The 144179-nt window shown below is 41.4% G+C and overlaps 1 protein-coding gene across 5 annotated transcripts; it reads right to left on the bottom strand.

The window, feature by feature from the left end:
• Positions 1–808: 808 nt before the first annotated feature.
• Positions 809–67602, bottom strand: LOC126418572 (crossover junction endonuclease EME1). Of its 5 annotated transcripts, none has more exons than XM_050085415.1 (11): positions 67534–67602; positions 65919–66079; positions 62223–62527; positions 57282–57480; positions 56862–57029; positions 45230–45403; positions 38069–38244; positions 26908–27093; positions 13627–13825; positions 4227–4283; positions 809–1686 (listed from the first exon to the last, which is right to left on the bottom strand). In XM_050085415.1, the coding sequence occupies exons 3-11, from the start codon at positions 62501–62503 to the stop codon at positions 1579–1581; spliced, it is 1548 nt and encodes a 515-aa protein (XP_049941372.1). In that variant the 5' UTR covers positions 62504–62527; positions 65919–66079; positions 67534–67602; the 3' UTR covers positions 809–1578. The 5 variants fall into 5 exon arrangements, with proteins under 5 accessions (XP_049941372.1, XP_049941356.1, XP_049941382.1 ...); XM_050085399.1 differs by lacking the exon at positions 67534–67602 and adding an exon at positions 67215–67349; XM_050085425.1 differs by lacking the exon at positions 67534–67602 and adding an exon at positions 67065–67242 and having other exon boundaries at positions 65924–66079.
• Positions 67603–144179: the final 76577 nt, after the last annotated feature.

The raw sequence follows: 144179 nt of genomic DNA on the forward strand, positions 1-144179 counted from the left end.
GCATAGAGCTTTAGCTGACATGCAAATATGGAAGTGAAGAAGCCGTTTTGAAGTGACCTCTAGCATTCGCCAGGTGTCAAAAATTCTCTCTCGCATTAGAGCCAGGCTCACAAGGCCCATAATATTATTTATCATCACTTGTGTGTGAATATGATATTTGATTTTAGCCAACTTAGTACACCTTGTTAGAAAGGTCAACACACTGAGAAGGTGATAGTTTTTTGGTGGCACTTGTGTACATTGTGGTACATTTGCTCCCTGAAGAGCAAAATTATATTATTCTCGGGTTTTCTCAGTGTGACTGATTAATAGTTTGATGTCATGAAATCTAATAAACAAGGATGTCGGTTTCAATTTAAATAATGCTCAGGGCCTGGCATCCAATTAATTAAAATCTAGTCAGCCATCACAGTCACACTGAGAGAATTTGCATTTCACAGACCATCAGCACAAGCTCTGGGGAGAGGGGAAAAAATTGGAAGGGTGTAGTGGGCGTTGGGAATTAAACTTCGCTGTAAATAGTAGTGTATGACTAACAGTAGTTCTCAGTCTGGCTGGAAACCAGGCACCAAGTCCACACAGCATGTGAAGAATAAATAGCTGGATTGGTCATCAAAATTTGTGCATAAAATGGGAAAAAAAGCCTGGCAGAGCATCCAGGTGCACGCTATTAATCAGTCAGGCTGAGAGAACTGGAGAGATCGCATTTAATGGATTGACTGACAGTGCACTCCCACATTACTGCATCTATCTAGAATTTGTTTTGCAAGTATATGGCTGTAAGCCATATAAGTTAGCTGTAAAATATTATTTCTTTATTACACTCTGTCTCAATGATTTCCAAAACAAAGAGCATCTTACTAGCATGATAATTATAATTAGACCTTTGTGATACATACATATGAAAAACAACTTTTCCTCGTTTTATACATTTTGATTTGTTTCTATAGAAGCAACAATTATTCACCATTGTTATTACTACTAAATAAATGTTTAAAAACAGGAGAAATGTGTGTAACATTAATGTTTCTGTCTTAGTGCAAAATGTAAACAAACAGTATCAAAACAAAGTCGCGTGACATAACAATTTGATATTTGTGACATGCACAGAACACTATGCTCATTTGACATATGTTCTTACCCTACAAGTTTTAGTGACATGGTCTGATACATGCTAGAAAGCTCCACCAACAATTTTGAAGTTTGCAAACAAATTTACAATACATATTGAGTCTGCTTGAATTCAAAGTTGCAATATTTCATTGCTGCAACTGTTATTTATACAAATTCAATTCAGCAGGTTGTATTCTATAAATATTTTCTGGAATACTTTTGTATTCAGTAATGAAGTAATATTCCACCGGGGAGGTTACATATTTTTATTTACAATATGATAAATTTTTTGAAATATAACTTATCAAATACATTTTTAACAATTCTATAAAATACACATGCAATTGCATTATTTTAATCAATACACGATTTTCTGCTTTGAATAAAATATTTCTCAATACTGGCACACAGTTTTAAAACTTTTTATAAAAACAGTTTTTAAAAAAATTTGTCATGCATACAGAATTACAACAATTCATCTCCATCACTGGAATTAAAAAATTTAAAAATCTTCTTGCTGAGCTCAGGTCCTATTCTTTGTACAGTTGCCAGTGGCCCTGCTGCACGTCGCACCTAGTCGACAGAAAACAAGAATAAAGAAACAAAGGTCCAAATATAGATCAGGAAGATGGCTGCTAAGACTATAGATTTCAAGAAAATGTGTTCTTTTCCTCTATTTTCAGCAATGCTGAAATGTTTATCTGATTACCTTGCAGAACCTTTGAATTACTGATTAGTAAGCTTATTTATTTGCACAAATGATACTGGCAGAGTGCACCATCACTTCCTAAATATGGCTGAAAGCAGCATATTTTAGTGTAATTTTTAATGCCATGCGTTACTGTTTCTACACTTCTCAACCAATTTACAAATAGTGTCAGTGATGTGATATTACTGGTTGTGAAATAAAACACCAAAGCAGGTTTTTAATATCTTCATGCAAAAATGGTTATATCTGCAACTGCCTTAAGGTACTATTTCATTAACCAGTTTTAGCACAAATGCACTGTTCCTGAGTGACATTAAGATACCAATAAAAATTTGCACAGACACCATCTGAAACTGAATTTATTTATTTTCTCTCAACACTTGTAATTAATGGAATAGCAAATACACTATTTTGAAATTAAAGATCAGTAATCACAGCTGTGACGCATAAACTGTGTGTGTGGAAAAAGCAACGGATAATGCTGCAGAACATCAAGAAAATGGGACAAAATATCAGAGTAATGAATATAAACGGACTACAAAAAGGGAGCGAAGATGGTCTAATGGGAGAGAATATTAGTGGATAGAACAAGTCTTCACAATACACCTCAATTCATCAAATGTCTCTGGACCATCATCCCATCAATTTGGACAGCAATTTAATGATAGCAATAGACAGCTAGTATTAACTATGGGCCACATCTACAGCAGCTGTTCATGACGTGTAGGAAGTCACAGACGAGCTTAGAAAAAATGCATTACTCCAAAGGACAGGTAATGCAATTGTCAAAAATGAGGTGAGTTTCATTTCAGTGGTAGGTGGTTAACTGTCGTGTCAAGGAGAGCTTCACTGAGGCTTGATGCTAATTGATATCTACATCTACATACATACTGTACAAAGCATCATGAAATATATGGAAGATGGTAATTCCCATATCACCACCCACGGGGGTTTCTTCTCATTCCATTCACATACGGAGCATACGAAGAGTGACTGCCTGAACATATGTGTGTACACTGTAATTAATATCATCTTGTTTTCATGGTCCCTATTCCTAGGAAAATGATACATAGGGGGCTGTATTATGTTCCTAGGTTCCTCACTTGATTATGGTTCTAAGAAGTTTGTAAGTAAAATTTATGAAGGATAGCTGGTGTCTTCTTAAAGCTTCTGCCAGAACAGTTTTTCACTACATCTCTTATGCACTCCTATGAGTCAAACAAAAGTGTCACCACTCTTGCTGCCCTTCTTTGCATACGTTCAATACTGCTTGTTAGCCCGTACGTGATCATTGCAATTCTTATTCGCACTAACTGTTACTCCCAGTCATTTGTAAGAGTTGACTGATTTCTGTAGTTTGTGAAGTGCACAACTTCATATTTCTGAATATTTAAAGTAAATATCTAATCTTCGTTCAATTTTTATTACGAGCTACCTGAATATTTGCGAAGGCTTTTTTTTTCCCTGACTATACTTTACAGACAACTGAATCTTCAGCAAAAAGTCTGACGTTACTGTCAGTCATATCATTAATATATCACATAAACAGCAAAGGCCACAACCAACTTCCCTGGGGCACTGCTGAAATAACTTCCACATCTGTCGATGAGGCCCGTTCAGGTTGTTATTCTGTATCCTCCCTACCAAGTAACTGTCAATCCAGTCACAAAGTGTGTATGATACCTCATGTGATCAAACTTTTCTGAATAAGTGTTAGTATGGTAATGAGACAAATGCTTTTTGAAAGGCAGGAAATATTGAATCTACCTGGTTGCCTTGACTGATGGCTTTCAGCAAATCAGATGAGAAAAGTTCGAGTTGGGTTTTGCATCATGTGTTTGCAGAATCCCTGCAAACCAGGCTGACTGTTTGAGATTTTTCCTTACATCTGGGCTCAGAATGTGTTGTAAGATTCTAGAACATAAGGAAGTCAGAGATACTGGGTCACTTCTGTTACCCTTCTTACAGACCAATGTGACCTGTGTTTCTTCCAAGTACAAGCTTTTGTTCAAGGGAACTACAGTATGTAATAGATAAAAGCCGACCTAACTTCAACACAAATTCTTATAGAATCTGTTGGGGATTCCATGGACTCTAGGGCCTTGTTTAATTTCAGCAATTTTAGCTGTTTCTCAATGCTGCTGACACTATATTTATATCATTCACCTTCATGGAGGTGAGAGAATTAAGCTGGATTAGTATATCTGCCCTATCAACCAAATAAGCTCTCTTACCTTGTAATGAATATATACATTTTCCTTATCTGCAGCTTTCATGTCAATTGGCATGTAATTATAGATTCATGTTGTAAAATGAGACAAAGCTCAAAGCAAAAATCCCTTTGTTTTTATTTATTGTTAAGAATTAAAAAAATTGTAAGATCACATGAATAATGATTACAAACCTTTATATCTTGCAGTAGCAGCAGCCCCTCTTTTTCACTTTTGCAGCACTTGTAGGCCTGCATGCAAAAATGAAAATAAATTAAAGTTTCGAAAAACACAAGAGATATGTAGTCTAGTTGAGGTCAATTTATGCAAGTAACCATAGTGAACTGTGCTTGCACTGAGGTTCCGGAACTTTACTTAATAGTGCAGTGAATGCACCCTCTATACCTAGTGGATGTGACATCAGGCAAGGGGTATGGGAAGGGTGCTCTGTTGTTTGTGACCATGGGGTAATTTCTGTATAAAGTGGTATTAGACAATGTGTCACTACATCACTTTTTATTAGCATGAAGAAAGAATTGCTCCAGTGTGCGTGTATGTGTGCACTGCATGGCGAGTGACATTTCATAAAATATTACAACAAAACTAATGCATGGTTAAAAGTCTACACAGATGCACATATATACAGGTATGTCTGTAATAACTATTACTTTCTGGTTAAAAGTTAAAGTACTGTGTCAATATTATTATAAAATTTTTAGTTAACTACATTACACATGATTGCTGTACGTAACTGCATGAAGTGCCACCAAATGTTGGTTACAAGGGTAGCTGAAAACTTACTACACCTTGTAGATATTCTTGCAATGTTTGTTTTTTCCTTTTTCTTCTGTAATTTATTTTCCTGCAACTGTTCCACGTTAAATTTTTGATCGCAAGGACACACTAAAAATATTGTAACTTGGGACATTCCACACAAAATCATCCAGCCAAAAGCAGATATAAAACCCAAAGTTTTTGGTTGTTGTTGTTTTCAGTCCAGAGACTGGTTTGATGCAGCTCTCCATGTTACTCTGTCCCGTGCAAGCTTTTTCATCTCCAAGTACCTGCTGCAACCCACATCCTTCTGAATCTGCTTAGCGTATTCGTCTCTTGGTCTCCCTCTATGATTTTTACCCTCCATGCTGCCCTCCAATACTAAATTGGTGATCCCTTGATGCCTCAGAACATGTCCTACCAATCGATCCCTTTTTCTGGTCAAGTTGTGCCACAAATTCCTCTTCTCCCCAATTCTATTCAGTGCCTCCTCATTAGTTATGTGATCTACCCATCTAATCTTCAGCATTCTTCTGTAGCACCACATTTTGAAATCTTCTTCTATTCTCTTCTTGGCTAAACTATTTACCATCCATGTTTCACTTCCATCCAGGGCTACACACCATACAAATACTTTCAGAAGAGACTTCCTGACACTTAAATCTGCACTCGATGTTAACAAATTTCTCTTCTTCAGAAACTCTTTCCTTGCCATTTCCAGTCTACATTTTATATCCTCTCTACCTCGACCATCATCAGTTATTTTGCTCCCCAAATAGCAAAACTCATCTTCTACTATAAGTGTCTCATTTCCTAATTTAATTTTCACACTATCACCTGATTTAATTCGACTGCATTCAGTTATCCTCATTTTGCTTTTGTTGATGTTCATTTTATATCCTCCTTTCAAGACACTGTCCATTCTGTTCAACTGCTACTCCAGGTCCTTTGCTGTCTCTGACAGAATTACAATATCATCGGCAAACCTCAGAGTTTTCTTATTTCTCCATGGATTTTAATTCCTACTCCAAATTTTTCTTTTGTTTCCTTTACTGTTTGCTCAAAATGTAAATTGATTAACATCGGAGAGAGGCTACAACCCTGTCTCACTCCCTTCCCAACCACTGCTTCCCTTTCATGCCCCTGGACTGTTATGACTGCCATCTGGTTTCTGTACAAATTGTAAATAGCCATTCGCTCCCTGTATTTGACCCCTGCCACCTTCAGAATTTGAAAGAGAGTATTCCAGGCAACACTGTCAAAAGCTTTCTCTAAGTCTACAAATGCTAGAAATGTAGGTTTACCCTTCCTTAATCTACCTTCTAAGATAAGTCGTAGGGTCAGTATTGCTTCATGTGTTCCAACATTTCTATGGAATCCAAACTGATCTTCCCCTAGGTCAGCTTCTACCAGTTTTTCCATTCGTCTGTAAACAATTCGTGTTAGTATTTTGCAGCCGTGACTTTTTAAACTGATAGTTTGGTAATTTTCACACCTGTCAGCTCCTGATTTCTTTGAGATTGGAATTATTATATTCTTCTTGAAGTCTGAAGGTATTTCGCTTGTCTCATACATCTTGCTCACCAGATGGAAGAGTTATGTCATGGCTGGCTCTCCCAAGGCTATCATTAGCTCTAATGTCTTTCAGTGCTCTGTCAAACTCTTCACGTGATATTGTATCTCCCATTTCATTTTCATCTATGTCCTCTTCCATTTCCATAACATTGCCCTCAAGTACATAGCCCTTGTATAAACCCCCTATACGTTCTTTGCTTACAACTGGTTTTCCATCTGAGATCTTGATATTCATACAAGTGGTTCTCTTTTCTCCAAAGGTCGCTTTGATTTTCCTGTAGGCATCCTTACATTTGTCCTCAAGCCATCCCTGCTTAGCCATTTTGCACTTGCTATCAATCTCATTTTTGAGACGTTTGTACTGCTTTTTGCCTGTTTCATTTACTGCATTTTTATATTTTCCTCTTTTCATCAATTAAATTCAATATCTCTACCACTAGGATTTCTACTAGCCCTTGTCTTTTTACCAACTTCATCCTCTGCTGCCTTCACTATTTCATCTCTCAAAGATACCCATTCTTCTCGCACTGTATTCCTTTTCCCTGTTTTTGTCAATTGTTCCCCAATGCTCTCTCTGAAACTCTCTATAACCTCTGGTTCTTTCAGTTTATCCAGATCTCATCTCCTTAAATTTCCACCTTTTTGCCATTTCTTCAGTTCATAACCAACAGATCGTTGTTAGAGTCCACATGTGGCCCTGGAAATGTCTTACAATTTAAAACCTGGTTCCTCAATCTCTGTCTTACCATTATGAAATCTATCTGAAACCTTCCAGTGCCTCCAGGCCTCCTCCACGTAGATAACCTCCTTTCATGATTCTTAAACCAAGTGTTAGCTATGATTAAGTTATGCTCCATGTAAAATTCTACCAGGCGGCTTCCTCTTTCATTCCTTACTCCCATACCATATTCACCTACTACTTTTCTTTCTCTTCCTTTTCCTACTATCGAATTCCAGTCTCCCATGACTATTAAATTTTCGTCTCCCTTCAATATCTGAATAATTTCTTTTATCTCATCATACATTTCTTCAGTCTCTTCATCATCTGCAGAGCTAGTTGGCATATAAACTTATACTACTGTGGTAGGCATGGGCTTCATGTCTATCATGGCTAGAATAATGCATTCACTATGCTGTTCGTAGTAAAATCTGTAAAGGAGTGGAATCTGGCAAAACTGAAGAATGAAGATGTTGTGCCCTTTACAAACAGTGTGGAAGAAAACTTGGAATGGTGAGATCGAGTTTGAAGGCATCAGAAAAATGGGTTGCCATCAGAGATGCAGTTCTCAAAACTTTTGAGAAAGAAGTTTGAAAAGTGGAAAAAAGGAGAACTAAAAAGGCATATGTTATACAGAATGTATTAGATAAAATGTCTGAGCAGAGAAAATCGAAAAATGACTCTTCATTAGAAGGAAAACGACAATATAGGAAACCGGTCAATGAACTGAGGTGGTCTACTGAAAAAGCAAGACAAGAGTGGATGAAAAAGCACAATGAGGAAATACAAAATTAGAAAGGTAAGAAAAACAGATGCAATGTACAATGTTGCAGAGGGTACAACAATCAAAGAACTACAAAAAATTAGCAAGCAAGAAAGCTGAACAAGCAGGGAAAAATAGCAATGAATACTGACGAAAACAAGATGTATGGAAGGCATACATATAAGATCTATATGATTCAACAGCTGATCATGAAAGTTTAATCTCAGAGGATGAACAAGAACGTGGCAAAAATCACTGGGGCCCAATAATACAAAAATGGGAGGTGAAGAAAGCAATCAATAATCTTGAAGAAAGGAAAGTGATGGCTATGATCAAATACAATCTGAGGTACTGAAGGCCTTAGAGAATGATGCTATAACTAGAATTACGAATCTGATCAATATAATATATGACACAGGTATCTGGCCTGAATATCTTAAGACCAAAGTAGTTCCCTTATCAAAGAAATGCAATGCCAATCAATGGAAAGATTAAAGGACAATTACTTTAATATTCCTGTCACGAAGGCTGTGCCCAGGATAGTGCTGAGAAGAACAGAAAGGAAAATAGAGGAGAAGACAGGAGTAGGTCAGTTTGGATTTAGAAAAGGAAGAGGAACCTGAGATGCACTTACATGTCTGGGGATGATGGCAGAAAAATTTTTGGAAGTGAACAGAGAAACATTTGTCATTTTGTCAACTGGGAAAAAGCATCTGACACAACTGATTGGTATATGGCGCTGAAGATTCTGGAAGATACTGCGTAGATTGAAAGGACAGAAGGTTGCTAAAGGAACTCTGTATGTGACAGAAAGTGGTAGTTTGAGTAGTGGAAGATGAAACTGAAGAGGTGGGTATTGAAGGGGGTGTGAGGCAGGGTTGCTGTATGTCACCAGCAATTTTCAATACATTTGATGAAAAGCTAATCATTAAGGCTTTGGAAAAATAACAAGGACTTTAATGGGAGGAGAAGGAACAAAAACCAACAAGTAAGCTGATGATATAACTGTGCTAGCAGAAATGGAGAAAGAGCTCCAGGTAATGATGGAAAGTGTTTTAAGTGCAGTTAAAGAGTTTGGAATGAAACTGAATATTGGCAAGACCAAAGTGATATGGTACTAGATGGAATGGGTCAATCCATACAGTGGTCCAAGAAAAAAATAATAGGTTGTTTGACCATTTCAGAAAAAAATTATATTTGCTGGGTGAATTCCCCAATGTTCAGTAGTCAAAAATATTTTTTAAAAAATTTATTGTTTATTATTTTGAAATGGCGGCCATATTTGTTCCAGGCCGCATGCGTTTTTTCGTATTTGCAAGTATCTACATTTTTTACAATTATTCAGTAGTGGATTGTCCTAAGCCTTTCAGATAAAATGCATTTAGTTCAACACACACTAGGCTATAAATTAACATCATTATCACTTAGCTGAATGTATTCTTTAACATATTTTTAATAGTTCAAAGTTATCAGACACAAATTAAAAAACTCAATTTTTGAACAGTAATTTTCCAAACAAAGATTAATTTCTCTGATTTAATATTTTTTCCTTCTATTACACTATATAGTACAGTAACTTTTTATAGAGTATCAATAGTCAGTATCTTACACTAAAAAAACACACTATTTTAAAAAAAACTGATTTTTTAAAAATTTTCCTTTTTGTGGCCTGCAATATCTTTGTTGAGGGACCAGATAAAAATCTGAAAATTTCACAATTAATAGACCTTTATGATATCAAACTTCAGTACAAATTTCAACTTTGAGATTCAATAGAGTCATGGTATGAAATACTTATTTTTGTGATAATGGATAGACAGGAGGATATTTTATGTTTTTGATCCTTGATGTGTAATGAACAGGCATAAAGCATGTTCATTCTCTACCATGAAAAAGGTATACAGATAAACAGTATGTATTCATTGATAAGTTGTGTTACAAGCAAGGCAGGACTTACGAGGAGTCTGCTAAAATACTGCATATGATCAGGCATTGAGAAGTACATTGATGGTGTGGTGTGTTTTTAAGACATGGGTTTTACAAGGAAGCTGAAAAGCTTCTGTCCTCCTTGGAATCTGCTGTTAATAACAACATTGCACTTACTCTATTGCTGTGTAGGTCCACACAGTTTAAGGTGCAATAGCTCTCAGTAGTTGGTGTTTTAACAACCACGATGCAGTATGCAGTATCTTCAAATATTCTGGTTAGTAACTCATCACAAGGAAATGAGCAGACAATTATTTGAGATAGAAAAGCATCATAATGTCGCTGTTTCAGCAAGACAGTGCAATCTGTCACACTGCCATCAACAAATTTATTTGTGTTTTATGTGAGATGAGTTTCGCTGCCATCTCAGTTACAAAAGTTGTGCATTTCCATCCTGTGATTTAATGCCTTGTGGTACATTAAAATGTAGTTTTACAAGAATAAAACTCTCACTGATTTGATCCTAATTAGGTGATTGAATGCAGCTGTCAGAATAGATAGCCAAGTTTGTGAGAGAGTGCTGGATAGAAAGACTTACAAAGAGCTATAATAAATGGAGTTACATCGAAGATATTGTTTTCCATTCTTAAATCTTATGTGTCCGCTCCTCGTGGTCTCGCGGTAGCGTTCTCGCTTCCCGAGCACGGGGTCCCGGGTTCGATTCCCGGCGGGGTCAGGGATTTTTCCTGCCTCGAGATGACTGGGTGTTGTGTTGTCTTCATCATCATTATTCATCCCCATTACGGTCGGAGGAAGGCAACGGCAAACCACCTCCATCACGACCTTGCCTAGTAAGGCGGTGCGGGTCTCCCGCATCGTTCCCCTACGCTCTGTAAAGAAGCATGGGACTTCGTCTCGTCAAATCTTATGTACCGAAGAGAAATGTGTTATGTCTTGTGTTCCTGTTCAAATTACATTAATCTCAAACACTATTAGAAGTGGCGTACTTTCTGAAACACACATTTCAATTGAAGAAAAACCTAATAATTGAAATAAAGAGAAAAGATAAAAGTGAAAAGAAAGAGTGTGGGGGAAATCATACATAATAGAGGGGCAGTAACAAAGGAAAGAAATACCATGGGGCAGAACATTACATAAATAATGAACAAACAAGGTGAAATAAATTATGGCAGATATGTGGAGGAGAAAAGGAGGTAATAAGAGCATCAGGAATATTTAGCAAGCTTTAGGTGATGGGACCAATCATCTGCAGTAGTTTATGTTTCTGTGTGTTAGACTCTGAAGTGGTGTTGCCACACGGCAAAATCCAAGCTACACAATTGGTGATGTCTATTGTGCTATAAAGCACATTGGGTGACAGGGAATTGGGCGATGCCAGAGTGTTAACATAATGGTAATGCTGTCCACTTAACAGATTAAAGTGGCAGCAGGAGAAAATACAAATAAAAGCTGTGGAAGTGTTTAAGCTTTCAGAGCCAGTGGCTCCTTTTTCTGGAAACTTTAGAAGCCTCTGACACATTTTGCTGTTGACAGATGCTTGCATGAGCACTGTGTGTTGTTGTATATGGCACATTTCCTTTGCAATTTAAATTATTTTTGTTTTTTTCTCTCGTTTATGTTTTATTGTTGAAGTATTATTCTGCAGTAGCTGGATATAGTAATATTCTTTGTTAGAGTATCGGTTCTTACCAGTCAAAATTACAAAAATTTAACAGAGAACTAAAACAATGAAAAATTCCCAGAATTCTAAAAAAACTCCCAGGTTTTTCCCAGTTTTCTCCCAGATGAAAAATTCCTGGGTTTTTCCCAAATTTCCAGATTGTCCCGGGTCGTATACGCCCTGAGATAGAACATTATCTGAGACATCAAGGGATCACCAATTTAGTACTGGAGGGAAGTAGGCAGGTTGCAGTAGTTATTCAGAGATGAAGAGGCTTGCACAGGATAGAGTAGCATGGAGAGCTGCATCAAACCAGCCTTTGGGCTGAAGACCACAACAGTAACAACATGGATCCTTCGCTACACCTTCATTCACTTTATTCTTACTTTGATATCTTTTGAATACACTAATAAATGAACAAAAAACTTTAAATGACACACTTGAGTGTTGTTTTGCTGCTACTGGTATTGCTCTCACTTGCAAGCAGAAATTTACTAATGGCCTGTAGAAACACTGAGCGTTTTATGTGACAGCAGGTGAATTTAATTTCACGCTGTGCAGAAATGTGTGTTGAACATAGTCTTTTAACAGCATTTTCTGTAGGTACTGTAAGAGGTGTCAAAGAAGAGACTTCTTGCATCAATTTGTCTCAGCCTGTATGCCATGAAACACTAAAAAATTGCTGAAACCTGGAACTATTAACAGAGATACGTCAAAATTTTGAGTTCCATATATGCAACCAGTAGCTCTTTTAACCACAAACATAAAATACTTTATCATTTTATTATAATGAACTGTATCAAAATTACATGTTTTCAGCAATATTATGAAAAGGATAGATTGCTACTCACCATATAGTGGAGATGTTGAGTCACACGTGGCACAACAAAAATGCTGCTAAACAAGTAAGCTTTCAGCTATCAGTTGTCCTTTTTAAATTTTATTGGCTAGTCTAGATTTCAGCTAGAAACTAGCCATTCTCAATGCACTATCATTTTTGATCAATGCATGTAATGCCTGTTGGTTGGGCTTCATCCACAGTTCATTGAATACTTGAATTGAGTATTCAATGAAGTGTGGATGAAGTCCGCCCAACATGCATTACATGCATTGATAAAAAAAGATAGTGCATTGAGAATGGCTAGTTTGTAGCTGAAATCTAGATATGCCAATAAAATTTAAAAAGGATGACTGACAGCTGAAATCTATTATTTACAAGTCAATATAACAGTCGCTGCGTGTAACAGCCTTCTGAATGCAAGGTAACCCGAAGTAAGCTTTCGGCCAAAACGCCTTCTTCTGAATTAGAAGACACACACACACACACACACACACACACACACACACACGACCACTGTCTCTGGCTGCTGAGGCAGTCATGCCTGTCTGGGACTCAACATCTTCGCTATATAGTGGGTAACAATGTATCCTTTTCATAATACTGTAATTTTTCTATCCTGGATTATCCATTACATGTTTCTGAGGAACATTTAATGCACCAGTGCCTTGAAGCACCATATTTTTGTATCATGCAAGCTATAATACCAAAACCAGCAAAAATATGGTACAGCTAGTGTTATATGTGAGCAAACTATGAGGGAAATGTGTCAAGTGTTGTAGCAGTTTGAAGATCATAACTAATTTCAAACACTGATAAGTGTGCGTCAACAATGGGGCAAGTTTGCAAACTGAGATTGTTATTTGAACAAATCCACAGTTTAAAATAAGGATACATTAATTGCACTCTCTTGTTTTATAAGCACAGGATGTGTCTTTAGAGTAAACATGACTATATAGGTAGAGGGATAGCCATGACACAATTAGGCACAAGAGTCAATGAAATACGAACAACATTAACATGGTGAAATAGATTGTACAAACTATAATAGAACACCAAGAGCTCTCTCAATAAATATTCGCTGATTCCACCTGTGACAATTATTATAGACAACTTCAATCCAAACAAACTACAGGTTTACTACGCAAACTGTCACCTCAGACAGTGAAGAAAGAATTGCCCTAGGAATTCACAATAGCCTATCACAATTTAATCATTTGGTGTAGTTTTTCTGTTCTTGGTTAAGTTTTAAGAAAAATGATACAGCAGTAGAGCATGCTATTAACTGGAACACTGCAAGATACACATTTTCTGTTTACCTCTAGAAGGGCACGTGGTGAAGGGTAAACAGCGGAAATAGCTTCGGCTGTGGCTAAGCTCGCCAGTGGGAACTGGCATAGCTGCTGCCGCCACAGCTGCAGCATCCCATTGCCGTGTTTGTCCACCTTCACACAGTCGTTAGAGTCACCTGCTGCAAACCAGTCTGTCTCTTCCATCTGTTCCTCCTGCTTTTCCAATCTACATAAACACATTAAGAGTATATATGCAAACAGACAGGTGAAAATGTAAAAGAATTTAAGCATAGAAAAACACTTATTTACCACTTGTTTCACCAATTATTTATTTTTTCAACCTAGGTTTTAGGTTATTAGTCTGATGTCTAGCAGGGCTAATAAAGAACACCAATAAGGAAAGGACAGAGTGCTATCCACCACATACAGAAGGCACTGAGTCATACAATGAAAAAGAATGCTTGAAAGATTTCACCTTCCATATAAGTTGTTTTTATTATATTATTTTTATGAGAATGCGCGTGAGTTTTCTACTTCTGAAAAAGGCCCCTATCTGAAAGCTGAAATATTTTTAACATTCTTTTCATTGTGCCTACATGCGACTAAACGCCTCTTTTATGACGTGAAAAGCAGTCTACAATTGGTACAAACATAAACATGTTTTATCCATTATGAGCTGTCAGAACACCATGATTGTATAATTAAAATGAACAAAATAAACCATAACCATGATAATTCCAGTGCTTTTTATCATAGCTGAAATAATACTTGGCCACACCAACAGACAAATGTGAAACAGAAGTATAAATATTACATTATTTCTGCAGGTAAATATTGCCATTAAGAATGAATGTAGAGCACCAATATCATGTTACTGGTCTCCTAAATAATTTATCAAATAATGAATGCTTACAATTTATTTTCTTCATTGTAATCAACCACAATACTGTACAAAAACCTGTAGAATATGATAACTATTAACACAGAGGCAAGAAATATTCAACAGAGATGAAAACTGGATGACAAAAAGCTGTGGTCAGAGTAATATTATACAGCAGCAAGTACAGTCATTACTCCATACAGGTCAACAATTCGTAAGCAGCATGTCCACAGAAAATAGTAACAGTGAATCAGTTGGGACATTCTCCATAAGTTCTGTAATCAAGCTGCTCATTACTCTCTCAATGTAATTCAGAGTTCTTGAATAGTTGAAGATGAGAGTGACACCTGTGGACCACCTAGCATAAGTGTGTCCACACATATGACATTCAGTATCTCGGTCTACTATATACAAATGTCACACTCCTTAAGTGATTTCTTCATTCTCCAGTGTCTCCATAAAACAGGCATCTCTGTGAGCTCGAAAATAAATATTCCACAACATTTTGGCAAAATATCGTTATATTTAGATTAGATTAGATTCAGTTTTTGTTCCATAGACCCAAAAAATGAGTTGATTCTCGTGGGTGTGGAACATGTGAGTAAGTATGACATAAAAACATAAAACAGTTGAATATAATACTTACTACCCCTGATCATTTGTCAGGAGATAGTTGAAAATAAGTTAATACAATGCAGTAAACTGGGACAGCTAACACACTACTGGCCATTAAAATTGCTACACCACGAAGATAATATGATACAGACGCGAAATTTAACCAACAGGAAGGAGGTGCTGTGTTATGCAAATGATTAGCTTTTCAGAGCATTCACACAAGGTTGGTGCCGGTGGAGACACCTACAACGTGCTGACATGAGGAATGTTTCCAACCGATTTCTCATGCACCAACAGCAGTTGACCAGCATTGCCAGGTGAAACGTTGTTGTGATGCCTCGTGTAAGGAGGAGAAATGTGTACCATCATGTTTCCGACTTTGATAAAGGTCGGATTGTAGGCTATCGCGATTGAGCTATATAGTATCGCGACATTGCTGATCGCATTGGTCAAGATCCAATAGCTGTTAGAATATGGAATCAGTGGGTTCAGGAGGGTAATACGGAATGCCGTGCTGGATCCCAATGGCCTCGTATCACTTGCAGTCGAGATGACAGGCGTCTTATCCGCATGGCTGTAATGGATCGTGCACCCACGTCTCGATCCCTGAGTCAACAGATGGGGACGTTTGCAGGACAACAACCATCTGCACGAACAGTTCGATGACGTTTGCAGCAGCGTGGACTAACAGCTCTGAGACCATGGCTGTGCTTCCCCTTGACGCTGCATCACAGACAGGAGCGCCTGCGATGGTGTACTCAACGAGGAACCTGGGTGCACGAAAGACAAAACATCATTTTTTCGGATGAATCCAGGTTCTGTTTACAGCATCATGATGGTCGCATCCGTGTTTGGCAACATCACGGTGAACACACATTGGAAGTGTGTATTCGTCATCGCCATACTGGCATATCACCCAGCATGATGGTATAGGGTGCCATTGGTTACAAGTCTCGGTCACCTCTTGTTCGCATTGACGGCACTTTGAACAGTGGACGTTACATTTCAGATGTGTTACGATCTGTGGCTCTACCCTTCATTCGATCCCTGCGAAACCCTACATTTCAGCAGGATAGTGCACGACCGCATGTTGCAGGTCCTGTACGGGCCTTTCTGGATACAGAAAATGTTCGACTGCTGCCCTGGCCAGCACATTCTCCAGATCTCTCTCACCAATTGAAAACGTCTGGTCAATGGTGGCCGAGCAACTGGCTCGTCACAATACACCGGTCACTACTCTTGATGAACTGTGGTATCGTGTTGAAGCTGCATGGGCAGCTGTACCTGTACACACCATCCAAGCTCTGTTTGACTCAATGCCCAGGCATTTCAAGGCCATTATTACGGCCAGAGGTGGTTGTTCTGGGTACTGATTTCTCAAGATCTATGCACCCGAATTGCGTGAAAATGTAATCACATGTCAGTTTTAGTATAATATATTTGTCCAATGATTACCCATTTATCATCTGCATTTTTTCTTGGTGTAGCAATTTTAATGGCCAGTAGTGTATTTACAGAATTAACACACTGTCAGAATGAAACACTGTTATGCACTATTAATAAATTTACCATATGCAAAATACCTAATCTTGACTGTTGTGACTGATGACCATAGATGTTAAGTCCCATAGTGCTCAGAGGCATTTTTGACTGTTGTGACCAAGTGTTGTCAAAACTAAAATCTAACATATTTTTACTTAAGCTGACTTAACAGTCTCTGTTAAGATATTCATCTATGGAGTAGAAGGAGTTGCCTATCAAAAAGTCTTTCAAACTCTGTTTAAACTGTGCTTTATCTGAAACCAAGTTTTTAATGGTTACTGGCAATTTATTAAAAATGTGTGTTCCTGAATATTGGACCCCTTTTTGGACCAAGGTAAGTGACTTTAGGCCTTTATGTAAATTATTCTTATTCCTAGTATTGATACTGTGTACTGAGCTATTGGTTGGAAATAGAGATGTATTAACAAATTTCATTAAGGAATAAATATACTGAGAAGCAGTGGTTAGAATACAAAGTTCCTTGAACAGGTTTCTACAAGATGTTCTCAAATTTACACCACAGATGATTTTTATCACATGCTTTTGCACCCTAAAAACTTTTGGTTGGTTTGATGAGTTGCCCCAGAATATGATCCCATAATGCATAATAGAATGAAAGTAAACAAAGTATGCAAGTTTTTTTTAAATATAAATATATCTCCTACATCCGACATCATTCTCATGGCAAATAGACTTGTTTAGGCACTTAGGCAATTCTGTGGTATGCCCTTCCCAACTGAATTTATTATTAAGTTGTAATCCCAGAAATTTAACACTGTCAACCTCTTTGATCTGCATGTCTTCATACGTTATACTCATGCTGGAAGGTAATCTCTTACAGGTTCTGAACTGCATATACTGAGTCTTCTCAAAGTTTAATGACAAAGAATTAGCTTTAAATCACTTATTGATGTCAGTGAAAATTTGACTAGCAGCTATTTATAAATCTGCACTTGACTTGCTACTTATTGCAATGTTTGTGTCATCTGCAAACAAAACAAACTTAGCATCTGGCAATGTAACAGATGAGAGGTCATTAATATACACAAGAATGTTCCTCTTCCTTTTTGGCCCCACATGTCACCGTCTTCACAATATCCCATACAGTTTTTATTTTGTTACCTGATGTAATTATCTTTTTCTCATAATAAAGCTGCTTTGATTGCTGGATTAGTTGCTTCAATATTTCGCAGTATTCTTTGTAATGCATTACAATTCTAACCTCAGAGCTGTTTCTAGATAGTAGATAGTCTCCTTTTTGTCCCACATGATATCTTTATGCCTTGTGTAATCCACGGTTTATTTTTTGACTTATGTATGAGTTGAGTTACCTCGCTGTTAGTGTGGCGGGTGCCAACAACATAGCTCATAACGAATCCGGAAAGTGCATAACAGGTTTGGGGGATTTTTTAAACGTAAATATGATGAGAAACACTGTTGTTGTGACAATACCTCATAGACATGACTTCACGTATAATGCGTGTGTGAATAAAGAAACCCGCAAAACCAACACTAGAATAAAACAATTATGCTCTACTTACGCAAAATGCAATGTAGTAGATATCAACAGACTGGCGAAAAATCTGCACACTGAACACGGTGAGCATCTGAATTACCAGGGTAAAAAATTTCTCTGTCACGAGATAAGCAAAATTATAAATTAAATTCAAGAATGCAACTGTCTAGTTTCTGGGGACACTTATGGACCTCCTTTTTTATGCAATACAACGTTACAGGGGAAGGAAGGGTAGAAACCACGTTAAGGGAAAACTGCAGCAAAGTAATTAATTCACATAACTGTGTTGTTTTAGATCAATCGGTGAAAATACATGAACATGCAAGATCTTTTGACATCAAAATACCTTTCTGTGCAGATAACAATGTTCTCCTTCTACATATAAATGTATAATCACTTTGTGGTAAAATCAATGAACTGCAGTACTGGCTTGATAAAATTAACTGCAGTATGTTGTGTATCAATGAACACTGGATGAAAGAGTCTGAAACAGACTTGTTGTTCCTCCAGGATATTTGCTAGTTACTAGCTATTGCAGAAGAAGCATTTCACATGGTGAAGTCTCAATCTACATTAAAAACAAATTAGATTTAGATTATTCAGTAGTAGACCTTTGCAAAATGTGCCTTGAAGGCATATTTGAAGTAGCCGGAACGGTAATACACGCACAAAAAATTGTAATTGTCAGTGTATCAAACTCCAAGAGCTGATGAAATAATATTTGTAGAAAAAATTAAAACACTAATTTTGCAGTTGTCCAAATATAAACAACATAAAATTATAATTGTAGGTGATATTAACATAGATATAAGGGCAAAGAAGAGACATGTTATCTATATGGTTAATTCTTTGAAGTCATTGAACTATTATTGTCTTAATGAAAAGCCCACCAGACAGAATGCATGTCTTGATAACATAATTAGTAATGTATATAAAGATACTCTTGAATGTGACATAACAGAATTAGGAATATCAGATCATGCAGGACTATGGCTTCAAATAGAAAATTCTGAACTCAACACTAAAGAAAGACAAGTGACATATAGACTTCTAGGAGAATCCAATGTAAACAACATGATTAATGAGTTACAGGAAATTGATTGGTCTCATAAAATTAATAATAATAAGGCAACTGATGAATGCTTTACTATTTTCCTGACAGAAATTAAGCACATTGTAGAAAAGACGTGCCCCACTGTAAACAAAAGACAACATCCTGATAATACACATAAGCAATGTCCTACTAACAAGTTGTACACTCCAAAACTTAACAAACTTAGGATACTACTTCTAATTCTGAAGGATAAGTCTAATAAAAGTGATCAAGACAAGGCAAATTACATAAATATGAGAAAACTTTACAAATCAGAAATAAAAGGGGCTAAGTGCAATGCAAATGATGAATACATTTTGAATTCCAAAAATAAATGTAAAGCAGCGTGGAAGTCATAAAACAGGAAATTAATAACATCAATAAAGAAAACAACATCCCTATAGACTGTGATACATTCAATGATTATGTAAATACTGCCACCACCACTCCACTCAATAATTCTACCATAGATGCAGAAGCACTACTCATCCATACAAACCAGACTAGTGAGAAATTTACTTGGAACCCTATCACCCTAAATTAAATTTGCAAATCGATAAACAAACTAAGCAATTCCAAAACAGAAAACTATTATGGACTCAGTAATTTCATCATAAAGTGTGTAGCAAAGGAAATCAAAATGCCACTTCTCTCACTGTCAAACAGAGTACTAGATGAAGGAATTTTTCCACAATGTCTTAAGCTCACAGTTACACTACCTATGTATAAAAAAGGTGATAAAAACCTCCCAAACAACTACAGACCCATATCAATAGTACCAATCATATCCAAAATAATAGAAAATTGCATGCATATGCAGCTATACAGCTATTTTGAAAGCAACAAACTATTAAATGAACAGCAATTCAGATTCAGGTCTCACCTATCAACTATAAAAGCAATTGAAGCTTTGGTGAACAATGTATATGAAGCATATGAAAAGAGGCTGCATATATCTTTAACACTTTTTGATTTAAGCAAAGCATTTGATTCAGTGTCTCATGACATAATCTTTAAAAAGTTAGAATACTACGGCACTGAAGATATACCACTCACCTTATTCAAATCTTATTTAAGCAGTAGGTTACAGCTTGTATATGCAAATAAACAGAGATCAGCAGTACTCCTTATAAAAAGAGGAATACCCCAAGGCTTGGTTCTTGGGCCTTTCCTGTTTATTGTCTATATTAACGATTTCTCGAATTATATACCATGTAAGAATATACTGTATGCTGATGGTATAACACTAATAACCTCAGGTGACAATTTACAAACTGTGCTGGATAACAACAGAGAAATAATGCAACTGTGCATAAACAATACAAAAACAGAAGAAATAATTTTTAATCTAAAAGCTACAAAAAGTAAAACTAAAGCAGTGAAACTACTTGGATTGCACGTAGACCAAAAACTATCCAGGGAAGAACACACCAATCACCTGTGCAGCAAACTAGCCTGTGTACTTTTTTTTTTTTTACTGTACAAACTGAGAAACAGTGTGATCAAACAGCTGTTACTCCACTCATATTTTGCTTTCTTCCATTCCCATCTGGAGTATGGAATTTTGCTCTGGGGTAATTCCTCAGGGGCTAAATGTATTTTCAGATGGCAAAAGAAGGCCATCAGATGTATACTAGGATTAGCACCCAAGAGATTCCTGCAGAAACCACTTTAAATATCTCAGTGTATTGACAGTACCTAGCATGTACATTGTATAACTGTTTAATGTATGCTAAAGAAAATCTGGACAAATGCAGCACAAGATGTGATTCACACACACACACACACACACACACACACACACACACACACAGAATACCAGAAATAGTCGCTTGTTGGATTTTTCTTTCTTGAGGCTAGCTGTTGTCCATAATAACTATAAACATTTGGGCACAAAAGCTTTTTAATAAGTTACCATACTCAGCTCATACAGCCCCATTTAATAAATTCAAGAGTGTATTGCAAAACTGGTTAAAATGCAGTGAACTCTATACAATTGAAGAATTCCTAGGGAGTACTCACTATAATATAAGCTTTTAATAAGTGATAAAGAAATGTTTTCAATTCTTAAATAAGCTAAATAATTCTGTGTATGTAAGTGTTTATTGTGCTTAACTGTACTCCATTGTAAACTTTGACGAAGCAAATTGTATGAAAAATACTGAAAGGTCGATAAAAATATTCTATTCTATTCTTTAGGGGAAAACAATTCTCAAAAGTGGAGGCAACTTTATTAATGAATGCTTTGTATTTTCCATTTGAGTCAGATGTATTGTGAACAACTATCTAGTCCATGTCTTTCAGCAATTTCCTGAATTTCTCAATTTTTGACTTATTTATTACCCTCCTGTACTCAGATTTAATAGATTTTTTATCCTGTCAAGTTTCAACATTTAACACAACATGCTGCATGTCATGATCAGATAGCCCATTTATTATTGGGTTTGTAATATGACTTTCTTCCCTAGATTTGTCTACAAAGATATTATCAATATTTATTAGGGATTTTGGCCAGGATGAGTGATGGTGGGATGTGGGGTCGTGAAGGACAAGCAGATGATTGTGTGTGTGTTCTATCCTACTGCAATCAAACAATCAATGTCTGATCCAACAATACAATTGTCAACAAGTAGTAATTTTATATCACAAGCTCAACTGGAGTATGGCCTGGTAGGTGTGAATCAGCTCATGCTTCTAATTAACTTCAAGACTGTCCAACAAATTTGCTAGGTGGGAGGAGGAAGAGGCAAATGGTGTAAGTGGTATGTGGAGAACAAAAATGTCAGTGATATTAGTAGAAGAAAGTGACAATACAACAACACAACAAAGAACAGAATTGTAAATTTATGTTATAAAATGTGTTCATTTTGAGTTGGCGTGAGGTCCAACTCAAAATTAACGCACTTTATAACACAAATTTTTGAACACCTGTACACAACAGCAAAGTCTGTCGAAACTGGTTGTCTGGAAATAAAGAAATATTTGTTTGAGGCTTTCCCGGCGCTGCATCTGCTTGATAGGTTCTCGGGACTTACGCCGGATAATATTGTAGAAGCCGCACAATATTTCAGCGAGACAACTGCCCGCCATCTTCAGGTGCTACTGTCGCGTCGCTGAGAAACGCGCCAATTTATATGCTGGTTTTCTAGAACAGCGCAGGCGCCAGCGGGGCATAACGTCATCGAAGACCAATCGTAGACAGCGTCGAATACCAGAGTCCTCTGCTGGAGAAACGGGTCGCGGTCTGCGGAAGCGCTCCGCGGCGCGGGAAATGCGGCCGGGAGCGACGGACCCCGTTCGCGCGCGCGAGGTGTTGGTGCCCGATTTAAGCATCTGCGCTAAGGCTTCCCATCTGCGTTGACTCGGTGCGGTTGCTAATCTGTGGCTGACGGTTCCTTAGTGCCGACAAGGCTGGTTCCCAGGCTTTGCTCAGGTGAAACCCCGTGTCTCTGTTTATTAGCTCACTGCTTATACGTATTTCGACCGCCTCTTTGATGATGGAGTCCCAGTATGTGGAAGCATGCGAGAGGATCTTGGTTTCTTCGTAATTCATGCCGTGTCCCGTGTCAAGGCAATGTTCAGCAACCGCAGATTTCTCTGGCTGACCCAACCTCGTGTGACGTTTATGTTTGTCGCATCTGTCTTTGACCGTACGACACGTCTGGCCAATATAAGATTTCCCACACTGGCACGGGATTTTGTATATTCCTGGTCTCCTCAGGCCGAGGTTGTCTTTAACAGAGCCCAGCATCGATTTCACTTTTGCTGGAGGCCGGAAAACACATTTAATCCGGTTTTTCTTGAAAATTCTGCCCAACTTAAAAGACACGCCACCGACATACGGTAGAAAAACCAACCCTGTGGTGTTATCTGCTTCTTCAGGTTGTTCTTGAGGTTTGGAGCGTGCTGGTCGAAACGCGTTCCGGATCTGCTTCTCGGAGTACCCGTTCTGGGCAAATACAGAGCGGAGATGGTTGAGCTCTGCCGATAAGCTGTCCTGATCTGAGATGGCTCTAGCCCTATGCACTAGCGTCCGTAATACACCGCTGCGCTTTGAGGGGTGATGATAGCTCGTAGCTTGTAAATACAAGTCTGTGTGCGTAGGCTTCCGGAACACACTGTGACCCAAGGAGCCGTCACCTTTTCTACGCACCAAAACATCCAGAAACGGGAGCTCACCATCTTTTTCTACCTCCATGGTAAAACAGATACTTGGATGGATGGAGTTCAAATGTTCCAGGAAAGAAGGAAGCGTTGCTGTCCCATGCGGCCATACCACAAACGTATCATCTACATATCTCCAAAAACATTTGGGTTTCAGAACCGCCGTCTGAAGTGCTTTGTCCTCGAAATCTTCCATAAAAAGATTTGCTACTATGGGAGACAAAGGGCTACCCATAGCAACACCGTCAGTCTGCTCGAAATACTGGTTGTTAAATAAAAAATAAGTCGAGGTAAGCACATGTTTGAAAAGGTGTGAGACGTCCCCATCCAGCTTGGCTCCTATAAGTTGTAATGAGTCCATCAGAGGCACCCGTGTGAACAAGGAAACCACATCGAAACTCACTAATAAGTCTGTAGATTCAAGACGCAAGTTCTTCATTCGCCGTATAAAATCTTCTGAGTTTCGAATATGGTGTTCACATTTCCCCACCATGGGACTCAGAAGAGAAGCCAGATGTTTAGCTAGATGGTATGTTGGGGCACCTATATTACTAACGATAGGGCGAAGCGGAACATTCTCCTTATGTACCTTAGGCAGGCCGTAAAGTCGTGGCGGAACTGGCGCTCGTTCTCTTAAACTCTTCTTCAGATGGTCAGGAAGTTGGATGGATTTGAGGAGAGCAGATGTCCTCCGTTGTACGCTGTATCCTGTAGTAGGTCCATCATCTTGCCAGGTGTTTTAAAACTTCCGAATGACGCTGCTGAAGAAATAAGGCGAGAGGCTTGTAGATCAATAACCAGGACGCCTGCACCCAAGCAGAACGTCACCACTGAAGAAAGAGAGCGCTCCGTTCTTTAAAAGAAGACAAAGATATAGTAATTTTACCAGCTGACAAGGGTAACGCCACTGTTATTATGCCTGCTACATCTTATTCTGGCAAGATGATGGACCTACTACAGGATACAGCGTATCGTCGACTCCAGAAAGATCCGACGGATGCCATACAACGGAGGACATCCGCTCTCCTCAAATCCATCCAACTTCCTGACCATCTGAAGAAGAGTTTAAGAGAACGAGCGCCAGTTCCGCCACGACTTTATGGCCTGCCTAAGATACATAAGGAGAATGTTCCGCTTCGCCCTATCGTTAGTAATATAGGTGCCCCAACATACCATCTAGCTAAACATCTGGCTTCTCTTCTGAGTCCCATGGTGGGGAAATGTGAACACCATATTCGAAACTCAGAAGATTTTATACGGCGAATGAAGAACTTGCGTCTTGAATCTACAGACTTATTAGTGAGTTTCGATGTGGTTTCCTTGTTCACACGGGTGCCTCTGATGGACTCATTACAACTTATAGGAGCCAAGCTGGAAGGGGACGTCTCACACCTTTTCAAACATGTGCTTACCTCGACTTATTTTTTATTTAACAACCAGTATTTCGAGCAGACTGACGGTGTTGCTATGGGTAGCCCTTTGTCTCCCATAGTAGCAAATCTTTTTATGGAAGATTTCGAGGACAAAGCACTTCAGACGGCGGTTCTGAAACCCAAATGTTTTTGGAGATATGTAGACGATACGTTTGTGGTATGGCCGCATGGGACAGCAACGCTTCCTTCTTTCCTGGAACATTTGAACTCCATCCATCCAAGTATCTGTTTTACCATGGAGGTAGAAAAAGATGGTGAGCTCCCGTTTCTGGATGTTTTGGTGCGTAGAAAAGGTGACGGCTCCTTGGGTCACAGTGTGTTCCGGAAGCCTACGCACACAGACTTGTATTTACAAGCTATGAGCTGTCATCACCCCTCACAGCGCAGCGGTGTATTACGGACGCTAGTGCATAGGGCTAGAGCCATCTCAGATCAGGACAGCTTATCGGCAGAGCTCAACCATCTCCACTCTGTATTTGCCCAGAACGGGTACTCCGAGAAGCAGATCCGGAACGCGTTTCGACCAGCACGCTCCAAACCTCAAGAACAACCTGAAGAAGCAGATAACACCACAGGGTTGGTTTTTCTACCGTATGTCGGTGGCGAGTCTTTTAAGGTGGGCAGAATTTTCAAGAAAAAGCGTATTAAATGTGTTTTCCGCCCTCCAGCAAAAGTGAAATCGATGCTGGGCTCTGTTAAAGACAACTCGGCCTGAGGAGACCAGGAATATACAAAATCCCGTGCCAGTGTGGGAAATCTTATATTGGCCAGACGTGTCGTACGGTCAAAGACAGATGCGACGAACATAAACGTCACACGAGGTTGGGTCAGCCAGAGAAATCTGCGGTTGCTGAACATTGCCTTGACACGGGACACGGCATGAATTACGAAGAAACCAAGATCCTCTCGCATGCGTCCACATACTGGGACTCCATCATCAAAGAGGCGGTCGAAATACGTATAAGCAGTGAGCTAATAAACAGAGACACGGGGTTTCACCTGAGCAAAGCCTGGGAACCAGCCTTGTCGGCACTAAGGAACCATCAGCCACAGATTAGCAACCGCACCGAGTCAACGCAGATGGGAAGCCTTAGCGCAGATGCTTAAATCGGGCGCCAACTCCTCGCGCGCGCGAACGGGGTCCGTCGCTCCCGGCCACATTTCCCGCGCCGCGGCGCGCTTCCGCAGACCGCGACCCGTTTCTCCAGCAGAGGACTCTGGTATTCGACGCTGTCTACGATTGGTCTTCGATGACGTTATGCCCCGCTGGCGCCTGCGCTGTTCTAGAAAGCCAGCATATAAATTGGCGCGTTTCTCAGCAACGCGACAGTAGCACCGGAAGATGGCAGGCAGTTGTCTCGCTGAAATATTGTGCGGCTTCTACAATATTATCCGGCGTAAGTCCCGAGAACCTATCAAGCAAAGAAATATTTATTTGGTCTTGGCTTTAGAAAGTTTTTACCAAGTCAAAATGTATCTTAATTCAGTTCCATTTTCTCTCACATCCTCATCTCTCATTAAGTCTTATGTGCGAGATAATTCTAAAATGACACCCAATTTGAAAATTATACAGCAATCCGTACTTATTTATCTATGTAGGTGTACATTTGAGGCTATTTGTGAAAGTTTCTCTAGGTCTTGCATCCATCTACAGTTGAACAGCAAAAATAATGTAGTCTGTACAAAGTACTCACATCAAAGGCAATCTCTCTCTCTCTCTCTCTCTCTCTCTCTCTCTCTCTCAACCCCCCCCCCCCCCCGCCCCCCCCCCCCCCCACAGACACACACAAAGCATTGTAGGTACTACTCTTTATTATTGTAGTTTTAACTGTATGTTAGCTGTCAGGAACCCTCCCTCCTTTTCACATTCTGATAATTGCTTCTCATCTTATTAATGCAGGTGGACTTACAAAACAGTTGTACTGTAATTCCATCAGAAGATTATATGTCCAACAGTTAAAGGCAAATGTTGGAATGCTTTGTTGTCTTCTGAATAACATAATTTTCTAGTTACAGTTAGCAAACCATTGCGGATAACATCCAATTGCATCATATGTATACTAACTTGAATGGTTTCACAGCAATAGCCTTTGTAAGCTGCCCAATTGCTGCACCAAGCTCCTCTGGGGTGTGCACAAGATGATACTGACAGCCGTGTCGCAACTGCAATTCTACGAGGGCCTCCAGCAGCTCATCTTCGGATGGTGATGATTCTGTGTAATAAATTCCCTTCTTCTGTGGTTTCTTGTTCCTAAATAAATGAAGTTATGTTTATCTTAATAAAATGTAACTGTGGTCATGTGACAGCTGAAAACAGGCAGATCATTTTTTTGGGGGGGGGGGGGCGGGGGGGGGGTGTGAGGGATGAGGAGGAGGAGGGGGGGGCGGGGGGGGGGGGGGGGGGGGAGGTCAGACACTAACCATAACAATGCAATGTTTAGTAACCCTGTCAGACATGCGTATGCAAGATATGGATGTACTGATATGCAAATTATCACCCATGTTTGCTGTGCCCATCTGCCGTGGGAAAGCAGACGTAGCAGGGTGGTCACATGAATTTCTGTAGCTGGCAAATATTAAGGCTGTCCGACAATGGACTCATTCTCAATTGCTATTCTCCAATGTGCCTCTACAAGTTAATTAAGATCACCACTGTTTACGTGGATGAACATAACCTTGTGCTAGATAGTACTTTGGCAGACAGGCACGTGGTTTCCATCACCATACGAAAAGTGGGATTGTCCTTAAAATTATAATATCCATACACGTGGATAATGAAGTAGTAGTGCTTGGACTTTCAACGTTTCTGCCAGGAGCTACTACTTATATTATTTCTATCAAGAACTATTACTGTTTGGATTATTGATTAATAGACAATTTCAATCTGAAACTTCCTGGCAGATTAAAACTGTGTGCCGGACCAACGCTCGAACTCGGGACCTTTGCCTTTCTTGGGCAAGTGCTCTACCAACTGAGCTACCCAAGCACGACTCACGCCCCGTCCTCACAGCTTTACTTCCGCCAGTACCTCACCTCCTACCTTCCAAACTTTACAGAAGCTCTCCTGGGAACCTTGCAGAACTAGCACTCCTGAAAGAAAGGATATTGCGGAGACATGGCTTAGCCATAGCCTGGGGGATGTTTCCAGAATGAGATTTTCACTCTGCAGTGGAGTGTGCGCTGATATGAAACTTCCTGGCAGATTAAAACTGTGTGCCGGACAGAGACTCGAACTCGGGACCTTTGCCTTTCGCGGGCAAGTGCTGGCGGAAGTAAAGCTGTGAGGACAGGGTGTGAGTCGTGCTTGGGTAGCTCAGTTGGTAGAGCACTTGCCCGCAAAAGGCAAATGTCCCGAGTTCGAGTCTCGGTCCGGCACACAGTTTTAATCTGCCAGGAAGTTTCATATCAACACACACTCCGCTGCAGAGTGAAAATCTCATTCTGGAATTTCAATCTGTTGTGGCAGAGAGTTTATCTGTGTTCCATAAATGTTGTTGGGCTGAAAGTCAGGGTACAATATTGGCAGCGAGCAGGTTCCAGTTATGGTTAGCCTAGCATTCCAAATGATGCAAAATTTCTTGAGCTTTGATAGCAACAGCTAAATCAGCAACCAGAAGTGGGTCAAGCACTTCACTAATTCTACACTGCAGCAGTCACGGGCACTGCTAGCTGCCTTGGTATTTCAGTCATTGAACAAGGTTCAAAAAGACTGGGAAGTATGTGTCTTGCCCTGCGCATCTGGGTAAATGAAATTAAGTATCTGGAGTGACAGTGGGTTTTTTGTTATTGTACGTGAACACAGCTATATAACTTGGAACAAAAGTTGGCATCATTGTCTGATCCATCTGTGTTCCCTCTGTCTGACATTCTCATTATTATCCGACATTTTCCAACAAAATGCATAGAGTAGCAGCCAGGCAAGAATTCTTATTGCACCACAAGTCACAAGCTGTAAATTATGTGTCTTGGATTCAGATTTGAAGGGATAGATTAGAAAATGAAAATTCACGAATGATATGAGCTGTAGTGACTTGTTAAGAACCGGATAACAAGGTATGTACACAAGCCTTAAGACAGTCTGACACCTTCCTGACTGAGGTGCTACAAACATTGTGTGCATTTGAAATATCACCAATTGTGCAGTAAACTTTTTGGTACGATACTGATCTTTAACATGTGGCCCATAGCCATAGTGATAAAATGCAGCAGGTTTCCATAACAGACTCTAAAGTTGTAAACAAGTTTCATTTGACAGAAGACAACTGGCCTCTCCGCAAAACTTGTCTTGTATCAGGTGTTGTTTGTGGCAATACACCTTTCTCCTACTTGCCTGGGCTGCTTTTCTTTGCATCCCAGATGAGAATGCCTAATAATCAGGGCAAATATTATAAGTGTTTACTTAAACATTGCACTGCAGGTATATGTCATAGCATGGTGGGCACTAGGCTCTGGCCCCAGTGATCATGTGCAGGCAATGCATAAAATTTAGCTACTTGCAACAGTATAAGACTTTCCTTTTGATACCATTTCATTACTCTAGTTGTTAACCAGTCTATGTATTTAGTATGTGTACTCCCTCATTCAGTGAAGTGCTATCAAAGTTGGGGGTATAGCCACTGCTTAGGTTGTGTACAACTGATGGTTGTTTACAATCAATTCATTTTTTATGGAAATGACACTATGTAATGCCTTAAAAAAGTGTTGTTCAGCTTATATGTGAGTGCAGGCTTTCTAAGTGAATTTCATATATGAAGTCTTCACAGGTTGTCAGCTGAGTAGCGTTGTCGTCTCATAGCAATGTTTCGATGGAATGCATCTCCATCATCTTCAGGTGAAGATGATGGAGACGCATTTCATTGAAACATTGCTACAAGATGATGACGCTATATGGCTGACAACCCGTGAAGACTTCGTATATGTTGTTCAACTTATTCTTTACTGTGCAACTGTTCAATCAAAGACCATTTTCAAGCACAGATTTTTGTTAACAGCAAAAGTTACATCCATCCATTTAGAAATATTATATTTTTGACGTGTGTGTGTGTAGTTCCTACTGTTAACAAAAACATGTGCATCTTTGACCAAAACCAGTTGCATAATAAAGGATAAACTGAACAGCAGCTTAATGTGTTACATACCGTCATTCCTACAATTTATAAAAGCTGTGAACACAATCAACAAAAACTATGGCTGTCATTTTCGATTATGGTGGATACATCGGTTCATAAAATTCTCTCTCTGCAGGTGTATTCTATTTTCAGATTTTCATTACATCATGAAATGCACTCTGTCAAATCATTGATAATTTGTGCTGCCACTGATACACTTTGTACACAATTTGTGCCATTGTTTGAACCTCTTTTGGGGAAAGCAGTTGATTTTCAGCCTTGCACTGTCTTGAAACCAACAGCAAATCTGAAACTTTTCCAAGCTCACCTGATTGCATTAGGAATAAGGTTAAGATTGAACTAGACAGGTTAGAGCACAAAACAGTTTTTTCTCCTGATTTGTACAGTCAGTGGGCTTTACTGTTAGTGGCAGTTAGGAAGCATGGAGGGTCTGTTCTGTGCTGTGGAGACTTTAAGCAAACAATTAATACTCAAGCAGACATTGATTCTTATCCCTTACCTCATCCAGATGAACTTTTTTTCTAAACTTTCAGCACGAAATTTATTTTCTAAAAGTGATCTACTGGAGACATATTTTCAGCTGTCTCTTAATGACTTAAAGAAGATTCAACACACTGTTCAGACTGCATCAATAAAATAGGTTACCTTTTGGCGTGGCTAGTGCCTCACCCATATTCCACAGGTCATTTGAACAGACTGCTGCAGGTATTTGAATTGTGTGAATTGTCTCAACAATATTCTGGTCAATGGCCACACGACAAAAAAACATTTTTGCAATCTATGGCTGTTTTTTTGCAGCCCTTGCATAGAAAGTTATTAGGTGTAATATTTCCAAATGCATCTTCTTTCAAAAAGCAGTTATTTATTTTGGCTGTTTACTGAGTGAGGAGAGCCTTCAGCTCACCAAGCAGTATGTAGATATTATTCAAGACATGCTGGTGCCTAAATCCATCAAGGATCTTCAAGTGTTTCTAGGAAAAGTAAATTACTATGTACACTATTTCCCCAGCAGCCTTCACAGCCCACCTGCTAAATCACTTCTGTAAGAAGTAAGAGCTTTTCCAATGGTCTGACTAGTGCTATTGGGATTTTCAGCAGTTACGATCTTCCAACTCCCGCATCACTCTCACTGGGGGATTTCCAGTGTGAAGCAACTGGTGAATTGTTACATTTACTGTTTTGGTATGGCCGATGATGTTGCAGGGATGGTTAGGCAGTGTGCTGTTTGTCAGCACACCAGCCAGCCCCATTCCAGTCATTCTCTCTGTGGCCAGCACCAGTGCAACTGATAAGGAACCTCTTGAGTGCAAGGTTGCTCATCTGAAACTGTTTTGTTAACAATTGTGACAGCAAAGAATTTAGCTGCTAATGACTTACCATGTGCATCAGGAGGGGACATAAGACAAGTGTCCGGGAGCAGGACAGATCAGCCTTCTGTGGGATACATGTATTACACTTCACAAAATGGACATTGTCGACATCCAAGAAATGTTCAAAACGAACCATTAATTTGCATTGCAAACTCTGAATGAAAAATGGTGCACCACGGTAATCACAAAGGTTTGCACCACCAAGATCAAAGGTGAACTCCTTGGGATTTACAAACCGTGCAGGATATGTTAGTTGATCTGGATACAACTCTCTTGGTACTTCTAATTTCCAGGATTCCTTTAATATGAATTTCCTCTTCGAATACCAATTGGTTGGAGTTGAAAACAAATTCCTTACTGAATGATAGGATAAGTTTATTCACATCATCTACAAATTTTTGGACTGGTTATATTACATCTTCCAATTCTGTAGCACTGTCTGAAGGAATGCAGCCATCCAGTGCTTCCCTTGAAATCACTGTAATTGATGCCGTGCACAATCTGATGTGCATAATGTACTAGGTCACTATCACATAGATTCTGTAAATTGTATCAAGCAGCCTTGAAATACGCAAACACCAGTTTTTATAACAAGTGCACCTTGTCCTCCCTTGAATAGCCATAGTTTTTCTTATGCACTACACAGTCATATTGCTGCAGACTTATTCGAAAAGTGCTCATAATTGTTCTTTTTTTTACTATGCTGCAGATGATCTTCCATGTACATAATTATGTTTAGCACCCAAACCTTCAACAACGATTGTCCTTTACTATGCTTCACTGGAGATCGGAGTTGTGGCTCCATGTCTGACAAGGACAATGAGACTACATGCCTCGACGCCTGTTTCAGTATCTCTTTCACTTGTTGAGCACATATTGCCATCATTGTACTCCCCATGTGAAATAAAGCATGCGAATGTCACATGTCGACTAAGCAGTTTAACTTTGCTCCATGGCCTTAGCAGTACTCTCCATTGGATACTTCCAGTCCCACCCCCTGTTGCCATTGGCAGCCAATTTTGGATATAGCGGTTGCGTGGTAGGCAATATGTGGGGCATCGAATGCTGTAAAGATCATTGGCCTTTCGGGACCTCACACTCGAGGAGTTCTTGTGAATTCACGCTGGCTTCGCAGACCCTTTCTTAAAATCCATGTGATAAACTGTCGTGGACTACTTCTCCCACTTTCCATAAAGCATATGCCTGCAGCAGACAATGGCAGCACAGTGGGAGCCACAGAGTGTATGTTCACAGTAGAGGGTTACTCTGCATGCTGTTGGACAACAATTTTGAAAGGTGTTTCACCCACAATGGAATTAAACATCTTACCACACCACTTTAACATAAAGTGTCAAACTGACTGGCAGAACGCTTTGTTTGTACATTCAAAATTCAAATGTTAAAAGCCTTAGTTTGCTAAATTGGTTTCAGTGCTAAACATTTTCCTAGCTTCTTACAGGTCCACTTCCATCAATGGTTGAAGCCCAGCAGAGCTCCTTCAGGGGCAACCTCACAGAACACTTATGGCCCTCTTGTTTCCACTCCAGGAACACAAAGCAGACACAGCCACACCGTTGCACATGAGTGCCTGCCAGTTTGTGCATGCACATTCGGACAGGTCTTGAATAGATCCGGCAGACAATGGTGGAACTGCATAGATGCTAGTTGCTGTTGGTGGCTACAACACACTGGATGTGACACCAGCAACTCAACCAAGTCAGAGACCTCACTGATCAGCCAATCCACCGATGCAACCACATCGTAACTCTCTCTACGCCCCACCTGGTTCTCCCTTCCTGCAAGGAGGGGCATGACCATGAATGTTGATTCAGCTTGACTGATGATCAAATTGACCACACCTGCTGCATCCCAAAGGGATGCCTCTACTCCAAAATGGCTCTGGGCCTACAAAAAGTGCTCTGTATCTATACCAGCATCACCAGTAGCCTTGAATATTTCTCAGGAGCCTCTATAATGATGTCACACAGTTTCCAGCCACTTCCACTGTGTCACTCCCCCCACACCAGCTACGCAGTTACTGGCTTAATATTATAATTTTAGTATGCATGTATAATGAAGCAGTAATGCTTGGGCTTATATCAATTCCTGTCAGGAACTATTATTGTTTTGTTAGTGGAATAACAGACAATTTTAATGTTCGTACAGAAAGTTCATTAACATTTGTACAGAAAGTTCATATGTATTCAATAAATGCTTTTCAATCCGAAGTGAGGGTTACAATACAACATGTGATTCTTTCCCAGAACTGCATTTACAACTGCCACCATTTGAAAATATAAAAGGGGTTGCTTTCCTGTGCCTTATTTAAGTTTAACCATTACTTCCTTGTCTAAAACTTGATTCTACAAGAATGAATTATAAAAAGTTCCAAAGCATGGTAGCTTCCAAACCAACCCTCTGGTTAGTGTTAATGATAAAATTAAAAGGAAAATTTTGTAAAAACTTGGTTTTCATAGAACACATCAAAAAATATTAATTTCATATTAACACAGATGCAAGGAAGTATTACTCACTCTTTAGACATGTTGAAGAGCAAACACACATGCAAACAAAATTTTGGTGATTAAAGCTCAGCTACAAAATTTGGATCCTTGTTGCATGCTCAGTATTTCTATTTCTCCAAAGCTGTTGCCCCACTGATCCTAAATGGTGAGTGGTTGCATCCCCCCCCCCCCCTCCACCCCCACTCCACTCCTGCCATATCATAGTTTGTATTAATTGTTTACATCACTGTACAGTTTTATATTGCAAGAAGTAATAATAACTAACTAATAACATCATTATGTCAAAATCAACTTTAGAGTTGTGATGGTGTATATTCTGTCTGCTGACAAACTCACTCAAGGCAAAATAGTCTTTGATCTACTAGACCGATAAAGTCAAGAAACTAGAACAAAGTAACATATTTAAATTTTTTTAATTCCCTTTCAAACTCTGCTCAGTCCTTGCCATAATAACTATATAGTTTAAGATTCAAGTTTAGTTAGTGACACACCCATACTACAAGATAACAGTACTATTTGAAATAAACATTGGAGAACTGGGATAGAATAACAACAACATGAAAATAATCAATTATTAATAATACGATGTAAATGGTTAGATAAAAAATCTACTCACCAAGTGACGGCAGGGGAATACACACACAAAAGGATTTAACTTTTACATGTTTTTGGTAGCCAGTGGCTCCTTCTTCTGGTAGAGGAGTTGAAGGGGAAGGAAGAGGAGTGAAGGAAAAGGACTGGATCGGGTTAGGGAAGGGGGTACAGTTCAGGAAAGTCACCCAGAACAGTGGATCAGGGGAGTCATACCGGACAGGATTAAAAGGGAAGACTGATTGTTGGGGACTGCACTGGACAAGATCTGAAAACCTTAGAGCTTAAAGGTAGAAGACAGGGTAATATGCAAGACAGAGACTACTACTAAGACATTGTGCACAAGTTAATAAAAGTGAAGAGCTAAGTGCATTGTTTGTAACACAGGAGGGAAGGGGGTTGATGAAAAATGCACAAGTCAGAAAGTAAAAGATGTAGGAAATGAAAATGGAGTGAAAAAAAGGAGTAATTACAGTGAAGAAGCCCACCCGGTTAGCCGTGCAGTCTAACACACTGCTTTCCGGGCGGGAAGGTGTGCCGATCCCCCGAACGAATTCGGCCAGCGGATTAGTGTCGAGGTCCGGTGTGCCGGCCAGTCTGTGGTTAGTTTTTAAGGCGGTTTTCCATCTGCCTCGGCGAATGCAGGCTGGTTCCCCTTATTCCACCTCAGTTGCAGTATGTCGGCAATTGCTGCGCAAACACTTTCTACATGTACGCATACACCGTAACTACTCTACCACGCAAACATTGGGGTTACACTTGTTTGTCTTGTGCAAGACGTTCCCGGGGAGGGAGGGAGGGTCCACTGGGGGCTGAACCGCACAATAACTCTGGGTTTGGTGTGGGGTGGTGGTAGGGTGAGAGGACTGCTGTAACCTGTTGGGTTGTGTACCACTGTGGGCTACGGTGGGGATGAAGCCTCTCCATCATTTGTAGGTCACCAGCTCCATAAAATACAATACAATACTGTGAAGAAATGCTGAGACACAAGGAATTAATGTAAATTAAGGCCATGTGGGTGGCGAGAACCAAGGATATGTTGTAGTGCTAGTTCCCACCTGCGGAGTTCTGAGAAACTGGTGTCTGGGAAGAAATCAGATGACACATGTGATGAAAAAGGCACCAAGATCCCGACTGTCATGCTGTACAACATGCTCTGCAATGGTACGTTGTGTGTTGCCTGTATACACCTCTCTGCCTATGCCCATTCATCCTGACTTATAACTGGGTGGCAGTCACACAGATGTAAAAGGCCGAACAGTGTTTACATAACAGCTGGTGTAAGACATGTATCATCTCGCAGGTAGTATATGTTTTGCCAGTTACAGGGCTGGAATATGTGGTGGTAAGAGGGTGCATAGGGGAAGTCTGGCAGAGGGTATGTTCACAGGGGTAGGAGCCATAGGTTGAGGATATGAGTGCAGAAGAAGCTATTCTAGGTGTCGTGGGCAAAATCTCTAACAGAATGGATCTCATTTCAGGGCATGAATTTAGGAATTCATGGTCTTGTCGAAGTAGCTGACTGATACTTTCAGACCAGGATAATAGTGGGTGACCAGTGGCATGCTCTGAAGTTTTTTTTATTTTGTTCCCCCCCCCCCCCCCCCCCTTGAGGGACCAGCAGTACCAGGATTGGATATGATTGCCCAGGAAATCTGCTTCTGAACCAGGCTGTTGGGATAATTACATTCAGTTAAGGCTGAAGTGAGAGTGACGGTTTACTGCTGTAAAGAGTCTGCCTCCGAACAAATACGTTTGCCTCAAATGCCAATGGTGTATGGGAGGGAACATTTGACATGGAAAGAATGGCAACTGTTAAAATGTAAGTACTGTTGTTTGTAAGCAGGTTAGATGTGGATGGAAGTGTGTAGCTGGCCTTCAGTGAGAATGAGACCAACATCAAGGGAAGTGTCATGGGATTCGGAGTAGGACCATGTAAATTTAATTGGGAGAAGGTATTTAGAGATTCCAGACCCTATGCTCCTTCTGCACCCATCTCCCCACCCTATGATTCCTACCCCTGTGACAGACCCCACTGCAAGACTTGGCCTATGCACCCTCCTGCCGCCACCTATTCAAGCCCCGTAACTCGCAAAACATATACTATCAAAGGAAGAGCCATCTATGAAACGACACGTCATATACCGGCTATCATGTAAACAATATCTGGCCTTCTACATCAGCATGACTACCACCAAATTATCAATTAGGAAGAATGGGCACAGGCAGAGGGTGTATACTGGCCATACACAAAATCCTGTTGCACAGCATGATGTACAACATGAGAGTCATGATCTCTGTGCCTTTTTCACTGTACGTGCCATCTGGGTTCTTCCCCCAGAAACGAGTTTCTCAGAACTCCGCAGGTGGGAACTAGCACTACAACATGTCCTCTGTTCTCACCTCCCACGTGGGCTTAATTTACATTACCTCCTTCTGTCTCAGCATTTCTCCACAGTAACTACTCCTTTCTTCACTCCATTTTCGTTTTCCACATCCTTTATTTTCTGACTTGTCTAGTTTTCACCGTTCCCCCTCCCTTCTGAGTTACATACAATGCACTTAGCTCTTTACTCCTATCAACTCATGCACAATGTCTTAGTAGTAATCTCCGTCTAGCATATTATCCTGTCTTCCACCCTTAAGCTCTCAGGTTTTCAAATCTAGTCCAGTGCAGTCCCCAACAAACAGTCTTTCTTTCTAATCCTGTCCGGTAAGTCTTCCCACACCTGGGTTTCTGGGTGTCTTTTTTGGATGCCATTTTTGTGTGTGTGTGTGTGTGTGTGTGTGTGTGTGTGTGTGTGTGTGTGTGTGTGTGTGTGTGTATTCTAAGGCACCAAACTGCTGAGGTCATTGGTCTCTAGACTTACACACTACTTAAACTATCTTACGTTAAGGACAACACAGACACCCACGCCCGAGTGAGGACACGAACCTCCAGCGGGAGGGGCCGCACAATTCGTGACATGCTGCCTCCAACCGTGCGGCCACTCTGTGCGGCTGTCACCCGGTGAGCAGACTTTTCATCTATCCATTTACATTATATTAACAACATGAAAAGGATGGATTGCTATTCACGACACTGAGGAAATGTTGGATGGCAGACGGGCTCAGTGAAAAAAAGACCGCTAGATACTATTAGGTATTGGACTTAAGTCCTTCATCAGATGTTGAAAAACACACACACACATTCACACACACCTAACTTGCACACAAATGGCCACTGTCATCTCTGGCTACCAAGGCCCTGAGCTGGGCTGTGGCACCTGGAGACCACAGTGACCATTTGTGTTCCGTACATCTGATGAAGGACTTAGAGAGACAGTTAATGGTATCTAGCAGTCTTTTTTTCACTGTGCCTGCCTGTCATTCAACATCTCCTCAGTGTTGTGAATAGCAATGTATCTTTTTCATATTGTTGAAATATAACATTTTCAGTATTAATTTTTAAGAGTATTGATAAAGAAGTGAAATTAAATTGTATTACCACTTCTGCAAAAGTACTCCTGTTGTCTACTATATATTTTAGAACTAAATCAAGTGCTCAATCATTAATTAAGGGTGGAATGTAACAAGACTGATCTTATTTCCATTTACTATATGTGACATACCTTGAATATTTCTCAGAGTCATAAATTAAAAGTGTCATCTTCTTGCCAGGAAGTGATGATGCAACAGATAATACAGATGCAATAAATATGCCTGACTGCATCTGACTCTTTACCATATCCCACATCCATATCAACAAAGCATAGTCCTCTTCTTTGTACTTTGTAATCACTTCTAGCTATATTAATAACATATAAGAATTTATTATAACAGTTCCTGTGGTTTTTCTACAGTGCATAACAAAAATTATTGTAACAATATTATTCAATGACAAACACGCTACCATCTAAATATTAAACATTTTTAGGACTTATGGATGATGTATCTGAAACTGAGCAATCCATGCTTCAAACCCAGCAGGTTCTCTGTACCCACCACAATAGCTAAATGTGTTAAAGCACCCATTTCGGGGATTGGACAGGTGCACCAGCTCCGGATGAAACCTGCCTCACGGATAAATGCTGGGGCCAGTGTGCCATCTGATTTGGAAGCAATTTCTCAGCTGTATTCTACATCCACTTAAGCAAATAGAGGCCTGGTACCCAGATTCCATGTCAGTTACACAATGCACAAGCACAAAGAAAAGCGATATCACTTTAACAATGTGATACACACTGGACACTGACAGAGGGGTACATGTATTCCTCTCCATAAGGTGGGGGAGGGCAGGGGGGAGGGGGAGGCTGGTAGTAGCTTTAAAATGCCTTTGGGAATGGTGACTCCATAGCCTATATAAAGGTATGGTTCTCCATAAAGTTGGAGAAGTATTATACCAGTTGCAACATGGCATTAGTTACTTTACATGGTTACTCTTACATGGATGTACGTACAAGCTTGGGGAACTTTTTATAATAATGTATAGGGTCAAAGCTTTCCATTTTCTTTTCACAAATGTTCAATATGCCCTCCATTGAACACACAACAAACATACCAATGCTAGTCAAACCCATTACACACTTCTGTGAGCAGGTCTAGAGTTACTGGCTACAACTAGGGAGCATGAAAGTGTTATGGGAACACAGCATAACATAAAAATGTCACTGAAGTTGTGCACTTGCACATTTATTTTTCATTTTTGTGGTATGCGGGGCTGACTGAAGTGGCAAATTTCCTGACCCCCCCTGCCCCCCCCCCTCTCATGACAATGGTGGCAGGAAGAGAGGAAGCTGTTCGCGGTGGAGTTCTGTGGAGGGGGACCAGATCAGTGAATGATGCCTCAGCAGCAGCAGCAGTGACCAATCAATGTAACACTGCCTCCACCACTCCCCCTCCACCCCATAGCTGCAGCTGCTATTTGACACTGCCACCTCGTCATGTAGCTGCTGACACAACTCAACTGAGGGACTGTAAAGAGGAGGCATAATATCACTAACCCCCACTGTCACAATAATACAAACATATAGGCATTATATTGGTGGGACTGAAGGCTACCGTTAACTACATCCTATTATGAAAATGGATGCACATATGTATGTATACTGAGATGACAAAAGTCACGGGATACCTCCTAATATCATATCGGACCTCGAATTGCCCGGCATATTGCAGCAATTTGATGTGGCATGAACTCAACAAGTCGTTGGAAGTCTCCTGCAGAAATATTGAGCTATGGTGCCTGTATAGCCATCCATAATTGCGAAAGTGTGCCAGTGCAGGGTTTTGTGCACAAACTGACCTCTCAATTATGCCCCATAAATTTCTGATGGATTTCATGTTGGGCAATTTGGGTGGCTAAAACGCTTGCTCTGAGTATTCCATCATTGTTTGGGAATGTGAGGACCATGAGTCGCTCCAAATGGTCAGTGAATGGTGCAGCTGGACCAGAGGACCCAGTCCATTCCATGTAAACACAGCCCAAGCCATTATGGAGCCACTACCAGCTTGCACAGTGCCTTGTTGACAACTTGGGTCCATGGCTTCATGGGGTCTGCACCACACTCAGACCTCACCATCAGCTGTTACCAACTATTAGGATTCATCTGACCAGTCCTGGGTTTTCCAGTTGCCTAGGGTCCAACAGATAGGGTCACAAGCCCAGGAGAGGCACTGCAGGCGATGTGTTGTTAGCAAAGACACTCGTGTTGGTTGTCTTGCTACCATATCCCATTAATGCTGAATTTCACTGCACTTTCCTAATGGATACATTCATCATAAGCCCCACATTGACTTCTGTGGTTGTTCCACACAGTGTTGCTTGTCTGTTAGCACTAACAACTCCATGCAAATGCCGCTGCTCTTGGCCATTAAGTGAAGGCTGTCAGCCACTGCATTGTCTGTGATGAGAGGTAATGCCCGAAATTTGGTATTCTCAGCACATTCTTGACGCTGTGGATATCGGAACATTGAATTCCATAATGATTTCCGAATGGAATGTCCCAGGCTTCTAGTTCCAACTACCGTTCTATGTTGAAAGACTTAATTCCTGTTGTGTGGCGATAGTCATGCTGGATGCCTTTCCACATGAATCACCTGCATACATATGACAGCTCCACCAATGCCCTGTCCCTTTATACCTTGTGTAAATAATACTACTAACACCAGTATATGTGTGTATCACTATCCCATGACTTTTGTCTCCTCTATGTATGTATTTTCCACATCTCCTCCTAAGCCACTGGTCCCATTTCAACCAAACTTTGTACAAATATCACTTCCTGTCTGGAAATCATTGCTGTGGGGGTAGAACCATCTACCTATCAAAGGAGTGGGGGGGGGGGGGGGGGTGAACATCCAGTGTTTGAGAATGAGAGCACTTACAGACTTGCAACAAATTTTACACACAATTTCAAATCTTTAAAAAACTTTTTCTCATTGACAACCCACACAAAACAATGAAATGAAAAAAAGTTTATCACTTACTACATTTCCACTGTTCATCCAGTAAAACTACTGATTGAAGCATGGCATTTTAATTTATTACTTCTTTACTACAAACTATATTTGTAACACATTTTGCAGACGGTATTCATGGATATCAATGAACATATAATAAAAATTATATTACTGTACAACACACAGTTCAGGAGGTATGTCATGAAATACAGAAATGTGCGAAACACTGCCACATCACGTATGATGTTTTAATTTATTATTTATTTACAATTACTTCTATTCACAACACATTCCGCAGACAGTGTCCACATCTGTCACTGAATTTACCAACAAAAATGTATCATTACATAACTCATCGTGTAGGAGACATGACATCACAAACATTAAGCTGCACGAAAATGAAACTCCAGGGTGAAATTCGCTGAACATTCAGGTGAAATATGAGAACAAATAAGTGGGAAATTTACTTGACTAGTGCATTCACAGGGAATTGAACGGGTAAAAGGATAATTCTATATCTCTGAAACGTTTCAACCAAATTTGGTACACACATTAGTTACAACCTGTAAAGAAATACTGTGGCGGTAAGAACCACCACCCACTGACTAAAGTAAGTGTGATAGCATGGAGAGAGAAGGGGGAGAGGAGGAGATGTACAGACAGTGAGGGGGAAGGAGAGAAGAAGATGGGCACAGGGGGCAGATGGGGGCAGATGGGGGGAGATTGGGGAGAGGGGGGGAATTTGACTAATAGAAGAAGGGAATAAATACATACCCGGGCAATGTCTGGTATTAAGCTAGTAATAGCATGAGCTTACAATTTTTAAATTGTGAATCAAACATTAAAAATATTTGGAATATTAAAATGATAGTAAAAACTTAGCCTGTGGTAATGCTGGGTCGATACAGTAATCTGGTAGTGCTGTTGCCAATGCAAAATCCAGATAAAGGAGGGAGGTTGGTGTTAAGAAATTGTAAAATTGATGCCAAACTCAAGATCCTCCAAAGGCAACAACCCTATTTACATAAAGGCAACAACCCTATTTACATCAGAAGGGAGCAATCACTCCAAAGCAAACTCAAGTTATATAGGATTATGGCATGAACTCTCATAATGTTTGTAAGTTATGTGGTCCTTAGAGGAATGACTAATGAAATAAATAACTTTAAAAAATGATTTTATGACATACCTTTACAATGAATTTAAGACCGGATATTTTTAATCTTATGTTTGTGATTTAAGAGTTGAAAGCTTTATGTTATAACTGTAGCCTTCAGGTCTTCCAATGAGTTTCATCAAGTGCCTAGTGCGGCTTGTTCAGTTGTACTTTTACCAAGGTATTAATAAAGGAAATATATTCCCTCAATGAGTCTGCTTGGGTATAGTTTTTACTGAAACTGATTCTGAATTTTGTTTTGAGAGTTCTAATTTTGCATATGACGGCAATAGCCGAAATGTAGTGATAAATCAACATATTTTAAGTGATCCAGATAGTTCTATTTTCAAAATTTTAACTGAAGTGTTGTCCATATCCATCTGGTGAGTCACTATGTAACATATTCGAGTACCTGCAGCTTTATGTAGAAGTTGGTTCGAGTTCGTAACATAATTTTTTAGTTTCCAGAATGAAGTTTTTCAAGCTGCAGTGGGTTGTGTGCTGATGTGAAACTTCCTGACACATTACAACTGTGTGCCAGAGTGGGACTTGAACCCAAGACCTCTGTCTTTCATGAGCAAATGATCTATTGACTTAGCTACACAAGGCATGACTCACGACATGTCCTCAAAGTTTTTATGTATTTTATAATTGCCTATTTCCCTTCTTTTGAAATGGATCAACTGATGACAGCCTTATAAGAAGTTAGATGAAATGATCATATGATGTTAATGGCTGGCAGAGCCCATCTGGGGTTGTTCGGCCACATGGTGCAAGTCTTTCTATTTGATGCCACATTGGCGATCAATGCAGGTGAGATGAAGCAATTAGGGCACCACAAACACCCAGTCTGAGTGAAGAAAATCTCCGACTCAGCCAAGAATTGAAATGCGGTCATATGATCTATAGGCAACCTTGCTAACCAGTAGAAGAAGTCAAAACCAGGCATTATGCCAATTGTGTCACTTTACACTTGAAAACACACTCTGCATTCATTCACCAAAAATGAACTTTAATGTAGACTTAGTTGTTACTTCAGGTTTGACTGTGCCCCTTCCTCCTGTGCCTCCCAGTCAGTTGTGAACAGGGAGAATACCAACATGAAAGAACCATTCTAGAATTTTCAATTTCAAAGGTGAGTAAAATATCAAAATTTTGGCACAACCACATAAAACTGATGATATCACATGTCATTTGATCCATTTTGAGAACTGGCTTTCATCTTCAGGTAAAATATGCAAGAATCTTTAAAAATAAGTAATACTTTAACTACATAAAAAACAGCAAATATGTTGGACTGAACAGTCTCTGATTAATGTAAAGTAAACAGTGGACAACATGGATTGGAATAACAATAACAACACAAATTAGGAAAGATTGCTACCCATCACGAGTAGCAGGCAGGTGCATTTAAAGGTAGGCTGTAGGATACTCTTCAGCTATCTGCAAAAGTACATCAGATGAAGAGACATCCAAACACATTTTCATACAGAATGAGATTTTCACTCTGCAGCGGAGTGTGCGCTGATATGAAACTTCCTGGCAGATTAAAACTGTGTGCCGGACCGAGACTCGAACTCTGGACCTTTGCCTTTCGCGGGCAAGTGCTCTACCAACTGAGCTACCCAAGCACGACTCACGCCCCGTCCTCACACCTTTAGTTCTGCCAGTGCCTCACCTCCTACCTTCCAAACTTTACAGGAGTGCTAGTTCTGCAAGTTTCGCAGGAGAGCTTCTGTAAAGTTTGGAAGGTAGGAGGCAGGGTACTGGCAGAACTAAAGCTGTGAGGACGGGGTGTGAGTCGTGCTTGAGTAGCTCAGTTGGTAGAGCACTTGCCCGCGAAAGGCGGTCCGGCACACAGTTTTAATCTGCCAGGAAGTTACATTTTCATACAAGTGTAACTCATACAAATGTGGCTACTGTCTTCTCCAGGTACTGTGACCCCATTGTGGTGAGTAGCTCTCTCGCTTAGGGTAGGTAGTGTGGGTAGAGAATAAGTGTGGAGTGAGAAAGGGAAGGGCTATTGGGGTGGGGGAAGATGCCGTTCATGTTGGGCAGCATACTCAACAAATGCATGGTCCAACTGTCTCTAAGCCATAGTTTGGTGTTTGGTGGTGGCCTTTCATGTGCACAGACAGCTTGTTAGTTGTCATGTCGACACAGGATGTGGCATAGTGATTCAGTTAAGTTGGTAGACCCCATGGCTGCTTTCACACATGGCCCCAGCCTTTGATGAGGTAAGGAATGCATGTGACTGGGACAGGTAGGTGGTAGAGGGAAGATGCATGGGTTGGGTCTCTCATCTTGGTCTTTCACTGGGATATGAGCCATGGGGCAACAGTTGGAGGCAGGGAAGGAATAAGGATGAACGAGGATACTGTGTAGCTTCGGTGGGTGGCAAAATATTATTGTGGGAGGGGTGGGGAGGTTAGTGGAGAGCATATTTCTGGTTTCAGGACATGATGAGTAGTAGCTGAAATCCTGGCAGTGAATACAATTCAGTTGCTCTTCTCCTGGGTGGTACTGAGTCACAATGGCATGCTCCTTTGTGGCTGGACTGTGGGCATGGTAGGTCACTGGTGAGACGGTGAGAGAAGGTGGAGACGGCCTGATTTGGGACAAGATGTGGGAGGCTAACTACAGTCTATGGATGCCTCAGGAAGGCCCTCGCCATATCTGAAGAGATATTGTTCGTCAATGCAGATCCAACAATGAGTGACTAGACTGCATGGAAGGGGCTTTCTGGTGTCAAATGGACAGAGGCTGTCAAAATGGAGGTACTGTTGGTGTTCGGTAGGTCCGAATCACCTTCTGTACACTCACTACCCAGCTCACCTGATATCACTACTCATTGTAGTGGGGCAATGGCACCCAAGACAACAGTGGCTGTGTGTGTGTGTGTGTGTGTGTGTGTGTGTAAAAATGGGTTTGTGTGTTTCTTCACATTCAGATGAAGTCTGATACGACTGATGGTTTTGCAGTATTTTTTTCTTTTTCATTATTAAAGCATTAATCTTTCTTTTAAAGATTCCTGTATATATTAACTGAAGACAAGCACTTGCTCTCAAAATGTCTGGAAAAATCCTGAATTTTATGTGGTTGAGCCAAAGTTTTAACATTTGACTAACAGAACCTTTCTAATAATGACAATAGACTTTTCAGTCATCTGACTCACCTTCTGGCTGTCTTCGTCAATGCTGTGTTCGATGATCTGGCGCAGCCATGTAACAGTGCTTGGGATGGGCTGTGACTGCATACAACGTTCTACCTCTATTTCTTCCAAGGCAGACAACAGAGCTCCTCCAAACTTTTCTTGTATCAGTGCATTATCCACAACAACCTTAATAGTCTGAAATCAGAAAAATAAATTTTCACTGTTTCTGAATTGCACATTCTACATTATTACTTCATCTATAATTAGGCGAGTTCTGCTCTCAACAACTCTGCAGTAACTGAAAGCTTCGATAATTGAAACGTTGATTGCCACATGCTTATTGATGGAGATTTCATCACCATGCCAGACAAGGTACATGGTGTTAGGCTCTGCTGTGGACTTGTGCAACTGACTTGCAGGGCTCTTTGTACACTTGAGTTATTCTCTGATGAATTTCTGTCCCCTGAACTCCTTCCACTGTCAGGACATGCACTACATGTCTGTTTTTCTTTTGAAGCCTGCAAAAACAGATGTGAGCAGCAGAAAAATCATTCTGCAGTTGATTGCAAATCCCTGTTCTCTGAATTTTCTCACTGGTGCTTTTTGAAAAGAATGTAGTCTTCCCCATGGGATTCTCATTTGAGCTCATGAATCATCTCCATAACACTTCCTGTTAATCTAACCTATCAGTAACAAACATAGCTGCATGCTTCTGAATTGCTTCAATGTTTTCCTTTAATTTGATCTAGTGAGGGTTCCAAACACCTGAGCAGTACTCAAGAGTGAGTCGCGCAAGGGTTTTATATGTGGTCTACTTTGTAAATGAGGTACATTTTCCTAAAACTTCCCCAATAAACCAACCACCTTCCCTATTACCATCCTTAAATGTGTTCATTCCATTTCATTACAGGACTCTTTTTCCTACTCCTCTGCATCATCTTACATTTTTTTCTACGATCAGAGCAAGCTGCTATTTATCAGACCCAATTGACCTCGTGTTTAAGTCATCCTGTATCCTTCTACAGCCCCTCAAAGATGATACTTTCCCATATACAACAGTGCCATTAGCAAACAGTCGCAGATTGCTGCTCATCCTATTCGCCAGATCATTTATGTACACAGATAATGAGAATGGTCCTATCACACTACACTGGGGCAGTCTTAACCATATGCTTGTCTTTGATGAACACTCACCATCCAGGACACCGTATTAGGTAGTGTTACTTAAGAAGTATTTTTGTGCCATTCACATATCTGGGTACATACTCCATGTGCTCGGAACTCTGTTAACAGTCTGCAGTGGGGCACTGTGGCAAATGCTTTCTGGAAGAATATGTTGCAGAATTCTGCAGTATACTGATGATAAGGATACAGGTCTGTAATTTTTGCAGGTCCATTCTCTCCCTTCTTATATACAGAAGTCGCCTGTGCTTTTTTAATAGTTGCTTTGGGCTCTGAGCTGGAAAACATATTTGTGACACGTGCAGGCTAAATAAGAGGTCAGTCCTGTACAGTTCTCTCTGTAAAACCAAACTGGGATTCTGCCCAGATCTGGCGACTTACTTGTCTTTGACTCTTTCAGTTACTTCTCAATGCCAGAGTTGCCTATTTCTAAGTGCTGTATGATCCTCCTGTGTGAACAATTTTAAATGCAACATTTAAAACTTCTGCTTTTGTTTTGCTGCCTTCTATTGCCAAACCAGACTGGTCAACAAGTGATTGGATAGAAACATTCAACCTGATTAGTGATTTTATGTTGGACCATAATTTTCTCATGTTCTCTGCAAGATCCTTCACTAAGGTATAACAGTGGAAGTTGTATACTGTGCACATAATTTTTTTTTTTTTTTTTTTTTTTTTTTTTTTTTACACACACACACACACACACACACACACACACACACACACTTGTTTCTAGTAGCTTTGGTTGTCAACATTTCCATGATCTTTTTTAGCCCTGAGAATGCAATGACCTCTGCTTTCTCAGCATTTTCAGATTTTGTTATTAAACCATGTTGAGTCTTTTTTGTCCTTAATCCACATACTTCAGTTTCAACTGTTCCCATAACTTCTCTATGCCAATCATATTGGAATTTAAAAAAATGCCCATTCACTGTCTTAAATAGAAGGGTAAAAACTTCTTATCTGCGAATTTTCAGCACAAATACTCTCCTAACCTTTTGGACAGATATATTAACTTTAGTAACCATTGTTACTGTGGTGACGCCATCACTAATCCTCGTCTCTATGTTTTCAGAATGAAAACATGGCCCAAGTAGCCTGCAGTCTTTTTATTATCTGTGGACCACCACAAAAACAAAATTTTAAACTGTTGCTATGTCACTGGTGATAAAGGTCAGATTTGTTTGTAGCTACAAGGTCTAAAATATTTCCATTGTGTGTGGATTGTCAAACTAACTGCTCAAGGCAGTTTTAAGAAATGAAATTATGAAGGCAGCAAAGTATCAAATAGGCAGAAAAATCAAGGCCCTGCAGAAATCCTATGGTAACAGGTATTTACAATTTGTACAGAAACCAGACTGCAGATATAAGAGTTGAAGGATGTGAAAGGGAAGCAGTGGTTGAGAAGGGAGTGAGATAGGGTTGTAGCCCATCCCCAATGTTATTCATTCTGTTCACTGAGCAATCTGTGAAGGAAACAAAGGAGAAATTTGAAAATAGAATTAAAATTCAAGGAGAAGAAATAAAAACTTTGAAGTTTGATAATGACATTGTAATTCTGTCAGAGCTAGAAAAGGACTTGAAAGAGCAGTTGAATAATATGGATGGTAAAGACATTATAAAATGAACAACAACAAAAGTAAAAACAGGTGATGGAATGTAGTATGATGAAATCGTACAGTGCTGAAGGAATAAGATTAGAAAATGAGACACAACAAGTAGTAGATGAGTTTTGTTATTTTGAGAGCTAAATAAGTGATGATGGTGAAAGTAAAAAGGCTATAAAATGTAGACTAGTAATAGCAAGAAAAGTGTTTCTTAAAATGAGGAATTTGTTCACAATGAATACAACTAAAGTGTTAGTAAGTCTTTTCTGGAGGTATTTGTGTGGAATTTGGAAATGAAATGTGGATGACAAATAGTACAGACAAGAAGAGATTAGAAGCTTTTGAAATGTGGTACTATAGAAGAATGCTCAAAATTAGATTAGTAAATCGAATAACTAATACTTAAGCAATATTCTAGGGAGTGTCATACGAGTATTATGTATGTGGTCTCCTTTGTAGACTGATTGCATTTCCCCGCTACTATACAGTCTGCCAACTGCTTTACCTGCGTTTGAGATTATGTGATCATAATGAGTTGATAGATTCCAACTGTGACTCACTGATATCATAGTCATAGAACATACTTTTTTTTTTTATTTTGGAAGTGCACAATTTTACTTTTCTGAAAATTCAGAGCAAGTTCCCAATCCTTGCAATACTTTGAAACCTTGTCAATATCTGCAGCTTCTTTCAGACAGTACTTCGTAACAGATGACTGAATTATCATCAAAAGGTCTGAGGTTACTATTAGTAACGTCTGCAAGGTCATTAATATACAACTTGAATAACAAGGGTCTCAACGCACTTTCCTGGGGAACATCTGAAGTTACTTCTACAACTATCAATGACTCCCTAGCCAACGTAAGTTGCGTTGTCCTCTCTAAAAAAGAAAATCTTCAACCGAGTCACAAATTTTGCTAGGTAACACATACAGTCTTACTTTTGATAACTGTGGTATCATAGCCAATCAATACCACACAAGGGCAATCATTTGAGGCTCCGATGTTCCCACTAGAGCTTCGCCCCTTGTCTGACAGCTGCAGTGACAGCGACTGGTGCCACCCAACTGCTAGTGGCATGAGTGCCATGCTCCCTGAGCTAAGGTGCCATGGATCACAAGGATAAAGTGACTGTTCAACTGCAACTCAGGCAGTTCGTCCCCTGTAGAGTTCGTCTAAATTCTTATGGAGCTATAGTTGAGTTGTGTGGCTCCAGTATTGAGTAGTCTAGTATCATCTTAGTGCAGACGTAACTTTCTCCACAGAAGTGGTATCTTTGAAATGGTCCGCATAAGTCTGCCTCAGAATCCACACTGTCCTGATGGGACATTGCACTTTTGGAAATGGGACTTTCTTGGTCACTTCAATAACCATAGATGTGGTACTGAGTCAAATGCTTTTCAGAAATCTATAAGTATTTCATCTGCATTAATGCCTTGATCCATGGCTTTCAGTATGTCATGTGAAAGAAGTGCGAGCTGGGCTACAGATGATTTATGTCTTTGGAATCCACGCTTCTTGGCATAGAGAAGGTCCTTCCGTTCAAGATACCTCAATATGTTTGAGTTCAGAATAGATTCTAAAACAAATAGATGTTGAAGATATTGGGCAGTAGTTTTGTGGGTTGTCAATTACCTTTCTTGCAAACTGGTGTGATCTGTGGCTTTATCCAATCACTAGGGTTGGTTTTCTGTTTGAGGGCTCTGCGGTAGACTACAGTTAAAAGAGCTCCACCAGACCCTGGCACTTCGTTAAATTTTAAAATTTCAGCTGTTTTTCAATGCCATTGACACTAATATCTATTACACTCATGTTTTCGGTGCTATGAGAATCAAATTGTAGCAATATTCCTGGCTTCTCATTTGCAAAGGAACAAAACAGAGTTAAGCATTTCTGCTTTAGCTTTGCTACCATATGTTTCAGTTCCTGTCTCATTCTGAGTGACTGGACAGTACCTTTAGCGCCATTAAAAGCCTTTACATACGACAGGAATTTCTTTGAGGTTTGTGAGAGACCTTTTGCCAATATTCTGCTAAGGCTGAATGAAGGCTTCACACATTGCTCTCACTATGGCCAAACACATTTCATTCACAATATCTCGTATCTACACTGCTATGCCTTGTTTTACAACTGTTATGCAGTAGTCTGTTTCTTTACAGAGACTGTACACCTGGGCCAGCCACAGCTTGCCAAACTTCACCCATGCAGTATGTGCAGGCCATCAGAGGGCCAAGCCTGACCTGTCACTTCGCTTTGCTCGGTGCTTCTCGGAAGCACTCAGAACAGCCTAACATTTCATTTAGCATTGCAGTGCAGTGCCTTTTGTTTGGCACAAGTCTCTTCAGTTCGGCAGAATAGTGCTGTCAGAGCTGTTTAATCTACACTATTTGTTTGTGATATGAAGAACGTTCACTGATCTAGTGGCTGTTTGCACAAAGGAGGCACTCCAGAGATCTATCATAGAATTCTTGAAAATTAATGGTAATGACAGAAAAGAGGGATTAGAATTCTCAATTTGCATATATGGCAGGTAGTGATATTTGCTATGAAACAATATTAAAATACCACGCAGAAAGAATTTATGGGTCTAGTTGACAATGAAAGAGCAAAAAATTAGGAAAATTGACATATGGGATTCCGTTTTTTTTTAAGATCAAAAAGCACTTTGCAGGCCTGTTGTATGCAAATAATGGATGGTACGAATAGTAAAATTTTTGAAATCACAAACATTATTCCATTGTCAGTTGCAACAGTTCTTAGTGGAACCGAACAATGAGTATGGAGAACTTCATACATCATTGCAGAGTACATAGGTTAAGTCAAGGGACATTCCTGGGACATTCTTTTGATTTAAAACCTGCTTCTGTTTAAGTTTCTGAAGGAAAGAAGAGTACAGGAATGAAAATTAAAACATTTGGAATGAAGGTGTAGGAAAGAAAAATACAACATCCAGAATGGAACTTAACTGCACACTGCCCAGAGTAAGACACTGCAAGGAAACTTCTTTCTGATTTGATGGGGACTGATTTAAAAAGAAAATCATATTGTAGAAGGGATACATTATGACAAGGACAATCCATTTCCCTAAGATAATTGGCAGTAAAGAAAATGAAAGGTTTGAAGAATTCTTGTGGCCTACAAAGAATTGAAAGGATAGTTTTATAAAGATTTTGAGGGCATTATCAATCTTACAACTGTTTCTGAGGTGTTTTTGAGGCTGTTTGCCACTGCAGTTGAAAGCACTCCTGTGCATGTGTAGATGTAACTGACTGACGTGCAAGATAATCCCAGTTATGTTAAAATTGTCAAGAATGCCTTCACTGCCCTCCTGAGGTAGAGTTTCCACATCTCCATAATAAGGTTACAGAAGTGCTACGACATTTTTATTGACATATTGCTGTGAGAGATATTTTTGAGTTATGAAACTAAGTCAGTCATGATTACTGTCAGAACCTGGTGTGGCAAATCACAACTGAGACAATAGTGGTAAAAGTAAAAATCAGTAATGGATCAAAGTTCATCATTTCACACAACATTTTAAACATGACAAAGGTCACCACTCACACGGTTCAACGATTGCTAACACCCAACGAAAAGCCCACGTAACTGGGGGACAAGGGAAATGTTGCAGCTGTGTCACGTCGTCCTAGATGACTTCTTTAGCTACCTACGGTAATTACAATGAGTGAGTGTATCAGTATTACCCCAAGACAAAGGAGCAAAGCAAGCAGAGAAAACATGATTTCACCATAGTCAGGAAAAGTGAGGACCCAACCAACATTGTGCAGATTGAAATTATGAAAATGCCGAGGAAGCAAAGAAGGCTGTTGCACTCCCAGTTAAAAATAGAGTATGCAAGTGATGACAGACAAAGATTAGTAGAGATGCATGCATCTGTGAAAAGACCTATGTGCAAAGTATACAACAGCTATCAAATTTTTTGTCACCCCCGTCGCCTCACAACTTGACACCCAGTGACTTCTTTCTCTTTCCTCACAAGAAAAAACTGTTGAGTGGTAAGCTTTTCCAGAATGATGACAGGAATATTTTTGAGGTGGACTGTTTCCTGAACAATCTAAATACAAACTTCTGCATCTGAGGTCTCTGCCAAGGCATCCAATGTTGGGAAAAATTTATGGTGAATTCTTACAGAACTACTATCATCATCAGCTTGTTTTATCATCACAGCTTAATTTTTCATGGTCATAACTAAAACTTTATGATTACTCTTTGTACAGTGCTAATTACACTGCTCGAGAAAAAGTGACCCACCAGAAGTGGAGGACAAAACAAAATTAAACTTCACAGGCTTAGAGGGTATGTGAAGTTATTTCACTGGTTACAATACTGAGTCAAATTTACAAAGAATGGGGCTCTTTGAGCCCAGTTAACAGTATGACACTGCACCTCCTCTGGCTTGGATCCATGCCCTGATTCAGGTGAGAAGGTTGTTATAAAGCCATTGTATCCTCTCCTGAAGGATTCAACTTCCTCTTGAAATATGATACTTCGGGTCCTTGGTATCTAGGGTACTGGAAATGATACAGTGTTAACATCTGAGCTGGTCTCACACATGTTCTATCAGGGGCAGATCTGGGGATCTTGCTGGGCATGGGAGTACCTCAATATCACTTACCAGTGTCCACAGAGACACATACCAGGTGTCGATGAGCACAGTCCTGTTGAAAAATGGCAACACGATACTGTTGTATGAGGGGTAATACACGAGGACGCAGGATATCTGTGACCTCCCACTGTGCCATCAGAGTTCACTCATTCACTACCAGCTACAATTTGGAGTAATACCAGATATTTTCTCACATCATGATGTTAGGAATCATTGCTGTACCACTCTGAAACACTGGGAGAATGGGACCTCTACCCAGGTTGCCACCATATTCAGCAAATACAGTCATCCAAGATAATGTGAATCGCGATTTAAAGCTGAACACAATGTTATGCCAATCATCAGCAGTCTGAGCTTCCTGGTCACAGAAGCACTCCAAATGTACTCATTTGTATTCTGCTGTTAACAGCAATAAACACATTGGGTTGTATTTCCCTAATCCGGCTGCTGCTGCTGCACTGCCAAATGATGTGGTGTGGTACAGAATATAGCGGCAAGTCTATAGTTGCTCTCAGATGGCAGGCACAGATGTGAAGCGGATATGGTGTGCTTAGTTCATAATAGAGCAATTCTCTTATTTTGTGCCAACAGTGGACCACTGTCACATCAGAATACACCATGTAACATTGAGGGACTTTGGCTGTTCACTTATGTAATAAAATGGGACACCTACAGTAATCCTTACTATGTTATTTATTATATGACTACCAGTTTCAGTGCTTCACTGCACCAATTTCCAGCTTTCACCAACTGTTGCTGAGGGGTTAACTCCAATCGTATACGAGACTCATCAGCAGCCAAAATCTGTGAACTGGTTTTTGCAGACTACCTGTAACAATGATGTTGAGTTGGCATTTGATGGTTGGAGACAGAACACTATTGTTACAGCAAGTCTGAAAAAACCATTTCACATATGTTGGCCACTGACCAATCATGTATATGATTGGAGTCAACACCCTTAGTGCCAGTTAAGGCCACAAGATGGTGCACTGAAACACCGAAACTGGTAGCCATATAACAAATAACATTGTAAGGATGGCTATAAGTGTTCCATTTTAGTATCATGTAACACTGGCTCACATGAATATGTGCCGATTCCATGTCCTTCACATTGATTACTACACATCTGACACTGTTTATTCCCCTTATGTATGCAACCAGGATTGGCAACAAAAGTCAATGCACTCTGCTGGCTATTATACCTATCACAGCTAACTGCAGCTCTAATCGTTTACTACCGGTGGTGTGTACTTGAACAAAGTTACACTGACTTCCAATCTTATCTTCTGGATGCTTCACACCCCCTGCCCCCCTTTTTGTTTTGGTCAGGTAGTGTACATTTGTAATTTTTACCTTCTGGTTTTGAGGAACTGCTGACGTTCAAGGTTCCAAGTACTGTCGAGAAAGTCCACAGAATTCTTTTTCCAGTGAGGTATCCCTAGCACTACATGTCAGTACTTATAAAAACTATACCTTGGATGTCTAGCAATAATTTTCTCTGGAAGTTTGGGGAATACTGTGGAGACCAAAAGTTGTTTCTTGTTGGTTCTGCATGTCAAGTCTTCTACTGTTAGAGAATTGAGCAGTGTGCACACTGGATGTATATAAATGGCAGAGAAGTCATTTGATGATTATTGTTGTCAAAGATGACTGTGTACAAGTGGTATAAGGGCTTTTTGAGGGGTAGCAGTCATTGGGTGGTGACTGACTGAGGCACAAGAAGCACAGACTGTCACATACAATGTGTCTGGAATCTTCTTGGATAGGATTGGTGTTTGACAGCAAATTCTTTAAGGGTGAGATGTATTGCCTTCTCAAAAAGATTCCAGTTAGCATGATACTTTCTTCAATTCATTTTAATTTTCTCTTTTAGAGTTTTGCTGTACACATTGCTTCAGCATATACTGTGATGACCATTGGCCAATTACAGATCAAAAACCGAGTGGAAATTTTACAAACACACTACCCTGACATGGGAGTGCCACTAGTCGGTTTCTGAGAAAACGGTAAGTGTATAAAAGGACCAAGTCGTCAATGGCAAAAATCATGCATAAATATGAAAAGAGAAATTGCAAGTAATCCAAACACTAAAGCCAAGCATCATCAACAGTGTACAAACAAATAAACCCACAACGGCAAACCAAGAGAAAAACTAAGAGCAAGCTAGTAACTGTATTTGAAAGCAATGTCAGCGAATGGAAAGATCAATATAACTGGAAATGTCAATAAAACTAGATGAGGACAGCACACACACTTTCATCTATACCTACATCACCACCCTGCAATTCACAACTAAATGCTCGGCAGAAGGTTCATCAAATCATTTTCACTCTTTCTTGATTGCTCTACTCATTAACAACACACAACAAAACCGATCACCTAAAACTTTCCGAGCAAGCTCTGATTTCTCTTATTTCTGAATGCGTCCTGACTATGTGTCAATAGATCGTTTTCTTAGAGTTATTTCACAATGTTCAAACACAGTATGTGTTCCCAATATTACTGTCAATTTATGTTAGTGATGTTTGTATATAATTAAGCAGATTACTTCTGTTACCTTTCTTGTGGATTGGTGCACCCTGTGAAACTTTTCTGTCCTCATGTACAGATCTTCTGTCTAGCAAGCTGTTACATTCAGTGGCTAAACATGCAACTATTACATCAGCATACTCCAAAAGGAAGTTAACTGGTGCACAATCTGAACCAGAATACTTGCCTTTATAAAGTAACTTAAGTAGTTTGTCTACACCGAGGGTATCTACTTCTAAGTTACTCATGTTGACAGTGCTGCTCGAATTGAATTCTTTAATATTTACTATATCTTCTTTGATGAAGGACTTTCGGAAAACTGTGTTTCTTAACTCCATTTGATTGGTGCTGTCGTTGGTAACATTAATATTATTATTGCACAGTAAAGGTACTGATTGTGTGATATCACTGGTGTACTTTTCATACGAGAAGAATCTCTTTAGGCGTTCAACAGATTTTAGGACAGAGTTTCATTGTGGAGACTATTAAAGGCATCTTGCATTGGAGACTTTCTAGCTTACTCCACTACAGGACTTAACCAAGTGACAAAAATTCACAGCACCTGTGGTGCAGATGCAAGACCAAAGTACTCTGAATGGCTAACCCTTGTGCATTCACCTCAAAGTCTGAGTCTGGTGATGGTAATATGAGCCTCCCATCATCCCCAGTATTCAACTGTTTCATCACAAGTAGATTTCATTCTTTCCCAAAAACTGAAGAGTCCACAGGAAGGAGCTAAAATACATCCCTTACTAACATTCAGAAACATCACTACTCTTCACACAGCCCCAGTCACAATTTTTTTGTTATTATTATATTTTATTTTCTAGCAACCAGTTTCAGGTATGCCATCTTCAGATGATAATGGTACTATAGCGTAAATGCAGCCAACAATGAAGTGGTAGTGCCCTATATTGTGGGTTTCGGAACAGTTACAGGTCTACCATCTGATGTAAAAAATAAAGTCACTTAATCATCTGAGGTCATACTCAACGCTGTCACAGAACCAAAGGCTGCCCCCCCCCCCCCCCCCCCTGTTTGTTTAAATCCTCTTCTCTCTCAATGTTGTGATGGTTCTGTCTCTATTCTGCTGTTAATTCCCACTTTATTACTTTAAACAGTTCACCAGTGTCATGTCTGTTTCATACCACACCTGCACTTGGGTCTTGTGCGGCTTCAGTATTCACAGCTAGTATGTATTGTTACATAGCATGGAGGAATGGCTTATGGAATTTTTGAGCTTTTTATCCTCTTGATACGGAACCTCTGGTTCATGGTAACACTGGGATGAGGATGACCTTAGATGATTAAATGATTTTATTTTTCACACCAGATGGTGTAACTAACTGTTCCAAAACTGGTCACGCACACAATAAAAAATTGTGGATTAAGCAACTGTCCTGCAGTTTTCTTCATTTTTCAGAAGTGAAGTTTTAGTGAAACCATGTGTGCATTTAATTCACATATTCTGAGAATGCTCTGAGTACAATCACAGCTCTCTGTTACCACTATTGCTTCACAAAAATCATTCCGAAAGGGAAACGTACACCTTTATGTTCCAAACTTAAGTAGTCTTTGTTACTCCTATTGCTACTATACAACAAGGCAATAACAGAATTACTCTCTCTCAGAATGTGGCAGTGGTTCTGAATCATTTAATGTGAGTTGTCATAATACACAACACACCCCACCCCCATCATCCCTCATACCTTGAGACACTCGCCTGGCTTTTTGAGGCGACTTGATGCTGCTGCTGCTTGTTTCATAGCTTTATCCAGGGCTGCCTCTGCTTTCTTCTTCTCCTTTTCGGCTTTTTTCTGCATTTTCTCTTCCAGAATTGCTTCTTTATTACTTCTACCTTTCTTCTTCTTCTTTTGCTGTAAGATAGTTATAGTTTTTATTTGAGTCAAAAGACATGCGAAGAACTTGCAATGTATCCCCCACAAGAAAATAAATACTCAAATCAATGAGTCACCTGAAATGTGGCTGTTGCTTTGTTACATGTTAATAATATTACAGATATCAACAAACAATTTCTTATGTTACAATCAAAAACTAATGTCTCAGGTTAGCTTCCACAAACATTTATACACCTACAGAATGCAGTTAGATTTGCGCTTTAGACTTACATCGTCCTCCTTGTCATGTGATGACGGTAAAAGTGTTCGTAACTGATTTAATGCTTCGGAAAACAAATCTGGAGGGTTTTCTTTCATATTGTAATCGCTTCCACTGTTTCCTGAATTGGTACCCAGATTATCAGCTGTGTCTTTCAAGGCTACTATATCAGCAGAAGGATGTATATTAGATCCAACATCTTCATATGGTCTAAAATAAACAAGAATATAGGTTTCAAATCTGCTTTGAAAAATTAGCACTTTATTGTTTTTAAAAATTACTTGAATCTCACTCTTTATTTTTTTCTGAAGCAACTAACGATTATTATTCACTGTATCTACCTCACCCTGCAAATGTTTTGTACCATTTTGATTTCCAGCAGAATAGGCAAATATTCACTTTCCTACTGGTATTTTAGTGTTCTCACAAAGTCAGAAATTAAGAGAGATGCAACTGTTCTTTCAGACTTGTTGAATATCTACTCGAAACAAAAAGAATAACAACACATGAAGAAATTATATGATTTAAATTCAAAAAATGAAATGATCAGTGATAGTACACACTATCAGTTCTGACACAAATATTTTTTAAATGTCCATAAAATTACACAAATAGGTCGTTCATGTGAAAGAAGAAAGAATCAGACACTGTACGGAGGGAGGGAGGGGTAGAGTACTTTTAGGGCTTCATGACACACTGACATGATTGTTAAGTACAGCATAAACTACACTTTGATCAGGGTGAGGCAGAAAAATCAGCTACGTCTTTTGTGCAGAAGCCATTCTGACACTGCAAAAAAAGTTGTAACCCTGAAACTTGCTGACTGTGTTAGTCTTCCTTTACATAGAAAACCTTTAAAGCATTATGTTTTATAGTGACAGATGACTTAGCAGAGACCTCGGTTGTGGAAGGCTGCATTTTGAGAGTAAAGCAAATGATCCAGCTCAAAAATCAGCCCATCTTCATTATGGAAACGCCTACCATGCAACGACTTCTTCACCCAAGCCTAGAGGAGGAAGTCACTGGATGCCACGTCAAGGGAACATGGGAGTGTGGTCAAATTTGACAGACCACTGAAGCAGTGTGTGTGACTGTATCCCATGCAAAATGAGAAAAAACAACCCCCTCGGAAAGCTTCCACATCGCTTAGTCTTAACAGCCTCCCGTAGCCTTGTCAAGGAGATGTTGGTAGTATGCTCCTGTGACGGCATAATCTATTAGCAGCACACTATGGCACTCCCAAAAAAACACTCAGCATTTCCTTCTCTAATGATGTTTGTGTGGTGAATACATGTTTCTAATGCATGCTTAGCTCCTTCTTCTGAGGGACATAATGACACACCCAATACCTGTCCATGGTGATTAGGCAACTAGAGGCGTCATCCTTACTGGCCTGACTCTGCTGCAACATTTTCGCTGGTACCTTGATTCAACACGTGGTGACCTCTGTCAAAACTTTATGGCTGCCCATCACAAATGTTTACAATGAATGTAAAAATACAAATGACAATGACTAGACAGATTTGAATCCCACTTTTTATGAATACAAGCCCAGTGACTTAACTATAGGGTCACCTCAGTTGATTGAAGTGTTGAGTTAGCCTACAAAGAATACAGAAGTATCAACAGTAAACTGTTTTAATGATTCAAGAAAAATTTCAATTGAAGCACGAATTGGAATGTTGCTTGCATTAGTGCCAAATGATATGATATCCTAAGACAATAATTCTTTCCTTTTCTTCTTGAGCTTGTACAAGCAATTAAGTTACAGTAACATTTGTCAGACAATACATATCTAAATTTGTCATCCAAACTCTTAAGGGAAACCAGAGAATGCTGGATAATGATTTTAAGAGGAACCCACAGCCAGTGATGTAAAGAACTCTTTCTGTGCAGTAGGAAGAAAAGGTAAAACAGTGTGTTGTGCTCTTCTATGTTTGTTGTCTGACAACAATAGCAATTTACTGTGACTCTGGAAAACACTTAATTTGCAACTAACTAATTAATGTTGTAATGATTCCACGTACATGTTGTTGTTGTTGCAGTGGAACAGGATTCAGACTATCTGTGTAGGGAGAGATACCAAGTGTGTAATGTAACAATGAAAACAATCAATTATTGATAAAATTATTTAATCGGATAGATAAAGAATCTACTCACAATGTGGTGGCAGAACACCCACACTTACAAGACTGTTGTGACTGGCAAGCTTTTGGAGCCAGTGGATCCTTCTTCAGGCAGATGGGTTGACGGGGAAGGAAGAAGGGTGAAGGAAAAGAACTGGAGAGGTCTAGGAAAGGGGTAGATTTTGGGAAAGTCACACAGAACTGTGGGTCAGGGGAGACTTACCATATGGGATGAGAAGGAAAGACTGATTATTGTGTAATGTGACATATCAATATCTGTACCTGTTGTATGTAGTCTAGCTATGGGAATTGTTTTACAATAGTTAGCTGATTAAAAATGTAGCAATTATTATTCACAAAAATTACTGCCCATCTTTCACCCAACAGCAGCAGAAGAATGAAATACATTGTTTTACCTGATAGTTCCTGTATCACAGAAATGATATGCTTCAAGATGTGGTTCCAATTCAAACCCTTGTCTATCTGGCATCCCCTAGACCCCTCTCTTTGAGTATATGTAGAATTTCACAAAAACAGTGTGGAATCACCAAATGGATGAGTGCAGAGAGAGAGAGAGAGAGAGAGAGAGAGAGAGAGAGAGAGAGAGAGAGAGAGAGAGAGAGGGGGGGTAAGCCAAATATTCAAGGAGGGTGGTGGTATAAGTACAATGGGTAAAATGAGAATTAGAAACTAACTTTGAACATTGCTGAAAGCTTTCAACACATCACCTTTTTACTCACTGGTTATTTGGATGAGACGCAATGTGCAGGAGATAAATAGTGCTCTGGTCAGCATCGCATCTAATCTTAACTATTGCTATTCTGGAGTACTTATAAATGGTGTACATTCAGATTTATTGGCATACAGTATTGCTTTATTCTCCCTTCCTTCCTGCCCAGTGCCCTGTATCCAACCAATGCCAATGCCAGATTTGACTTGATATGGTACTTCTCCTGTTTCATGGAGAACCCACCACACCTGTATAAAGACTGCTATTATCATGGGGTTTCCATTCGCAAAGTAATTCTAAAGATACTGCCAGCTGCTCTCCCCCTCCCCAAGGAAGGACTCCTAATATTCCTCCTCTCTCTGTCTAATGTAAGCGCATGTTCAAATGTGACACTGTGTTACAAACTGCATACTGTGTGTCTCAGCCGAGAAATGGCAACAAACTCAAGTCTTCATGTTTCACACCAAAAAACCCTCCCATACAGGCTGGCCTCCCGTGGATGGCGTATCTGCAGTGTCAAGAACTCCCTTGCTCAGCATGCTGAGGGTCTCACTAAGGCCTTCACAGACAGGCACTACCCCCAGACCCTCTTCGCAAACTTGTCTCCTGTGCCGTTTCCCCTCACACCCCCAATCCTCCCACCATCCCCGAGAACAGTCGCATACCAGTGTCCCTTTCATCACACAGTACAACCCCAGACTGGAACAACTGAAACACATCCACCACCAAAACTCTGATTACCTTTCATCACACCCTGAAATGAGGAACATGCTCCCAAAGATACTTCCTAACTCTCCTAAAGTGGTGTTCCATCACCCACTCGACCTCCACAACAGTGTAGTCCATCCCTATGCCACTCCCAATCCCTTGTCACAAGGATCATATCCCTGTGGAAGACCCAGGTGCAAGACCTGTCCAAATCCACCCACCCAGCACTTCTTATTCCAGTCCTGTCACAGGTTTATTGTACCCATCAATGGAGCGCCACCTGTGAAAGTAGCCACATTTACCAGCTCTGCTACAATCATTACACAGCTTTTCATATTGGTATGACTACCAACCACCGGTCCCCCAGGATCAATGGCCACACCCAAACTGTGACCAAGAGAACAAGGTAAGCCATCCTGTGGCACAAACATGCAACTGAATGTAACATGGTTGATTTCATTGGGTGCTTCACTACCAGAGCCATCTGGATCCTGTCCTCCACCACCAGCTTTTCTGAATGGCGCAGATGGGAGTTATCCTTGCAACACATTCTCTGCTCCCATAACTATGTTGGCCTCAACCTATGGTAACATACTGTCCCCACACCCTCCCCCTAACAGTTCCAGCCCCTCTATTCTATCGTCTCCTCCTCATTCTCGTCTCCCACCCACTGCCAATGCATCCGTCCACTTTTACCCGCTCCTCTCCCCGTTTTCCCCACCTCCCTGTCCCACAACCTCCTGACGCAGTACCTGTTGGCGTTCTAGCTCCTGCACACTCCACCAGACAGCATCAAGTGTGTGTGAGGTGTGCTTGCTTGTGTGTATGAATGGCGTGTGTTTCTCTTTTGGTGAAAAGCTGAGGCCAAAAGCTTTATGCAAACATCTTTTAATTGTGCCTGTCTGCAACTTATTTATCTTCTTTACAGTAAGTAGCAATCTATCTTTTCCTGCATTACTATTCAGTCTTTACCTAGATGGATGTGGAAAACTAACCATAACCACATCCAGGCTGGCCAACACACTAGCCCCCTGTATTGCTGTATATACATCTAAAATCACTGGTAAGGAAAAGAAATTTCATTTCTTAGTGAGAGGAGATTATGATCATTTCATCTGGGAACACAGTACATATAATAAAAATTCTTATTATTTTTTTTTACAACCACAAAAACAGACATTTAAGCCCTGTGACATAAGACACAATTACTAGAGAGCCAAGCAATGGTGACCACTAACTATAAAATTCAATGCAAACAAAGTTCACAGAAATCTGAGAATCACCTGAGAAATGTTTGCTGTACATCACGGTGAATAGCAATTGTATGTCTCTGAGCAGTCAACAACAAAATTTCTAAAACAAATCCTTTTGATTTCGTAAAAACTTACATCTCACCGTATCCCAAGTCCACTATGTCAGAATCATATCCACGCAGGCATGCTTCTGATAAAACATCTCTGTCCTTTTGCTGGGGACTGACACCAAGACTAAGCCCACTATCCTGGCTCATTTTTACAAGACTCTCCACTGTTTTGTGCACAACAAGTGATTTTTCTGGTGAGACATCAGAAGACTTGAAATCATTTTTATAATAATTATCTTGATAATTTTCTGGAGAAGCTGGTGCGCTTGAGTCACTTGAGATTAGAATGACTTGATCCATGTTCATTATCTGGGTATATCATGCAACTCTCTGGAAGAAAAGATGCAGTAATGAAGTTTTAGACTTTTATACGAGTCACATTTCAGTTTCCAAGATAAATAAAATGTTAACAAAAAACTTGGATACAGGATACTCAGTGGAGTAATGGGACAAGATAAGGTTTCGAATTCAATTCAAAAACTACTTTTTACAGTACAAACTCTTTCAACTAATGGGAATTAAAAGCTATGTATTTCTTTTTATTTTTTGTTTCAGTATCACACTAACTGATAACAACACAAGTCTAATGGACATTAAGAATAAAATCAGACCAACCACACAAGTGTCCAGAAGTAATAGTTCAAATAGTAACAACCAATGAACAAACGAACATATTTATCAAGACATTTATTTGGTGTTATTAAAGCTATGTTTGAGAATGAAGAACTTAGGTGAGAGGGAGTGGGGATGGAGAAGTCGAGTCCTTGAATTGGTGGGGGGGGGGGGGGGGGGTGACTTGGTACAAGAAAGATGTGAAAATTATGTAAAACAATAAAAAACATTATGGGTTGAACGAATTTTAAAAAATTACATTGAGTTGCAGACAGGCACAACAAAAATGCGAAATGAGCTTCAGCCAACAAGGTCTTTGTTGGAAATATACAACACACACACACACACACTCACACAACTCATACACCCACCCATGACCACAGTCTCTGGCTGCTGAGACCAGACAGCTAGCAGCAGTGCATGACGGGAGAGGCAAGTGAGTGGTGAGGGTAAGAGGGAGGCTGGGATGGGGAGGAACAGCAGGGTAGGGGTGGGGAACGGTAAAGTGCGACTTGTGGGAGCATACACGAGAGAGGTGGAGAGAGGGTGGGGCAGCTAGGTGCAGTTGGGAGGTTACCTGAAAGGGGGGGGGGGGGGGGTTGTGAAAAGGGAGTGAAGTAAAGATACTGTGGGCGCATTGGTCTATTAGAGGGCTGTGAAGTGCTGGAACTGAAGCAAGGAAGGGGCTAGATGGGTAGGACAATGACTAACAAAGGTTGAGGCCAGGGGTGTTACGGCAACAAAGGACACATTGTAGGAAGAGCTTCCACCTGTGCAATTCAGAAAATCTGGTGTTTGTGGGAAGGATCCAAATTGCACAGGCTGTGAAGTAGTCATTGAAATGAAGAATGTCATGTTTGGCAGCAAGCTTTGTTGGTGGCCATTCATGCAAAGAGAAAGCTTGTTGGTTGTCGTGCCCACATAGAATGCAGCACAGCAATTGCAGCTTAGCTTGTTGATCCCATGACTGGTTTCACAGGTAGCTCAGCCTTTGATGGGATAGGTGATGCTTGTGACCAGACTGTAGTAGGTGGTGAGGGAGCACATATGGAACAGCTCTTGCATCTAGGTCTATTATAGCGATATGTGCCATGAGGCAAAGAATTGATGGGGTGGGGGTGGGGGGTTGTGTAGAGATGGACAAAGATATTATGTACGGTTGGTGGGCAGCAGAGTACCACTATGTGAGGAGTGTGGAGGCCATTCCTCATTTCAGGGCATGACAAGAAGTAGTCAGAACCCTGGAGGAGAATGAGATTCAGTTGCTCCAGTCTTGGGTGGAACTGCGTCACCAGGGGAATTGTCCTCTGGCAGCTGTCAGAGTGAAGGTTTGCTGGTGGTTGGTAAGTTTGATATGGGCGAAGGTACTGAAGCAGCCATTTTTGAGGTAAGGGTCAATGTCGAGGAAGGTGGCCTGTTGGGTTGACTAGGATTATGTGAAGTGAATGGGAGAGAAGGTGCCGAGGTTCTGGAGAAATGTGAATAGTGTGTCCTCACCTTCCAGCCAGATCATGAAGATGTCATCAATGAATCTGAACCACGTGAGGGGTTTGGGAATCTGGATATTCAGGTACGATTCCTCTACATGTCCTACGGATACACAGCCGTAGGATAGACATATGCAGGTGCCCATAGCCGTACCTCAGATTCGTTTGGAGGTAATCCCTTTGGAGAAGAAGTAACAGCATGGGTAAGGATACAACTGGGCATGGCGATTAGGAAGGACAAGGACATTTTAGGTTCGGAATCTATCGGGGCATGGGAAAGGTAGTGTTCAATAATGGTATGACCATGGGCATCTGGAACGTTAGTGTAAAGGGAGGTGGCACCAATAGTGGCAAGCAGGGCACCAAGTGGTAAAGGAACAGGAACTATGGAGAGTCGATCAAAAAATGGTTTGTACTGTTTATATAGGAGAGAAGGTTGTGGGTAATAGGCTGAAGGTGTTGGTCTACAAGAGCAGATATTCTCTCAGTGGGAGAACAGTAATCAGCAACAATGGGGCATCATGGGTGGTTGCGTTTATGGATTTTAGGAAGTATGTAGAAGGCAGGGGTGGGGAGAGTTTCTGGAATGGGCCTAGGGATTTGAGAGACTAAAGATCCTGCTGGATTTCTGGAATGAGGTTACTGTGGCAGGATTCCTTCTGCCAGGTAATCCTTACGTCAGATTCATCCACCTACAAACCTTGCCACAGTGAACCCATTCCAGAAATCCAGCAGGATCATCAGTCTCTCCACCGATCCTTAGGCCCATTCCAGAACCTCTTCCCGGAGTCCATCTCTCTCATCGCCCTTACCATTCACCCACATTCTACATGCTTCCTCAAGTCCATAAACCCAACCACCCAGGATGCCCCCATTGTGGCCAGTTACTGTGTCCCCACTGAGAGAATCTCTGATCTCGTAGACCAACACCTTCAGCCTATCCTCCCACATAAAAGGTATCACCCATTTCCTCCACTGACTCTCCACAGTTCCTGTTCCTTTACAACGTGGTGCCATGCTCATCACTATTGATGCCATCTCCATTTGAACTAACAGCCATAATACCCATGACTTTACCACTATTGTACACTACCTTTCCCAAAACCTGATGGATTCCAAATCAACCACCTCCTTCCTAGTTGCCGGGACCAACTATATCCTCACCCACAATTACTTCTCCTTTGAAGGAGGTGCAGCTAAGGGCAACCGCTTAGCACCATCGTATGCCAACCCATTCATGGGCCATCTAGAGGAATCCTTCCTAGACACCCTCTTCATCCAATTCAGACTGATGACATCTTCATGATCTGGATCGAGGGTAACGATACCCTATCCAGAATCTCAACACCTTCTCCCCCATTCACTTCACATGGTCCTGCTCGATCCAATACACCACCTTCTTTAATGTTGACCACCATCTTTATGCTTTGATAGTTTCTATTTATATGTTTCTATTTATATGTTTCTATCTGTCTTTACTCATGTTCAGTATCTTGCCTGCAATGGTGGTTTTGCTGTAATTGTTATACTTATTTAATAATTGGTACTACTTATGTGACTTCACATTTTTAGCTAGAAAATATTTGCAGAAATTTCTAGTTACAAACTCCAATTAAAATTACTTTACAAGTGATGTTTCAGCGAGTCGAGTGGTAAGGACAAGCCAATGTCCACTCTTCGTTCCTTCTCGAGTGTCACGTGCTCCCTGTGTTGTAGGTATGTTCAGTGCCTTATGATGCAAGGTTGGCTGTATGCCAGCAACTCTGTCTCCCACCACTGCAATCTGTCAACCACAAAGTAATTTTCATCAGAATACAACAATACTTGTTAAAATGTCTTACTAAATATTATGAACCATACAAGAAACTCATCAAATCTGGCATGTAATTTTAGTACAATTGCCATTTAAGTACAGCTCTTACTCCATGTGCTTACAAATATAATCTGCTTTATGGACACAAAGTTTTTCATTGTAAAACTGTTGTAGGTAGGTATGTGCTATTGACCTATCTTCTATGTTCAGTTTTCAGTAATGTCATTCACATCCATGCTCCTTAAAACACACACACACACACACACACACACACACACACACAGCACTCAATCCACAAGTGCAACCTGATTTATCTTTTGGGTCCTAAACAACAATCCAAGAAAATAAGATTTACCAGCGAAAGAAATGCAATGCAACGAGACTACCAACACAACTTGTTACAACACTGACACAGTTGATATAATTTGCCCTGTAGGGTATGAGGATTATGCTACATCATGTTGACTGTAAATGCCGCATCCTGTCAGTAAACATTCAATTTAAGGCAACTACATTTTATAAACATTTGCAAATACTCTTCGCTTATGTAAAACTAATCGGAGAAGTGTGTAGTTTAAGGTTCTACTTGCAGTCTTCGAATCTGCCTTCATGTTCAGCAACCATCTAAACAGAATGCTGATATTAACGAAATCACTACACTTTGTAACATGTCACACGAAGAATTAATGCAAGGTGAAGCAAAATACTGAAGCGATTACAATACTTTTCTGCGCACGATTTAAAACACTTGCTCTTCATGCCTACTTCTAACAATCCCAGTACAGTTGACTTATGAAACTTACCAAAATAACATGTAGAAATAAATGCCAAGGTTACTATTACTCAAACGTTATTTACACACGTGCCGCATCATCTTAAATTCATATCAAAAAAATAATTTCGTCACTTAGGTACTCAAAAATATATGTTTATATTACATCTACAAAACACGTACAATGCCTGGTTTCGGACTGCCAAACATATTTTCCATTATATTTGCACGGAATAAAAATTACCGTGCATGAAGCGAAATAACTGAGCCTATGCCATATAATTATAGAGCCATCAATGACAACAGAAAACACATAATGACGAAAAGAATCACCTCTCGTTACACATCTGCACTTTATTTACTTGAGCCCGCCACGGAACTACGGTGCCACCTGTCGGAGCAAATTATCATCACTTTTTGTATTTGTTTACATAACCTCCTACGAGCAGATGAGGTGGTCATTGGCATGAAGACTTCGGCTTGCTGGGCTTATAAAGCGAAGCATTTTGTCTAAGTTGGTGGTTATATGTGTTGTTTATTAAAATGGAAATAATTACTAAAAAGTAAGGCATTTTACTTTTTCTTCTACTAAAACAAAATAGTGCAATGAGAATGCTGTAGAGCAATAAATAATGCAACCTTCCGTACTAACTTTTAAGAAACATCGTTGCGATTTTTTATGCTGCACGCTCGTCCGAATGCACCGATCCGTCTGCGCAAATACCTGCACAAACGTCTGCGCAGATTCGGTTGCGCAGGCATCGTAGCGTGCGGACGGGATATCTATGCAGCATCAGATGTGCGCAAATGTGGAAGTTAGAGATTTTAGCAAACTTGCTCAAATATGTGAGAGCAAGTCACACTTCCGCAGACAAATCGTAGCAGGTGGACAGGAGATCGACGAAATCTGGTGCGCGAAAGGTGTTTGAGCTATGTGTTCAGTTTCATCTCTGCGTACACAGTGAATTCCTAATTGGTTGATCAGCGTCAGTGCTTTAGGGAGTTCATTGCTGAATTTATTGAAATATATAAGAATAACACCTTGTTTGCTGAAATTTAAGATACAGCGATCGAGATAAGAAGGCAGCAGCTTATAATTCTTTAATAGGAAGAACAGAGCAGGTGACCATGAGGCGAATAGAGAACTTTTTTTAAGAAAAAAAAAACAGTGGTCGTTGCGAATTTATACAAAATTATTAGTACTATATGCTTTGTGCTTAGAAATTTCTCATTGTGTTGACCTGAATAAGGGATTGTTAGCAGACTTACTCGCAGTACTGTTCTGTGCCATAATCTTTAGTAGCAGTGTAGATAATATGAAAATAAATTGTACGCAGAGTCGAATCCAGGAGTTTGGTCGGGGGAAGGGGGTCATGAAAATTTTGTGTCACTTTGCCGTCTCCAAATTCTCAAGAGTAAAAGAAGGTGTTTCCTTAAACTGTTGTAATACCAATCACAATAACGAGAAAATTTTCGAGACTGTTAAGCCTGAAAACTATGTTGCAAAGAAACGTTTTTTATTCTTTACTTATTTATTTACCGGTACCTTTTTTGTTAAGAAGAAACAGATGCATTTCGGGGATAGTTAGAAGGGGGAGGGCACTGCACCCATATAGCTGCACCCCCCCCCCCCCCCCCCCCCCATGGTCCTGGATTCGCTTCTGATTTCTACAGTAGAAACCAATCAGAATACTGTACTAAGCAGTGTCTTCAGGTGCAAATGGATTCTCCTACGTGTGTGTCAGCACGTTTACTCCCTAATGGAATATGTGGTTCATAACAAGAGTGAATCACAAATAAACTGTAAAATTCTCTGCCACAATATTAAAGGTAAAACTTCTCATTTGGGCTAAGAACCTCTACCTACAGTCCGAAATGGAGTTATGCAGTCTGATGCAAAAATTTACTGCAGGTCAGTGGTAGACTTCAGGCAAGGAACTGAAAATTCCCATTTACTAAGAAATACTGTAAAAGATACCTCATTGGTCACTCAAATAATTTGTTAGAGTATATTGAGTGCAGAACACATCTAAAATGTAAAGAAAATAAGGGACAGTCAAATGAAAAAGAGACAGATGGAAAAAAATAAGTAAACTGTTTACTATTTCAAAAGTAATGGTCATAGCTGTTAATACATTCATCCCACTGCGAGACAAGAGAGTCAGTGCCTCCATAGAAAATTGTTCGCAGTTGCCTGTGGAACCTTTCTTCAGGGCTCCAAAAATTTGGAAATAGCATGTGGAACGATTGGAAATGTATGGAGGATGTTTGTGGGCTTCCCAGCGAAACTTATGCAGCATAGCAGAAAAAACCTTGGTAACATGTCGGCAGGCATTATGCTGCAATAGAACGATGCCGTCCATCACCATTCCTGGATGTACAGACTTAATGGCATGCTTCAGGTTTTGCAAAGTGTCCACATACCACTGTGCATTAATTGCAGTCCAAACGTCCAGAAAGGTTGACAGACAGCATCACTCTGTTACAGGACAATGCTCGCCTGTATTTTGGCAGTGTTGTTTCAAGTCCCTGGCAGAAGTTTCGCTTGGGAGTCCTTACACATCCACATTAAAGTCCCTATCCCTCTTCATGCTTTGCCATATTTTTGGAGCACTGAAGAATGACATTTGTGCCTATTTATTTGCTTCGAACGAATAAGTGTACACATGGATACAATCATGGTTCTGCAGACAACTGCAAACATTTTCGTATGAACGTACTGACTGTCACGTCTCACAGGAAATAAAGGCATTAATAGTTATAGCGATCACTTAGCTCTTACTTTTTCCATCTGTCTCGTTTTCACTTGACTACCCTTTATACTATATGTTACAAGTGATACGGTATGTAATTGAGATACTTTACTTGTTTTCATTAAATCCTTCTTCAGAACACATCGCTTATGCTAGGTCTCGTTTCACTAAATGCTTGTTTCGACATTCCTGTCAAAAAACGTAAATCTTTGTTAACTTCTTTGTACTGCCAGGAATCACAGTGCACTTCTTTGTACTGCCAGGAATCACGTTGTTGCTATCAGCCGTTGATGTGGTGAAATTATTTTGCTCATAGAAACATTTGGTGTTTTATACAAAGCTGCTGGAGCGCCCACAAAGGCATGTAGACTTTACACCAGGATGGGATAAATGTAATGTGTACACAGTTACATATAACATGCAGTTTATTTGTAATCGACACAGAATGAATACATGTCTCAGTTCACAGCAGACATAAAGCATTCTGAATCATAGTTCCTTAGATATTCTACAATTCCACACCAGGCTGGTGTTGTTAGTCAGAGAGTTTCGTCTGTGCAACAGACACTGTCACTGGCAAAGTCCCAACAGAAACGTCCCACTCCCCCATTGGGGTAGAGCACTCTGGCAAAGAGATAACTGGAAAGCTATCACGAACATCTTCACGCCTGTGTACATGACCAATCACGCAGTGGCCAGCTGCAAAGCAGGGCACAGTTGGACTGTTCCTCATTGAACATGGGGAAGTCGCGATGACGTCGATCCCTATCGAAGGCATACAGATGGTATTTGTGGAGGTCAGGTGCTGGATGGTGAGGTCGACCATAACGAGACTGAACGTCGATGATGGTCAACTGAGCTTGGCTAGAGTGTGGGCATGGCGAAGTGGATGGGCAATGACACCAGGATCTGCAGGATCAGTTGTACACCTCTGTGTTGTCAAGGGGGCCGTGATGGTGAGAAAACTCTCAGGCATGAGTTGTGATATGATTGTATCTGTGTCCACATTGCTCGGGATTTTGTAAATATGGGAGAAATGTCAGGCGATAAATTCGCTTGTAGCTTGATGTCCCTCATGCCATCCCACAATCAGAAGGAAATTATCAGCTAGTTTGATATTAGTATCGTCCACCAGAAAGTGCAGCATGTCTAGTTGGAACACAAAGGTATTGTCAGTGTTTGGGCCAGGCAACATGTTATTGGTCTGAGAACAGACTGGAGGAATCATGTCAGTTGGAGTGGTTTGTATATCATTGGTATGGATCACATCGCATAGGGTCTAAGGTGTTTTGAGTGGTTGACTGGCAGAGTGGTAGGCTTACCATGAAGGAATATGTCAAAAAGCTTAGTATCTCATCTGATGACTTTGTGAGGGCTGGTGTAAGGCAGTTGTAATACAGGGTCGTTATTATCATCCTGGATCATGATGTAGTTGCAGTCTGTTAGTGCCTTATGGAAGAAGATTTGCAGAGAACCATACAGCCATGGAGATAGTGTTCTGAGCCATGTGACGTGTTGTTTGGCTCATGTGACGAAGGTGGGGAGTTCTGAGGTCTCCATCGGTGGTATATCTAGCATAAAATCTGCAGACAGAGTGAGTGACTTGTAGAGGATTTCTGCGAGGGAGGCATGGAGATGGTCTTTGCAAATGGTGTGTACATCTGATAACACCGAAGGTAATGCTTCCAGTGACTGCCATGAGACATAATGACAATTTCATGTGCCATCATTCCACGAGGCCGTTGCCTTGTGGATGGTAGGCCATTGAGCAATAACGTCACACATTGCAAATGTTGCATAGTCTGTTAAATAGGACCAATTCGAACTGTCGTCCTTGGTCAGTGGTTATACAGATTGTGAGGCTGCAGCGTGGTATCACTATGAAGACGACAGCTCTTGCCATCATCGCTACCATAATGTCCTTTAGGAGAATGGCACATCACGTTTTCGATGATGGAGAGTGTATAGCGATGGCCTTCAGACTTGGGAAGATGCCCTTCTAGGTCGAGGTAGACATGTTGAAATGGACCCTTCGGAATCTCAAAACGGCTGAGCAGCAGCTGTGCATGGTATCTCACTTTGATGTATTGGCAAACTATGTATGTAGGTGTCCAGTCTCGGCGATCCTGTTGACGAGCATATGCCAGTATGTGACAGACCGTGAAGATGGTCAAACATGATCTTCCTCACTGATGTGGCCATGATATGTCGAATTTGATTTTGCAAACATCACACAATACTTGATTGGTGGATCCAGGGATGACACAATGTTCTCTACTTAAGTTGATTGTAGAATTTTGAAGGAGGTCCATGATTTGTCTGTCTTGCAACTGCACCTCTGTACGGAAATGGTGTTTATTCTTGACAGATAGTCTGCAATGATGTTGTCTGCTCTCTGGAGGTGTGTTACATCAGTTGTGAACTGCATTATATAGCCTAGGTGACAGAACCATCAAAGGCAGGATGATTTCGAAGGATTGCATATCGAGTCTGCCAAAGGTTGGCACTGGGTGTAAATGATGAAGGGTCTGACCTCAACGTTATCTTGAAATTGGTGGACCACCTCATACGCTGCAAATATTTCACAATCATAGGTAGACCACCAGCAATGAGAATCTGTCGGTTTATGAAAAAAAAAAACCGACATAGCTGTTGTATACCAGCTGCTTCTCGCTTCAGAAGTGCCTCAAGGGCAAAGTCACTCCTGTCTGACGTAATCGTCAATGAGGCATTAGGTCCTGGGTGCGCTAAAGTCATACATGTGTGAGACAGCCTTTTATTTTGTCAAAGACATGTTACATACATGGAGTCCCCTCCGCCTTGCGCTTATCGTCATGTTCTTGTCAGCTATAACATTTGTGAGCAGTGCCTGACCTTTAAGGTACCTCACTCAGCTGCCTGAGATGTGTGGGCAGAGGGTGAGGGGACGCTTCCCGGATGTGTGGGCATGACCTTGAGATAAGATCGTTATCTGTGCTTGAATTCCTGTTGATACTCTGCTCTCTTTTTCTTTTTGGTTCCTTTTGCGTATGGAGCATGTGAAGAACGACCATTGAAATCCTTTTTTTCTTTATTGTGATTTAATTAATTCTCCCAAGCATGAACAGACTAGCAGCAGCGATTTAGCTACTCTTCAGCCTACTTTTTTCTTTATATTATGCCTTTGTTCCGCATTGACACAGTGTCGGCACAGTTATTAATGGATTTGGCGTGGTTAATTTAAGGGATGGTGGATGTCCTTCATGTTGCCTCACCGTTACTTCAGTCATGCAACCTACAGGTGTCCCACTCAGACCTCCCTGATTTCAAAGACGCAGGGAAAAAACCATGGTAGATACGACAATGAAAAATGCACCACATTGTAGAGCATCTCAATTTATTTGTTTATCATCAATGCACCTCTACATGTGAACCGTTTTTAGCATGAAGAATATCAAGTCTATATTCAGTTTCTTGCCAAGTTCTTTGTAACATTTCCTCTGTTATTGTTGCAATCGCATTAGTGATACGATGTCGCAACATGGGAATATCATTCACTTTGGTCGCATACACCCAGTCCTTCTCAAATACCCACATGAAGAAATCAAGCGGCATAATGTCGGACGAACATGGAGGCCAGGCAATGGGTTCTCCGTGTCCAATCCAACGATTGGGAAATTTCCTATCCAGGAACTTGTGAACAGCTGTTGACCAATGCGGCGGAGTTCCAGCTTGTTGAAAAATGATTTTGGGTTGCAAGTCTTGTATCTGTGGGTACACAAACTGCTCCAACATGTCCAGATACACTGACCAATTCACTGTTTGTTCCGCAAAGAAGAACGGTCCAACAGTCCTGTCATGCATTAGCCCGCACCAGACGTTTAGCTTAGCGCTATCACGAAATGTTCAATGACAATGTGCAGATTTTGCGAACCCCAAATCCGATCATTATGACTATTAATCCTTCCTGATAGACGAAAGGTTGCCTCATCTGAGAATAAACATCTTTCCAGGCAGCTAGCATCCATATCAATATGCTGCAGCATATCCACAGGAAATTGTTGTCAGCGTGGTTTGTCGTTCGGTGCCAGATGCTGCAGAATTTGCACTTTGTAAGCACACATATGAAGACGCTCGTGAACTACACGATAAAATGTTGATCGAGGTACATTAAGTTGCCTAGATTCTTGACAAATTGACTTCCGTGGTCTTCTGAGAAACGTTTGTCTGATGTCCTCCACTGTCTCTTCTGAAACTCCATAGTGTGCACCACCAGAATGTTTCAGAACACTTCCCGTTGCCAGAAACTTCCTATACCATTCCTTAATTGTTTTCACATCGGGTGGATCACATTCATACACACGACGATACTTTCTTTGCACAGTAATCGACGATTTTGTTTCTGCAAACCACACTACTGCTTGCACACACTGCTGTGGATTCGCCATTTTCACTTCATGCGACCACGCTGCACTCTGGCGACGATGCTTGGCACTTCTGACAAGGGAATATAAATTCATTGAGATTCTCTACGATGTGGTACATTTTTCATTGTCATATCTACTGTGATTTTTCTCTCCTGGGTCCTTGAAATCAGGGAGGTTTGAGTGGGACACCCTGTACTTATTACATGAAGAAGTCTCACAGATAAAAGTAAAATAAAATAAAATTAATAATACAAAAAATTAAAAAGTTGGCTTATGTGTTCTTCTATATTTTTCAGTATGACTGTTAACAGTGCGTAAATTACTTAAAATTACAGGGTTATTACAAATGATTGAAGCGATTTCACAGCTCTACAATAACTTTATTATTTGAGATATTTTCACAATGCTTTGCACACACATACAAAAACTCAAAAAGTTTTTTTAGGCATTCACAAATGTTCGATATGTGCCCCTTTAGTGATTCGGCAGACATCAAGCCAATAATCAAGTTCCTCCCACACTCAGCGCAGCATGTCCCCATCAATGAGTTCGAAAGCATCGTTGATTTGAGCTCGCAGTTCTGGCACGTTTCTTGGTAGAGGAGGTTTAAACACTGAATGTTTCACATAACCCCACAGAAAGAAATCCCATGGGGTTAAGTCGGGAGAGCGTGGAGGCCATGACATGAATTGTTGATCATGATCTCCACCACGACCGATCCATCGGTTTTCCAATCTCCTGTTTAAGAAATGCTTCTGCTTTAGCCTTTTCCGTAAGATTTTCCAAACCGTCGGCTGTGGCACGTTTAGCTCCCTGCTTGCTTTATTCGTCGACTTCCACGGGCTACACATGAAACTTGCCCGCACGCGTTCAACCATTTCTTCGCTCACTGCAGGCTGACCCGTTGATTTCCCCTTACAGAGGCATCCAGAAGCTTTAAACTGCGCATACCATCGCCGAATGGAGTTAGCAGTTGGTGGATCTTTGTTGAACTTCGTCCTGAAGTGTCGTTGCACTGTTATGATTGACTGATGTTAGTGCATTTCAAGCACGACATACGCTTTCTCGGCTCCTGTCGCCATTTTGTCTCACTGCGCTCTCGAGCGCTCTGGCGGCAGAAACCTGAAGTGCGGCTTCAGCCGAACAAAACTTTATGAGTTTTTCTACCTATCTGTAGTGTGTCGTGACCATATGTCAATGAATGGAGCTACAGTGAATTTATGAAATCGCTTCAATCATTTGTAATAGCCCTGTACTTCTTGCATTGTTCCTGTCTAAATGTTATTCCAATATTACAATCAGAAACTCTATGTAAAGTATGTCATATTATTTCCAGTATGCTCAAGTCAGTAGGTTAGTGCCCTATTTATGCTGGCCAAAGTGTCATACTCCATTAGTCCAGGCTATCATCAAAATTCTGCCTTTGAGATCAGCTAGACCTTTATGTTAAATATTTAATTTACATTTTGTATTATCCATGGCATTTTCGTTATTATTCTATTAAAGCCAATTCAGTTCTATGTCTTAAAGTAGCTAGCTGTATATGTAAAATATGACTGCTTTGTTTCTATAGTCTTCATCGAAACAAAAAAATAACAAACAAGAACTGTACAATGGACATTAACAGGCAGACATTCTACAAAATTAAGTAGAGACTGTTCTCGAGTAAAATGGTGCATACCTCAACAAATATTTTTTCTGGACAGAGGCTGGTAGGACTTCTGTTTCTACATTTTACCAGTACTGTGTCCTGTAGGAATATGGGATAATCTTTAAGCGCCCTATATGTTGTCTTTGTTATGGAGGTATAATAAGGGAAGATGGCGCTACAGACTTACGCTGTACACCGCTTTGAAGCCGATGTTCCGTGTTAGATGCTCCAAAACATTAGTAGACTACTGTTTACGATTGCTTTTTGTTCTTAGTTGCTATCTTGTGAATATAACAGTTGTCTTAAATAGAAAATGTTAGAGTTCTTTCGCGAATAACGCAGCGCCAGGTTGGTATTTCTATACATTTTTCCGGTCTTAAATGCATATTTGATCCAATAATAAGACGCATTTTGCCTCGTTAATGTAAGGCGTTCCGAATAACCGTGAAGATAAGTATACGATGTAGAAAGGGTGCTTTCATAAACCAGCATTTTCCTTAATACGGTCTAACGAAACTGATGTTCGTCTATGTCCTTTTGCCGAAAATGCTGAGAACGTATTTTTCTATGTCTTGTCGGTTTCCAGTCTTATATTCTCACAGCGTTGAGCCAGAGAGGTTTTCCAGCTGGACTGATGGAAAATTTAAAGTCAAATGACGAATGAAATGTGATTCCTTTACCATTGAGACTATCATCACAATGATTAGTACACATGTAAAGGATACAACCTGGCATTTTTGATCAAAACACTTCCCCCAGAAGCTCAAGTTTGGGGCAACTAACATGGCGGATATCGGCTTCAAGTTTGTGATGTCATACCTTCCCTTTCTATGCCACCATGTGTCTGTATGAGCAGATAACGTAATCAGATAGCAGCGCCAATGGTTTCCAAGTGGTAGTTTGGTGTAGCATTCCTGTGGTATTCCTTTGTTATTATTTGATTGACTGCGATACGTTTTTCTAAATGCTAGAAGCAGGTTGCCTATCTAATGGCTTCCAGGGACAACAAAAATTAGATTTTCAATAGTTCGTATAATATTTGATTGACTTTAAAACTTTAAAATGCTGACCTGAGATACTCATTAAGAGATCTATTCTTATGTCAAAGGTTTAACACAGCAAGACAAATATTAAGAGTTAGACACTGCGTATACTCGTATGTCTTGGGGTAACGTAACTAACCGCACGCAAATACTCCTATATTCAGTATTTGAAAATGAGAACACTTAACGACTTTTAATGAGTTTAACACATAATTTCAAATCTTTTCAAAACTTTTTCTCGCTGACGGCACCCACATAATAATGAAAGGGTAAACGTTTGCTACATTAGCGCTGTCTGTGCAGTAAAACTTCACTGTCAGGTACGAGGTCTGTTGAAAAAAATTCCGGAACTTTCTCCACAAAATTTTTCTACTCTTACCTTTTACTTATTGTACAAGGTCTCCTTCGAAATGCTCCCCTCCACAATTGATACATCGCCGTTTGCACATCCGGAAGCAGTCTTGGTACGCCTCTTGCTGGATCGCGAGAAGCGCCGTCTGCGACTTTTCTTTCACCACGTGTATCGTTGCAAATCTTCGTCTTTTCAACGGGGTTTTCGACTTTGGAAATAAAAAGAAGTCCGCAGGGGCCAGGTCTGGAGAGTACAGAGGATGAGGCAGCACAGTGATTTCGTTTTTCGCACAACAGCACGCACCAACAGGGATGAATGTGTGGGTGCGTTATCGTCATGCAAGAGCCATGAATTGTCTCGCTGCATTTCAGGCCGTTCCCTTCTCACAGTCAACTTCGTCAAAAGCTTTCAGTGAGACAGGGTTGTTGCCTCTCCCCGATGTTATTCAATCTGTATATTGAGCAAGCAGTCAAGGAAACAAAAGAATCCACGGAGAAGAAATAAAAACTTCGAGGTTCGCCGATGATGTTGTAATTCTGTCAGAGACAGCAAAGTACTTGGAAGAGCAGTTGAACGGAATGGACAGTGTCTTGAAAGGAGGATATAAGATGAACATCAACAAAAGCAAAACGAGGATAATGGAATGTAATCGAGTTAAGTCGGGTGATGCTGAGGGAATTAGATTAGGAAATGAGACACTTAAAGTAGTAAAGGAGTTTTGCTATTTGGGGAGCAAAATAACTGATGATGGTCGAAGTAGAGAGGATATAAAATGTAGACTGTCAATGGCAAGGAAAGCGTTTCTGAAGAAGAGAAATTTGTTCACATCGAGTATAGATTTAAGTGTCAGGAAGTCTTTTCTTAAAGTATTTATATGGAGAGTAGCCATGTACGGAAGTGAAATATGGACGATAAGTAGTTTGGACAAGAAGAGAATAGAAGCTTTCGAAATGTGGTGCTACAGAAGAATGCTGAAGATTAGATGGATAGATCACATGAGTAATGGGGAGGTATTGAATAGAATTGGGGAGAAGAGGGGTTTGTGGCACAACTTGACAAGAAGAAGGGACCGGTTGGTAGGACATGTTCTGAGACATCAAGGGATCACCAATTTAGCATTGGAGGGCAGCGTGGAGGGAAAAAATCGTACAGGGAGATCAAGAGATGAATACACTAAGCAGATTCATAGGGATGTAGGTTGCAGTAAGTACTGGGAGATGAAGAAGCTTGCACAGGCTAGAGTAGGACTGAAGACCACAACAACAACAGCCCTTCTCACATTTTCTCGCAGGTGTCGCAACACGCCCCGACAGTATCATCGATTAACATTTTGTCCATTTGGAAAGAATTCAAGGTGAACTAATCCTTCAAAGTCAAAGAAAACTATCGGCATGACTTTGACATTTAACCTGACCTGACGAGCTTTTTTTGGTCTTGCCGAACCTTTCCCGACCCATCATAACCGTAGACCCACATCTCATCACCAGCTGTGATTCTCTTAAGGAAGATCTAGTTCGCATTTGCGCAATCCGAAAGCTCTTTACAGTCTGCGAGCAGAGGTCTTTCTGATCTTGACTCACGGGCCGTGGGACGAACTTGGCGGCAACATGATGCATTCCAAAATGCTGTGTCAGGATGTCATGACTAGTCCAACTGAAATGATGTTAATTCTTTTGCAGTGTCTCGGACAGTCAGCCTTCGATTGGCATGCACAGTTTCGTTGACGTTCCTGACTTGACTGCCGTCGATAGACGTCAAAGGATGTCCTGGATGTAGGACATCTTTAACTTCCGTCTGGCCATTTTTAAACCAGGTGATACAACTTTTAACATCAAGTACGGCTTAAGCACTCACCTTCCTGCATCATTTTGTGTGTCTCTGCAAATGTTTTCTTGAGTTTCACGCAAAATTTAATGCAGACGCGTTGCTCCTCTAAATCTGCCATCTCGAAGTTCGCAAACTGTGCGACACAACGTTCTACTCAATACAGCACTGAACAATATATATATATATATATATATATATATATATATATATATATATATATATATATATATATTGTAACAGACATACTACAATGAAACTTTCGGTAGTTACGCATTAAGCACAGGCTTGCACTGGGATGCCAACCGCATTTCGCTCCAACACATCATTGGCACGAAATTGTGAATATTCTGGAATTTTTGAACAGTCCTCGTACGTTATTTTAGTATGCTACTTCTTTACTACACACTTTTTTCGCAACACATTTTGCAGGCAGTGTCCATATACACCAATGAATGTGCCTGCCAAATTGTATCACTGCACGATACATACACTCCTGGAAATGGAAAAAAGAACACATTGACACCGGTGTGTCAGACCCACCATACTTGCTCCGGACACTGCGAGAGGGCTGTACAAGCAATGATCACACGCACGGCACAGCGCACACACCAGGAACCGCGGTGTTGGCCGTCGAATGGCGCTAGCTGCGCAGCATTTGTGCACCGCCGCCGTCAGTGTCAGCCAGTTTGCCGTGGCATACGGAGCTCCATCGCAGTCTTTAACACTGGTAGCATGCCGCGACAGCGTGGACGTGAACCGTATGTGCAGTTGACGGACTTTGAGCGAGGGCGTATAGTGGGCATGCGGGAGGCCGGGTGGACGTACCGCCGAATTGCTCAACACGTGGAGCGTGAGGTCTCCACAGTACATCGATGTTGTCGCCAGTGGTCGGCGGAAGGTGCACGTGCCCGTCGACCTGGGACCGGACCGCAGCGACGCACGGATGCACGCCAAGACCGTAGGATCCTACGCAGTGCCGTAGGGGACCGCACCGCCACTTCTCAGCAAATTAGGGACACTGTTGCTCCTGGGGTATCTGCGAGGACCATTCGCAACCGTCTCCATGTAGCTGGGCTAGGGTCCCGCACACCGTTAGGCCGTCTTCCGCTCACGCCCCAACATCGTGCAGCCCGCCTCCAGTGGTGTCGCGACAGGCGTGAATGGAGGGACGAATGGAGACGTGTCGTCTTCAGCGATGAGTGTCGCTTCTGCCTTGGTGCCAATGATGGTCGTATGCGCGTTTGGCGCCGTGCAGGTGAGCGCCACAATCAGGACTGCGTACGACCGAGGCACACGGGGCCAACACCCGGCATCATGGTGTGGGGAGCGATCTCCTACACTGGCCGTACACCACTGGTGATCGTCGAGGGGACACTGAATAGTGCACGGTACATCCAAACCGTCATCGAACCCATCGTTCTACCATTCCTAGACCGGCAAGGGAACTTGCTGTTCCAACAGGACAATGCACGTCCGCATGTATCCCGTGCCACCCAACGTGCTCTAGAAGGTGTAAGTCAACTACCCTGGCCAGCAAGATCTCCGGATCTGTCCCCCATTGAGCATGTTTGGGACTGGATGAAGCGTCGTCTCACGCGGTCTGCACGTCCAGCACGAACGCTGGTCCAACTGAGGCGCCAGGTGGAAATGGCATGGCAAGCCGTTCCACAGGACTACATCCAGCATCTCTACGATCGTCTCCATGGGAGAATAGCAGCCTGCATTGCTGCGAAAGGTGGATATACACTGTACTAGTACCGACATTGTGCATGCTCTGTTGCCTGTGTCTATGTGCCTGTGGTTCTGTCAGTGTGATCATGTGATGTATCTGACCCCAGGAATGTGTCAATAAAGTTTCCCCTTCCTGGGACAATGAATTCACGGTGTTCTTATTTCAATTTCCAGGAGTGTATCTCAGGAGATATAACGCGTGAAAAACTTGCTTTTGATTAAAACAAAGCTCAAATTATGCAGAATATACTCATCCAGTGTTTGATGCTGATAGCATTCGGTGATTTCCAACAAACTTTAAACATAATTCCAAACGTTCTCTGAAGTTTATCTCGCCTACATGCTAAACGTCAAATATTTACCACATCATTTGTAAGGTAATCAGAAGTCTAGAGCTGTTGAATACATAGGAGACCGGTTCTTTAAAGAATCAGGTGTTTACTGGTCGTAATCAAGTTCACGGATTACTGCGGTTGTTAACTTTCTTAATTCGCCGATTGCATTACCTATAATCTTGGGGATACATTTGAGGGATTTCAAAACAGGGGCGATCAAGAAAGTCAGTTGAGGCGTTTTCGAAGCTGTCATTGCTCGGATAAACTGGCTCCTAACATCCGCAAAAAGTATACGCCGCAGTGAAGGCCAAGAAAAGATATGCGAAATTCTTAATTACCAAAAGCAACTTGTACTTTGTTCAGTTCTTCTAACTGTGGAATTCAAACCTACATTGGGATTTTGTAGTCGTGGATTGACGCAATCAAGGTTCGAGTGGATGGTCTGTGTTGTAATCCCAAAACATCACGCGATATTCGCGTGACCAGCGCAGTCCCTCTGGCAATGGGCTGCAGGTCATCATGTCCTCATCTAGCTCACCTGAAGTTTGAATTTGGAAGCCACAACAGAATACACAAGTTCAACATCAAAAACTATTATGCAAAAATAATTGAGAAAAACTGTTTTGCAAAAATAATTGAGAAAAACTGTTTTGCAAAAATAACTGAGAAAAGTCAGACCCTCCTTCTTTCATTTAACTTTCAACGTAATTGAGAATCAAATCGTAGCGTAAATCTCTGACCTTCCTAGTTACTTGAAGAAGTTTAACTGACTTTCAATGTTGTTGTATTTCGACATTGAGCATATTTCACGTCAAATTTTTATAATCAGCAAATCAGCTTTCTTCACATTCTCACATGGAAATAACAAACGAACTGACACTAAAACTGTTTTCTATGACTATTTGTTTTTTATTACTTCTATAACTTAACATGTGGAGTATCTACTATTCTGTTACATGGAATGTGAAAAAAATACTCTCTCTTGCTTAGCTAGCCGTATTTCTGAAATTAAGCTGGTATATGACGTTATTTAAAATACCTGCCAGGGTAGCCAAGAGCGCTAATGCGCTACTTCCTGGACTCGGGTAGGAGCGCCGGCGCCGGTTGAAGCAGCACAGCGGATTAATGACGAGGGCTGGTGTGCCAGCCAGTTTCGATGTGATTTTTAGGCTGTTTTCCACGTCCTGCTAGGTGAATACCGAGCTGGTCCCCACGTTCCGCCTCAGTTATACGACTCACATCCCTTTGAAACACTTTCGCACTATTCCATGGATTACGGTAGACACAGACAGCTGGGGTACACTAATTTCATCCCAGGGGGTTCAGGGTGGCGGTAGGAAGGGCATCCGGCCACCCTCTGCAACTAACACTGCCAAATCAATAGTAACAAAGTCGACCCCGCATTGTAGCGGGAATAAGGCATCAAGAAAGAAAGAAATGATGTTATTTAAAATGTGAAAATTAACAAAAAGAGATTTCGTAACAAGTTTCAGTTAGTCATGGCTTTTTCATTCTTATTTTGGTTGTATTAACAGACCATTTTAAGACCTTTTTTTGGTCGTATTAAAAGCCCGTTTTAGGATTCTTTGAAATGTCTCCAAAACTATTTGTCTTCATTAAGTTCTGGTATTTAGAAAGTTTTATTAATTTTTCTCTTAGTCACTAGCATTCTTCTGAATTAATCTACTGAAGTTTCGCAATTTTGTAGAGTTTTTCCTCTTTTCTACCACACTTAGCTGTTCAAATGTGAAAGATTAATTTACTGTGTGTAGTATCAGAAGCTAATGTCTTAAGGAATAGGATACAGCAGCAATTCTTATCTAAGGCGATAAATATTAATTACCACCATCCTATGTGTGACACTCTTCCACAGTTACCTAATAAGTAAATGTCTGATATTCATAGCATACCTGTACTTGAACACCCGTTATTTTGCATGTCAGATTGTACAATGCGGAATACTGATTAAAAAAAAGCCTGTGTGACATGAAATTGTACGTATACACCATACTAAATGTACGAGGGTGATGAATAAATAACGCAACACATTTTTTCCTGAAAGCAGGTTGGTTTTATTCAGGATTCCAATACATCATATTATTCCATAGTCTGTTGGCTACAAAATCCTATTTTTCACGTAATATCCGTTCAACGTGATGGCCTAACATGGCGTTACTGGGAGGACCCACATGCCCGCAAGGTACAACTCTAAGGTCAATGTCGAAGCTAACGTCTTGCTGCATCAATAACATACCCATCATCCACGTAATGCTTCCCGGGGAATGCATACTTCATTGAGCCAAATAGTTGGAAGTCGGAAGGTGCGAGATCTGGGCTGCATGGTAGATGAGGAAGAATAGTCCAATGAAATTTTGTGAGCTCCTATCAGGCACACAGACCTGTATAAGGCCTTGGTTTGTCATGAAGAAGGAGAAGTTCGTTCACATTTATTTGGTGACGAACGCGCTCAAGTCGTTTCTTCGGTTTCCTGAGGGTAGCACAATACACTTCAGAGTTGATCGTTGTACCATGAGGGAGAACATCAAACAGAATAACCGCTTCACAGTCCCTGAAGACCTTCGCCATGACCATACTGGTTGGGGGTGCAGCTTTGAACTTTTTCTTTGGGTAAGAGGTGGTGTGGTGCCACACCATGGACTCCGTGTTGTTTCCGGTTCGAAGTGTGCACACACCTATGAATACCCCAGATGGTGGCCGAGTGAGTCAGTACTACCAACAGAGACGTCCAGTTGAGCAGCGAGGTGTGTGATTGTGAGCCGTGGATCACCTAGAATGAGAGTGTCCGCACGTTCCAACACTGCAGGAGTCCCATCTGTGTGCGGTTGGTGGGCATGCGGGAGATCGGACAGGTTTGCGCGACTTTGTTGCGATGATGACAGATGCCTCACCCAACGACTCACCGTGCTTTTGTGCACCGCCAGGTCTCCATAGACATTCTGAAAGCGCCTATGACTATTAGTTCTTGAAACTATAGGGGCTGAAGCGGGAATATTTCTCGAAGTCCCACTACAAATTCCGCATTTTTTCAATCGAAACTCTGATATGTTGCATCACTTATTGTATGACCCTTGTACATGATTTAGGATAGTAGAATAATCAGTCCATGAATAGGCAGCAGCAGACAGGACTTCTAGTTAATAAAAGCACAGCCATTCTATCACTGAGAAGTTTGCAGACTTAAAGGACCGAGAAATAGATAACTTCAGTTATTAAGATAAGTTTGTGTAAATATAGGTATATTTTTGTTTTTGTGCTAGCACTTCACCTGAATTTCCAGCTACGAGCCACCGCAACTCAGTAACAACATTCTTCATTGAGGGCTGCTTCTGTACAGGAGGTCGATGACCGTTCTCATGAGTCAGGCGATCATCGAGGCAACAGCGTGTCACCACAGCATAACAATGGCTGGCAGCATGCGAGGCCTTGCTGATGCAAGGCTGAGGTAACGGCCGGACTCACACATTCGGCAGACAGTCCCAGGTGGCCCCAAGAGCATAAAAGGACTCCACATCGAACCCAGGATCCTTGAAATCGGGTGGAGTGAGAGGCGATACAGCCTCCTGCTGATCTAAGAGCCACCAGCTGGACCTGATGGTTCCGGCTCTCTAACAGTCTAACTGGTTCAGCTCTTAGACCTGCAGATTCGCCTAGCTAATGACACTGCTCTGTGAGCTTACAGCTGTTCGCCACACATTCGACCGAGGTCGGCACTAGTGGAAATCGGAAGTCGAAGAACCTACATTTAAAGGCCGTCACTATGCACTAATTCATCCCACGATTTCAAGAATATCATCGTATAATAAGACACAAACGTCAGGGAGCTTCATCACATAGCTCGACTGAAATTTAATCACTGTGAGTTCAACAAACACCCAATCGGCGCCACCCCTCTACGTGTTTGCAGAAAGGAAGAAGATCCAAACCATATATTCCTACAATGCCCTCGGAACACAAACCAAGTAAACTACCCTTGCAAGTAATCTTCGGGCTCTTGGTCATCAATCCCCAAGTAGCCTCCAAAACCTGTTAGCATCCAACGATATAGCAACATACGAGTATATACTACTGTAAGGTTTTGTCAACAATGCTAACATCAAGCCACGTGATGCTCAGCAGGATAATCGACGCTCAGCTTCTAAATGTACCTCATTATATACCTCCTATATGTATAAGACTGAATACTGGTGTGTCTATATGTGTGGCTGTAATAATCAATTCTGGATCTTGTGTATTGCCGTTATGTTCTGTATAGATGGTGCTAGTAGACCTGCACAAATATTCAGTTCTCTGTCTGCAGCTTTTGAAGCAATTCTTACTGGACATACAAAAGAACTTTTATCGTTAATTTAGATGCATAGTCATGCATGTGGATTGTATTGGAAATATTCCAGACGTGTGCCAACGGCTATTAATCATTTCTTATTCTGTTACGAATAGGATTTTTGTGGCACACTCAAAATTCCTTTAAATAAATAATTATTATTGATAAGTTTCTATTTACTGATTTTACATTGGTAGCTGCTTTGCTTGGATTTTCTGGAAGGTTGTTTGAGAAGTTGAATCTATTGCAAACAATGAATCGAGACAGAAGTTAATGTGACTGCATGATTTCCAAGAAAGTGTACTGAATCGCCTAATAAAGAAAACCAGATCCTACCTAAGCTCCCTTCAAAAATCATAACTCTCTGTTTCATAGTTCTTTACTCCTCTGACACGAAATTTGACAAAACCTTACCCGATTTCTTGTCGAATGAAAGGAAGTCCCTTGAAATCTGTAATGTTATTTGCGTTTTCTTTTTCTCTTTTTGGCAGTAATAACGCTCGGGCCACTGCTCTCTGCAAACTGCTGCTGCTCTTATTGCAAGCTACTAAAAGGCACATCTCATTTACTGAGCAGAAAACTAACTACAGGTGAACTCCGTGCGCAATGAGTCCACGTGATGTGTCGGCATTTAAAACTGTAATTGTGAAACTTTATCTAGTGAATGACAAAGATTGGTAAATGGATGATGACGTGGTAAATTACGTTAATATTGACTCCTTTAAAAGGTGTATTGGCAAAGTGAGAAAAGTCACTTTACAAAAGTATTTTTCACTATAATCAAGAATTGCAAAGAAATGAAATTGTAAAACACATATGTTCATCGTAGATAACAAAAGGTTGCATTAATTGAGTTAATATCTTTGCTGAATTGTCGCTAATGTTGTGTAATTAAGAGGAGGGGGAAATTCTGCGTTCGATACCAAACTGTGCAGACAGCAGCTCGAGAACAATTAAGAAAAGAAATTAATTACTATTTTATTATGAAGTCTTCATAAAATCAATCAAAAAAATCTTTCTCTCTCACCCTAAAAATGTCAAAAACCATGTTATTAAATCAATTTGCTAAATAATAATAAATGGTTATCATTATTGTCATGGCGCTCTCTTGGCCGTGGCTCACTTCACGGTTACCCAATGCAGCCTAACTGTCTCTGCGATCAGTACCCGTACTGAGCGGCCGACCCAGAGATGTTACTGCAGGTGCGCAGTGTCGCAGATGACATTGCCCGCCGTCTAAGAAATACGAGGGCAGTTCAATAAGTAATGCAACACATTTTTTTTTCTCGGCTAATTTTGGTTGAAAAAACCGGAAATGTCTTGTGGAATATTTTCGAACATTTCCGCTTCGTCTCGTATAGTTTGATTGACTTCCGACAGGTGGCAGCGCTGTACGGAGCTGTTAAAATGGCGTCTGTAACGGATGTGCGTTGCAAACAATGGGCAGTGATCGAGTTTCTTTTGGCGGAAAACCAGGGCATCTCAGATATTCATAGGCGCTTGCAGAATGTCTACGGTGATCTGGCAGTGGACAAAAGCACGGTGAGTCGTTGGGCAAAGTGTGTGTCATCATCGCCGCAAGGTCAAGCAAGACTGTCTGATCTCCCGCGTGCGGGCAGGCCGTGCACAGCTGTGACTCCTGCAATGGCGGAGCGTGCGAACACATTCGTTCGAGATGATCGACGGATCACCATCAAACAACTCAGTGCTCAACTTGACATCTCTGTTGGTAGTGCTGTCACAATTGTTCACCAGTTGGGATATTCAAAGGTTTGTTCCTGCTGGGTCCCTCGTTGTCTAACCGAACACCATAAAGAGCAAAGGAGAACCATCTGTGCGGAATTGCTTGCTCGTCATGTGGCTGAGGGTGACAATTTCTTGTCAAAGATTGTTACAGGCGATGAAACATGGGTTCATCACTTCGAACCTGAAACAAAACGGCAATCAATGGAGTGGCGCCACACCCACTCCCCTACCAAGAAAAAGTTTAAAGCCATACCCTCAGCCGGTAAAGTCATGGTTACAGTCTTCTGGGACGCTGAAGGGGTTATTCTGTTCGATGTCCTTCCCCATGGTCAAACGATCAACTCTGAAGTGTATTGTGCTACTCTTCAGAAATTGAAGAAACGACTTCAGCGTGTTCGTAGGCACAAAAATCTGAACGAACTTCTCCTTCTTCATGACAACGCAAGACCTCGCACAAGTCTTCACACCCGAGAGGAGCTCACAAAACTTCAGTGGACTGTTCTTCCTCATGCACCCTACAGCCCCGATCTCGCACCGTCGGATTTCCATATGTTTGGCCCAATGAAGGACGCAATCCGTGGGAGGCACTACGCGGATGATGAAGAAGTTATTGATGCAGTACGACGTTGGCTCCGACATCGACCAGTGGAATGGTACCGTGCAGGTATACAGGCCCTCATTTCAAGGTGGCGTAAGGCTGTAGCATTGAATGGAGATTACGCTGAAAAATAGTGTTGTGTAGCTAAAAAATTGGGGAATAACCTGGTGTATTTCAATGCTGAATAAAACAACCCCTGTTTCAGAAAAAAAATGTGTTGCATTACTTATTGAACTGCCCTCGTAAAGTAAGCGCGACTGCCGTCTGTGTAACCAAGGGTATAAGGGAAGCTGATAGTGAACAAATGCCGACACTCCTTTCAATACCGTGAATACTGCGTGTCTTGTTTACTCGTTTCATTATACTGCGGCTGTAAGACTTCTTTCATGTCGGAGTACATCCTTCGTTCAGCCCATGTAACTTCGTACCAGGGTACGAGTTAAAGTAACGTCCACTCCGAACTGTTACAAGAAACTGTAATAGGCCGGCCGCTGTGACCGAGTGGTTCTAGGTGCTTCAGTTCGGAACCGCGCTGTTGCTACGGTCGCAGGTTCGAATCCTGCCTCGGGCATGGATGTGTGTGATGTCCTTAGGTTAGTTAGGTTTAAGTAGTTCTAAGTCTAGGGGACTGATGACCTGAGATGTTAAGTCCCATAGTGCGTAGAACCATTTGAAACTGCAATATAACATTTCCAGTGCTGAGATGGCTGTACGGACACGTTACGAAATCGAATAAGCTGATAAAAAAGTTTAAGAGCAAGTACTTCTCACACTTGAGCAGGGAACACATACACGAGTACTCGCTCTGCCTGAATGTCTCGTGACAGGAGCCCGCTTTCTGTCACGAAGGCGGCTGCGGAAGCGCAGCAATGTGATGACCCATCCCACTGCTACGGTAAATTGCTGCATTGCAGAATGATGAGGCAGCGTTATTTTAATATCTGGTTGAGGGACTGCACAGGTGATAGGCCTGCACGCCCCACAGTTAGTTGCAAGGTCTTGACTGCAGCTGCTGCCTCAACTCAGTGGCGGTATTACCACACCCCTCGCTGGGGAACCTCTGCTAATAGTGTCCGGAAGTCACAGGTGAAAATGTCATTGACAGTGAAAGTTTGAGTCATGCCTGCAGACACGATCACATAACTTCCACTGGAGATATGGTGCCGCAGCTATCAGCAAAAGGAAGCAATGAAACGGAGATACCCAAGCGCAGTAACTAAAACGCAGGAATCACAGACTCACATTTTTACGGGAATATACCTTTCGCATGCTACAGCTTGTATGTGATTTTCTTTATAATTACATTTTGCACCCATGTAAGCGACAATGCTGACTGGAATACTCTCTTTGAAATTCTGAAGGTAGCAGGGATAAAATACAGCGAGCGAAAGGCTGTTTACAACCTGTACAGAAACCACACGGTAGTTATAAGAGTCGAGGAGCGTGAAAGGGAAACCGTGGTTGAGAGGGGAGTGAGACAGGGTTGTGGTCGATCCCTGATGATGATATTTGGTCTGTGGTGCTCTCAGCTGCCTGTACAAAGTCCTAATTTTTATACGGTCCAATTTTTTCTCAATCCAGTCTAGCCACTGCCACAAATAATGATGACGATGATGAAATGATGAGTACAGCACAAACACCCAGTCCCCGGGCAGAGAAAATCCCGCCTATCTCCGATGTTATTCAATCTGAACACTGAGCAAGCAGTAAAGGAAACAAAGGAAAATTTGGAATAGGAATTAAAGTCCAGGGAGAAGAAATAAAAACTTCGAAGTTTGCCGAAACACTGCGATTCTGTCAGAGGCAGCAAAGAACTTGGAAGAGCAGTTCAATTGAATGGGCACTGTCTTCAAAGGAGGATATAAGATGAACATCAACAAAAGCAAGATGACGTTAATGGAAAGTAGTCGAATTAAATCAGGTGATGCTGAGGGCATTAGATTAGGAAATGAGACACCTAAAGTAGTAGCTGAGTTTTCCTATTTGGGAAGCTAAATAATTGACAATGGGTGAAGAAGAGAGGATATAAAATGTAGACTGGATATAGCAAGAAAATCGTTTCTGAAGTAGAGAAATTTGTTAGCATCGCGTATAGTTTTAAGTGTCAAGAAGCCTTTTCTGATAGTATTTGTATGGAGTGTAGCCATGTATGGAAGTTAAACATGGACGATAAAGAATTTAAACAAGAAGAGAATAGAAGCTTTTGAAATGTGTTGCTACAGAAGGATGCTGAAGATGACTAATGAGGAGGTACTGAATAGAATTTGGGAGAAATAAATTTGTGATACAACGTGGCTAGAAGATGGGATCGGTTGATAGGACACATTATGAGACATCACGGGATCACCAATTAAATTCTGGAGGGAAGTGTGTGTGTGTGGGGGGGGGGGGGGGGGGAGATAAATCGTAGAGGGAAACCAAGGGATGAATGAATGCACTAAGCAGATTCAGAAGGATATAGGTTGCAGTAGTTATTTGGAGATGAAGAGGCTTGCAGAGGACAGAGTAGTAAGGGAAGCTGCATCAAACCAGGTTTCGAACTGATGACCACAGCAACAATAGATCGTTGTTTGATTGGCCCAAAGAAAGGAATACGTCAGATACAAGTATGAAAGAAGCGTCAAAATGTTAGAAATGCGTATTCAATTAGATTCGAACGGATACCAGATCCAAAGAGAAGATATTTACTTTAAAGAAGAAGATACTATATTTTGCAAGAATTACCGATTTCAAGTTTTTCTTTTTCTCCAAATAATAAGGAAGAATTTTGAGATTTTTGTTGAAGAAGCCAATAAAGGCAGAGACTGTTGAACAAGTGGAGAATAAGGCATAATGGCGAAAAGGCGATTCGCTTGTATGGGAGAAAGGCGACACAATTAGAAAGTAAAAGGAAAAAACCTAACGGATAAGGACATTTGAACTGGTGTCTCCTTCTGGTACAAATTTTCAGTCGTCGTGGCATAATATTCTACGTTCTAGATCCAAACTGCGGCTAGATTCAGAAAGGAAAAACAAATAAAACTCTTCCGCTGAACTCAAGTATAGCTTCGTACTTTCTACTGGTTTCACATCCACATTCCTATCACTGTATTATGAGAACAAACGAGTTAATGTTTCTGGATACATATTGTTAGTTTAATTACAAAGGTTTTAGTGGATCTTAAGTAAGAGACTCACACAACAAAATTAGTTTGCCGAAATATTTGGAAGTTCGACATTCACACCGACACAAAGAAAAAGATGTAATCGAGCGATTTGATTGCCATTTTTCGCAATTCTTCGATTATCTGAGGGACATCGGTCACGATATCACGTTGCTAATTTCATCACCCGCAGTTTTTGACCCGATGAGCAATAAATCACAATGGGAGATTTGACTGTCGGCTGTTGATACGACAAACTACTTAATACCTTTAATCTGAATTATCAACTTACAAATGGCTTACACGTGCCCAGGGAGTCGATAATCTGTTAACGTATGATGGAGTGCTGAATTTACAGGGGATGAGACAGATTGTTTCTACAATGTCATCTCATCGATCTATGCAAAGTGAAGCAGTGGTAGCCATATTGGATTTGCACTATGGAAGATCGAAATTTAACAGCCATACTAATCGATTCTCGTTGTTTGGGTGAGGTTGATGAGCGAGCCTGTCCGTTTTACATCAGTACTGGATATTCTTTAACCGATATTTTTTGACATGCTGTTAGTTGGTGACGTAGATGCAAATATTGGATTCGTGTTATGAAACAGCCACTCAACCACTAGAATTTTCGACGACTGCAAATACAAAATCCATCTTCGTAAGTGAGGTTGATAACCACAGCGGTCTACCCAACGTAACCGATTCGGATTTTTATTGAAAAACAACAGGTATCACTGGAATTTTGCTTGCAAGGGAAGAAAAGTTTATGTATGTGGCTTCAATCACCAGAATTGCAGTTTCATGTATTAAATGCCAAATCTCTTTGAAAGTTCTTACGGAATGGAGACATTTGACACAATATCAAGTAGTACACAACTTGAAGTTAGTTAGTTACGTGTTCCATTGATCAATTGCAAGGAAAAATTAGTATTATACCTAAATATTTCTGTTATCTATCCCATTCCCTTAAATGGCACAAAATGCGTATATTATATCTCCAGATTTATTTACTCATATTCAAGAATTCATCTATGGTATAGAAGGGGTTGTCATGGAGGTATGATTTCAATTTGATGTTGAAACTATTACTGCTGTCTGTTAAACATTTTATTTCATCTGGTAATTTTTCAAAAAGCTTTATAGCAGCATATTTTACCCCTTTCTGTGCCAAAGATAGGTTAAATAAAGGATAGTGTAGGTCTTTCTTTTTTCTGGTATTGTACTCGTAAATGTCGCTGTTGATTTTAAACTGGTCCATGTTGTTGAGAAAAAATTTCATTACTGAGTAAATGTACTGTGAAGCAGTTGTAAGATTTCCTAACCTTTTAAACAGATGCCTACAAGATGTGCGACTATGAACCCCACACATTATTGTAACTACTTTCTTTTGAGCAGTGAATACCTTTTGCCTAAGTGTTGAGTTGCCCCAGAATATTATTCCGTATGACATCAGAGAGTGGAAGTATGCAAAGTATGTTAGCTTAGTAATTTCTACATCCTCAAAATTGGCAATTATTCTGATTGCAAAAGTTGCTGAACCTAGTCGCTTTAGGAGATCCAAAATATGAATTTTCCAATTAAGATTCTCATCTATATGTACACCCAAAAACTTAGTATGCTCTACCCTGGCTACTGACTTCTTTTGACGTGTTATGTTTATTGAAGGAATTATACTTTTTGCATCAGAAAATTGGACGTACTGTGCTTTTTCAAAGTTCAGAGGAAGCCCATTCGCAGAAAACCAATTAATAACTTTCCCAAGTACCATATTTTCTATCGGAATTTGTTTTACTGGATTAATAATTATGCTTGTATCATCAGCAAACAGTGTCAGTTCAGCATCTTGTTTCACATAAGAAGGGAGGTCATTCACATATATCAAGAACAGGAGGGGACCCATGATCGAACCTTGTGGAACACCTAATGTAATTTCACCCCAGTTAGATGAAGTGGCAAACTCCTTTGAATCACTTGAAGCATATAAAGAGAGTTTTTGCTTCCTGTTCTGTAGATATGACTGAAACCACTCATATGCTGTTCCATTTATACCATAGAATTGTAATTTCTCTATCATAATGTCATGGTTAACACAATCAAATGCTTGCAACATCGCACGACTACGCCAAGGGGGGAGAAAAAATCTGAAACAGTCTAGTCGGCTGTTACTTCAGTCTAAATGTACACAGCATCAGCGATAAAGCATGAACCGACTGGTAACTGCTTTCACCTTCCCAAGTGAGCTGACCGCACCGAAGCTTCCCTAAGCAACGCTCGTCGTGGTCAGATCTGGGATGGGTAACCGACTGGGTATGCCATGTGCTGTTGGCTGCATTTCCTGTGCCCTTACATCAAAGGGGAGGAGGTCTGGAAACGTAAAGTTCCTGATCACTAGACATTCCGCGCCAATATCTTCGATTAAGTTCCAAACCTCTCCGTAGCTATTGATGGTATTCCGTCTGTTCGATGCGGACGCTAAGCTCGGCGGACCCCTTAGTGCTCTTAGAGAGATGGTGGCCGCAGCATATAAGAAGGGTAAAGGAACGGACCCGCAAAATTACAGACTAATTTCCCTGTCTTCGGTTTGCTGCAGAACCCTTGAACATACTCTCAGTTCGAATGTAATAAACTTTCTTGAGGCTGAGAAGCTTATGTCCTCGAATCAGCATGGTTTTAGAAAGCACTGCTCTTGCGAAACTCAGCTTGCCCTTTTCTCACATGATATACTGCGAACTATAGATGAAGGGCAACAGGCAAATTACATATTTCTAGATTTCCTGAAAACTTTTGACACAGTGCCCCATCGCAGGGTGTTAACGAAGGTACGAGCATATGGCATAAGTTCACAGATATGTGATTGGCTTGAAGACTTCGCAAGTAATAGAACCCAGTACGCTGTCCTCGACGGCAAATGTTTATCAGAGACTAGGGTGTCGTCAGGAGTGCCCCAGAGAAGTGTGATAGAACCCCTGTTGTTCTCTATACAGGGTGTTACAAAAAGGTACGGCCAAACTTTCAGGAAACATTCCTCACACACAAATAAAGAAAATATGTTATGTGGTCATGTGTCCGGAAACGCTTAATTTCCATGTTAGAGCTCATTTTAGTTTCGTCAGTATGTACTGTACTTCCTCGATTCACAGTCAGGTGGCCCAATTGAAAGAAGGTAATGTTGACTTCGGTGCTTGTGTTGACACGCGACTCATTGCTCTACAGTACTAGCATCAAGCACATCAGTACGTAGCATCAACAGGTTAGTGTTCATCACGAACGTGGTTTTGCAGTCAGTGCAATGTTTACAAATGTGGAGTTGGCAGATGCCCATTTGATGTATGGATTAGCACGGGGCAATAGCCGTGGCGCGATACGTTTGTATCGAGACAGATTTCCAGAACGAAGGTGTCCCGACAGGAAGACGTTCGAAGCAATTGATCGGCGTCTTAGGGAGCACGGAACGTTCCAGCCTATGACTCGCGACTGGAGAAGACCTAGAACGACGAGGACGAGGCAATTCTTCGTGCAGTTGACGATAACCCTAATGTCAGCGTCAGAGAAGTTGCTGCTGTACAAGGTAACGTCGACCACGTCACTGTATGGAGAGTACTACTGGAGAACCAGTTGTTTCCGTACCATGCACAGCGTGTGCAGGCGCTATCAGCAGCTGATTGGCCTCCACGGGTACAATTCTGCGAATGGTTCATCCAACAATTTGTCAATCCTCATTTCAGTGCAAATTTTCTCTTTACGGATGAGGCTTCATTCCAACGTGATCAAATTGTAAATTTTCACAATCAACATGTGTGGGCTGACGAGAATCCGCACGCAATTGTGCAATCACGTCATCAACACAGATTTTCTGTGAACGTTTGGGCAGGCATTGTTGGTGATGTCTTAATTGGGCCCCATGTACTTCCACCTCCGCTCAATGGTGGACGTTATCATGATTTCATACGAGATACTTTACCTGTGCTGCTAGAACATGTGCCTTTACAAGTACGACACAACATGTGGTTCATGCACGATGGAGCTCCTGCACATTTCAGTCGAAGTGTTCGTACGCTTCTCAACAACAGATTCGGTGACCGATGGATTGGTAGAGGCGGACCAATTCCATGGCCTCCACGCTCTCCTGACCTCAACCCTCTTGACTTTCATTTATGGGGGCATTTGAAAGCTCTTGTCTACGTAACCCCGGTACCAAATGTAGAGACTCTTCGTGCTCGTATTGTGGACGGCTGTGATACAATACGGCATTCTCCAGGGCTGCATCAGCGCATCAGGGATTCCATGCGACGGAGGGTGGATGCATGTATCCTCGCTAACGGAGGACAGTTTGAACATTTCCTGTAACAAAGTGTTTGAAGTCACGCTGGTACGTTCTGTTGCTGTGTGTTTCCATTCCATGATTAATGTGATTTGAAGAGAAGTAATAAAATGAGCTCTAACATGGAAAGTAAGCGTTTCCGGCCACATGTCCACATAACATATTTTCTTTCTTTGTGTGTGAGGAATGTTTCCTGAAAGTTTGGCCGTACCTTTTTGTAACACCCTGTATACATACATCATTTGGCAGACAAGGTGGGCAGCAATCTGCGGTTGTTTGCTGATGATACTCAGGTGTGCAGTAAGGTGTCGAAGTTGAGTGACTGTAGGAAGATACAAGACGACTTAGACAAAATTTCTAGTTACAGTGATGAATGGCAGCTAGCTCTAAATGTGGAAAAATTTAAGTTAGTGCGGATGAGTAGGTAGGGTTACAGTATTACTAGTGTCCTGCTTGACACAGTCAAGCCGTTTAAATATCTGGGCGTAACGTTGCTGAGCGATATGAATTGGAACGAGCATGTGAGAAATGTGGTGAATGGTCGACATCGGTGTATTGGGAGAATTGTAGGAAAGAGTGGTTCACCTGTAAAGGAGACCGCATGTAGGACACTGGTGCGGCCTATTCTTGAATACTGCTCGAGTGTTTGGGATTCGTACCAGGTAGGCCTAAAGGAAGACATCGAAGCAATTCAGAGATGGGCTGCTAGATTTGTTGCCGGTAGGTTCGAACAACATGTAAGTGTTATTGGGAGATTTCGAGAACTCAAATGGAAATCCCTGGAGCGATGGCAATATTGTTTTCGAGAAACGATAATATTTAGAGAACTGGCATTTGAAGCTAACTGTCGAACGATTCTACTGCCGCCATCATACATAGCGCGCAAGTACCACGAAGATAAGATTCTAGAAATTAGGACTCTTACGGAGGCCTATGGACAGTCGTTTTTCCTTCGCTCTTTTTGCTAGTGGAACAGGAAAGGAGATGACTAGTAGTGGTGGACGGTATCCTCCGCTACACACTGTACGTTGCCTTGCGGAGTATCTATCTAGATACCGATGTAGATGAGAGTAGGTTGTGTGCAGGCGCTGAGTTTCATCCAGCGTTAGCATGGCACCACACTACCAACACCAATTACAGTCGCCTACGCTTCACAGTTCCACTTAAACAACCATCTGTCTAACACTTTGCGACGGAAAGGTGCCGTTGCGTGCGTTAAGAGAAACCTTTACAAATATGCGGCAGAGCCTGCCCTTCGGACCTCGCAGACCATAATGCCGTACGGCTTCACTTTTATGAGCGAGCGCTCGATATGCGCCGCAGTATCGCGCTGAAGATGTGGTGACTGTTTTCTACTCACCCAACTATACCACACTCTATGAAGCCATACCCTAGACATGCGTTTCTTTTTCGCGTAATGTATCGAGAAAAACTGCGCAGAGTAAGAAAGGACGGTAATACGAGGTGTGATTGGAAAGTTTTAAGAATGGGCTTGCAATTGTACAATGGTGGTACATACATGCTACTGTGATGCATCTCCTTCAAAATAGTCCCCTTCTGACTGAACACACCGACTCCGACGGTGTTTCCACTTTTGGAAACATTCCTGGAATTTTTTTTCCTGAAGTATGTTAAGGACGCTCTCCGTATTTGCCTGGATGTCTTCAATCGAGTCAAATTACTTCCCTTTCAGTGAAAATTTAAGTTTATAAAACAGGTAGAAGTCCGCAGGGCCAAACCAGGGGAATGTGGCGGTTGTGGAAACACAGGAATGTTGAATTTGGTCAAAAATTCAACGATGGAGAAGGCACGATGAGCCGGAGCATTGTCACGGTGTAACACCCAACTCCTGTCTTTTCACAATGCAGGCCTTTTCTTCTGCACCTTTCACGCAAATGCCCAAGGACACATTTGTAGTATTCCTGGTTAACTGTCTGTCCTCCTGGGGTAAAGTCATGATGCACAATACCAGTAGAATCGAAAAAAATCACCAACATTGTCTTCACCATCGACCGACTTTGCCGTGTTTTTTTTTTTCAGTCGTGGCGAACCTGGAGTCTTCCACTGCGAAGACTGCACTTTGGTTTCAGGATCATATCCATATACCCACTATTCGTCACCTGTAATGACCCTATTTAACAAATCTGGGTCATTTTTAGTCCGATTAATCATTTCTTGGCACACTTCAAGTCGATATTGTCTCTGGTCGCTTGACAACACGTTTGGAATGAATTTTGCGGAAACTCGACGAATGTTCAGATCTTCTGTTAAAATTGACTGAACTGCATAGAAACTTAAATTAAGTTCATCAGCCATCTCTCTAATTGTAAGTCTACGATCAGAGCGCACTAAATCGCGAACTTTCACAACATTTTCATTGGTTTTTTGAGGTGGAGGGACGGCCGCACCGTGGTTCATCTTCAAATGATTTGCGGCCATTTTTAAATCTGTTGAACCAGACAAAAACATCTGACTGGCTCATACAATTATCTCCAAAAGCTGTTTTTAATAGTTCGTAAGTCTCAGAAGCTGATTTCCCGGTTTTAAAACAAAATTTCACACAAACTCGTTGCTCCGTTTTTACGTCCATTTTCACGCAGATAGAATTACTTACTGAACGTCACCCGTATATTAACGTAACAACAAAAATTCTGCAACAGCAATCTTCAAATTTATTTAGATCAGTTCAACCATGAGGACCTAAACTGTGAGAATTTCTGCTTCAAGAATCGGACCCCTAGACAAGAAGAACTGGAGCTAACTCTACACGAAAAGCTAATTAAAGTAGAGAGTGTATTGTAATCTTCGCTCCTCTCAAATTTTTCATGAAAGACTTTGCTTATCGTGGACAATAGCTGGAATTAGGAAGGAGGGGGTAGATTACAATCAGAAACAAGCGTATCGTCAGGAATGGCCTTGTTAGGTTCGATCAGAATGCGAGTATTAGGGTGGTCGTTCGTGTACTCAAACGGGAAGCTCTTTTGTGAAAACATGCACTGGACATGTGAACGTCGTTCATAGCAGGAACAAATACGAAGGATAAACAGCGCTGACTCGAGGATCTTGCAGCATCACCATACATGTTTTCACTGCATGATGGTCACTATCGTCATCTTGAAAGAGTGTTCCCCGTAGAGAATCTTTAAGCTCCAGCAATTCAGATGAAATGGCCTTTCTTTGAAACTTGCGATCCGATGTGAACATTCTTGGAACCCATAGGCAGCACACCGCGCCTGGTACACGCGGCGCTCGGGGACCACAGCACAGCTACGACACCTGAGGATGGGCTTACAACAGTCCGAAACCGGCCGTGTGAAAATAAAGTTATTTACAACTGAAGCGGTATTTTCAACCTCTGCTATAATGTTCAGTTGCGGATGTTCTGCCAACAGGATTGTTTGAAATGAAGAGAGTTGCGCCGGTCGAAAAATGTCACATCACGATACCGAATGAAACGTCGTGCTGAAACTGAGCACGTCTGGGAAGGAACGTTCGGTCTGCGTGAAGTCTGGCAGTCCGTCGCCGGCCTTGCTAAAGGTGAGTGCAGCGTAGGTGCGCATCACCTATATACGTGGCACTTATGAGGAATAGGAGAAATGAGAACAGTGAGAAACTGAACATCAGGATTGATGGTCACGAAGAAGACGAAGTTAAGGAATTCTGCTACCTTGGCAGCAAAATAACAAATGACGGACGAAGCAAAGAGGACACCAAAAACAGCCTAGCACTGGCAAAAAAGGCATTGCTGGAGAAGAGTACTAATATCGAAAATGGGCCTCAGTCTGAGGAAGAAATTTCTGAGAATGTACGTACGGAGCACAGCATTGTACGGTAGTGAAACATGGAGTGTGTGAAAACCGGTACAGAAGAGAACTAAATCATTCGTGATGTGGTGCTACAGAAGTTGTCCTCGATGGTGAGTGTTCATCGGAGGTGAGGGTATCATCTGGAGTGCCCCAGGGAAGTGTGGTAGGTCCGCTGTTGTTTTCTATCTACATAAATGGTCTTTTGGATAGGGTGGATAGCAATGTGCGGCTGTTTGCTGATGATGCTGTGGTGTACGGGAAGGTGTCGTCGCTGAGTGACTGTAGGAGGATACAAGATGACTTGGACAGGATTTGTGATTGGTGTAAAGAATGGCAGCTAACTCTAAATATAGATATATGTAAATGAATAGGAAAAAGAATCCTGTAATGTTTGAATACTCCATTAGTAGTGTAGCGCTTGACATAGTCACGTCGATTAAATATTTGGGTGTAACACTGCAGAGCGATATGAAGTGGGACAAGCCTGTAATGGCGGTTGTGGGGAAGGCGGATAGTCGTCTTCGGTTCATTGGTAGAATTTTGGGAAGATGTAGTTCATCTGTAAAGGAGACCGCTTATAAAACACTATACGACCTTTTCTTGAGTACTGATCGAGCGTTTGGGATCCCTATCAGGTCGGATTGAGGGTGGACATAGAAGCAATTCAGAGGCGGGCTGCTAGATTTGTTACTGGTAGGTTTGATCATCACGCGAGTGTTACGGAAATGCTTCAGGAACTCGGGTGGGAGTCTCTGGAGGAAAGGAGGCGTTCTTTTCGTGAACCGCTACTGAGGAAATTTAGAGAACCAGCATTTGAGGCTGACTGCAGTACAATTTTACTGCCGCCAACTTACATTTCGCGGAAAGACCACAAAGATAAGATAAGAGAGATTAGAGCTCGTACAGAGGCATATAGGCACTCATTTTTCCCTCGTTCTGTTTGGGAGTGGAACAGGGAGAGAAGATGCTAGTTGTGGTACGAGGTACCCTCCGCCACGCACCGTATGGTGGATTGCGGAGTGTGTATGTAGTGTAGATGTAGAAGAATGCTGAAAGTTAGGTGGATTGGTAGGGCAAGGAATGAGGAGGTTCTGCGCAGAATTGGAGAGGAGCGAAATATGTGTAAGATATTGACAAGGAGAAGGTAGAGGATGACAGCACATCTATCAAGACATGAGGGAATGACTTCCATTGTACTGGAGGGAACTGTAGAGGGCAAAAACTGTAGAGGAAGACAATATAATTCAGGACCTAGGTAGCAAGTGCTACTTTGAGATGGAGAGGTTGTCTCAGGAGAGGAAATCGTGGCGGGCCGCATAAAAAAAATTATATAAAAAACAAAATAAATCGCTGTGGGGGCATGGGAACCAAGAACGACTACACAGCGATCCCGACAGGCACAATCATACATTGCTTCTAGTTTTTACTTAATTCCCAACTGTTGTTGTTGTTGTTGTTGTGGTCTTCAGTCCTGAGACTGGTTTGATGCAGCTCTCCATGCTACTCTATCCTGTGCAAGCTTCTTCATCTCCCAGTACCTACTGCAACCTACATCCTTCTGAATCTGCTTAGTGTATTCATCTCTTGGTCTCCCTCTACGATTTTTACCCTCCACGCTGCCCTCCAATACTAAATTGGTGATCCCTTGATGCCTCAGAACATGTCCTACCAACCGATCCCTTCATCTGGTCAAGTTGCGCCACAAACTTCTCTTCTCCCCAATCCTATTCAATACTTCCTCATTAGTTATGTGATCTACCCATCTAATCTTCAGCATTCTTCTGTAGCACCACATTTCGAAAGCTTCTATTCTCTTCCTGTCCAAACTATTTATCGTCCATGTTTCACTTCCATACATGGCTACACTCCATACGAATACTTTCAGAAATGACTTCCTGACACTTAAATCAATACTGGATGTTAAGAAATTACTCTTCTTCAGAAACGCTTTCCTTGCCATTGCCAGCCTACATTTTATATCCTCTCTACTTCGACCATCATCAGTTATTTTGCTCCCCAAATAGCAAAACTCCTTTACTACTTTAAGTGTCTCATTTCCTAATCTAATTCCCTCCGCATCACCCGACTTAATTAGACTACATTCCATTATCCTTGTTTTGCTTTTGTTGATGTTCATCTTATATCCTCCTTTCAAGACACTGTCCATTCCATTCAACTGCTCTTCCAAGTCCTTTGCTGTCTCTGACAGAATTACAATGTCATCGGCGAACCTCAAAGTTTTTATTTCTTCTCCATGAATTTTAATACCTACTCCGAATTTTTCTTTTGTTTCCTTTACTGCTTGTTCAATATACAGATTGAACAACATCGGGGAGAGGCTACAACCCTGTCTTACTCCCTTCCCAACCACTGCTTCCCTTTCATGTCCCTCGACTCTTATAACTGCCATCTGGTTTCTGTACAAATTGTAAATAGCCTTTCGCTCCCTGTATTTTACCCCTGCCACCTTTAGAATTTGAAAGAGAGTATTCCAGTCAACATTGTCAAAAGCTTTCTCTAAGTCTACAAATGCTAGAAACGTAGGTTTGCCTTTCCTTAATCTTTCTTCTAAGATAAGTCGTAAGGTCAGTATTGCCTCACGTGTTCCAGTGTTTCTATGGAATCCAAACTGATCTTCCCCGAGGTTGGCTTCTACTAGTTTTTCCATTCGTCTGTAAAGAATTCGTGTTAGTATTTTGCAGCTGTGACTTATTAAGCTGATAGTTCGGTAATTTTCACATCTGTCAACACCTGCTTTCTTTGGGATTGGAATTATTATATTCTTCTTGAAGTCTGAGGGTATTTCGCCTGTTTCATACATCTTGCTCACCAGATGGTAGAGTTTTGTCAGGACTGGCTCTCCCACGGCCGTCAGTAGTTCCAATGGAATATTGTCTACTCCGGGGGCCTTGTTTCGACTCAGGTCTTTCAGTGCTCTGTCAAACTCTTCACGCAGTATCATATCTCCCATTTCATCTTCATCTACATCCTCTTCCATTTCCATAATATTGTCCTCAAGTACATCGCCCTTGTATAGACCCTCTATATACTCCTTCCACCTTTCTGCTTTCCCTTCTTTGCTTAGAACTGGGTTTCCATCTGAGCTCTTGATATTCATACAAGTCGTTCTCTTATCTCCAAAGGTCTCTTTAATTTTCCTATAGGCGGTATCTATCTTACCCCTAGTGAGATAGGCCTCTACATCCTTACATTTGTCCTCTAGCCATCCCTGCTTAGCCATTTTGCACTTCCTGTCGATCTCATTTTTGAGACGCTTGTATTCCTTTTTGCCTGTTTCACTTACTGCATTTTTATATTTTCTCCTTTCATCAAGTAAATTCAATATTTCTTCTGTTACCCAAGGATTTCTACTAGCCCTCGTCTTTTTACCTACTTGATCCTCTGCTGCCTTCACTACTTCATCCCTCAAAGCTACCCATTCTTCTTCTACTGTATTTATTTCCCCCATCCCTGTCAATTGCTCCCTTATGCTCTCCCTGAATCTCTGTACAACCTCTGGTTCTTTTAGTTTATCCAGGTCCCATCTCCTTAAATTCCCACCTTTTTGCAGTCTCTTCAGTTTTAATCTACAGGTCATAACCAATAGATTGTGGTCAGAGTCCACATCTGCCCCTGGAAATGTCTTACAATTTAAAACCTGGTTCCTAAATCTCTGTCTTACCATTATATAATCTATCTGATACCTTTTAGTATCTCCAGGGTTCTTCCATGTATACAACCTTCTTTCATGATTCTTAAACCAAGTGTTAGTTATGATTATGTTGTGCTCTGTGCAAAATTCGACCAGGCGGCTTCCTCTTTCATTTCTGTCCCCCAATCCATATTCACCTACTATGTTTCCTTCTCTCCCATTTCCTACACTCGAATTCCAGTCACCCATGACTATTAAATTTTCGTCTCCCTTCACAATCTGAATAATTTCTTTTATTTCATCATACATTTCTTCAATTTCTTCGTCATCTGCAGAGCTAGTTGGCATATAAACTTGTACTACTGTAGTAGGCGTGGGCTTCGTATCTATCTTGGCCACAATAATGCGTTCACTATGCTGTTTGTAGTAGCTTACCCACATTCCTATTTTCCTATTCATTATTAAACCTACTCCTGCATTACCCCTATTTGATTTTGTGTTTATAACCCTGTAGTCACCTGACCAGAAGTCTTGTTCCTCCTGCCACCGAACTTCACTAATTCCCACTATATCTAACTTCAACCTATCCATTTCCCTTTTTAAATTTTCTAACCTACCTGCCCGATTAAGGGATCTGACATTCCATGCTCCGATCCGTAGAACGCCAGTTTTCTTTTTCCTGATAACGACATCCTCTTGAGTAGTCCCCGCCCGGAGATCCGAATGGGGGACTATTTTACCTCCGGAATATTTTACCCAAGAGGACGCCATCATCATGTAATCATACAGTAAAGCTGCATGCCCTCGGGAAAAATTACGGCTGTAGTTTCCCCTTGCTTTCAGCCGTTCGCAGTACCAGCACAGCAAGGCCGTTTTGGTTATTGTTACAAGGCCAGATCAGTCAATCATCCAGACTGTTGCCCTTGCAACTACTGAAAAGGCTGCTGCCCCTCTTCAGGAACCACACGTTTGTCTGGCCTCTCAACAGATACCCCTCCGTTGTGGTTGCACCTACGGTACGGCTATCTGTATCGCTGAGGCACGCAAGCCTCCCCACCAACGGCAAGGTCCATGGTTCATGGGGGGGAATTCCCAACTAGGACACTAAAATGTCGTCAGAAATCTCGCCAAAGAAAAACTCTCAAGACCAATGTTCAGTATAAGAAAGACCCTACAGTCGCAGAAAATTAAACACGTATGTTATAACGGAAATAATATACTTTATTTTATTTTTAAGAAGAATCTGACCTCTGGTTACATAGAGGATAAGATTTCCTTCCATTAATGGCTTCAGTTTCCTAAATCCCCATCCACTATACTTTGAGAGCAAAATTACCGGTCAGCCATTACTTTCGGAAGCAGCCGCCATAAAATCTCACGACTCTACACTAAATAACAACACTCCCTTTCAAAAGTCGGAAGTTGCCGATAAATTTCCATGCCTGCCCATAGGAATAAAAGTTGAAGAGTTCTTGCAGTCTGACTGTACGTGAAATGTGACTTGTCCAATCCCTAAGGATCGCAAGAGTGTCTTCAGAAAGTGATATGCTATGATTAATCACTGCGTTCTGTGTCTATAGAGAGAGAGAGAGAGAGAGAGAGAGAGTAGTCGTGTAAGAAATTGTTTGAGTTGTGTGTTACATTTGGGAGGATGTAGTAAGAGGGAAAGAGAGAGACAGAAAGAGAGGAAGAGAGGAGGGAGGCGGCAGAGAAATTGCAGTTCGATTCTTTCTTCCAAAAATCACTCTCCGAAACTTTGTTTTAGCGCTTGAATACCTTCTCTTCGTGCTGGAGAAGAAAAACATTTGAAATAAAATGCAACCATCATGTAGTAAGACCATCTGTCTCGTTACTCCATGCGGCTTTTCGCGGATGATGCTGTAGTATACAGAGAAGTTGCAGCATTAGAAAATTGTAGCGAAATGCAGGAAGATCTGCAGCGGATAGGCACTTGGTGCAGGGAGTGGCAACTGTCCCTTAACATAGATAAATGTAATGTATTGCGAATACATAGAAAGAAGGATCATTTATTGTATGATTATATGATAGCGGAACAAACACTGGTAGCAGTTACTTCTGTAAAATATCTGGGAGTATGCGTGCGGAACGATTTGAAGTGGAATGATCATATAAAATTAATTGTTGGTAAGGCGGGTACCAGGTTGAGATTCATTGGGAGAGTGCTTAGAAAATGTAGTCCATCAACAAAGGAGGTGGCTTACAAAACACTCGTTCGACCTATACTTGAGTATTGCTCATCAGTGTGGGATCCGTACCAGATCGGTTTGACGGAGGAGATAGAGAAGATCCAAAGAAGAGCGGCGCGTTTCGTCACAGGGTTATTTGGTAACCGTGATAGCGTTACGGAGATGTTTAATAAACTCAAGTGGCAGACTCTGCAAGAGAGGCGCTCTGCATCGCGGTGTAGATTGCTCGCCAGGTTTCGAGAGGGTGCGTTTCTGGATGAGGTATCGAATATATTGCTTCCCCCTACTTATACCTCCCGAGGGGATCACGAATGTAAAATTAGAGAGATTAGAGCGCACACGGAGGCTTTCAGACAGTCGTTCTTCCCGCGAACCATACGCGACTGGAACAGGAAAGGGAGGTAATGACAGTGGCACGTAAAGTGCCCTCCGCCACACACCGTTGGGTGGCTTGCGGAGTATAAATGTAGATGTAGATGTAGACACGCGAATGCACAGTTTGAGCAAACATTCTCCTAAATTTCGCCATCGCTTTCTTTCTAGTAAACTCGTTCGCTGAAACGATAAAAGAAGAACTACACATTTTCAGGACAGCACACCACACCACGAAACTACTGACGTGAGAGGGTGTTCCCCTCGATCACAGGAGTCCATACAGTCGTGTCAGGTTGTTGTCTGTTGTTGTGGTCTTCAGTCCTGAGACTGGTTTGATGCAGCTCCCCATGCTACTCTATCCTGTGCAAGCTTCTTCATCTCCCAGTACGTACTGCAGCCTACATCCTTCTGAATATGCTTAATGTATTCATCTCTTGGTCTCCCTCTACGGTTTTTACCCTCCACGCTGCCCTCCAGTACTAAATTGGTGATCCCTTGATGTCTCAGAACATCTCCTACCAACCGATCCCTTCTTCTAGTCAAGTTGTGCCACAAGCTCCTCTTCTCCCCAATTCTATTCAATACCTCCTCATTAGTTATGTGATCTACCCATCTAATCTTCAACATTCTTCTGTAGCACCACATTTAGAAAGCTTCTATTCTCTTCTTGTCTATACTATTTATCGTCCATGTTTCACTTCCATACATGGCTACACTCCATACCAATACTTTCAGAAACGACTTCCTGACACTTAAATCTATACTCGATGTTAACATATTTCTCTTCTTCAGAAACGCTTTCCTTACCATTGCCAGTCTACATTTTATATCCTCCCTACTTCGACCATCATCAGTTATTTTGCTCCCCAAATACCAAAACTCCTTTACTACTTCAAGTGTCTCATTACCTGCACTACTTCCTTCAGCATCATCTGATCTAATTCGACTACATTTCATTATCTTCGTTTTGCTTTTGTTGATGTTCGTCTTATGTCCACCTTTCAAGACACTGTCCGTCCAGTTCAACTGCTCTTCCAGGTCCTTTGCTGTCTCTGACAGAATTACAATGTCATCGGCGAACCTCAAAGTTTTTATTTCTTCTCCATGGATTTTAATTCCTAATCCATATTTTTCTTTTGTTTCCTTTACTGCTTGCTCAATATACCGATTGAATAACATCGGGGAGAGGCTACAACCCTGTCGCACTCCCTTCCCAACCACTGCTTCCCTTTCATGCTCCTCGACTCTTATAACTGCCATCTGGTTTCTGTACAAATTGTAAATAGCCTTTCGCTCCCTGTATTTGACCCCTGCCACCTTCAGAACTTGAAAGAGAGTATTCCAGTCAACATTGTTAAAAACTTTCTCTAAGTCTAGAAACATAGGTCTGCCTTTCCTTAATCTATCTTCTAAGATAAGTCATATGGTCAGTATTGCTTCACGTGTTCCAGTAATTCTACGGAATCCAAACTGATCTTCCCCGAGGTCGGCTTCTACCAGTTTTTCCATTCGTCTGTAAAGAATTCGTGTTAGTATTTTGCAGCCGTGACTTATTAAACTGACAGTTCGTTAATTTCAACTCCTGTCAACACCTGCTTGCTTTGGGATTGGAATTATTATATTCTTCTTGAAGTCTGAGGGTATTTCGCCTGTCTCATACGTCTTGCTCACCAGATGGTAGAGTTTTGTCAGGGCTGGCTCTTCCAAGGCTATCAATAGTTCTAATGGAATGTTGTCTACTCCTGGGGCCTTGTTTCGACTTAGGTCTTTCAGTGCTCTGTCAAACTCTTCACGCAGTCTCATATCTCTCATTTCGTCTTCATCTACCTCCTCTTCCATTTCCATAATATTGTCCTCAAGAACATCGCCCCTGTATAGACACTCTATATACTCCTTTCACCTTTCTGCTTACCCTTCTTTGCTTAGAACTGGGTTTCCATCTGAGCTCTTGATATTCATGCAAGTGGTTCTCTTTTCCTCAAAGGTCTCTTTAATTTTCCTGTAGGCAGTACCTATCTTATCCCTCGTGAGATAAGCCTCTACATCCTTACATTTGTCCTCTAGCCATCCCTGCTTAGCCATTTTGCACTTCCTCTCGATTTCATTTTTGAGACGTTTGTATTCCTTTTTGACTGCTTCACTTACTGCATTTTTGTATTTTCTCCTTTTATCAATTAAATTAAGTATTTCTTCTGTTACTCAAGGATTTCTACTAGCCCTCGTGTTTTTACCTACTTGATCCACTGCTGCCTTCACTATTTCATCCCTCAAAGCTACCCAGTCTTCTTCTACTGTATTTCTTTCCACCTTCCTGTCAATTGTTTCCTTATGCTCTCCCTGAAACTCTGTACAACCTCTGTTTCTTTGAGTTTATCCAGGTCCCATCTCCTTAAATTCCCACCTTTTTGCAGTTTCTTCAGTTTTAATCTACAGTTCATAACCAATAGATTGTGGTCAGGGTCCACATCTGCCCCGGGAAATGTCTTACAATTTAAAATCTGGTTCCTAAATCTCTGTCTTACCATTATATAATCTATCTGAAACCTTCTAGTATCCCAGGGTTCTTCCATGTATACAACCTTCTTTCATGATTCTTGAACCAAGTGTTAGCTATGATTAAGTTATGCTCTGTGCAAAATTCTACCATGCGGCTTCCTCTTTCATTTCTTAGCCCCAATCCATATTCACCTACTATGTTTCCTTCTCTTCCTTTTCCTACTGTCGAATTCCAGTCACCCATGACTATTAAATTTTCGTCTCCATTCACTACCTGAATAATTTCTTTTATCTCATCATACATTTCATCAACTTCTTTATCACCTGCAGAGCTAGTTGGCATATAAACTTGTACTACTGTGGTAGGCGTGGGTTTCGTATCTGTCTTGGCCACAATAATGCGTTCACTATGCTGTTTGTAGTAGCTTACCCGCATTCCTATTTTCCTATTCGTTATTTAACTTATTCCTGCATAACCCCTATTTGATTTTGTATTTATAACCCTGTATTCACCTGATCAGAAGTCTTGTTCCTCCTGCCACCGAACTTCACTAATTCCCACTATATCTAACTTTAATCTATCCATTTCCCTTTTTAAATTTTCTAACCTACCTGCCCGATTAAGGGAGCTGACATTCCACGCTCTGATCCGTAAAACGTCAGTTTTCTTTCTCCTGATAACGACGTCCTCCTGAGTACTCCACACCCGGAGATCCGAATGGGGGACTATTTTACCTCCGGAATATTTTACCCAAGAGTACGCCATCATCATTTAATCATACAGTAAAGCTGCATGCCCTCGGGAAAAATTACGGCTGTAGTTTCCCTTGCTTTCAGCCGTTCGCAGTACCACAACAGCAAGGCCGTTTTGGTTAGTGTTACAGGGCCAGATCAGTCAATCATCCAGAGTGTTGCCCCTTCAACTACTGAAAAGGCTGCTGCCCCTCTTCAGGAACCACACGTTTGTCTGGCCTCTCAACAGGTACACCTCCGTTGTGGTTGCACCTACGGTACGGCTATCTGTTTCGTTGAGGCACGCAAGCCTCTCCACCAACGGCAAGGTGCATGGTTCTTGGGGGGAGGGGGGGGGGGTTTAAGGTTATGTTTGGCATTAATCTGCGTTCTAATACGTGAAAAGTTATAATTCCAGTTTGCAAAACACGAAGATAAGCGATTTTAGCAAGAAATATGTAGGTTTAATAGCACTTCCAATTTTAGTTACATCCAGTTATACAGTTAGTGGTACAATGTGGACTCTTACAAAGGCATTCTTAAAACAATTATGTGTTTCAGTTTATAGGTCGCAATTTTTTTATTTTGCCCACTGGCCACAGGTTTCGGTGCACAGCACCATCCTCAGGCCATCCCCTGGCATGTAGCCGTCACACTCACTTCTCACATAAGTGTGTCAAATATTTTTAAAAGTTTCATAGCGTCCGTGCTTCATTTGTGTCGATGTCAGTTGCTGTCTCCGCTATTAGATTACGCAGACATAACTTTTATCTGTATCGTAGCCAGCAGGCGTTCTGGGGCGCCCTCTTTGAGCCTGTCAGGTAATCAGTCCTTACACATGAGGCGTAGGCAGTTAAGCAGAGAGCGTTGGATGTCTCTCATCTTCTGTATCAATGACGCCCCTCCTTCTGTTTGACTTTATTTTACGCCCTGGTCCGGTCTTTCTGCTACCATTGCAAAATGGTCAGAATTTTCTGTTGTTTTGTCCACATGGGGCCAATTTTTTTCCTGTCGAGTGTACACAGATAGCTGCAGCTGCAGAGTTGGTTGTTGGGTTGTTTTTTTTGGGGAAGGAGACCAGACAGCGAGGTCATCGGTCTCATCGGATTAGGGAAGGACGGGGAAGGAAGTCGGCCGTGCCCTTTGAAAGGAACCATCCCGGCATTTGCCTGGAGCGATTTAGGGAAATGACGGAAAACCTAAATCAGGATGGCCGGACGCGGGATTGAACCGTCGTCCTCCCGAATGCGAGTCCAGTGTTTAACCACTGCGCCACGTCGCTCGGCGCAGCTGCAGAGATTAAACAGCAAATAAGATACCGAGTACCTTGTGAGATAAGTCGAGCATTTTGGCGTCAGAGTACAAAGTGTGATAACATCAGACCTCCACGCCTCAGCTGTTTGTGAACGAGAAGGAGGCTGCCGTCTTTCTCAGATTTCACATTCAACAGACGCCTCCTGTCTGCACACAGTTAAAGGACGACAGGAATGAAAATGCACTCACTGCCTCAGCGTCAGGGATTGATTCGGTCGTGATGACTGGGTGTTGTGTGGTGTCCTTAGGTTAGTTAGGTTTAAGTAGTTCTAAGTTCTAGGGGACTGATGACCTCAGAAGTTGAGTCCCATAGTGCTCAGAGCCTTCTGAACCATTTTTTTGATTCGGTTTTGAACCCGTGGCGAGGCTGTGTCCAGCACAAAGGCACAGAGTTGTGTGCTCGGATGATCTAGTCAAGTGCTTAAAATGACGAAAAGTAAATGAAAGCAACTTTCTACTGGCGTCGCGGCTGTCTGGTTCACTGAGAATTACAAGCAGAAGTCATATAATTTTATTGCCACAGCGAAACAGTCAAGCTGCTGGTATGAGACGTGGTGACGACACCTCCCAGTGCGACAAACTTTTTCAAGTAAGGATGATCTGTTGAATGTTTAAGTCTTTGACTTTGCCTATCCAGAAAATGTTCCAGATCGAAAATTGTTTCGTCGTTATTCATGAAATGCTTGTCACCTATTGTTTACTGCATCTGAGGAAAGAAGAACTCACTGCGTGGCTGTCAGGAGAATATGAGGTGCAGGACGGGAAAGGGGGAAGGGGGTGGGGGGACTGGGAGTAGAGGCAAAAGGCAAAATCTGATATCCTAAAGAAGCAGCATGTGTATGTCCTGTGCAGAATGAGATGGGGCGTTGTTGTGGAGCCAAAACACGCCCTCAGAAAGCTCCTGTGACGTTTCATCTTGACAGACTGCCGTAACCTCATCAACAGTTCTCGGTAGTAAGCTCGCGTGATGGTTTGCCACTTACAACCATAATCTATTACCGTCACACCATGGCAGTCCCGAAAATCGCTCAGCGTCAAAAAAATGGTTCAAATGGCTCTGAGCACTATGGGACTTAACTTCTGTGGTCATCAGTCCCCTAGAACTTAGAACTACTTAAACCTAACTAACCTAAGGACATCACACACATCCATGCCCGAGGCAGGATTCGAACCTGCGACCGTAGCAGTCGCGCGGTTCCGGACTGAGCGCCTTAACCGCGAGACCACCGCGGCCGGCGCTCAGCGTCACCTTGCTCTGTAATGAATGGGTTTTAGTCTTTTACGACATTGGTGTGAATAAAAATTAAATTTGCTATAATTCTACACTGAAGCCCAAAGAAATTGGTATACGTATGCGTATTCATATACAGAGAGACGTAAACCGGCAGAATACGGCGTTGCTGTTGGCAACACCTATAGAAGACAACAAGTGTCTGGTGCAGTTGTTAGATCGGTTACTGCTGCTATAATGGCAGGTTATCAAGATTTAAATGAATTTGAACCTGGTGTTATAATCGGCGCACCAGCGATGGGACACAGCATCTCCGAGGTAGCGATGAAGAAGGGATTTTCCCGTACGACCATTTCACGAGTGTACTGTGAATCCGGTAAAACATCAAATGTCGGACATCGCTGCGGCCGGAAAACGATCTTACAAGAACGGACCAACGATGACTGAAGAGAATCGTTCAACGTGACAGAAGTGCAACCCTTCCGCAAACTGCTGCAGATTTCAATGCTGGGCCATCAACAAGTGTCAGCGTGCGATCCATTCAACGAAACATCATCGATATGGGCTTTCGCAGCCGAAGGCCCACTCGTATACACTTGACGACTGCGCGACAGAGGGCTTTACGCCTCGCTTGGGCCCATCAACACCGACATTGGACTGTTGATGACTGGAAACATGTTGCCTGGTCGGACGAGTCTCCTTTCAAATTGTATCGATCGGGTGGAAGTGTTCGGGTATGGAGAAAACCCCATGAACCATTAACCATACATGTCAGCAGGGGACTGTTCAAGCTGGCGAAGGCTCTGTAATGGTGTGGGGCGTGTGCAGTTGGAGTGATATGAGACCCCCGATACGTCTAGATACGACTGTGACAGGTGACACTTGCGTAAACATCCTGTTTGATCACCTGCATCCATTCATGTCCATTGTGCATTCTGACGGACATGGGCAATTCCAGCAGGACACTGCGACACCCCACACGCTCAGAATTGTTACAGAGTGGCTACAGGAACACTCTTTTAAGTTTAAACACTTCTGCTTGTCACCAAACTCCCCGGCCATGAACATTGTTGAGCATATCTGGGGTGCGTTACAACGTGCTGTTCAGAAGAGATCTGCACCCCGTCGTAATTTTAAAGATTTATGGACAGCCCTGCAGGATTCATGGCGTCAGTTCCCTCCAGCACTACTTCAGACATTAGCCGAGTCCATGCCACATCGTGTTGCGGCACTTCTGGGTGCTCGCGGGGCCTCTACACAATATTAAGCAGGTGTAAAAAGAAATTCAAATGGCTCTGAGCACTATAAGACTTAACATCTGAGGTCATCAGTCCCCTAGAACTTAGAGCTACTTAAACCTAACTAACCTAAGGACATCACGCACATCCATGCCCGAGGCAGGATTCGAACCTGCGACAGTAGTGGTCGCGCGGTTCCAGACTGTAGCGCCTAGAACCGCTCGGCCACACCGGCCGGCTAGGCAGGTGTACCAATTTCTCTGGCTCTTCAGTGTATTTCGAACACTCAAAATTAGTATTCGGAGCTCTCCTACGTAATTTTATGCTTTCCCATTGTAGCAACGCAGACAGCGGCCTTGCCGCAGTGGTAACACCGGTTCCCGTCAAGTCACCGAAGTTAAGCGCTGTCGGGCTCGGTTAGCAATTGGATGGATGGCCATCCGGTCTGCCGAGCTCTGTTGACATGAGGAGTTCACTCAGCCCTTGTGTGGCCGACTGAGGAGCTACGTGGCTGAGAAGTAGCGGCTCTGATCTCGGAAACAGACATACGGGCGAGAGAGCAGTGTGCTCACCACGTGCACATCCATATCCGCATCCAGTGACGCCTGGGCGAGGATGACACGGCGGCCGGTCAGTACCTTTGGACCTTCATGGTCTAATTGGTCGGAGTTTAGTTTTTATTACATCAATGTATTTTTTATTTGCTTTAGTTTTTAATTTTTATTCACCCTGATTATTCCAGTTATTAAGGTAAGCATTTTATCAGCAATTTTTAGAACACCAGTCATCTACAATAGTCGTCGCTGTTTGTTGTTATGACACGATTTAGCAACTAAACGCTATAGTGGCTCACAGTCTGCACTAGTCTTAGGGACATTCTATCTTTCCATATCCATCTTATGTGTGCAACCAGAATGTGCACCACGCCTCCTTCATGTTTATGATGTAAAGCTTTAATATAGGTCTGATCCCCTTTGGTTTACATCGGACTGCGCCATTTGCCGTAATAAGCTGTTTTCTTCTTATTTGCAGTGTGGGTTGTCGATTTAGGGACAAAGCAGGTTACATATTTTTTTAAAAAAATACCTTTCGGTCATCCTGTATTTTATTCCGTTTCTGTATTTCCTCCATAGGTCAATCCGAAGATGCCCAAATGAAGGTGAAATACATCACTGAGAAATAATAAAAAAAATTTTAATACTGCGTGTTTATTCATCTGATAAGTTGGTGTTCAAAAGTAGGACAGCAAAGGCGATTCTGTAATAGACCAGACACGGTAATCTGAATTTAAAAGTACACGTTTTCACTTTGCAACCGAGAGGTTTCGTTACACGCAGGTAGTTCCCAATTAACAAGTGAAAGCCTGTTTAAAACTTCCAAGCGTGCACTTCGACCAGCTGAGCGAGGACTGTCGTAGCGGTGATTTTCCCATCAAATGCAGGAAACGAATTGCCACACGATACTTCACTTTATCAGTGGGGTGTCTCATATTGTATAAAATTAGCCACTTAAAGTAGTGCAAAGCAACTTTGTGTATTTTTTATCTAGATGTAACTTGCCGGTTCAGTGTTGCATCAGCAAAATTTGCAAATCTTTTATCAGCGTCTTTCAGCAGATATCACACACTTCAGTGGAACAGCGACTTACTTCAGCAACTTCATTCCTCACCTTTTCCCTAGCGTTGATCCCGCCCTCTACGGGGTCCGTTTTTTTTCATGATTTGGCAAATTGTAGTTTATTCTTGATCCCGCACTCGTTAAGAATAATCTAAGAGAGGAAATTTGTGTGCGCCCTCTCTCTGTGAAGCGTGTAAACACTTTTCTGTGTTGTGTGTTAACTGTTTGTGTGTAGCATTCTCTGAGGTGGAATTTGAGGATCAGCAAAGCATTTACCTAAACGAACGCAGGAAGCCGCCTGAGAGTCAGACTGGAAAGTGTACCACCTCACGATCGTTAATACGCCATGTGTGTTCGAACCGGGCCTGAAACGTCTTCATATTTTGCAAGCTAGCTCACTGTGCTTTATGCTATACGAGCATCACCAACAAAAGTGATAAAATTTTTGTTGTATACCGATTCTGGAGTGTTTCATAAATATCAGGAAACAGCTGTGGAGACACTGTGCTGGTTCGTAACATCACTGCCACCTACTTATTCTAAACCAATCAACCACTCAGTATGACAATCAGATAATCATAATGATCTGTGAAGAAAGTACCAATACATTTGGTCTTGTTGAAGCCTTCTTATGCCAACATCATAGCAATAGTTACGAATAAAATTTTGGTATGACTAATTTCAAGTAATTTGCAACATTAAACACACAGCAGCTAGTATAATTGTAAATAATTATTATCAGTAAAAGTTCAGAAGATAGAATGACTATATTTATCATCAAAGGAATGTTGATATTCGATTCGAAGACAACCGACATAACGAATAAGCCATTACCGACACCAAGTCCGGCCCCGGTAGCTGAGTGGTCAGCGTGACAGAATGTCAATCCTAAGGTCCCGGGTTCGATTCCCGGCTGGGTCGGAGATTTTCTCCGCTCAGGGACTGGGTGTTGTGTTGTCCTAATCATCATCATTTCATCCCCATCGACGCGCAGGTCGCCGAAGTGGCGTCAAATCGAAAGACCTGCACCAGGCGAACGGTCTACCCGCCGGGAGCCACAAGACATTTCATTTATATACCGACACCAAGAGATCTCTGAAGAAGTCATTGTTAGAAGCTGGGGACGGGGAAAGGTGGGTGGGTGGCAGTGTACTGATTCCTATTCTCTTTGGCTGTGTTCTGGATACACTCTGTCACGGGTTGGGAAGTGAAACATATTATGAGGTCCTACTGGGCCTCCAAAAAAAGCCACAGAGAAAGCTGCGCTTCAAATATCTTCTGAGAAATTACTGCTTGTAACTAAAATTTATGACCAAAAAGAGATCCGAATATACAATGAAGTGACAAAAGTCGTGGGATACTTCATAATATCGTGTCGGACCTCCTTTTGCGCGGCGTAGTGTAGCAACCTGACGTGACGTGTACTCAATGCTGCCTCTGCAGTCTGGTCCATTGATAGTGACAGGGCCAAATATCTCACGAAATAAGCATCAAACGATAAAACTACAAAGAACGAAACTCGTCTAGTTTGAAGGGGGAAACCAGATGGCGCTATGGTTGGCCCGGTAGATGTCGCTAACATAGGTCAAACGGATATCAACTGTGTTTTTTTAAACAGGAACCCCCATTTTTTATTACATATCCGTGTAGTACGCAAAGAAATATGAATGTTTTTGTTGGACCACTTTTTTCGCTTTGTCATAGATGGCGCTGTAATAGTCACAAACGTATAAGTACGTGGTATCACGTAACATTCCACCAGTGCGGACGGTATTTGCTTCGTGATATATTACCCGTGTTAAAAAGGACAGTTTACCAACTGCGGAAAAGGTCGATATCGTGTAGATGTATGGCTACTGTGATCAAAATCCCAAACGAGCGTGTGCTATGTATGCTGCTCGCTATCCTGGACGACATCATCCAAGTGTCCGGACCGTTCGCCGGACAGTTACGTTATTTAAGGAAACAGGAAGTGTTCAGCCACATGTGAAACGTCAACCACGACCTGCAACAAATGATGATGCCCAAGTAGTTGTTTCAGCTGCTGTCGCGGCTAATCCGCACATCAGTAGCAGACAAATTGCGGGAGAATCGGGAATCTCAAAAACGTCGGTGTTCAGAATGCTACATCAACATCGATTGCACCCGTACCATATTTCTATGCACCAGGAATTGCATGACGACGACTTTGAACGTCGTGTACGGTTCTGCCACTACGGGACGATGACAGATTTTTTGCACGCGCTCTATTTAGCACTATTGGGCAACGGAAAATCCACGATGGCTGCGACAAGTGGAACATCAGCGACCCTGGCGCGTTAATGTATGGTGCGGCATTATGGGAGGAAGGATAATTGGCCCCCATTTTATCGATGGCAATCTAAATGGTGCAATGTATGCTGATTTCCTACAAGATGTTTCACTGCATGACAGAATGGCGATGTACTTCCAACATGATGGATGTCCAGCACATAGCACGCGTGCGGTTGAAGCGGTATTGATTAGTGTATTTCATGACAGGTGGATCGGTCGTCGGAGCACCATACCATGGCCCGCACGTTCACCGGATCTGACGTCTCCGGATTTCTTTCTGTGGGGAAAGTTGAAGGATATTTGCCATCGTGATCCACCGACAACGCCTGACTACATGCGTCAGCGCATTGTCAATGCATGTGCGAACAATTACGGAAGGCGAACTACTCGCTGTTGAGAGGAATGTCGTTACACGTATTGCCAAATGCATTGAGGTTGACGGACATCATTTTGAGCATTTATTGCATTAATGTGGTATTTACAGGTAATCACGCTGTAACAGCATGCGTTCTCAGAAATGGTAGGTTCACAAAGGTACGTGTATCACATTGGAATACCCGAAATAAAATGTTCAAACGTTCCTACATTCTGTATTTTAATTTAAAAAACCTACCTGTTACCAACTGTTCGTCTAAAATTGTGAGCCATATGTTTATGACTATTACAGCGCTTGCCACGCGGGGTTAGCAGAGCGGTCTTAGGCGCTGCAGTCATGGACTGTGCGGCTGGTCCCGGCGGAGGTTCGAGTCCTCCCTCCGGCATGGGTGCGTATGTTTGTCCTTAGGATAATTTAGGTTAAGTAGTGTGTAAGCTTAGGGACTGATGACGTTAGCAGTTAAGTCCCATAAGATTTTCACACACATTTGAACATTTTTTTTATTACAGCGCCATCTATCACAAAGCGAAAAAACTGGTCCAACTAAAACATTCATATTTCTTTACGTACTACACGAATATGTAATAAAATGGGGGTTCCTATTTTAAAAAACGCAGTTGAGCTATGGCAGCACCATCTAGCGGGCCACCATAGCACCATCTGGTTTCCCCCTTCAAGCTAGACAAGTTTCGTTCTTTGTAGTTTTTTCGTTTGACGCTTATTTCGTGAGATATTTTGCCCGGTCACGATCAATGGACCACCCTGTATAAGCCGCTCATAGCCCGCCTCCGCAGCGTAGCGGTACAGGACTCTCTACCACGCAGGGGGCCAGGTTCCATTCCCACGAGGGGACTGGATGTTGTGTGTCCTTCATCATCATTTTCATCATCATTCACTCACAAGACGCCGATGTGGCGTCAACTAAAGAGGACTTGCACTACGGCGGCCAAACTTCCACGGATAGGGCCTCCCGGCCAACAAAGCATCTACATCTACACCTAAATCTACATCTACATCCATACTCCGCAAGCCACCTGACGGTGTGTGGCGGAGGGTACCTTGAGTACCTCTATCGGTTCTCCCTTATATTCCAGTCTCGTGTTGTTCGTGGAAAGAAGGATTGTCGGTATGCTTCTGTGTGGGCTCTAATCTCTCTGATTTTATCCTCATGGTCTCTTCGCGAGTTATAAGTAGGAGGGAGCAATATACTGCTTGACTCCTCGGTGAAGGTATGTTCTCGAAACTTCAACAAAAGCCTGTACCGAGCTACTGAGCGTCTCTCCTGCAGAGTCTTCCACTGGAGTTTATCTATCATCTCCGTAACGCTTTCGCGATTACTAAATGATCCTGTAACGAAGCACGCTGCTCTCCGTTGGATCTTCTCTATCTCTCCTATCAACCCTATCTGGTACGGATACCACACTGCTGAGCAGTATTCAAGCAGTGGGCGAACAAGCGTACTGTAACCTACTCCCTTTGTTTTCCGATTGCATTTCCTTAGGATTCTTCCAATGAATCTCAGTCTGGCATCCGCTTTACCGACGATCAACTTTATATGATCATTCCATTTTAAATCACGCCTAATGCGTACTCCCAGATAATTTATGGAATTAACTGCTTCCAGTTGCTGACCTGCTATTTTGTATTCGCAGCACATTAAACTTGTCTACATTGAGGTTCAATTGCCATTCCCTGCACCATGCGTCAGTTCGCTGCAGATCCTCCTGCCATACGCTTATTCTATTTTAGCCGTCCATAACTGCGGAAGTGTTGCCGGTGCAGGATTTTGTGAACGAACTGAGTTCTCGGTTTTGTCCCATATATGTTCGATGGGATTCATGTCATTCGCTCGAATGGTTCAGAATGTTCTTCACATCAATAGTGAAAAATTATGGCCCAGTGACATGGAGTAGTGTCGTCCACAATAATGCCACCCTTGTTTGAGAACATGAAGTCCATGAATGGTTGCAGATGTTCTCCAAGTAGCCGAACTTAATCATATCCAGTCAGTGATGGGTTCAGTTGGACCAGAAGACAAAGTTTATCCTATATCAACACAGCCCACAGCATCACAGAACCACCACCACCTTGCCCAGTGCCTTATACACAACCTGTATGCATAGCTTCATTGGGTCTGTGCCATACTCGAACCCTCCCATCAGCTCTTACCATCTGAAGTCGGGAGTCATCTGACCAGACCACGGTTTTCCAGTCGTCTAGAGTCCAAGCGACATCGTCACGAGCCCATGAGACGCGTACAGGCGATGTTGTGCTGTTAGCAGAGGCATTCGCAGCCCATTAACGCCAAATTTCGCCGCACTGTCCTAACGGATACGTTCGTCGAACATCCCACATTGATTTCTGTGGTTATTTCACCCAGTGTTGCTTGTCTGTTAGCACTGACAACATTACGCAAACACTGCTGCTCTCGGTCGTTAAGTGAAGGCCGTCGGCCACTGCGTTGTCCGTGGTGAGAGGTAACGCCTGAAATTCGGTGTTCTCGGACCACTCTTGACACTGTGGATCTGAGAATATTGAATTCCCTAACGATTTTCGAAGTGCAATGTCCCGTGCTTCTAGCTCCAACCTCGATCAGAGTCTATTATTTCCCGTGGTGCGGCCATAATCACGTCGGAAACCTTCTCACTTGAATCACATGAGTACAAATGACAGCTCCGCCAATGCACTACCCTTTTATCCTTTATGTCGCGATACTACCGCCATCTGTATATGTGCATATCGCTATACCATGACGTTTGTCACCTCAGCATAAACTGTTCTTAAGAGAATATAAAAGAAGCCATAAATTTAAAATTTTTATGAGATTATGTAAGTCAATCGGTTAGACAAAGAAGCGAATCAAGAACTGGAATATGAATTTTCTAAAAGCAGTTACTTTACAATAAAATATTTTATCGTTTAACACAAAAATCGAGTCATCCGCTCCTTATGCTGCAGAATGTGTATGTTCTCAATGACAAATGTGATACAAGAAAGATAAGGGCAAAAGAAGTACATGAAGTATTTTAAAGTAAACTTGGGGCCAATAGGAACGGAGAAAAATGGTATTAGATACAGAAGAACTGAGTACCTAATTGGAATATAGAATTCCACGTGTATTGTCAAGTGGCGTGCGCTGTCATCTGAGTTGTGCTGTAGAGGCAATGCTGAAGTGTCCTCGGCAGGGACTCATTAAACACGGTGAAGGAGAACTCATCCACATGATTGTAACAGAGCTGTAGGAAAATACTGGAATAGGAGTAGTTGTTCAAGGGGTCGACATCTGATTGTAGCTTTCTTGAAGTCACTGTGTATACCTGAAATTTATGGACTATCCCATCCCTCGTATGAGATAATAATAATAATGTCGTGTGACTAGGGCCTCCCGTCGGGCAGACCGTTCGCCGGGTGGAAGTCTTTCGATTTGATGCCACTTCGGCGCCTTGCGCGTCGATGGGGATGAAATGATGATGATTAGGACAACACAACACCCAGTCCCTGAGCGGAGAAAATCCCCGACCCAGCCGGGAATCGAACCCGGGCCCTTAGGATTGACATCCTGTCGCGCTGACCACTCAGCTACCGGGGGCGGACCCTGGTATGAGAATAATGGTCGTGCAGAAGCATCATGAGTTGGAGGTAACGCGTAAGCAGCCTCATAGGCGGATCATCGGGTACAGGGACAGTACCCTTCCGACGCCAGTACTCCAATACGAGCACCACAGGTTCCGTGGTAACTGGCTGAGAACTCAGTGAACCCTCGACTCGACAGAGAGTAGCTCTGAGCAGCCCAGGTCTTGAGAAGCGAGAGAGTCGGCGCAAGAGTTAAGGCACTCGACCCTTATTTGAGAGGACAGGTGTTGGAATTCCTGTCTGGTCGTCCATATTCAGGTTTTCCCACTTAAGGGAACAGCTTGATTTCTTTTTTAAGAACACGGAGAATTACCTCCCCCCCCCCCCCCCCCCTCAACCTCTATGTTCCCTGATCTTTAGCTTTATCTCTAATGACCTCCTCGACGATGGGACTTGTACCCTAATTCTCTTTCCACTCCATGGATGTTTCGACGGCACAGCAAAAGCGTCCTTATCCATGGTCACTAGCTGGAGGTTCTCGCTTCTAGCTAGTGTTTAAAGGTGTTACTTTTCAGATGGTTAGGTCCATTAATTGGAGGAGTTTTATTTTACAGTCAGGGGTCGGATCATCTGAAAACGAACACTTTTAAATACTGAACAGAAGTGAGAACGCCTGACTAATGACCATTGGAAACGACAATTCGGCAGTGTCACCAGAACATCTTGGCAGTGAGCGTTGGCCCGAAAGTCCAGATCCAAGCCGATATGCTGCTGTTGTTCGGCAGCTCCATATTTATTCCACCTCCATCTGGACCTTCAGATCGACACTCATTGCCCAGATGTTTCGGCAGCACCAGCACAGCACAGTTCTTCCATGTCACTGATTCGTGCATCAGGCCAGAGTTAAAAGGTGTTACTTCTCGGATGGTCAGACCGATTAACTGGGTGATTTTTCTGGACTGCCTGTGTGGGGTTCTGTGCCACCGTTGTTGGGTAGCCCCAGACATAACTACCAATTGGTTCACCGACCACTGACTGGCTGAAAACTTACTGCCGGCAGTTTAGCTCCAACGTGCAGGCCCTCTGAAAGGAAAATGACAATTTTCTTAGGTAAAAACCATATTTCTGGTGCTCTTCCAACAACTGCAATAAAGACACTACTAGCGGTCTAACGGCATAGTTGTGGTCTTTGGAGTAGTCTGTATGCTGAACAACATTTATGAGCGACTGATTGAGTTCTCATCCAAAGAGGATGATTTCCGGCTACGATCAAGTATGGTCCCCGTCGGCATAACACTAAGAGCCACGACCAGTAAGGTATTTAACGACGAGACAGTGCAATCCCACATTGACCGTGGCATGCTCAAAGCTTATGTGACACTCACTATCACTGAGCAAAGGTGTGGACGCGTTTGACGACATATAACCATCTAGAATGCTCTAAGGCCTATCACTACAAATTTCTTTGCGCTCTATCAGGGTACTCACTCGTATTTACTGTATTGGGAAGATGGCCCTCTAAAGGTTCTCTTGTATTGTCGCATGGCGTTTCCGAGAATGGGTACCTATCTACAATTTGTTCGACAAGAAACCCTCTGCAAAGTCTTGAAGTTTGTAGATATTGTTTTCTTACACTCTGGATATCGTCACGAACAAAGAACGGCCCTGTTGCGACAAATTCTTTCCTCGCCTATCTTCCGCCTCACACTTTCTAATATACACATCTGTTTAGAAACATAAAGCAGTTTTCCAAAATATTGCTTCTTAAAAGACGGAACGGTGAATTATAAATAAGAACTGTACTCTGGCACCACAAACAGACTTCTAGTGCTTGGATCTTCTCATTTGTTTGAAGCAATTGGAAGATTGGGTATGTCTTGATTCGATTTGTTCAGGACATTATAAGTAAGTGTGTCACGCGCGCTTTTTCACAAAAACAGTAAGCGACTCTTCGAATATTTCATGAACAGTACTGTGCTGTTAATCGCTATTGCTCAAATTTCAAATGAATTTTTGAAGTACCACATGTTTGTACGACACTGAATTGGACGATATTCCATTATTCTTAAGGGTTTCAAAATATAAGATGACACGAAACTGAGTATTTTAGTGAGTTTTGAAAAAGTATTGAGGAATCGTAGCGGATGGGAAAAAGAACATTAAAAAAAGAATGTTACCGCTTGATACATTCAAATTACCGCCACATGTCAAGATGAGTAGCTTTTTATCTTCGAACGAGCGAGTGCTGCGGCTTTCGACAGGACAGATTATCTGTATCAGTGTAGGTTGTGAAAAACAAAATTGTCTCTTTGCTGCCACTTATTGACTGAGAGATATCAATCAACTTTCAGAGTGCTGTTATTCCGACACTTCGCTTTGTGATAAGAAGAACTGGCTTTCTAACTTGTCTGACGTAGATGATGTAAGAGTTTATTGGATTTGCTGCTTCAGTTGTCTGTTTCATGCAGTGTTATGTCTCGCCTTCAACACTTTAGAGAACATTTTTTCAATGAAAACTAAACGAATTTGGTCGCCTATTTGTGATGAAACAGATCATTGAAAACCATGAATAATTTAATCGAGGTACCCACTTAGCACACACTTAGCACACCACTTAGCCATCCTGAGCTTACATTTCAGCAAGATAAATACCCACCCACACACGGCGAGAGTTGTTACTATCTGTCTCGTGCTTGCTAAACCCTACCTTTTCCAGCAACTTCGCCGGATATCTCTGCAATTGAAAACGTTTGGACCCATTTAAGATTCATGAAAACATGTCGTTCTTATTATGATTTAATAACATTTTTAAGTATAAAATACAAAAAACGGAGCTATGGAAGCCGCATTTCTGCTTAGCGTAGTTGGTTGAGACCATGTATTGCAGAACCGGTAATTGATCGTGCACGCCGGCCGGGGTGGCCGAGCGGATCTAGGCGCTACAGTCTGGAACCACACGACTGCTACGGTCACAGGTTCGAATCCTGCCTCGGGTATGGATGTGTGTGATGTCCTTAGGTTAGTTAGGTTTAAGTAGTTCTAAAAGTTCTCGGGGACTGATGACTTTAGAAGTTTAGTCCCATAGTGCTCAGAGCCATTTTTTGATCGTGCACGGGTGCGCGTCCGTCTGTAGTCAAATTTTTTTTGCCACCTTCGCCTTTTCCAAAAAGTTGTGGAACCTCATATGAAACTAGTACAAATAATTTCTGTAATATTTGATGTGTAAAAATGAGTGCGCTCTCTGTCAGAAGTGAGTGTAATTGATTGGATGAACTTTTTACAAGTGACGTCTTTCCTGAGTGGACATGTATCTTCCATTTTTGTCTTATTACACGTTCACGGATATTAAAATTTTTATTTATATATGCCGCAGAGAGAACAACATGATTAGCCTATGGTCAGGAAAGTAAATGTTCGTCTTAAGAGAGCCAAGGTAGGAGATCTACGTGCATCCATTTTTGTGAACAAACTGTATGGTTTGCGAGCCAAATAAACCCGACAACCGCCGATGGAGAACGCTGAGAGCGCAAAAACGCGTTTGTAAGTAGGTTGTTTAGGTTTTTATGTTGGTAACGCCACGTAGCGCTCTATATGAAACACTGACTGTGTTGTGTGAAGTCTGTGGCTGGTTTGCATTGTTGGAATATTTGCTATTGTCAGGGTTGTGATATGTACGAGAATTCTCGTACGCATACGAGAATTTCGTTATTTGTACGATGTACGAGGCAAAAGTGAATATCGTACACGGACATACGAGAATTTTCCCTAAAACTTTTTTTTCAACGTTTAATTCGATCGATAACTGAAGTCGTTACAGACGACTTACTCTACCCTATCCTGTCCTAACTTAGTCTACAGACATCACAGAAACATACATGTCCACCGGGGAACTCGAACCTTAGTAGTTGCGGGCTCGCGGCTCGTGACACCACACCAAGTCGTGTGGCTATGGAGGCGGGTCCAAATTTTTTACCAAATATACATTATACTCATTTGTTTGGAAAATAATCACTTCATCTGTTATACTTTAAAACTGATTAGAAACTGTTACGAATTCATGCAGTCTCTGTCAATCAACAAATTTCAGACAGGAAAATGAGTGCCACACTACCGACATGACAGAACGATTAAAGTCGAGAATGAGGCTTAGTTCAAAGCCTGGCCCTGGAAAATAAATTAAATAAGCTAACAATAACGAATCACTTTGGTTTGCATGACATATTTCACTCAGTTCGAATTGTTAAGTTTCATAAATAGAGCGGCCAACGAATCTCAACGCACTAAATGGAACTTTAATCGAATACTATTGGAAAGCAATTAACAGTAGACCTAATTACCCTACAATACTGTGGAATTGTTAAGTACAAACGAAAGACATTTGATCAGACGGTATTGTTTCGTCTTCAACAAACGATACTCTTAACAATGCGTATTTCGCGTATAGTCATTACGAGTACGTTTAGCTGAATTCATTTACTGTGTAGTTTCTTTTTGTAAGTGTTTCGGGTTACTGTGCGTTACTGTGAGTGGAGAAATGGGAAGTGCCAGTGAATATGAAAACACAAGCATGAAACTTTCGTGCACGCCGGAGAAAAAACGTCTAAAAAGAGGTGAAATCTCGAAGACAGAACGGCCTGTTCACTGACAACAAAAATTTCGTGATGAGTGGCTACATATGCCAGGTTTACGTAATTTGCTGGTGCGCGATAGTGATCCGCTCAGGGCGCGATGCAGATATTGCAATACCAACATGGTTTCCGAAATCCAGAATATTAAAAACCATTCCAGAAGTAAGAAGCACCTAAACATGGTGCAGTCTGCTACCGTGCGACAGCCTTCAGTTGCTCAATTTGTCACAAACGCACAACCAGTTAAGAGGAAGGTTGCTAAAGCTATCAGCATTCTTAGCAGAACATAATGTGGCATTTTTAGCTGCTGACCATTTATTCGGTTTGTTTAAAGATATTTTTCTAGACTCGGGTATTGCAAGGGCAATGACTCTTAAACGGCACGAAGCACGTGCCATTGTTTCTAATGTTATTGGGACGTCACACAAAGAAGTGTTGACGAAAAAACAACACGCCAAATTTTGCATAATGACGGACGAGTCCACCGATATCGGAACTGTGAAAAATTCCTGCGTGACGATCCGCTTTTATGACAAAGATTCAGGTGAGTAATAATAAGAGTTTTGAAATAATAACCAAATTAATTCTAAAATAAATTTTGCTGTTAAGTTACCATTTTGTATCACTTCTCCTTTTACAGGTTGTATTGAAAGTAAGTTTCGGGAGCTATATAAAGTTTATGAAGATGGAGACTTAAATCTCGAGAAAGCTTCTACTGCAGAAAATCTCTACAATGGTGTAGTAAAAACGTTTCAACAGCATAAAATTCCATTTGCCAATATTATTGGCTTGGAAGCAGATGGTTCCAATACTATGATGGGAGTTCGTAATTCTGTAGCAAGCAGAATCCGAGATAGCTGCTCGCGAATTTTTGTAATGAAGTGTGTTTGTCATTCCGTTCATATATGCGCAAGCGAGGCGTGCAAGAACCTTCCAAGAGCTTGTGAGGACCACGCGAGGAATATTTATGGTTTTTTCAAACTCAGTGCCAAGAAGCAGGCAGAGTTCAAGGAATTTCAGGTATTGTAGCATTTTATATCTCATAGACTTTATTTTACGTCCGATCGTGTGGAAATAGGCTAAACATTATGTTTTATTCCAGGTATTTTTAAACTTGGAACCACACAAATTACTACATCCTTCACAGACACGTTGGCTGTCAACGATCGCGGTTGTTAGGACAGTGCTGGAAAACTGAGATACTCTAATGCTGTTTTTTAACCAAAAATGGCTTTCTGAGCGAGTTCTAAGTGCTGAACAAGTTTTAACTGTTTACATGACTCGTTTGCAAAAATGTATTATATGTTCGTAGAGTGGATTCTACCAAAATTTACTACTTTCAACGAGTATTTCCAGTCTAGAGCAGTAGTAATTATTGACCTTCATGACAAGATTAGAGCTCTCTATACAGAAATACTTCTGTATTTCATGAAACGCACTTATGTCATGGGGAAAAATCTCAGTGATGTTGACCCAAAAAATGCAGCTCATCATCTGGAAGATTCACAACTGTATCTGGGTGTGAAAATTCTGAAGAACGTTGGCACATCAGAGATAAAGAATCACCCACATCTTATGAAGGATTTTTATCATCAATGCAGGAACTTTCTTGCGGTGAGTACACACTCGTTTGCCTGAAATCATATATAATTTGTGTTTTATTGTTTTCTATACATTTGTGTGTTTAGGTGTGGCATACCTAATGAGAGCTATTAATTCTCAAATATTACAGACAGCTTCGTGCCAGATCAAATTACGGTATGATATGGAAGATAAAGTGCTGTCCAAACTAGCGGCACTCAAACCTACAAATGCCCTCTCACAAAGTTTCCGAGATACAACACCTTCACTCATGCCTTTAATGGAACTGTTGCCAGGTATAATTCCTCCCTCAGATTTCGATTTACCACAAACTACAGATGACCAGTGGAGGCGTCTCCCTCTGGTTTTGGCTTGTCTCCCAGACTCACTACATAAGGAACAATTACCGGATAAAATGTGGAATATATTAATAACGAATCTGAAGAATTTAAGGAATTGAGCGTTTTCGCTCTCTCAACTTTGAATTTACCTCATTCAAATGCCGACTGCGAAAGAGTTTTTTCTAAGGTATGTAGAGCAATGAAACTAATAACTAGTTAATAACATGATTTCAAACTTGTTAAGTTATTGAAGTTTCATGTTCAACTTCAGGTAAACCTCATGAAAACCAAAATTAGGAACAGACTCCAAACCAGTACACTGAATGGAGCGCTTCTTGCCTCTGAATGCATTAAAGAACGACCAGGAAACAACGGAACATGTGTAACTTTTGAGCCAACACACGAAATGTACGAGAAAATGACGTCGGACACTCTTTAAAAAACGAAACAGAAAGAAGAAGATGTAGACATCGAATTTGTTTCATAATTACAAATTCTTGTTCGTAGTTTTATTCATTTGTAAATAAGGATTTGTAAAGCTATATATATATATATATATATATATATATAGTGAGTCACCTAACATTACCGCTGGATATATTTCGTAAACCACATCAAATACTGACGAATCGATTCCACAGACCGAACGCGAGGAGAGGGGCTAATGTAATTGGTTAATACAAACCATACAAAAATGCACGGAAGTATTGTAATTAACATTTTACAATGCAACAAACGGCACTAATTACGTATTTGTTTATATGTTCAGATGTGCTAACAAAACTAACGTGGTTACATTTAAAAAAACGTAGGTTTGTGTTAAAAAACAAACTTCCGTGTATTGTAATTCTGTCAGAGACAGCAAAGGACTTGGAAGAGCAGTTGAATGGAATGGACAGTGTCTTGAAAGGAGGATATAAGATGAACATCAACAAAAGCAAAACAAGGATAATGGAATGTAGTCTAATTAAGTCGGGTGATGCTGAGGGAATTAGATTAGGAAATGAGACACTTAAAGAAATAAAGGAGTTTTGCTATTTGGGGAGCAAAATAACTGATGATGGTCGAAGTAGAGAGGATATAAAATGTAGACTGGCAATGGCAAGGAAATCGTTTCTGAAGAAGAGAAATTTGTTAACATCGAGTATAGATTTAAGTGTCAGGAAGTCATTTCTGAAAGTATTTGTATGGAGTGTAGCCATGTATGGAAGTGAAACATGGACGGTAAATAGTTTGGACAAGAAGAGAATAGAAGCTTTCGAAATGTGGTGCCACAGAAGAATGCTGAAGATTAGATGGGTAGATCACGTAACTAATGAGGAAGTATTGAATAGGATTGGGGAGAAGAGAAGTTTGTGGCACAACTTGACCAGAAGAAGGGATCGGTTGGTAGGACATGTTCTGAGGCATCAAGGGATCATCAATTTAGTATTGGAGGGCAGCATGGAGGGTAAAAATTGTAGAGGGAGACCAAGAGATGAATACACTAAGCAGATTCAGAAGGATGTAGGTTGCAGTAGGTACTGGGAGATGAAGAAGCTTGCACAGGATAGAGTAGCATGGAGAGCTGCATCAAACCAGTCTCAGGACTGAAGACCACAACAACAAACATATATATATATATATATATATATATATATATATATATATATATATATATATATATATATATTACGAATAAAAAATTTTCAAAACGTACGAGAATTTTTACTAAAATACGAGAATTTCATGAGGTTGGTACAAGAATCGCGCTGTCTGGATATCACAACCCTGGCTATTGTAGCGTTGCGCAGTTTAGAGGTGAGCTGCCAGCAATGGCGGATGTGGGGAGAGAGATGGCAGAATTTTGAGAGGGGACAATCTGGACGTGTGTCCATCAGAAAGAGTAAATTTGTGATATTGGATATCGTGAACTGATATATATATATATATATATATATATATATATATATATATATATATATATATATATATATGATGACTTTTGAACATTATTAAGGTAAATATATTGTTTGTTCTCTATCAATACCTTTCATTTGCTAACTGTGCCTATCAGTAGTTACTGCCTTCAGTAGTTAGAATCTTTTATTTAGCTGGCAGTATTGGCGCTCGCTGTATTGCAGTACTTCGAGTAACGAAGATTTTTGCGAGATAAGTGATTCATGAAAGTTATAGGTTATTGTTAGTGAGGGCCATTCTTTTGTAGGGATTATTGAAAGTCAGATTGCATTGCGCTAAAAATATTGTGTGTCAGTTTAGTGTTGATCAGAATAAGTAAAGAGAGAAATGTCTGAGTACGTTCAGTTCTGCTGAGCTGTTTGAAAATCAAATAATGTAAGAGGTTTATCAGCACAGTAATTCATTAATTTTTCTAAGGGGACGTTTCACATTAAGCAGCTCGTACCGTGTGCCGAAAATACTGTCTCTCGTGACGTGGGATATCCACTCTGCGTGCACGTTAACGTTAGCTGTCTCGACCCGTGTGCCAACGGCTTTACCGAAACTTCGTCTATCAAGTCCTCTGTACAAACACTAGAAGCCTTAATACGAATTCTGAAACACCTTGTGTATATGGACGAGCTGCTGCGTGAATTCAAGTTTCGTGCAGGTGTAACTGACAAAGTGACTACACTGAGTTATATTTTATATGTACTTTTTACAATTTTATCAGGAAAGAAAATGATCTGTGGAAAGGGATTTATCTTTCAAGTAAAGTAGCCGAAGACACTAACACGACTATATCCTCAAAGAAAACTTAAACAGCGGGTTTCATAGGATGGGAACTCATTCTGGAGTACTGCTCGAGTGTTTGGGATCCCCACCAGGTCGGATCAAAAGAAGGCATCTCCATGTACATGGTTACCCTGCAACTCACAATTCATTCCTGGCACAAGGTTTATCGAAATACCTTCAAGCTATTTCTCTACTGTCCCACTGTCCCAGGCTCACCGGCCACTTGACCATCTTCTTCTTCTGTGCGAATGCACAAACAGTGATAAGCGAGTGACTGCGTGTGAGATCGCTCTCCAAGTTTTTATATATTTTTAGGTTTCAGATACATATTTTAACGGTTTTTGTGATAATATTTACTATATAAGTGACTTATTAGTGGTTTCTTCATTCACCTCTGCCTTTCTTGTGTTGTGACCTGATATTTATGAGTGTTTCGTATCGAGCAACGTAACCTCTTACCCGTGTTTACATTCCGCGCTGACCAGTTGCAGCTGTAGCGGCGCATCGAAAGCTAAGTACTAATTAATTGTTTGTGTATAGTGGTTTATTTAGGAACTTTAGTAGTCTTCAACCGGAGTTTTTTGTGTTTTCTGGAGAAGTAATTTCAGAAGAACCTTTTGGGATCTGTTTTCAGCTTCGTTACTGTGTCATTAGACGTTTGATCTTCTTTCTGTATTAGTCTTTTGTTATATTCACATTTGTTGTTTATTAATACTGTTAATAATAGTAGTTACTTCCCTTGTAGAGTAAGTTTGTGATTATTGTAGTCAGGTTTTTAACATCTCCTTATTGTAGTAGCGGAACTTAGAAAAAGTAAAATTTTACCATGAGTGAGAAGTGTGGGCTTTGCCGTAGGTTCGTGAGTAGTGGATTGCGGTGTGAGACTTGTTCGAAGTATTTTCACTGGGGGGGGGGGGGGGGATGCAGTGGGGAAGCCAGTGGGAATTCTGGTGAGATCCTCTCCTGGAACTGCAGGTTATGTAGCAAGAGTAAGTTGATAGAGGAGCAGGAGCGTAAGATCTGTGCCCTTCAGGTGCAGTTGAAAAACGCACAGGAGGAGCTAGATAGGATGAGGAGGGAGAAAGGGGTTGGGGAATGGGAGCTGGCTGTTGGCAAGAGATCTGCTAGGAGAAGAAGATTTTCAGATAGTTTTACTATTGGTGTTTACAATAGATATGACCAACTGTCAGAGTCTAGTGGAGAGGAATCTCTAGTAGCTGTAGATGTAGGAAGTATGCAGCAGACCTCAGTAGTTACGGTGGCTAGAACAGTAGCAAAGTCGAAGAGGAAGAAGAAGGTTCTGCTGTTAGGTAATTCTCATGGCGGAGGTGTAGGCCAGCAGTTGCAGGAAGTGCTGGGGAGTGAGTACCAGGTCACCAGCATTGTGAAGCCTAATGCAGGATTGGCTCAGGTGACTGTTAACATAGGGGGGTTATGTAGGGATTTTACTAAAGAGGATCAGGTAGTGGTTGTGGGTGGGGCTGGTAATAGTATTGATAGGGATGGGGAGTATAACATAAATGGTGACCTGGAAAAGATAGCCACTCAGACTGGCAACACGAATGTGCATTTCGTGGAACTGTTTCAGCGTCACGATCGGCCTCATCTTAATACAGCCGTCAGGCGTAATAACGTGAGACTTGGGGGTGCGCTGATGACAGAAAGCATGGGTCACATTTCAGTGGTGTCGGTGGAGTCTATCAGCAGGACAGGTTTCACTAGACATGGCCTGCACCTCAACAGGTATGGGAAGGGGAGGTTGGCAAAGCTTATAGGTGACAGCATAGGTGGGGTTGGTGGGATCACTCATGGGAAAATTCCTGCAGTACTGGGTGTTAGAGTTGCACCTTTTTTAGATTGAAGTCAGCTGATAGGTATTCCTGCTTAAGGGAAGTCTCTCTAACAAAGAAACCACTTTTGACAAAGCTTAGGTACCCGAGTAATGAGGGAATTAGTATATTTCATCAAAATATACAAGGTATTAGAGATAAAGTTAGTGAACTGCTTATAGATGTTGACTCTGAAATTATTGGTATATCTGAACACTTCTTAAATAAGGAGATAATTCAGAGATTTCCTTTACCAGGATACAGGTTGGCTGGCAGCTTTTCGAGGAGCTCTTTGCGGTGTGGGGGAGTAGCCATGTATGTGAAAAACGGCATCCCATTTGAGTCAATTGATGTTTCAAAGTACTGCACTGAAAAGGTGTTTGAATGTTGTGCAGGTGTGGTTAAATTTAATGGAGCTAAACTTCTAAGTGTTGTTATTTATAGATCCCCAGACTCCGATTTCACAACATTTTTTGCTAAAGCTAGAGGAGGTTCTTGGTTCACTTTATAGGAAATACAAAAAGTTAGTTATATGTGGTGACTTCAATATTAATTGTATAAGTGATTGTGCAAGGAAGAGGATGCTGGTAGACCTCCTTAATTCATATAATCTTATGCAAACGGTATTCTTTCCAACGAGAGTGCAAGGGAACAGTAGAACAACCATAGACAACATTTTTGTTCATTCCTCATTACTAGAAGGACATTCTGTTAGCAAAAAAGTGAATTGCCTTTCAGATCATGATGCACAAATTTTAAGTCTAAAAGATTTTTGTGCTGCATCACGTGTTAAATATAGTCATCAGCTGTTTAGGAAAGCTGATCCAGTTGCTGTAGAGACATTTGTAAGAACAAGGAACAAGAGTGGCAAGATGTTTATAGCGCTGATACAGTAGACGATAAATATAATGCTTTTCTCAAGACTTTTCTCATGCTCTTTGAAAGTTTCTTTCCGTTAGAACGTTCAAAACAGGGTACTAGCACAAACAGGCAGCCTGGGTGGCTGACTAGAGGGATAAGAATATCCTGTAGAACAAAGTGGCAATTATATCAAAACGTTAGAAACAGTCGAAATCTAAATGCAGCAGCCCATTACAAACAGTATTATAAGGTGCTTAAAAATGTTATTAGGAAGGCAAAAAGTATGTGGTATGCAGATAGAATAGCTAAGTCTCAGGATAAAATTAAAACCATATGGTCAGTCGTAAAGGAAGTGGCTGGTCTGCAGAGACAGGTAGAGGATATAGAATCAGTGCGTAGTGAGAATGTCCGTGTTACTGATAAGTCGCATATATGTACAGTATTTAATAATCACTTTCTGAATATAGAAGGTGAACTAAATAGAAACCTAGTCCCAACAGGGAATCATATAGCGCTCCTAGAGACTGTTACCTGAAATGCTCCTCCATGATACTGACAAGAGGGAGATTGAGTTAATAATTAAATCACTAAAGACCAAGAACTCTCATGGATATGACGGGGTATCTAGCAGAATACTGAAGTATTGTTCTATGTATGTTAGCCCAGTATTTAGCTATATCTGTAACTTTTCCTTTAGGTGTGGTCGGTTTCCTGACCGATTAAAGTACTCGGTAGTGAAGCCACTTTATAAAAAGGGAGACATTGATAATGTTGACAATTTTAGACCTATTTCTATGCCATCGGTGTTTGCTAAAGTTATCGAGAAGGTTGTATATACAAGGTTACTGGAGCATTTAAATTCACATAATTTGCTGTCAAATGTTCAGTTTGGTTTTAGAAATGGTTTAACAACTGAAAATGCTATATTCTCTTTTCTCTCTGTGGTTTTGGACGGATTAAATAAAAGGTTGCGAACGCTAGGACTTTTCTTTGATTTAACGAAGACTTTTGACTATGTTGACCACAAAATATTACTGCAGAAGTTGGACCATTATGAAGTAAGGGGAGTAGCTTACAATTGGTTCGCCTCTTACTTTAAGAACAGAAAGCAGAAGGTAATTCTCCGCAATATTGAGAGTGGTAATGATGTTCAGTCCCAATGGGGCACTGTTAAGTGGGGCGTTCCCCAAGGGTCGGTGCTGGGGCCACTGCTGTTTCTTATTTATGTAAATGATATGCCTTCTAGTATTACAGGTGATTCAAAAATATTGTAATATTGAAACAGTATCAAATAATGTAGTTCATGAAATACGTTTGTGGCCTGTGGAAAATAATTTGATGCTAAATCACAGTAAGACTCAGTTTTTACAGTTTCTAACTCACAATTCAACAAGAACCGATATTTTGATCAGACAGAATGGTCATATTATAAGCGAGACGGAACAGTTCAAGTTCCTAGGCGTTCGGATAGATAGTAAGCTGTTGTGGAAAGCCCATGTCCAGGATCTTGTTCAGAAACTAAATGCTGCTTTATTTACCATTAGAACAGTATCTGAAATAAGTGACACTTCAACACGAAAAGTAGTCTACTTCGCATATTTTCATACGCTTATGTCGTATGGTATCATTTTCTGGGGTAATTCTTCTGATTCAAAAAGGGCATTTTGTCTCAAAAACGGGCTTTTCGAGCTATATGTGGTGTAAGTTCGAGAACCTCTTGTCGACCCCTATTCAATAGTCTGGGAATTCTGACATTGCCCTCACAGTATATATTTTCTTTAATGTCGTTTGTTGTTAGCAATATTAGCCTATTCCCAAGAGTTAGCAGCTTTCACTCAGTTAATACAAGGCAGAAATTCAATCTGCATGTGGAATGCACTTCCTTGACTCTTGTGTAGAAAGGAGTGCAGTATTCTGCTGCATCCATTTTCAATAAGCTACCACAAGAACTCAAAAATCTTAGCAGTAGCCCAAAATCTTTTAAGTCTGAACTGAAGAGTTTCATCATGGCTCACTCCTTCTATTCTGTCGAGGAGCTCCTGGAAGAGCTAAACAATTAAGCAAATTCCAGTGTTACATTGTAGATTTTCTTTATTTAAATCTACAAATTTTCGCCTGAAAACGTTTCTTGTATTGCATTTTATCTGTTTTTACTATCGTGTTATAATTTCATGTATTGACTCGTTCCATGACCATGGAGACTTCTCCTTAATTTGGTCCCACGGAACAATAAATAAATAAATAAATAAAACTCTTACGGGAATCGGCAACGCGCCGCGAGTAATGAGTATAATGGGCGGGGGCACTACGAATGTAGAGCGGGACGATACGTTGAGAATGTGGGTTTCGCGGGAGGCGTGCCAGAGATAAATCCCTGCAGTCGCGCTATCCTCTGTGTCCTCGGTGGCTCAGATGGATAGAGCGTCTGCTATGTAAGCAGGAGCTCCCGGGTTCGAGTCACGGTCGGGGCACACATATTCATCTGTCCCCATTGACGTATGTCAACGCCTGTAAGCAGATAAGGGTGTTCATTTCATTGTAATTACCGAAAAACTCAAATGGGAATCGCCGGAAGTAAGACGACGTTCTTTTTGCGAAACACTGTTGAGACTATTCAGAAAAGCAGCATTTGCGGCTACCGGCAGAACGATTCTTCTGCCGTCAACATACGTTTTGAGTAAGAACCGTGAAGACAAGATAAAAGAAATTAGGGCTCGTACGGAAGCCTATGATAGCCTTTTTTGCCTCGCAACATTTGCGAGTGTAACAGGGAAGAGAATGGCTAACAATGGTGGTTGCCTGCGGAGTATGTACGTAATGTAGAATAAATACAGAGGAGAACAATACAGTTAGTAGAACAGGTGAACCATTTTATTATTTCGATTGTGATATTATATATGAGTACGGCCAATACACTGACGGAAAAAAGTCACAGTAACAAAAAATAATTAATGCAGAGTAATGAAACTGCGGGAGTACATTATCTAGCTAAACGTTTGTAGACTGACAGCGCAAGATCGTAGGTTAAAGTAATCGCGAGATAAGCCATTGCAAATGCCAAATGCTGTTACATTAAAAACCGGTGTAACCGCCAGCGTGTTGAACGCAAGCACGCAATCGTACATGCATTGTGTTGTAGAGGTGCCGGATGTCAGTTTGTGCAAAGGAGCTCCATTCCTGCTGGACGTGGTCGGTCAGTACAGGGATGGTTAATGCTGTTTGTGAATGACGCTGGAGTTGCCGTCCGATGATGTCCCACATGTGCTCGATTGGAGGCAGATTTCGTGATCGAGCAGGCGAAGGCAACGTGTCGACGCTCTGTAGAGCACGTCTTGGTTAGAGCGGCGGTGTGAGGGCGAGCTTTATCCTGTTGGAAAACACTCCCTGAAATGCTGTTCATGAATGGCAGCACAAAAGATCAGCTCTATTAACGACATTGACGTACAAATTAGCAGCCAGGATGCGTCGGATAACCACGATAGTGCTCCTGCTGTCAAACGAAATCGCACCCTAGACCATAAGCCCGGGTGAGTTGTAGGTCCAGTGAGCTTAGCACACAGACAGGTTGGTTGGAGGTCCTCAACTGATCTGCTTCTGACCAACACACGGCCGTCACTAGCACCGAGGCAGAACTAGCTTTGTTCATAAAACACAAAAGACGTCCACCCTGCCATCCAAGAGGTCTTGCTTGACACCACTGAAGCGACCAGTCACCGATGGCCTTTGTAGTCTGGTCCCTTCAGTCCCCCACAAACCAGTAAAGTCGCAGATGGTTGCGGTTTGGGGTCAGTGTAATGCATGTTACAGGGCGTCTGGATCGGTGCTGTCCTTGAAGTAACAGTTCTTTAAATATTCGTTGTGTCACTGTGATGACAACTACTGCCCAAATTGCTGCTGCAGATGCAGTACGATGCGCCAGAGCCATACGCCGAACACGATGATTAAAGAAATTGCAAAAATACACTCAATTAAAATGGCAGCTAAAAAGCAGAATACATTTTATACATTGAAGGATTACTTACAAGGGGAGGCCGCCAATTGTGAAATTCAGATTCGATTCATACTGCGCATAATAAAAGCTCATGGACAGAGGTGTAATGTGGCAAAGCACCAAGATGCACTTCTCAGCCGTTGTCGAGAAAATCGACAGTTAAAAGAAACCGTTGTGGTGAAATACTCTCTACGATTAATAATTCTCTCCAGCGTCGTGGCGCAGCTGTAAGCGCTCGGGTTCGTAATCCGAAGGTCGCGGGATCGAATCTCGCGCTATGCAACTTTTTTTTTTTTTTAGTATTTGTTTTTTTCTATAATTCAAATATATATATATATAATTCCCGGCAATCAGTTGCAATAATTACGCGTATAATAAGTTGTTGAAAGTCGTTTGTCGTGGAGAAACTGGCGACTTCGAACATCATTATGTTTTCCGCAAACAAAGTTGTATTTAACAAATGTTATTAGTTGTCTTCATATTATTAACCACGTATAGTTAACGGAAGACGTAGAAACGATATTCCGTAAGTCAAACGTTCGAATTAGAATAGAGACCCCACGAATACAAATTTGCTGTGGCAGGTATGAAATATAAACTCCGTTACTCGCTCGTTACACTTGAATGACAGATGTTGAATGGGCTGAAACGAGCCGCCGCATAACAGCGTAGTTGCCTGCTAGCTTCGAAAGAAGGTAGATGCGGTCCCTAGCGCAACTTATGACATTGTCGAAAATCAGTGCGGACGGGAGAGCTTTGGTACACCCTGTTAAAAAAAAACGGAAAAATGGAGGCGGTACAATTGGAGACCGATCCGCCTTCACCAACATGCATAAGCAATTCATTAATACTTATATATATATATATATATATATATATATATATATATATATATATATATATATATATATATATATATATATATATATATGAATTACAAAAAAATAATAATAAAAAAATTGCATGGCGCGAGATTCGATCCAGCGACCTTCCGATTACGAACCCGAGCGCTTACCGCTGCGCCACGACGCTGTAGAAAATCATTAATCGTCGAGAGTATTTCACCGCAACGGTTTCTTTTAACTGTCGATTTTCTCGACAACGGCTGAGAAGTGCATCTTGGTGCTTTGCCACATTACACCTCTGGCCACGAGCTTTTATTATGCGCAGTATGAATCGAATCTGAATTTCACAATTGGCGGCCTCCCCTTGTTAGATAAAACAGAGTAAGGGTTTGGCAAAAAAATGTTATACAAAAAAATGATAATAATAATGACTATAAAACATCCAACATTCCACATAACACCTTCACACTGTGTTTTCTCCTTTTTTCCTTTTCTAGAAAAACTTACCCTCAAGCTACGCATTTCACAAGACTAACACCTCTTCCTCTTTCTGAGCTCAACATCTCATTAATTATAGAGGGATGCTGACTCAGTTTTTCAGGATAGCAAATTGGAAGTAGTGGTATGGAAAATGGCCCAGGGATCACCAGTGTGTGTATGTGTGTGTGTGTGTGTGTGTGTGTGTGTGTGTGTGTGTGTAGTGAGTGAAGTGTTATGAAACAATGTGTGTACAGTGTGTGCAGTGACTGATAGTGAGATACAAGTGAACAGTGTGGCATTACATTATTTAATAAGTTATTTGTAAAAAAAGGTATTGTATACCAGGAGTAAATCTAATGATTGTCTCTAACTAGAAGTTTGTAAATGAATGTGTATACGAATTAGCTTATTTTAAATTGGTCTAAATTTGTAAATACTTTGACATGTACTATATACTTGTAAAAAAAGATCTACATGTGAATACTACTACTACTACGATGATCTCTCGGTAGTGCCACGAGGTCGTCCGGGGTCCGGTCTTCTTGCGACCGTACATTCTCGTGGCCATAGCTGCCAACAATCATATACAGTGGCTACATTCCGACCTAAATCTTTTTACAGAATCGCGGAAGGAACATTTAGCTTCTCGTAGCCCTGGTACACGACCTCGTCCAAATTTAGTGAGGTGCTGATAATAGCGTCTTCATAGTCTTAAAGACTTTCTTGACTGACAACTCACCACGTCCGGTCTCAAAGGTAAGTAGTGCTCATTAAGGTTAAAGCAAAACTGATTTGGAACCTCATAGTGGCGCTACTGGCGCCAGTCTTATGAAAATGACGCGAAATTTGAACAGACATGATCTTTCAGATGTAGAAACACGTCTACCAACTTTCGTTTATGTCGCACAACTCCTTCTTGATGTTGAGATTTCTTTCCGCCAATGTGTATGCACAAAGAAACAGCAAACATATAAACGTAAGTGGAACAAGTACCAAATAGAAAGTTACAACAGAAACATGACGGAAAAAATTAAGCGAATGAAGTTTTACGAAATGACGGCCGCTATCTCACTACTCTACGGAAGTGACTCATAGGTCGTTTAGGAACGTCAAGAAAGTAAGATCCAGGCAGCTGAATGAGGTTTCTGAGAGCTGTGGAACGATATGTCAGAGGAGACAGAAACGGCGACATTAAGAGGAAACTAAATAAAGTTAACGTAAGAAGCAAAATGGAAGGCAACAGAAGAAAATGGAATTTGCATCTCGACTGACTGAAAAGTGACAGACCGCTTTGAAGTGTCAGAAATTGTAATACGATAGGTAGAAGAAGTCTGCTACGGCTAAGAAAGTGATGAGCAAAGGTCTAGTGCCGGAAGCGCAATTGTAATAACACTCTATATTGTAGGCTTTAGTCAGTGACGGTCTTTATCATCTCAAATGGAATGATCAGATTAGTCAAGTAACGGGCAAGGCGTACATTAGATTGCGGCTTATTGGTAGAATTCTGGAGCGATTCAGTTCTTCAGCAAAGGAAATAGCTTACAATATGTTAGTTCGTCCAGGTTGGTTCAAATGGCTCTGAGCACTACGGGACTTAAATTCTGTGGTCATCAGTCCCCTAGAACTTAGAACTACTTAAACCTAACTAACCTAAGGACATCACACACATCCATGCCCGAAGCAGGATTCGAACCTGCGACCGTAGTGGTCACGTGGTTCCAGACTGAAGCGCCTTTAACCGCACGGCCACACCGGCCGGCTAGTTCGTCCAGTCTTAGAGTATTGTTCGTCTGTATGGGACCCTTAGCAGTTGGATCTGATCAAGAGATTGAGAAGGTCCAATGAAGAGCGGCAACATTCGTGACTGGTACATTTAGCCATCGCAAGAGCGTTACAAATCTCATAGAAAGTTTGAAGTGGGACACACTTGCAGATAAACGACGCGCTAAACGGAAGGGGCTGCTCACTACATTCCGAAATCCGATCTTCTCCGAGGATGTAGAGCACATATTATTACCACCAACTTTCAAATCGCACAATATCACTTTTCAAAGATAAAGGAAATTAGAGCTCGTACTGAGGCGTTCAGACAGTTGTTTTTCCCTCGCGCGATCCGCGAGTGGAACAAAGGGGGGGGGGGAGGGGGGGAAGGTGGATAGCGGAGTATATATGGAGATGTTAGATGTAGATGGTAGATGTAGTACCACCAACATCAGCCACTGCAGGATCTCTACTGTACTTATCCCTACATTACAGTCTACAACAACACACCTCTACCTTCCTATTATGCGTTTCCTACTGTCATGTATCCAACTTTCATTAGGTTATAATCTGAGTCTTTTATAGTCTATTGCAATCCAGTGAAGAACTACTTTGTTTCAGCAACCACCCATTCGTCTGAATTCACGTCCATTTCATTTTACCCTGAGAACGTAATCATTTTACATTACGAGTAAAATAGCACTCTATTAAACCTTTTGGAAGAAATTGAATTTTACGCAAATATGAAGAACAAATCAGAGACAGCATTCAACGAACACAATAAATTTAATAATAATTCATTTCCAGCAATTACATAGATGTTATTGCCTGGCATTCAAAAACGGTTCAAATGGCTCTGAGCACTATGGGACTTAAAATCTCAGGTCATCAGTCCCCTAGACTTAGAACTATTTAAACCTAACTAACCTAAGGACATCACACACATCCATGCCCGAGGCAGGATTAGAACCTGCGACCGTAGCAGCAGCGCGATTCCGGACTGAAGCGTCTAGAACCGCTCTCCACAGCGGCCGGCGCCTGACATTCAGAATCGTCAGCAGAGCACTGTCTTAGAGCAAATTCCACGCGCCAACGGCTGAGAAATTCAACCAGTATTCAACCGCACAAGTTAGATGTGACCACATGCTGTGTGAGTTTTTGTAAATTGAAAGATAAAATAGATAAATTTACGGAACGACTCCCGTACTATTAATGCTTTTGGTAGTATGCAGCCAGTCAATATAGCAAAACAGTATTCACTGCCAGTATCGTAGATACCAGCGGAAAATTGCTCCTATCGGAACACGAAAAATGCGAATACCATGTTCTTGTTTATTTAAAGGGCTGCGAAAAGTGGGCTACAACCTGCCTCATTCAACCTTCCTTAGCACCCTTAAAAATTTTCCAAATAATCTTGGCATGCGAACATATTCGCGCTTTTTTTAACATGCAACTCACCTCAAACCCCACGAGCCCCACTAAATGTAACTCTCTCACAGCCACTAGTCCATTGCTGAAAATCGCTTATACCCACTCACCCCCAGCTGCTCTTTCTCACTGACTCATTTAGCCTAACTCAATTGTCATGGTCTCCTGTGTCATAGCCACAGTACCCTTCGCTCTTTCCCACTCTTACTGTCTTCTCTCACTGACACTGTCTCCCACTTGCTCTCTCTTACTGCTAATATCTCATTACTTACTTTCTACTGCTGTCTCTTATTACTTTCACACCTCTCTCTTCCTCACTGTCATTGTCATATACTCCGTGTATCACTGTTACTGGCTCTCACCCACTTCCTCTTTCTCTTTATTCCTCTCCCCTTGGCACTACCTCCTTCACTCTCTTCCTAGCAATGTTCTGTCACTGTCTACTATGTCTCACTGCCATTGTGTCATTCTCCTTCTCTCGTAATGCCATTGTCTCCTTCGCTCTTCCTATAACGAGAACACTGGCTACTAACTTAAAGTATTTATTACTTTTGCGTGTCTTTACCACTGATACTAACGTCTTCTCTCTCAGCATAAAAAAGTCCGAATACGTCCGCATGTCAGATTTTTGGTAAAATTTTTAAAGGTTCTGGGGTAGGTAGAATGAGGCAGCTGGTACCCCATTTTTCAGCCAGAGTCTTTTAAAAAAACAGGAACATATTCGCATTTTTTTTGTCCTCCGATAGGAGCATTTTTCCGCTGTTTCCTCCTTTTTCCTGCTGCAGCAGGGCATGTGACTCATATCAAAGTAAATGTGTTAGTCAATGAAATTTAGATAATTATGTGAAACAAATAATGAAAAACTAATTTTACACCTCAGACCAGACCTTACGTGCAAGATTTTTTTTGATGTGCTTCAGTACTACATGTGGTTCCCAGATGATAACGGAGAGACATTACACCATATTTCTCCGTGCTAACTCGCTTTATAAACTATGTCTTCACCTCACCCCGGATTTTACGTGCGTGTTTTACGTGTAGAAGTAGAGTAACTTTGAACTTCTCTAACTCTAAAGCGGATAAAAATATGAAGAAAGTTTTCAAGGTTGTTCGAGACCGGGATCTTAGAAACACATTGCAAAAATTACAGCCATTTCCTGTGCATGCCCGTCTCGGAATACGTGACTGGGTTTTGGCACCCAAAAAACAAGTTTTTGGGAGTTTCTCGATAACGGTTGGTTGGTTGTTTGGGCAAGGAGACCAGACTGCGTGGTCATCGGTCTCATCGGTTTAGGGAAGGATGTGGAAGGAAGTCGGCCGTGCCCTTTCAGAGGAACCATCCCGGCATTTGCCTGGAGTGATTTAGGGAAATCACGGAAAACCTAAATCAGGATGGCTGGACGCGGGATTGAACCGTCGTCCTCCCGAAAGCCAGTCCAGTGTCTAACCACTGCGCCACCTCGCTCGGTCTCGATAACGGATAAAGATTTTTGAATATGGGGAGGTGGTTCTTCTAAAATGCCTAGAGAATATATCGTTAAAATTTGAGCAACTTGCTGCGATTTTTTATTATTTAGATTTAGCATCATAAAGGAATTTACATGTAGTAGTAGTGTTACTCCGAACCTCTATATCTTGGGAACGGATACCAAAACAGAGAAAATTTTCAAGACTGTATGAGATCGGGATCTTAGCAATATAAATCTCAGCCATTTGCTGTGTATCGCCGTCTTGGAACCCTCTGTGTTTCGGTCAGTTGGTGACGGTGAAGACATAGTAAAAAAAACATTTTTGTGGTGGTTTTCTGAGGAACCGCCCGTTCTAATGGTGGCTCCATAATTCTCATCAAGGCCATCATGGACCACATCAAATGCATAAAGAATCAACCAATTTGCTCCATTTATCTAAACAAGAGGAAGTATGTAATAGTCATACTTTGACCCTGTACTGTACGACAGTGACACTAAGACGATCCTTCTGTTGGGTATACAAATGCTCCATAGCCCAACGGCTATTCAAAACATTTGACCATGTCTTTTTATCACCAATAGAACCCGAGGTACGAGCACCGGCGTTTTGAAACATATAAGGTAGGCATGCTGTCACATGAACACCGAAGATAGATGCTAGAGATTACAGAGAAACAGGTGTAAGCTATAGGGAAGGTCGAGTAATATACAGTACGCAAAAGAAAAAAAACCGGGCTGGTCTCGGCTTGTTTCTGGCGCCAGCGATTAGCACTGCCGCCATCGTGCAGACGTTCTAATCACCGCGCCGCCGGTACTGTTTGGTGGCTCTAGAGTTAACACCTGGCGCCTATCCGCCAAGGTAACAGCGACGAAAATGCAGCAGTGAATTTTCGAGATTGATCTACAGGAAGGGGAACTACAAAAAAGCGACCATTTTTTGAACGGTGACGTGGATTAGCCGTTCAGAAACTGTGTACAGTAGAACTCAAGACCTCCACAATGGTACCGTAATATTGCTCTGGAGAAAACGAAAGATGAGATTACAAAAAGAAATGTCAATTTTTTTTTTTTTTTACACAGGGGGGATGGAGAAGCAAAATTTTCTGTGGATTCGGAATAATAGCCCCGACTCCAATGTGTGGATAAGCTTGATTACACTGGATTAGATATACTTTTTGTTACATTAATCCATAGTGAGGAGATCCCTCTGGATGTAGAATATGTCAAAGATCAAGAATAATTCATCTTCTTCTTTGTCCTGGAAGCTCACTAACTTAAGCTTTCTCTTGAGAGATGTCTGTCAGTTACTGCTGATCTTTTATAATTTCGATCAACCATGATGACTGTTGGTCTTCCACTTTTGCCAATGTGCGAGTAGCGGACTGGTTAACATGCAGGCATGTATTCAGTAAACATGTCTGTACAAGGCTATACATCTCTTCCTAGTCACAAAACAAGAATACTTCATGCGTATTAAAAATAATTATTCTAATGCTTTGTCCACAGATCCCAAGCATATGGTTCTCATGGATATCGAACAGGTCAAAAAATCTGGAACGTATTTTCATTTATGAGGTAACACCAAACTGGTCACAAATAAAGTATATGCACTGAGGTGCATGGTATAATTCTTTGGCTATCGTAGTCACGCGTCATTAATCAGAAAGCAATTTACAACTCTTAGTTAAAGTCGTTATGTTAGTACAGTGAAGAAGTGCAGAAGTCAGATTTTAAAATAGAGTCACGTTATGGATCATGTTGCATGTATCATCTAATTCATACAACAAAAGTTTCGATTACTTCGTTTAGGTAAAAATTGAAAGGAATGAAACTTGTTTTGTAGGTGCTTGCAGTGGAAAATCTACCGTGTATCAAATTCGTGCCATTAGTGTTCTTAGACTTCGAAATACACAACAGTGGATTCATTCAGGTTAAAGCAGAAAGGAATGAAACTTGCTTTGTAGATGCGTGCAGTGGAAAATGTACCGCATGTCAAATTCTTTCCATTATTGTTGTTGGCCTTGGAAAGACACAACTGTGGAAAAGGTACTTTCAGTTGTTGAGTCTGTCTCAGATGGCACGACCTGATCATTTCAACCTTTGTAATGTGCAGTCATCTGATGATAAGGCACAGTACACGGTGATTAAGAGTGGAAAAAACCACATAACAG

This window comes from Schistocerca serialis, chromosome 1 (genome assembly GCF_023864345.2).
Source record: "Schistocerca serialis cubense isolate TAMUIC-IGC-003099 chromosome 1, iqSchSeri2.2, whole genome shotgun sequence".
Classification (NCBI taxonomy): Eukaryota; Metazoa; Arthropoda; class Insecta; order Orthoptera; family Acrididae; genus Schistocerca; species Schistocerca serialis.

Bases quoted from the DNA above. Each gene is read 5' to 3' on its own strand.
- LOC126418572 (XM_050085415.1), bottom strand. From the start codon at position 62,503: ATGAACATGGATCAAGTCATTCTAATCTCAAGTGACTCAAGCGCACCA. The intron at 57,030-57,281 runs GTAAGTCTAAAG...ACTATCTTACAG, and splicing joins CACATGACAAGGAGGACGAT to CAAAAGAAGAAGAAGAAAGG. The intron at 27,094-38,068 runs GTATGTCACATA...TCATTTATTTAG, and splicing joins GACTCTGAGAAATATTCAAG to GAACAAGAAACCACAGAAGA.